The sequence below is a fragment of the Lacerta agilis genome, chromosome 6 (genome assembly GCF_009819535.1).
Source record: "Lacerta agilis isolate rLacAgi1 chromosome 6, rLacAgi1.pri, whole genome shotgun sequence".
Taxonomy (NCBI): Eukaryota; Metazoa; Chordata; class Lepidosauria; order Squamata; family Lacertidae; genus Lacerta; species Lacerta agilis.
Genome location: NC_046317.1, coordinates 79357176 through 79501354, shown reverse-complemented (window position 1 = coordinate 79501354; position 144179 = coordinate 79357176). Strand labels below are relative to the sequence as shown.

Genomic DNA, 144179 nt, shown 5'->3' with positions numbered 1-144179 from the left:
GAAGCGACTGGCATGAGTTTGGCCAAACTGTGGGAGGCAGTGGAGGATAGGGGTGCCTGGTGTGCTCTGGTCCATGGGGTCATGAATAGTCGGACATGACTGAACGACTGAACAACAACAACAAATATGCCTAGGATTGCACTGGAAATGAGGCCAACCCCACCTGCATGTTCTGAAATATACAGCATTTATTTATGTGTCTAGCAGCATCAGGGAGTGGAGATCTGATCCTGCAAAACCATCTTGTTCTGGGTGTTCTACTGTTCATCAACCAACCTGCCCACCCCCCCCCCTTTTGCTACAAATTGAACATGTGTTTGTCCTGCACATGGGATGGATCTGAAGATGGACAAGGAATGGCTGTTGTGTCTGAAACGTTTATTGTGACCTTTACAAAAAAACAAAATAGGAGGCAATGATTAAGTACTTAACGAAGGGAGTAGCAGATGTCTTGACTTCCTCGCCTGCGGGTTACATCACAACCACAGGGCTGGAATCAAATCTCCTTTTCCATTCCAGAAACTTCAAAAACAGCTTATGAAAACGGGGAGTGGCGTGCATTTTAGCAGGAAACTTCTGCCCTAGGCCAGTCCTGTACTTCTGATGTAACAACTACATTCTCATTCAGGCTTCTTCATATTTATTCCAGCATTTCAGCAAGGAGGCAGCCTCTGGTGTGGAAGGAAAGAACCCGTCTGCTGCTTATAAACTATAAATCTCTCTCCCTGGCCCCCAACCCGGAAGCGTGTGATGATCCACTAAACTTTAATAACAAACAATATGCAAATTGCAATAACAAACAAATGCCAATTGCCATGTGCAAACTGTTAATGAATATGACTAAGCTGTGGGCCTTTTTAAAATTCACCTCGCCTCTGCACCTGCCTCAAAACTGTGGCAGAGAGGGACTCGCTACTGAAGACAAATCTCAGGCACTAAGAGCAACCTAGATGTGATGCCATTCATGTTATCTGGATGTGTGTGCAAATAGCTTTTTAAAAAGTAAATTCCAGGCACAGGATATGAGCCAAATCCAGCGCACTGAAAAGGGGAGGGGGCTTAACTGTTTGCCACTTCACTGTGGCCCAAACTTATATTTGGATGGGGGCGGGGTGCCCGTGGGGGCTTCATGTATATTTACTAGATGTCCAGGTAAGAGTGCATAGGATTTGAGCCTAGGATAAAACAATCTGATGCTCGATTACCAGAAAGTAAATTCCATTGAAACCAGCGAGACATACTTCTGCGTAAAAATTCACAGGATTGGGCCTGAGTCCTTGAGACCACCCACCAAACTAGACCACGCACTAATATCATATACCCCCCACCCCCACCCCACTGAGCGCTAGCAGCAACTGGGGGAGAGGGGATTTCGTTTAGGGAATTTTAACCCTATCCCGCCCAGCGCCGCTGCCCCAATCAAAATGATACAAACTCCGCGGCGGGTAGTTTCCTTATCCTGTAGAAACAAATCGGTGCGCGATGCGACGTGACATCTGCAAACTCCATTCGGACTCCTCTTTCGCTTTTTTTTTTTTTTTTTTAAACTGGCGCGCCACGAGCACATCCTCGTCTCCCAATTTCTACCCGGCTCTGGAACTGACGGTCTACTTACCTGAGAGTAAGTCCGACTGAACTCAATAGGACTTACTCCTGAGCCTAGGGCCGTCCTAATAGCGCACGCCAGTTTCAGTGGTTGGCGCAAAGATCGGAGGCTCCGTCAAAACGAAGGGAAAACTCTGGGCAAAAAGGCCGGGATAGTGGGGGGTGGGGAAGGTGCCGAAAGACAAGGAGGCATCCCAAGCAGTTTTAGCCGAGGGCATCCCAAGCAGTTTTAGCCTCGCGGAGAGGCTTCCCCGGCTGCCTTCGTCCGGCGGGAGGGAGGCGAGAGCGGGTGGGTCGGGATTTCGCCTGGAAAGTCACCTGATCCACCCCGCAACCTGCCAGTCCCGCCGCGGCTTCCCCCGAGGGCCGCCCGCCGCAGCCGGCTCCTCCCCGCGCCCTGCTCTCCTCCCCTCCCTTCCCATTGGCCCCGGAGGAAAGTCCGGCGTCCGGCCCCGGAGGTTTATAAAAGCCGCGCTGCCAGCCGTCGATGGGACCTTCTAACACCTGGAGCCGGCGCGCAATACAGTATCCCTTCGCGTTTAGTACAGTAGTTATTTCTTTGTCCGTCTCTAGTTTTTTTTCCTCTTGCCTGGAAGGAGTTAGATCTCTTGAAACCAGATCTCTTGAGAGCAAGCAGCCCGCCGCAAGCACAGCCCCGACGGCCGATCGCGAAGTCCTCCCCAGAGGCTAGGTTGCGCCCGGGGAGACTCTACTCTACCCTTCTGCGCAGATCCCCGCATCGTTGCGCAGCGCGATCCTGTGGCTTAAAGCGCGCGGCTGTTAGCGGGGTCGGTGCTTTCCTGCACGACCCTGCTAGTGCTGCTACCCCGTCGGGCTAGGAGCCCGCCTCTCTCTTTTCCTTCCCACCTGCATTTAAATTCAACTTGCTGCATCCGAATCTCGCCAAGCTGCGCCTTCGAAGTTTTACCGGCTTTCTTCTGCGCACGGCTTTCAAGGTTGGATCCAGCCTGTGGCCAAACTCCACCGAGCGCCGGAGGTCTGGTTAGATCCCTCCGCTGGAGAGAGACCCCCGACGTGGTCGTGTGCGTCTCGATCCACTTGCGGCGAGCTCGACTCCTTCGGGCTCCCTCCCTCGGACCATTCCCGGCATCATGAGCGCCCCCTTAAAGCGAGCCCCGCTGCTCGGCTCCCTCGTGAAGCGGCGAGGCCCTGGCAGCGCGCCCGCCCCTCCGCAGCAGCAGCAGCTGCTGCCCACCTCGTCGGTGTGCGCCTTGCAGCCCAAGGAGGAGATGCCCGTCTGCCCCAGGCAGGCGCCCCACGCGCTTTCCGCGCTGCCTGGCCCCACCAAGTGGCCTCTGATGGGCAGCCTCTTGGACATCCTCTGGAAAGGAGGCCTCAAGAGACAGCACGAGACGCTGGTGAGTAACTTCTGTGAGACCCCCCCCCCCACCAATCTTTACAGGTCCTATGGCACAAACAACCTGGGGGTTGCCTTGGGTTGGGAATCCTTTTGGCACAGCCCCTAAAACAGCCCAAGGCAGCCTCTTAACTCAGTGCTCCAGCAGAGGAAGCCACAAGTTTAGTCCTGGCCATCTCAAGTAAAAACCTGGGTCTCCAGTGGCATAGCTGGGAGGCTTTGACCTAGGGTGCTTCCAGACTACCTGCTTGTTCAGTATTCATTATTATTTGTTTGCAGGGGGTGGGTCAAATATATTGCATGAAAGCAAGATATTGCGTGAAATTGGGTTTCCCCACAATTTCCAATGCAGTCGCTCATCACTTTCCTTATCCTTTGGGGGGAAACTGATTGGTTGCACCGCACCAGAACTGAAGTTGCCAGCGTGTGATTGAATCCTGCCCAAAAATAGCCGTAATCTGGAGTTATCCCTTGATGGATAGACTGGGGATACAAAACATGTGGCTTGGGACCAGTTGCTGTTCTAGAGCGGAGTGATACTGGCTTGCAGGTGCTTTATCTTCTACTTGCATTGTCACCTGGGGTGAATCTCTGTAAGCGCTTGAAAGCTTACCAGAGCCAGCGTGGATCCAAGTTGCACATACAAGCGCTTGCACACTTGTATGTGCAACTTGCATCCTCCACACCGGCTCTCCTCTTTACCCTCCCTTTCCTTCTCCCTTTGGTTGCAGGCTGATTACCACCGCAAGTTTGGCAAGATCTTCCGCATGAAACTCGGTGCTTTCGATTCGGTGCACATCGGTGCGCCCTGCTTGCTCGAGGCCCTCTACAGAAAAGAGAGTGCCTACCCGCAGCGCCTTGAGATCAAGCCTTGGAAAGCCTACCGGGACTACCGGAAAGAGGGCTACGGTCTGCTTATCCTGTGAGTTAGGATTGGATAGCGAGTGGCATGCATAGCTGGGGGCAGAGCCAGTGGGCAATGGAGGAGGGAATTCATAGCATCCTGCTGAAATCACTAACCATCACAAAACTTCCTATGATTCTAGTGCCTTGGCACAGAGTTCCAAGTGATGTTAAGAGAGCCAGTGTGGTGTAGTGGTTAAGAGTGGTAGACTCGTAATCTGGGGAACCGGGTTCGCGTCCCCGCTCCTCCACATGCAGCTGCTGGGTGACTTTGGGCTAGTCACACTTCTCTGAAGTCTCTCAGCCCCACTCACCTCACAGTGTGTTTGTTGTGGGGGAGGAAGGGAAAGGAGAATGTTAGCCGCTTTGAGACTCCTTCGGGTAGTGAAAAGCGGGATATCAAATCCAAACTCCTCTTCTTCTTCTTCTTCTTCTTAAGAACAGGATGGTTTTCTCGTGCTTATAAGTTTAGTTGGGGGAAAGCCGCATTGATCAAGGCTGAATCAAGCAACTGCTTTAATTTGCTTTTGTTTTTGTTTTTTTGCATTAGATTAAAAAAAAAACCTCTTGTACCCCTCCTCAGCTATTTGTGCCGTGTGTGAATGTTGTTAAATAGAAGGTTGTTCACAGAAACTACGGTAAATGCCCATTCTGACCTATGGAGGTTTTACAGTCATATTGTGAAAATAGTTCAGCATAAGCCATTTCAGAGCATCTTCTGTGTGTACAATCTGGTGCACCGTCAGCATCAAGCTGCATGTTATGCTGGGAGATCTCTGTCTCCAATCCAAAATGCTTTTTAATGATGATGATGATGATGATGATGATTAATTAATAATCGTAAGCTTTAGGAAAATTTACCAGTCTGGTCACAGCTCTGGGACTGGGAGAAGGGTCTGTGTCATTTTCTCTGCTTTAATATGTTTCCCCTCAGCAGAAATAATTCTGGCAGGAAAAAAAGTAGGTTTGGCAGGTGAAGCACTTTGAGATAAAATGCACTATCTTGCTAATGCCACCATCTTTCAAATCAGAAGGGGGATAGAGAATGTGGGGAACATTCTGTAAAACTGATTTTGAGCGTCACTTTTGAAAACTACCCAAGAAGAGATGCTTTTAAGCATAAGGCCATTTTCACACTGTCAGATTCATCTTAGGCATTTTCTAACCTTCCTTGGCATATATTAGCATTTATCTGTAAATTGCTCAAACCCTAGTATTTGCCCAAGGCACATCCAGCTAATATACTACTTTCAGATTGCAGCCATCAGCATTTTCTGACATTTCACATTAATCCACACACAGTGCTAACTTAAGTAGAAAATGTTAGCATTTGCAGCGTGTCTGGAATTTGGTATAGTAGACATGTGTAAATGAGGATCTCCTTTAACTTCTTTCTCTTTTTCATTCACACAGAGAAGGAAAAGACTGGCAGCGAGTAAGAAGTGCATTTCAGAAGAAATTAATGAAGCCCACAGAAATTATGAAACTGGACACCAAAATCAATGAGGTATTCATAAGGACTTATGCTTAATTTTGTCTTCTAAGTTGTTACGGCTTTAATTCTATAGCCGCTGAACACAATAAGGCTTACTTCTCCATAGACATGCATAGGATTAAACTGTAAAACATCATGAAATCCAGTTTGGGTCTGATCCAGTTTGGTTTGAGCTACCTTATTTGTGAATGGACTCATGAGGGAGTTAAGAAACAATCCCTGCAAAAAACTCAATTCTTTCACACGCATAAATCCCTGCATATAAAAACCTAGTATATCAAATAGAGGGCTATCCTAGAACTTTCTCCCTGATGTGCCAAGTTTCTATATTCAGGGTGAGCTTTTATATCGAGTAATGCATGCAAAATGCAATCCCCCACTTTCAGTTCCAATGGTTGAGTCCAGGAAGGACGATACACTTGATTTTGTTGAATGCATGGCTATGCAGTCAATCAGTTCCACAAGTTATGCCTCCATCTCTGCCTTTGGTATTGGCTGTGAATGGATTCAGGACAAAAGTTGGTTGCCAAGTAATGAGATTTTGTTTGCCAGTCTATAGAATCCAGTGTTCATTGGACTCTTTCAGTCTCACTTGATTTTTTTCCAGCACGTGGCAACTGAAGTTGTTGGTGCTCACGGTGGGAGCAGCACTGAACTGATGGGGCGAGATTCAACTAAGTTTTACCTATTGAAATTAGTGAACCTAATGTAGCCATGTTTATTACCGTCTTTTTCGCTCCATAGGGCGCACCAGACCATAGGGCGCACCTCATTTTTAGAGGAGGAAACAAGGGGGGGGAAATACTTTTCTGGTTTTCCACCTCTAAAAGCCCTGTTTTTTTGAGGATCAGCTAAAAGTTTTGCAGCTTTTTTTGCAAAGGGAAAACCCCTGTTTTTTTGAGGATCAACTAAAAGTTTTGCAGCTTTTCTGCAAAGGGAAAAGCCCTGGTTTTTTGAGGATCAGCTAAAAGTTTTGCAGCTTTTTTTGCAAAGGGGGAAAAGCAAAGCTCCTTTTGCAAAGGGGGAAAAGCAAAGAGGAAAACCCCCATTTTTATTGGGTTCAACTCACATTTCTGCAGCTTCTAAAGGCAAGGGAGCCTTTTCTACAGTTTCCAGACAGATAATCTAATCAGCCAGTCACATGTCGCTGGGGAAACAAACAACCTCCCTCTGCAGCACATTCAACAATGGAAGCCTGGGCAAGAGGGCAGGGCTGAAAGGGAGCCAGGACTCTTATCTCTCTCCCGATCTCTTGCTGATCAGCTGCTGAGTGGGTCCTTTCAACACCCCCTTTTCTCTTTGTAAAATAAAAAGCACGATCTAATTTTGGCCCCTGGGCAATTCAGCTCCAGGGACTACCACTCGCGCCATAAGACGCACAGATATTTCCCCTTACTTTTTAGGAGGTAAAAAGTATGTCTTATGGAGTGAAAAATACGGTAATTTCCTTGGGTTTACTCTGATTAATAGTTAGTTGAATATCACCCATTGACTCCAATTTGGAGGCTGCCAGAGAAATCCCCCTTTTCTGTGTAGATGTGCACCTATGATTTTGCAGGACTCATTAAATCGCAGTTTATTTGCCTACCCCGGGCAGAAACAAGTTAACTTGAGTTAGTTGAGACATTACACTTTACCTGCTCTTGCAAACAAATCACAACAAAGATGCATTAATCATTTGCCCACTGCTGTGAGATATTCTCCAATAGCAGCTGACGTACATCAACCTTTAGTGAGCTAGTGAGTTGACTAAAGATACAAGAACAAAGAATTTGCAGAGTGGTCTACAAACCTATCAGTACTAGCAAAATGGAGTTTTTATAAGTCTTATCTGTGGAGCTTTATTTTCAGCTTAGAGGGGGGGGGGACACATTCCTGTACTACGGAACGTGTGTGTGTGTGTGTGTGTGTGTGTGTGTGTGCACGCACACACGTATGTGCATAGCAAAAGAGTGTTTGTAAAAATAATGACCTGTGCATATTTTGCTTTTCACCAATATTCCAAATTTAATTCCCTTTTTAGGTTCTAGATGATTTTATGCATCGGATAGACACACTTTGCAACAAGAATGGAGAAATAGAAGATTTGTATTCTGAACTGAACAAATGGTCATTTGAAAGTAAGTTTCCCTTCTACTTCTCAGCCTGGGGTTGTTGTTTTCTCCCCCAACCCCATGCCACCCCACATCCAACTCAGGTGTATGCATGCAAACTTCTTCCATGCAAATCAAGGCCCCAGGCAATCATGCTACTGCTGCAAAACAGGCAGCTGCTGGGGTGGGCAGGGCAGGGGGCTTGGCTTGTAGGTTCATTCCTGCTACCCCAGTCATGTTGAACACATGAGCAGGTTCATTTGATTTACCCCCAGTGTTCACGGAAAACTAGGGAAAGAATCACTCTATATTGGAGGAAGGAAGAGCACATGAGCTTGAGTTCTGGCTGAGTGTGTAATGTCAAATGCTGGTTTGGTTTTGCATCTGAAACAAAGCATTGTGCAGCGTGTGGCTTAACTCTTTGGTCCTCATTCCCAAACAAAATGAACTTTTTATGTGCAATTTGCTCGTCTATACCTCTAGTTGCTATGAGCTTTCCCTTTGCACCCCTTCTTCAGTTATACATAAGGATGTAAGCTTAGGCTCCAGTACTTTGTCCACGTCATGAGAAGAGAAGACTCCCTGGTAGACAGTGTGGTGTAGTGGTTAAGAGTGGTAGTCCCGTAATCTGGTGAACCGGGTTCGCGTCTCCACTCCTCCACATGCAGCTGCTGGGTGACCTTGGGCAAGCCACACTTCTTTGAAGTCTCTCAACCTCACTCACCTCAGAGGGTTTGTTGTGGGGGAGGAAGGGAAAGGAGAATGTTAGCCACTTTCAGACTCCTTTGGGTAGTGATAAAGCAGGATATCAAATCCAGACTCTTCTCTGGAAAGGACCCTGATGTTGGGAAAGATGGAGGGCACAAGGAGAAGGGGCCGAAAGAGGACGAGATGGTTGGACAGTGTTCTCAAAGCTACTAACATGAGTTTGACCAAACTGCGGGAGGCAGTTAAAGATAGGTGTGCCTGGCGTGCTCTGGTCCATGGGGTCACGAAGAGTTGGACACTACTGAACAACAACAAAGTTATCTTCAGACAAGGATTTGTGAGGCTTTTTTTTGCTTCTGCTATAAGATGCCCTGATGGCAGTGCATTGATGCTAACGGCATTCTTTTCTACGATAGGTATTTGTCTGGTACTGTACGGGAAGAGGTTTGGGCTCCTGCAGCAGGACACCGGAGATGAAGGCCTGAACTTTATCAAAGCCGTAAAAACGGTATGAAGAAATGACACTCTGAACATTTTAGCCATTTGATGGACAGCAATGTAGGAAGTTGCCTGATGTAGCGGTGGTACACAGAACTCTGAATAGTCTGTGCTAGCACTCTCCCTATCTAGTGTCCTTTGTACTTCAACTCTCACCAGGTCGGTGGGATGCAAATGCGCTGGTGGAGCCAATCCAGCACTCCTGCCAGCCCATTTGCATGTCGCCGTGCCCCTCCCCTTTCTGGTACACTGTGGAAATTCAGCCAAGTGTAGGTCAGGTAAGGAACTCAATCTTGCTCCATCAAGGTTGGGGGATGCTGGTACAGTCGAACCTCCATTTACATAGTCAAAACAAAAAAATAAAATAAAAAAATCTTTCCAGTAGCACCTTAGAGACCAACTAAGTTTGTTCTTGGTATGAGCTTTCGTGTGCATGCACACTTCTTCAGATACACTGAAACGGAAGTCACCAGACCCTTAAATATAGTGGGGGAGTAGGAAGGGGTATTACTCAGAAGGGTGGTGGGAATGGGTGATCAGCTGATAGGTGTGGAAAACCTGTTGACTCTTAATGGCTGCAATTGGTCTTGCAGGGAAAGGCAAGGGGTGAGATGGCTAAAGATAGCTTTGTCGTGTATAATGAGATAAGAATCCAATGTCTTTGTTCAGACCAGGTTTCTCCATGGTTTTAAGTTTGGTGATAAGAGTCTTTTCCTACCCCTGCCTGAAAATTATGGGAACTGTGCGTGCAAAACGTGCTCTACCACTGACATCGTAGGTGTGACAGTCTCTAGAAAATAGTGGTTTTCTTAAGTAATTTTTGGCATGAATGGACCACTCATGGGAATGCACGATTGAGTAAAGGGTTCTTTTATATCTAGAAGGAGCACGAGTAAAGATGCTCAGGAGCTGCAGGAATTCTGTTGATCCAGCCCTTCTATGCATTGCACAGAAATAGTACTTGATGCTCAGTAGGATGGAGGCAGTGTATGTCTCTGAATGCCGGTTGCTGGGAATTGCAAGTGAGAGAGTGCTGTTGCACTCAGGGGTCCAGCTTTTAGGCTTCCTGTGGACATCTGGCTGGCCACAGGGAGCTGGACCAGATGGTCTTCCAGGCTATTTCAGCAGGGCTCTTAACCAGATGCTTAGGAAACGTTTAAGGCAGGACCTGGGTGTGCTCTCCTCACCTGCAATTCCCAGTGATTAGTATTCCAAGACATACTATATCCAACAGTGAAGGTAGACCATCCAGTATCATGACTAGTAGGCATTGATCGCCTTGTCCATGAATGTGTCATGTTCTCTTTCAAAGCCTTTCACTTCTCTGTTGCAATCACAGGTTTGATTCCTGCTCTTCTTTGTTTTAGTGCACATTTTGTTTCATTTCAACAATGCAGTTCATCTCTTCATTGCCATTTTGCAGATGATGAGTACATTTGGGAAGATGATGGTGACCCCCGTTGAGCTCCACAAAAGCCTGAATACTAAAGTTTGGCAGGCTCACACGAAGGCGTGGGACAATATCTTTAAGACAGGTAGCTGAACACACCTTGAGGCAGTGGCGGTATTTTGTGAAATAAGCTTTGCATCTTACAATTTAGCAACTGTACTGCACTTGACCTGAAAGTTAATTTATCATTTACTCTTGGTATACATCTGAATTCTCCTCTGCGGAGCATATGGCAGCATATCTGCAGTTAGCTCGTGTTATTTTTCACAACAACCCTGTGAGGTTGGTCAGACTAAAATATAGTAATTTGCCCAAGCTTCCCCATTAAGCTCCATGGCTGAACCAATAATTAAAGCCAGGTGTCCCTGGTCTGAGTTTAGTGCATTCCCCTCCCCCCCCCAAAAAAACCCCACCCTGGCTTGCCAGAGTGGCTGTTTAGCTTCTTGTTCTATATGCCCACTATAAAATATGAAACTGAAATTGGTTATGGAGAGATATCAGGTTTGAGGAATCTAAATTTCTTCTTTGCTAGAACCATGCAATCTACCAATTGGAGGCTGGTGCAAAACAAATATACTCAAAGTAATGAATGCTGAGGCCAGGAATTTGTGTTTTTTTCAGTACTAGAACTCACAGACCTTCCACACATAAAATCACTCCAGGGTGTGAAGCATTCTTTATTTTAGTGGTATCACTTAGGTTGGGGAGGAGGGCGTCATTTTGTTGCTCCCATTGTTGGGAGCCTGATAGCCCTGTTGTAAATCAGCAAGGATATCTTCTGCCTACCCCTAGCTAATTGGGTCACTCGAGTTCACCACAGAAGCCTCAGGTAGAACAGACCAGTGTGTAAAGCAACTTCAGATTGCTTGGCTCTCTTCTCTCAAACAGCTGGCCCTCTGTTCTTCAAGCGTTTCGTAAGTGTGTGCTGCAAGCTTCCTCTGAAGGAGCTCAGGTTAGCATTTCTGTAGCCTCACAACAACCCTGTGAGGTTGGTTATGCTACGAGAGTGTGGCCTGCCTAAGATCAAACCAGAGAGTTGAATCTGGTTTTCCCATATCTAAAATTCTCCCCCTTGCCCTCTTTTGCAAACAGAGTGGGAGGTGCAGTATTTAAAACTTCAGGCAGTGGCTAGCATGTTTGAATGATCCTCTGTATAATACAATACAATACAATAAGAGCCTGCACAGAGAAAACTATCATGCCGGGATAAAGGCTAGGTTTCAACCATTGTCCCAGGTGTGCAGGGAATTTCTGAAACGCAACTTTCGAGGCCTGTAAGCACTGCTTTTGTTTGCTCAGTACTTCCTCTCTTCCCTCCCGCAGTGAAATGCTCTATTGACAGCAGGCTGCAGAAACACTCTGCCAACCCCAGCGAGGAGTTCCTCTGTGACATTTACTTTGGGAGTCAGCTTTCAAAGAAGGAGCTATATGCTGCCATTACGGAACTCCAGATTGCTGGAGTTGAAACGGTAAATCATAACTTGCTCCTCTGCATTCATGGTGAGGATCCTCTTAACGGTCACCCAGCTAAAAAGATGGTAGTCTCCTCTTTCCTATGACCCATTTTCCTCATTCGAATTCCTCCCTTCTTGTTCTTACTGATTATCATCACCATCATTGCCCTTTAATAGGTTGCAATCCTGCTCCACCCCTGATCAATGCCTTATCATCTGCTAAGTCTCCCCTGGATTGTGCCAAGTTGTTTTTGATGCAACTTTTCAAAAATCTAAATACAGAAGGCCTAATGCAGGGATGGAGAACCTGTGGACCTTCAGTTATTTTTCTGGTACTGCAGCTCCCATCGCCAATGGTCATGGGAGATGGGAGTTGGTTAGGTAACATATAGTGTGTCACTGGTATCTCATTCCTGCCCTGATGTTTCTAAATGCCTTTTGTACTACAGTGGTTCCTCGGTTCTCAAACGGCTTAGTTGCCGAACAAATCGGCCCCTGAATGCTGCAAACCCGGGAGTAAGTGTTCCGGTTTGCAGACATTTTTCAGAAGCCGAACGTCTGATGCAGCTTCCGCTTGAGTGCAGGAAGCTCCTGCAGCCAATCGGAAGCTGGGCCTTGGTTTTCAAACAGTTTCGGGAGTCGAACAGACTTCTGGAATGGATTAAGTTCAAGAACCAAGGTTCCACTGTACTAAGAATCCAGGTGGTCTGAATAAAAATAATAACAATAACTATAATAATAATATTTATATACCGCCCTATGCCTGCAGGTCTCCTAGGCTAGGGCAGAGCTCAGTTTTGAAACGCAAAGAAGCCAGCTGCAGACAACACATATAAATACTCTCCCATTGTGAAAGGATTCATGTTGTTGTTGTTGTTGTTGTTGTTGTTGTTGTTTGTTGTTGTAGCTCCTTACTCATGTTAACGTAGCAGTCCTGAGTGAGCTCAGTCAGTGTCTCTTACTGTTTCGCAGACAGCCAACAGTCTGCTCTGGGCTCTCTACAACATCTCCTGCAACCCTCACGTCCAGGCAAAGCTGCTTGAGGAAATACAGGCTGTGGTCTCGGCTGGAGAGAACCCAAATGCTGAACATCTGAAGAAGATGCCCTATTTAAAGGCGTGCCTGAAAGAATCTATGAGGTAAATTTCCTTGCCTGGTATGAAAATAAATGGTCTCTCTTTTCTTTGGCCACACCCATTTCGAACAGGCGAAACTGACAGGGAAGATCTGAAACCAGGAAGATCATGTATTTTTTAAAGACTGGAGTAAATTTTTAATTTATTTAAAAGACCGCTGTAAACAGTTAAAATCATTGGCAGGGATGTAATGACACTTGGCCACATGACCCGGAAGCTGTCTATGGACAAACGCCAGCTCCCTCCGCCTATAGAGCGAGATGAGCGCCGCAACCCCACAGTCGTCCGCGACTGGACCTAACTGTCAGGGGTACCTTTACTTTACCTAATGTGGAATTAAATATCGCAACCATGGATATATAACAGATGGATTATGGTATAAGATGCAAAAATTTAATCTTAAATATTGAACCCATGGAGGGAGGGAAGGTGGTCCAAAGGTTAAAAAGAACCTTTTTATTTTAATGTTTGAAATGGTTAACGCTTAAATGTATAAAAATGTGTAAAACCAATAAAAATATTATTTAAAAAAATTAAAAGTAAAGCATTTTGAACAGTTATGACTTCACCTAAAGAATCTTGGGAACTGTAGTTTGTGAAGGGAGCTGAGAGTTGTTAGGAGCACCCTTAACAAACTACAGTTCTCAGGATTCTTGCCATGATGTCATCATCTGGCTCCTGGTAGATCTGTCTTGCAATCATAGTAAAAAATGTGCTTCGTTTTTTTGCTGTAGGTTAACTCCGTCTGTGCCGTTCACCACTCGGACCCTGGACCAAGAAATGGTCCTTGGAGATTACGCTCTTCCTAAAGGGGTGAGTAGCATTTCCCAGCAGCAAAATTAACTGCAGATGCATTTGCACCCCTATTCCTAAAAGCACTGAGCACCCTGGTACATTGGTGATGGTTTCTTCTATGTGAGTGTGGGGGAAATTGATCAGTTCAGCAAAGGAAAGAAGTTCCTGAGATCAAGCTTGCCTGGAAAACACACCCTCTCCAGGCTTTGCACATTTTCTTCTGGCATAGCTCTTATGCCTTTAATACTGACAGGCAAAAATGCTCATCCGGACCTGCTTCACCGCTTTCCGCCAAGGAAACCCAATCTTTTCCGCTGAATCAGAGCCAACGTCAATCGAGTTTTCTCTGGATTGACGTTGGCTCAATTTATCACTTAAAGAGCAGGTTTTCTGGGGGAAAGCCGTGGGGCAGCCGCTTGGACCCATGCTTTCCTAAGCACAGAGCAAGCTGAAGTCTGGATGAGCCTTCAGTGCAGCTTCCCCCCACCCCACCCCATATGGAAATCTGCTGCAGCAGAAACAGTACCTGTTGAATTTCTGACTGTTCCGCTATTAAAGCCTGAAAATTTGGGCGCAGGCGGAAGCCTGATGACATCTGGATCAAACTAAGCTTTGCTCATATTGCACCTTTTTTGCTTGGTTTTTTTTTAAAAGCACACTTAGCCTTTAAAACACTCCCGGGCAAGAGAATATTATCTATTTTCTACTCCGAATTGGCTCTGAAGGCAATTTCACTGAAAAGATTAAGGCTTCATCTGCTTTCTTCCGTTTTGAAACCCCTGCCTGGAAATAAATCCCAACTTGAAGTTTGTTTGGGGCTTCTTAGGGGGGGGGGGAATTAACATCTCCTGGCTGTTGCTCCATGCTTTTCTCGCTTGCCTTGGAAGCGCAACAGCCTTTGATGCGACATCATGGTTCTGTCAGAGAAAACAGCTTTCCCTTTTTCCTGCAGCCCTTTTTTTCCATTAGCAACACAAGGCTTGATGTTCCCTCTTTAGAAAAACTGCACCCAGCTGGCCTTCCCTCTCCTCTCTCTCACTCGCCCCATGCTGTTTTCCATGTTTACAGACGGTGTTGATGATCAACAGCCATTCTCTGGGATGCAACGAAGAATACTTCAACGACTGGAGTCAATTTCAGCCAGAGCGTTGGCTCCAGAAGAACATAAATCCTTTTGCTCATGTTCCGTTCGGGATTGGAAAAAGGATGTGCATTGGACGCCGCCTGGCAGAGCTACAGCTTCAATTAGCTCTCTGTTGGGTAAGATGTCTGCAATCACATCTTCTCACCCTCCTTCAAATAGCATAGAATCATAGAATCATAGAGTTGGAAGAGACCACAAGGGCCATCCAGTCCAACCCCCTGCCAAGCAGGAAACACCATCAAAGCATTCCTGACAGATGGGTGTCAAGCCTCTGCTTAAAGACCTCCAAAGAAGGAGACTCCACCACACTCCTTGGTAGCAGTCACATTGTTTGTGTGTGTGTGTGTGTGTGTGTGTGTGTGTGTGTGTGTAAGGCTGAGTAGGTAAAAATTTACTTATGCCCCAGCCTTCATCACGAGGCCCCCAGGTGTGTTCCATACATCAAATCCTATTGGTTGTATCCTGCTAAGTTTCACCTGAAGTAAACCCATTTAAATTATCAGACCTAAGTTAGTCGTGTGCAATTAGAATTGAATACACTGCCATATAAAAGAAGTGGGGAACTGTTAGGTCCTCTCCCCACTCCCCTGGGCCATGTGAACAGGTGGGAGGGGCTGCTCACCTGTCAGTCATATTGGACATCACAGCGAGGGGTTAGCCACCCATGCTAAACTTGGGATGGATCCCAGCCTTGCCGTTGTGAGTAGCAAGGCCGTGCCTTGACTTTGAAGCTCATTTTTGAGGGTGAGCTGGCAGGTTCCGAGGATTGTCCCTTAGTTGCAAGTTGGGATGAGTTCCTTCCCACAGGTGCTCACTAGGGTGAATTTGAGCAGCCCGGGTTTGATTCCTTCTGTCTTTGTGTTGCAGCTTATACGGAAGTATCAGATCGTAGCAACCGATGACAAGCCAGTGGAAACGCTGCACCTGGGAATCCTCATCCCCCATCGAGAAGTTCCCATTGCATTCAGAAGGCGATAAAGGTAAATGAAGCTGGAGCTCTGTGGTCAGGCTGGTCCCAGAAAATGGCATCTTAATGGACTCTTCTTCTTGGCCCACTTCATACAGGGTTGCCATATTTCAAAAAGTGAAAATCTGGACAAGTTGTTGAGCACAATTTTGGGGGGCTGGGGGGTGTTGTTGAGCTTTTTTTTTTTAGTTTTGACCAAATTTTTGCCATACATCCCAGTTTTCCTGGACATTTTGCCAATTTCTGCCCGGACACTGGTTAGGACTGCATTATTTTGGCTATGTCCGGGATATTCCGGACGTCTGGCAACCCTACGTAATTTTTATTTCTGAAAGTTTGCCAGTGCCTGAGTTTTACAGAGCTTCCTGAAGAGTTATGGTAGATTCAGAAATGTGTTTCTGCTTTTCAGGAGACATTGGCCCAATAAGAGCTTTTTCCCTGTCCTCTCCATCTGTTCCCGAACATTGAAAACACCACCATGCCTTAATTTGTTGCAAGGTTATACAGTGAAACTATGAAATGAGCAGAACTGGCTTTTCATTTAACTATCATCCGAGAGCCAGGATGGGGAAACACTTGGGTGACTGACAATATACTCAAAGCAGCACAGGTTCCTGGCTGATTCTAGCTTCTGTATATTTTCAGAGCAAATTTCTGGCCCTCATTTTTGCAGAGCATTCTGGGGAAGAACGGAAGGAAGCTAAGAGACAGCTACCAATCCAGCCTACGTTTCCAAAGTGTGCACAAATCTTGTTAACTACATGGATCTGACTGACCCATGATAAATTTTCCAACATGGCTTGTGCAAGATCTACCTCTAAATCCATGGACTAGTAAGATAATTGATTACTTTGACTGGAGAATGTCTAAATATTCTTTCCTCTCTTCCCCTCTCCCCCAGCTACTTTTTGAAGGAAGACAGAGTTTCTTGAGTGCTGCCTTTTCTGAAGACAACCCCCTTGAATGCTTGGCACCCAACCTCCTTCAGCAACCAGGGGCTAAGCATGTTTTGACCTATGTGCTGTTGATGGAAGAGAGATCAAGGAGCATCTGAAGTTAGCTTTGACCTTGCTTTGGGGGCAGATCTGCCAAAACATGCACCTAAGTAATCTTTTGAATACTACAATGAAAACCAACAAGGACCAGCCTTTATTTTAAAAGGTGCAAACTGAGAAAACGGCAAAAAGACCGGTGCGAGACAATGGACCTTTTCATGCAGCCCTGACAAAATTCCATTTCTGTTCACCTGCCTGTGTGAAATCTGCTCGTCGTGGCTCAGTACATCCTTCCTGTTAGATGTTTTTAGGATCAACTGGCCAAGGGTAGATGACATGATACAGTGAGTTCAGTTCTGAGGTGTAGGGGGAGGAATTTTTTGCTGTTTCTCACATCCTGCAGGAATTGTGTAGGTTTTTCAAAATGAGGATTTCTGTCTGCTGCAGGTCTTGTTCAGCCTACCTCCTTTTACAAAAGGATTGTTGTGATAAGGAGAAAGAAGCACTCCAAGAAGGTCCTGGTGTTTAGATATTTTTATATATGTATATATATATATATATATATATTACAAAGGGCAGGAAAACTGCACATTTCCCTTTATACATCTGTTAAAACTCAGAGCCTTGCTGCAGTAGCCATGAAACCTTTACCATTATATGATTTTGATAAAAACACACAAAAGTGCTGTATTTGGAAAACAACAGCAAAGTACCAAACCTCTGCTGATGGTTCACACTGCAAGAAAATGTGGGCTGATTCAGGGCAGCTCTGCCTGGAAAATCTCCATAGGCACTACATAGTTCTTCATGCTCATGAACAGACCATTACAGGGAATCCAGTGCTCTGATGCTCTGGAGAACAACTTGATAAGACTGGTGGGTTGTGCATAGGCCTTCAGAACTGCTCTTATTTTTTTAAATGCACTTGTCCACTTCAGGGCTTGTACGTATGGGTTGGAGAGAATAATTCAGTACAGTCAGGCCTGCATAAGGCTTGACTCACCAAGCCACACACAGCACACCAGTAATGTATTGGAACCTACCAGGGGCTGCCTAGAATGCTTTGGGGGTTTTTTTTCTTCACAATGTGGGTAATGTGTGAAGCACCTTGGCTGAAATAAGTGGCTGATGGGTGTTTCACTTTTTTCACACAGTGCATGAATGAATGAACTCACAAAAATTTGCTGCTGCAAGGCGATGTGATGGCCTGTAGCTTAGATGGCTCTGAAATAGGGTTGGACATTGTCATCTGTATGTAGCCTCCCGAGTTCAGAGGCACAATTGCTTCTCAATACCAGCTGCCAGGAGCTACGATAGGTGAGGAAGATTCCCTTCCACAACTTGTTTGTTAGACAGTGTGGGGAACAAGTCGCTGCTCTACATGGTCCATTGCTCTGATCCAGTGCAGGTGATCTGGTGCTCTTGTATTCAGCTTGGAGAGGCGCAGATACACACTTCAGCTTCATGATCTGCAGTAGCATAGGAGCATTATTGTTCGTGTTTTCACCCATTCCTGAAAATTATACGCACAGCTTCCTTGTGGTGGTGTCGGGGTGTTTTTTTTTACATGAATTTTTGTGGTTTTTATATTTTAAATATTTTTTATAACAAAGATCTCTGTACACTTTGGAGAACTGTCAACAGATGCTGATTTATTGTACAGAATTGCTATTTTTTTCAGTGTTCGGAATTTCTCGTTGATACCTAAACACATGCTTTTTTGTAATAAAAAAAAGAATTTCCAGATATGATGCCTCTGCTTGTACTGAACACGTCGTCCAGTATCATTTTAGAAAGTCACCTACATTCTTTGTGAGTTGCTCATCACATTTTGCCACCAGCTCAAAAGAAAAAAAATTATTTTGCATAGTACAGAGCATTTCTGGTTAGTGGATAGATGCCACTAAACCACTTGCCACTCCATATTTTATGGCCAAAATGAGGAAAGCTGCCTGGGGCAATTTTGCAGTTGCTACTATATGCCAAGTCAGACTCTTGCTCTCTTGTATTGACAAGCTTTCTAAAATCCAGACAGGTATTCACAGCACTGCTACGGAGATTTCCACAGTTCAAAACTGCTCAAGGCAGCTTACAACATGAAAAAATACAAAACAACATGGTTGTAAACAATAAATAAAACATTAAAAATACACAAGCAAACTGAATGATTTCCACATAAATCACAACAAGATATATCAAAGATGCAAAAATCATTATCAATTGGAACAACTTCCTGCACCACCCCAACAACCCCACACCCACTATACAACACCCCAGCCCAAGAGTGTTCTGCAGCCTCAGCTTTTGTAGCTGGAGTCAGTCCAGGCCCATTCTCCCAGGCCAGCTGGGAAAAGGCCTGAAAGATGACCCAGCCAACATACCATGATTGCAACCAGGACTTTGTGCATGCAAAGCACATGCTCTACCATTGAACTATGAATTCCTATCTGGAAACTGATCCAGTCTCTAGTGTCTGAGAGCTACTCAAAAGAACTTTACTTAGGTACTTGCACCATGGCTTAAGAGATCACCTGCAAGTCCACGAGGAACCATCAACCTGTTGAACCCACTGGTGGCTGATTAGTGCAAGGACTGCTGATCTAGAGAAAGATTACAGTCGGGTTTGTCAACAGTTTTAAGATATTCAAAATGTAAGGAAGAGAAGAAATCTCTGTGTGTGATACCTGTAGCACCACAAGCAATATTTTTTTTTAAACTACAGAGAAAGCTAAATTCCACATTAGGAAGAACTAGTAGGATCTGCAATCAAATGTTGCTGTGTAGCCTCTTCATAGCAGGTGTGCGCCTATTCAGTAAACCTGGTTGCCTCCAAAATAGTACAAGATGTAAGGAACTCAAGAAGGGACACACACACACACAGACAATTACATTTTTCATTTCCAACTATACCAGTATTATTTCACTACTGAGCATGCTCACTCTTCTAGTGTTGTTTTAGGAGTATTTCCACCAGTAAAGGTAAAGGGACCCCTGACCATTAGGTCCAGTAGTGGACGACTCTGGGGTTGCGACACTCATCTCACTTTATTGGCCGAGGGAGCCGGTGTACAGCTTCCGGGTCATGTGGCCAGCATGACTAAGCCTCTTCTGGCGAACCAGAGCAGCACACGGAAACGCCGTTTACCTTCCCGCTGGAGCAGTACCTATTTATCTACTTGCACTTTGACGTGCTTTCGAACTGCTAGGTGGGCAGGAGATTTTAATGACCAATAAGGGTCATTAAAAAGAGACTGTGAAGAGCTCCGAAAAAGACCTCTCCAATGGAGTGAAGGGGCAGTAAAATGACAAATGCAATTCAGTGTAAGCAAGTGCAAAGTGATACATGTCTTTGCAAACAAACAAACCAAACAAACCAACAAACCGCCTAATTTCACATATACGCTCATGGGCTCTGAACTGGTGGTGGTTTGGGGATGTAGCGCACAACTTGATGAAGATGTCAGCCTCATGTGTGACAGCTGTAAAAAGCAAATTCCATGCTAGGGATCATCAGGAAAGGAATTAAAAATAGAACTGTACACTAGTCACCTTGCCTCAAAAACAATACTGCAGAGTTGGGAAAGGCTCAGAAAAGGGCTACCAAAAAGATCAATGACTCCTCTATGAAGAAAAGTTGTGGCATTTGGGACTTCTTAGTTAGGGGAAAGGTGGGTAAGAAACGACATAATGGAAGTATATAAAATTATGCGTGGCATGGAGGAAGTTCATAGAGAAAGGTTTTTCTCCCTGTCTCTCTAGATCCCTAGAACTCATGGACATTCAATGGAGCTGAATGTTGGAAGATTTGGGACAGATAAAAGAAAGGGCTTCTTGCGTATCGAGGACCTCAATCCACCCCCCATTGACTTGACACAGGAGACAGATTTTTGGTTTGGGTTTTTGGCAAATAATTTAGGGCCACAACTTTATTTAAATACAAATTCGGTGAGTGGTTGCGTAGGCATTGGTTCAGACTACTGTCACACCGGGACAGAGGCTGGCCTAAAACCAGCGATTGGGAGAATGCCGCTGAGGAGAGTTAAGGACGGGGGGGCAGCAACGCGTCCCTCTTCCTCAATGGTCCCGGGGACTCGGCTTATGGCCCTAACCCCTACCGGGGGCATCGGACAAAGCATAAGAGTCGCCGGATTCCTTTAACGGAATTCCCAGCATCAACATGATTCTGGATGGGCAGCGCCCAATCCAGCAATCCACACAGGAACCAATGCCTAACCGCCAACCTTACAAGTTGTGACAAGTTGCTACTGCAGTAGGCAAAACCAAAAGGCACAGCCAATCGGCCAGATGGACAAATTCCTACTGGGCCCCTGCTACAACGCAGACGACCCCATGACAGGCAGAGCAAAGTCAAAGCAGAGGCCTAAGAAAAAAGGGGGGGCGGGACGGGTGATCAGCAGCCGAAGCCAAGAGAAAGGAACACCCTACGTGCGGAGGCTTAAATAGGACGCTAAGCTGTCCATCACAAGTTGCAACATTAACTTTTGCCCAGCAACTCCTAACTGACCATTAGCTACTAAGGCCGGCTACCGGCCCCACCCCCACAGGAAGGGAATGTGTCTTGCCAGGTCCCGATCGCAACACGTGCTCTTACTCATGGTAGAACCCGATTTCATGCAGCACGTAGTTAAGCTATGGAAGTCTCTCCCACAGGAGCCAGGTGTGGCGTTTGCCCATTCCTGGGGAACATATGAATGTGCAGGAGTGAGAAAAGGGTTAATTGACTGTGTGATAGGCTAACCAATGAAAAGCCAGAGGAGGAGCTTAGGGGCTTTGAAACCCAGCATAGAAGGGGGGAGTTAGTTGGTGTGAGGCAGTTGGTTAAGGGCAGTTGACTGAGACAGTTGGTTGGTTGGTGGTTGGTGATTGTGAGGGTTGGTGGTGAGGTAGAGTGGTGAGCGTAGGATCAAGACAGGGTTGAGATAAGAATAAATATATACCAATGTAACTAATACCTTACTTTTGTTGATGTTTAAAATAAACACCGTTTCTTTGTTCAAATCAAAACCCTGACTGTGACAGTGATTACCAGGGGGAGATCCTGGTTGGTGGCAGCGAAGCCCTGTGGTGGCACAGGGATCAATAGACTGCGAAAGGTCCAGGGACCCTGTGTGATCGCCACACCAGGGATGGTCAGCAATTTGGGTGGCTTTAAAAGAGGATGGGACAAAGTCATGGTGTAGCAGTGGCCCAAAGGGGCCACAATGAATATGATAATGTGAACCCCAATAAATCATTGAATATGCTATAATAGAAATGTTATGGTAACCTGTTGCTTTAAGGAAACAGATGATTTGGCATGAGACCTTCCCTACAGGGAAAGAAGGACAGCAAATACGTCAATCACATTCATAAGCTAGAACATAAGTTGATACATAGAACAAAGGCCTAACACAGATTCCCATGCACGCAAACTAATGAAAATGTAACAATCTCTGAGAATCAAGGTTCAGTTAACAATGCTTATCGCGCATGCGTATTAGATTAGGTAATGTACACGCGTACTAAACTAAAATGAGGTAATGAAATATGATTGGTTAAATTGAAATGCTTTGTTTGAAATGTTATAAATACCCCTGTCCAGACCTTTGGGCGGGGTTGCAGGCTTGCGAAAATGAGTCGACTGTAACCCTTATTGCTTTGCAATAAAGAAAACAACATGGACTCCTAGCTCCTCTAGTCTCTGAGTTTTATTGGCGTAGCTCAGAAGAAGGGCCTTTTGCCCAATGCAACAATGGGGGAGGACAAGGCAGTAATGCTTCTGAGGCAGTAATGCTTCTGAAAACCAGTTGCTGGGAACCCCAGAAGGGGAGAGGGCTCTTGTGCTCATATCCTGCTTGCGGGTTTCCCACAGGCATCTGGGTGTCCACTGTGAGATCAGGATGCAGGCCTGTTCCAGCCGGCTCTTCTTACATTAACTGAGGTAGGGTGGCAGACTTCCCATATTGCAGATTTTGCAGGCTGTTCCAAGTATGAGGCATTGGAGCAATATTTTATCTACATAGTGTGGCATTCATCCTTCCACAAAGCCTGTATATCAATGCATTATGACAACTTGTGGCAGCTGAAATTACAATCTATTTTACATAAGACCTTTATCTCAGGCGCATAAATTCTACACTCTGAATTCCCGAAACACACACTATTGAGTTATAGGTATATACATGCCTTACTTTCTGGGACTATCGCCTACTCATCTTAACTGCAAAACTGCAAGATGTTTGGAACAAAAGCCAAGTTGCTGACACAATAAGACAGATAAACAACTATATTCTAGATCTTATACGCCACCAACTTGGCTTTTACACTTGTAAAATCAGCATCCAAACTGAAACAGTCCTCAGGCAATTCAGAACAAACCTGTTAAGCTTGCCTTTAGGGTTTTGTTTTTGCTTCACGGACAACAATATATAGTAGGAGCTTTGGTGGTCTACAATGAAATGCAACTCCCTTTTAAAATATTTACCAGTTATTTGAATCACTTTGTTATACTTTTCTGCATCAGTCAATATGTAAGCTAGTTGGTTAAAAAAAAAAAAAGTGGTTTTAAACCAATAGTCATATTTGTCTTGTATTCTGCTTGAAAAAATATATAAATTAGATCAGAATGATCGATTGATTGATACCCGCCTTTCTCCCTGATGGGGCTCAAGGTGACTTAGAGATAAAAACGAAAATAGGGATGTCCTATGGAAAAACAGGAGATTCCAGGATCAAAGCAGAAACCGGAACAGCTTCTGTAAATCCGGGACTATCACTGGAAAATAAGGACGCTTGGAGGGTCTGTAAATGGCACTCCTCATGCTTTCCCCAGAGCTGCACTCATGGGCAGTCTATTCTTTCCTCCTTTCCTTCTTTCCCTACCTGCCACTCAAGGATCATTTTTCAGTTGCCATCCCAGCTTCAGAGCACTGCCAGAGGCAATATGTCTCTGAATACCAGTTACTGGGAATGGCAAGAGCTGTTGTGTTAATGTTCTGCTGGTGGGCTTCTCATAGGTTCTACAAAAGAGGTACTTGAAAGAGTTTCCCTTGCAGGTGGTTCTGATTACTGGAATCTGATTGCCCAGACGGAAGGCTAATTCATGCATTTCCCCCCTGTGATGTGTGACATAGGCATCCTCCTCCACTTCTCTTCTCTCCCCCAATAGACTCAGTCAGATGCCGCTGCATTCATGACAAATCAGCGAGAAACCGATCTAAAAAAGATTAGCCTACAACAGAAATGTGTGCCAGAGCGTGGGTGGTGCTAAGCACGACTTTGCGGACAAATGAATTCCAGACTTTTCAACAAGTGTTATGAAACTGAACTCACGTCCTCTTTGTCTGATTCCTGCTCTTGCATTGTTTTGAAGAGTATGAAGCTGTTAGAAGCACAGAGTGGGAATTAACTGTTCTCAGGCCATGTGTATGACACGAAGAGGAAGAAGCTCTAAAGGAGGGGACACTGGGGACACATGAAAAACGTTTATGGACTTTACAGGACACTGCTAAAGGGGCATTGTTCTGCAACAGTGCCATGGCACATGCACTTAATTTATATCTGCAGGTACCTTAAGGCAAATTAAAGTGGCAGTGGTTGGGTTTTCTTGGTCCCTGTGCTTTGCCCGGGCCATCCCCTAACAAGAACAGGGTCTTTTTCACCGAAATCAACTAGGGTTTTTACTAGTGCTAAATTGTTTATGCAAGATCAGATTCTCTTGTTCCTTGTCAATAAGACTAGCACTTTTGTTCTCCTTCTAAACAGTAAAAAGCCTTGATTTGAACCTCCATTCTACTGATAAAGATCCTGTGAATAGGTTGTTGCGGGGAAAACTCTATAGCATTTTCTGGCAACCTTGATTGCAAACATAATTTGATCAGGGTGAATTGAAAGGACATGAGATGGTTTCAAGGGACCTTGGGCATATGCCTTTGAATTACTTCATTTGCCTGTCATGACAGGTAGGAGAATGGTGGTCTTCTTCCAAGAAATTAACTTTATCAAAAAAGTTAGTTTGTTTATTAGTAGCTGGAGCACATCAACCCAGCATTTTGTTCACTCACTCAGAATGGCAGAAGGATGGATTCCCCTCCCACCACCATACACACACATTTCTTGTATTTACAACAGAGGTGGAGGAATGTTTATAGTCTTCTCTTGTGATTGCATGCTACTGGTAGGTGGGGCCAGAAGCTAAATATTCAATCTCCTCTGCTGTTTTATTTACTTATTTTTAAGGACTTATATTTTGTTGTTGTTGTCGTTGTTGTTTAGTCGTGTCTGACTCTTCGTGACCCCATGGACCAGAGCACGCCAGGCACTCCTGTCTTCCACTGCCTCCCACAGTTTGGTCAGACTCACATTGGTAGCTTCGAGAACCCTGTCCAACCATCTCGTCCTCTGTCGTCCCCTTCTCCTTGTGCCCTCCATCTTTCCCAACGTCAGGGCCTTTTCCAGGGAGTCTTCTCTTCTCATGAGGTGGCCAAAGTATTGGAGCCTCAGCTTCAGGATCTTTCCTTCCAGTGAGCACTCAGGGCTGATTTCCTTCAGAATGGATAGGTTTGATCTTCTTGCAGTCCATGGGACTCTCAAGAGTCTCCTCCAGCACCATAATTCAAAAGCATCAATTCTTTGGCGATCAGCCTTCTTTATGGTCCAGCTCTCACTTCCATACATCACTACTGGGAAAACCATAGCTTTAACTATTTAGGAATTCCAAAAGAGTGTCATTGAGATTCCAGCATTTAGTTGATATTCCTGCATTGCTGTGGGTTGGACTATATGATCCATGGAATCCCAATTCTATGCATCTATTTTATGTTAATAATAATAATAATAATAATAATAATAATAATAATAATACACATTACAGTAAAAAGCAATTTCCACAGCAACCAACAAGACACACACCAGTATCCACAGAGCCAGGAAATTCTTGGGTGAGCAAAAAGTTCTCCAGCATATGCTAAGGTATGGAATAGATGTTGCATGTCTTGTTTCTAACATACTTTTACGTTAGACAAGAGGCCCAGAGGGCTGCATTTGAAAGATAGGAAAGCATTGTCATCAGAAGGGAGATTCAAAATCTCATGGGAATGCTTGGCACATGGGCTTCTGCAGCATTTGCAGGCTTCTCTTCCGCCTAAATTCATTTGAACCAAGGTTGACGACGGTTGAAATTTACAAATCATCTGCGTTGGAAACATGGCTCATATGAACAGACCCAGCCAGCAATACCCTACGGAAGACAAGCAAACCTCCTTGTGTAATCCAAAATATGTTTAGCTTCTAGAGATATTCTCAAAACAGCAGCAGAGAGGAATGCAGTTGATTACCTGAGAAAATTATCCTATGCTTTCTTTGGCATGTTCCTGCTGACAAGTTAGAACAGTTTGGCACTTAATTGTTAAACGTGTCCACTGAACTCAAAGTGGTTCATACGGATGGAAATGAAGCAGAGGAAGCGGCAAGTCACGTGTCACGTGCCGAGCACAGAAAATTAGCAGCATATGATTGCTTGGTAGCTGGTTTCCAGCTGGCAGAGGTACAGCCGTACCATCAAGATTTGGGCTGGAGATGGCATGTCCCCCCTTCCTTCTGTAAATGTGAGAACCTGCAGGTCTGAATGCAGAGCCAAGGAGGCTCATAAGTGCCAATGATATGGATTTTGTTTTTGTCAGAGCTGTGGGCGTGAAAGAGTTGCACCACACTTTAAACAGCAACCGAGTCTGCGGCAGGTATGCTGCTATTACATGTGTGCTTCCCACACAGAAAACACAGGCAGCAAGACATGAACACTTAAGCATCCATGTGCATACATCATGGAGTCCCAACCGAAACAGGACTTCCAGTTGAATGCATATGCCAGTTTAAAACACACACAGCCCAAGGTTCATACCAGGCCATATGCCTTGGCATGAATGCGCACATGTGTGGCTTCCCAATGGGAAGATCATGGCTGCTGCTTCTCCCAGCCATCCTGTTCCCCACACCACGTGGGGCTAAGCCATGATTTGACTTAGCATTACCAAGGCTCATGGGTTGTCTCACTCCAGACAACTGCAAGCTGTAGTCAAGGTTTGTTTTTTGTTTGTTTGGAGGGCTGTGAGGGACTGGGCAGAGGAGGAATGGTGGAGACCGTCTCCCCAGCCTGACCCTCCCAGAGAAAAAGAAGACAGTTCAGAATTACAACAGGAGTTTGAGGGAGATCACAGCTCAGAGGAAGATGAGGGGGAAAGTTGGGAAATAATGGAAGAGGAGGAGGAGGAGGCAGAGCCAGAGCAGCTGGCTGACATGTTATCACTAGAAAGAATTCCAGACCCACCATCTCCTAGAACCCGGCGAGCCTTAAAAATAGGAGAGCAAAGGGCCCTCGGTGCCAACCGTAGAATGGATAACAAATGAGGAAGTGGGAGAGAAGGGGAGGGGAGATTTACTAGGAGCAACAACATTATTCTGAGAGGCCACATTCCCAAGCCTCTCTGTGTGAATATTGAATAAAAGCAGGTGGTAAGGACTTTCCCTTCTCTTGCCCATTCCTGGCAACCTGCCGTGGGGGTTGGTCCCTCTGCTGCCTGGCAAAGGTTCACACACCATGCTAAGTAGAAGGGCAAAAGATTCCAGGTTCAATCCTTGGAGTTTTCTGCTAAAATGATTTAAGATAGCAGATCTGGGAAATACTCTTGGCTTTGACCCTGGAGAAGACAACACTTAATGAGACATAGTTCAGACAGAAGCAGTCCAATGTCTGGCTTGGTGTCTTAGGATGGCATCATTGGGTATTTGTGACCAGCTGTGGCCCCACTACTGACTACTAGAGTCTCCTGAACCTGATGACTGCTCTTGTGGCTGTTGTAGCCTCCTCACCTGTTCTGACTCAGAGGAAGAGCAATGAAAGTAAAAAGAAGGCACGGCAAGCAATGAGAGTGAACAGAAGGAGCAGGAACTGCTGCCGCCTGTAAAATTGTTTGTCCTTTCCAGGGTGTACCAGCTCCCCAGGGCCATGAGTGCCCTGGCCCCCCCACAATATTTTAAACGAGGGTGCCACTGGTCCTTTCTCTCTGGGTATTGGTAAAGATTGAGTCCAGAGGCAGAACAGAGGGTGTGTGTGTGGCAACTGCAAGGAGGCAGTGAGAGGCTCACCAAGTGTATCTTGCCTGAAAGTCTCCCCATACCTGAATCCAGCACCGACGGTTGGCCTGACTCAAAATGCTTGTATAAAAGACTGAGAATGGATGGCAATACTCGGCTTTTGCTAATATGTTCCCACATTATAAAAGAAGCTATGTGATGAACCCTGGGTTAGCTTGCATTGTTCTCTGATTATCTCAGTGCACTTTTCCCGCTTGTGTTTATTTTGTTTTTACTGCTCTTATAATCATGCAAGACACTATGTATTTATGGAAGCTTCTTACATAATGCCCCCCCCCCAAACAGAAATGAATCACCCAAAAAGATGTCACATATGTGTCTTGCAATTGTGCATGCTCATCTATATGTATACTTGCAAATTTGCTATAAATCATTACCAGAGTATAAATGCAATAAATTGTGTCACTGTGGAAAATACTGCGACTTGGTGGTCTGCTCAAAGACTCTTGTCCTGCCCAGCCAGGTGCTGATTGTTGATGGGAAATTTTAAGGGCTCTGTCCTCCCTTCTTGCTGTTTTTTATCCTTAAGTGCGACTTGGGCTGGACAGTCTTTCAAATAGAAACCTGTCTTCACTCAAGCAGGACATATGGCTACCCTATGAATCCACTATATCTATTTCAAGAAATGCAATGAAGCTTCAAAAGGACGTTCCAGAAAACCAAGGTCTCAGCATGAGCGATCTTGCATGCAGTTACAAAGAAAAACCTGCAGCTTTATTTCTCTCCACTAATTGGACACTTTCTTAAGCCTATTATTAAACCATTATTGGCAGATGCAAGCACAGCCTCACCCATAATGAGTTTGCAAACCGTTGGCACACCAGAAAGGGGCACTTTTAATCATTAAGGGCTAAACCCAGGAGCACGTTGGATTTTCCAGCCCATTAAGAAACATTGCACAACTAGCAGCATTGTGAAATCTCTGAACAACTTGGAAGGATTAAAAACAACAAAGTATATTTGTGCAAAAACAGGGCGAACCTGCAGTTTCTAAAGGCACAGACCAAGTGCATCATCTTACCAAATCAAATGCATCAACGGCCTCCACTTCCAAGACAAAGCAGCGGATTTTGATACACTGCAAGCTATTGCTACAAACATGAGTACTCACAGGTCTTTAGCTGGTTTCCCCGAATACTTGTTCATACCATGAATGTCAGGAAGTAACCACATCCGAGACATTCACTGGGCAAAGTGATTTCCAAGGTTTTCCTGAATACTCCCCGACTATCAAAATAAACATGCTTCTGACTGTCTTTACGTTACTAAGACCTGATTCACACAAGTATCCATGTCAATGGTGAGCTGACTTCAATCTTGTGTGGCCTACCCTAAATCCTACAGTCATTCTCCACTTCTTAATCCATAGATTATGAAGCCATGAAGGGAGAGTCAGGACCAGACATTCTTTCCTGCTTCCTCCCCACCTACCAAGACATAATGGCTTTGGTGCAAAGATTCTATCTTGTAAGAAGCCATAGAGGTGTGCTCTTTGCTTATTTCCCTTGTTTGTTGCCCAACATTAAGCCAGAGTTCCCCAAATTTGGGCATAATTCTATCTTAACACAAAAGTTGGTCTGGGAACAAGGGAGAGAGGAGTGCTTGGCTCCAATGTTCATTTCTGGTTTCATACACAATGGTTTATGAATCCAGGGGTGGTTGTCCAAGCTGGGTCTACTCTTTAAAAACAAAAACAAAGTTGGAATCCTTGTGCACTGATGTATGCTAGATTTTCTAAGAAGGAACACACACTCAGGATCTCTTAAGTAAATTAAACAATTTAATTTTTTTTTAAGCTGCAATCAGTTATCCTGAACATGTCCTTTTGCTTTAGATCAGCCACATCCAACTCCCAAGAGACTGCGATCTACTCCCACTATAAAAAAAACAAACAAACTGGCAGTGATCTACCCATTGTTGAGCTTTTTCTGCGGAGGATTGCCCAGAGTCATTGAGCTTTTTCAGGGTAGGATTGCCCAGAGTTCTTTAGCTTTTATTTGTTAACTTTTGGCGAACTTCATTTAATCCCACGATCGATAAGGGTCCTGCAACCTACTAGAATCAGCTGTGGATTCTACCAGTACTGGTTGGACATGCCTGCTTTAGAACATGAGAAGTGACTTGCAGGATCAGACAAGGGTTATTGTAGCTCAGAATTCTGGGGAAAAATTGAAAAATGTGTTTGGGTGACATCGTGTAAATTCAAAGTTCTGTAATGGGAGTCAGGTATACCTGGCCATATCCATACAAGCAAGTGGCTGCTTGGTGTGACTTTCAGCCAATGCTGATCAACCTGGTGTGAAGCAGCCTAAGGTTCAGATGGACAACTAAGGGTGGGATGTCACCCAGAGGTGATCCTTCGTTTGCATCCTCTGACACACAGTGCTCCCTAGTGCTTTTTTCTTTTATATATATATATATGATTTTTATTATTTTTATATTAAACTACAATTAATACCACATTCAAACAAAAAAAATTCTTACATTGATCATTGGCTAACAAGCCATGACTTCCCTCAACCCCTTCACATGGCTTTCTACATTATGACTTGACCTTATACTTCTTAAATCAACCATTGCTTACAATATCAAAAAGAAAATCTTTCTTACTACTATCCTACTTACAATGATAACTCTACAAATTAATTACAAAACTTCTTGAAATCCTATTAACGTGTTCAATTGTATATTGTCTTTTAAGTAACTCGTGAACTTTATCCAGTCTTTGATGAACTTCTGCTCCCGCTGCTCCCGGATCCTTCCCGTTAATTTGTCCATTTCTGCGTACTCAGTCAGTTTCACTGTCCATTCTTCCCCTAGTGCTTTTTTCAGGGGGGGGGGAAGCAGGGGAACACATTTTGTGAATCTTTGTACTTTTGTCCATTTACTGTATTTATTTCCCCCAATTTGAACTATAATATGGTGATTTTCTTGAGTCAAAATGAGAGTACCCCTAAACATTTTTTTTAAAGGAAAAAAAAGCACTGGTGTTCCCTATCGGTATACCCTGGAATGCCAGCTACTGGTAATCACAAGCAGAGAGAGCTCAGTCGCACTCAGGTTTTCTTTCCAGCTCCCCAGAGGCATCTGGTTGGCCATTGAGAACAGGGCGCTGGATGAGATGGGCCACTGGCCCGATTCAGCAGTACCCATCTTATGTTCTCAACTTAGCATTGCTCTGCGGCAGATAATGTAGGAGAGCATTTTAAAACGACTGTCTGGTTTTATGTGATTCTCTTTTGTTAATGGGCATCAAGTGATTTAGAAACTTTCTAAGTGATCTATCAACAGCTTTCAATTAAGTTTTACTAAATACACATATGATCTAAATCTCAGTGTAAGTTTCAACGGAATCCTTAATCATCTGGCTCCACGGTCAGAGGCAGTGTGCCAAAGCATCTACTCTATTCCGAACTTAAAAATGGAAAGTGTAATGCTGGTGGTCAACAAAAGAGGTTCAAAGACTCTTTGGAGGCAAATCTTCAAAAAATGTAGCTAAACACAGACAACTGGGAAACACTGGCCTGCGAGTGCTCCAATTGGAGAACAGCCTTTACCAAAGGTGTCATGGGTTTTGAAGACACTCGAACTCAGGACGCAAGGGAGAAATGCGCTAAGAGGAAGGCATGCTTGGCAAGCCCTCACCATGATCAACTCCTGCCCAGAAACCTATGTCCCCACTTTGGAAGGATGTGTGGATCCAGAATTGGCCTCCAGAGTCACTTATGAACTCAGTTTTAAAACCGTGTTTATGGAAGACAATCTTATTCGGCTACAAGTGATTGCCAAGGAAGAAGAAGAAGAAGAAGAAGAAGAAGAAGAAGAAGAAGAAGAAGAAGAAGCTTCTGAAGACCAGTTCTGCAGGTTTCCCACAGGTATCTGGTTGGCCACTTATTCTTATTCTTATGAAGTGGTGGAATAACTGCCTAACATTTCATAGGAAACGCATTTCTTGAAGGTGCAGAGTTGAAGGTGGGGAAGTTTTTTTTAAAAAAATTGCTGCATGGTCAAGATTTGGTCCTGTTTTAGTCTTTGTAACTTAAAGGTAAAGGTAAAGGGGCCCCTGACCATTAGGTCCAGTCGTGTCCGACTCTGGGGTTGCGGCGCTCATCTTGCTTTACTGGCCGAGGGAGCCGGCGTACAGCTTCCGGGTCATGTGGCCAGCATGACTAAGCCGCTTCTGGAGAACCAGAGCAGCACACGGAAATGCCGTTTACCTTCCCACCGGAGCGGTACCTATTTATCTACTTGCACTTTGACGTGCTTTTGAACTGCTAGGTGGGCAGGAGCAGGGACCGAGCAACGGGAGCTCGCCCCGTCGCGGGGAACCGCCGACCTTCTGATCAGCAAGCCCTAAGCTCTGTGGTTTAACCCACAGCGCCACCCGCTGTCTGTACCTTATGTCTGCTCAAAGGAGGAGAAGGACTTCCCACTCCCAACCATGCACAGCTTCTTTGAAGTTCCAAACTCTGAGTTTTATGCATAGTCTTTCTGGAATGAGAGAAACTGAACAACACTGTCCTTCCCGTAGGACCTTTCCCTATCTAAAAGAGATGTGGCTGGCCTTGAGATTGACCCAAATCTCCATGTCATAGCCGGTTAATGTTTAAAGACCACACACACTTATAAATATGTGTGTCCACCTCCCATTTAGTTTCAAGGAAATGCCACTGTTCATTTATTTCATGGGAGAACCTCTCCACATTAACACAGCCTGGTTGCACCCGATGACACAGAATGAGAAACTCTATCAAAAGAGTTGACAGGAGGATTAAGTTTTGCAGTCATTGGGTTCATTCTGGGGGTGGGGGTGGGGAGAACAATGGCAAAATGAATTCTTTCACTCGCCTTCCACTATTGTGATTAAATCCCAGATCATGTCAGAATGACATACTTTGTGTTAAATAAATATTTGATTTTTCTGCTGAGTACGAAGCATAGGAATGTGTGACATTTGGACAAAAAACAACAATGTGGGACAAATAAGAGAAAAAAACCTGTTTTTTACATAAGGCAGCAATACAACTAAGCTCAAAACACATTCACAGCACAATTCTATTCATTACTCGGAAGTAAATTCCACTGGTGCTTATTCCCTAGTAAACGTGATTAGGGTTGCAGCTTTAACCTACAGGAAGGCTGCAATCCAGCTAAAGTTAGCTCTGCTTAAGACTCAAATCCTGCACAGTGTAATAATAATAATAATAATAATAATAATAATAATAATAATAATAATAATACTGTTTTGATAATGGATGAATTTGGGGGACACACATAACTTTGGGCATCACAGCAAGGGACCTACAAGAGGAATCAGTAAAAATGTGTTTGTTTGTTTGTTTGTTTGTTTGTTTTAAAAAAGAATAGTTATAATAATGGCTTGTATCCAATGTAGCACTATGCAACTCATTCCATTAGCACACAGATTTATGCTTCATTAGCAAAGTTATATAAATAATACATAGGGAGTCCAGACAAAAAGTAAAATGATAACACATTACTCTGTAAAACTGGATAAGAACAGTATATAATATGAGGAGAAAGGAACAGATGTTTTGTCTTTTGTTAAGAGTTCTGAGAATTGTAGCTAAGGGGAAATTACAGTTCCCAGGATATACCACTTTAAATTAAACAGGAAGCTAAGATAATTTTACCTATAACAATAACAGGGGAATTCATATGCTGTTTGTTATGAGATAATACAAAACCATACCTGGCACCCAGTTACCATTTGTCCTGAACGACTGGACCTTTCAATGTGCAAGGCAACCTTCAGTGCTGATCTTTGGAAGTATTTCTGAGAAAAGGTGATAATTATGAGTGGGGGGGGGGGTGAAAAAATGCTTAGAACTTTCCCAGGGAAAAATGTGTTTCATTTACAGGTATATGATTTTTATAAATATACAAACATTACAGAGTAGTTTTACAGTATCTGAATGACTTTGTTCTATGCCACTTGCATATCACATTTCCCCAACATTTCCCGCATATTCCTTAGTTTTATTAATGTAAAGGATTTTGTAAAGGATTATTTATTTCACTCTTCATCCCGCTGAATTCAAATGAATTTATTCCCAGGTGTATGGATGGCTCTATATCACCTTTGGAATCAGTGGCAGCATTCTTCAACATTTTAAACAATTATGCAGATGAAAGGGTGGACGGAATCCTTATCAAATCTGCATATGGCACAAAACCAGGAGGAACAGCTAAAACTTCAGAGGATATGAATCTAATTCAGGGGTCAGCAACCTTTTTCAGCCGTGGGCCGGTCCACCATCCCTCAGAACATGTGGTGGGTCAGACTATATTTTTTTGGGGGGGGGGGAATGAACGAATTCCTATGCCCCACAAATAACCCAGAGATGCATTTTAAATAAAAGGGACACATTCTACTCATGTAAAAACACTCTGATTCCCAGACTGTCTGCAGGCCGGATTGAGAAGGCAATTGGGCCACATCCAGCCCCCAGGCCTTAGGTTGCCTACCCCTGATCTAATTCAAAATGAACTTGATAGAATGGGACACTAGCAAAGTGAAATTCAGGGGCAGATGCAAAGTTGTGTACAACCCTTTATTATTTTCTTTTCATGCGGTGCGTGCTGTACAACAACCCTGCGATGCAGGTTAGGCTGTGTGCTTATCTTTCCTCCATGGTTTCCAGGCATGGTGCGCACTTTAAAGCTCTGTGTTTGAGCACCCTTTTTGTTGTTGTTCCAGAGCTTCCCTGCAAAAAAAACAAAAACCCTTGCTCTTTAAAACTGAATTGGAGCAAACAATAATCTGCAGCAAACCCAAACAGAGAGGACGTTACATCCACACAATTTAAAGCACATTTAAAACACATGGCTTTCCCCCAGAGGATCCTGGGAACTGCAGTTTACCCTTCACAGAGCTACAATTCCCAGAACCTTTAACAACCAAAGTTCCCAGGAACTTCTCCATGCGCAGGGGGGCTTCCCCCCATCTCCTCTTCCTACTTGCCCCCGCACCCCACAAAATTGGCTCTGGGAAAGTATCAGGAGAACGCCCCCAGAACAGTGCACACTGGGCAAGGAGCGAACGGTCATTCTGTCTGGCTCTGGCAAGCCCAGATGCTTCCTTTTCAGAACAACTGATGCAGTGCTACTTTGATTTCCTCCCCATGTGCTTTAAATGTGCTGGTGTGGATGTGCCCAGCATGAGTGGCTCAAGGTCACCGGCAAGCTCCACAGCTCATCATGGATTTGAACCCTGGATACTCTGGTTATAGTGTAACCTGTTCCAATAATCTGGTAGAGATTAGCACGCAAGGGTAAAGCTGCCCTTAGAATCCATTTTACAGAATCAATACGCTAGAACAAACAATCGCCTAAAATTCGGTCATGGCTACAGAGCAAGTTATCTCTGAATCAGACGCGTTCTTAGTTTGCACCGTTAAATAAGCATTTAAATGTACTCCCCATTCTGTCTCCCAGGCTCCAGACAGCTCGTAACATTGACAAAGACATGGCGACTGTTTAATAGTGATGCTCAGGGTCGAGTTCAGGCTTCCTAACACTCTCGTCTTATTGAACAGAAGCATTCCCAGTCTTGTTTACTGCTGCATATTCCAAGCGATGTCAAAAGAGCTGTCAAGTTATCCAGAAAAGGGAAGCAATCCCATGGAGGTTACGGGCAGTAGAAGAGAACAGTAACTTCTTAAGTCAAGCTGGATTTGTGCCAGCCATAGCGCAAGTGGGTGTTGGTGGCTTTTCTGCTCTGTGTCCAACCTTTCACAACAAAATCAATCAATCCCTCTCATTTGTTGCATTGGAGATAAAATAACAGCTCCAAGTCTGAGGCAGGTGTAGCTTATCTCCTTTGTCAGGGGCTTGTCAGTTGGGATGTACAAGTCTGTCCATTTCAGTTTCTCTCAGTTTCACATGTTTCTAGTCTTAAATTCAGTTCTCTGCATTTCCACATTGCTATTTATTCCCCCCTTTTAAAGTTCCCATTAAACGTCACCAGCATTTTAGTGCAAAACTGCAAAACTCACTTAATGCAAGTAATGCAAAGGATATTTCCCCAACGCATCGCATTTTAATGCCGTTTTAGCCAATAGATGTATTTTTACGTGCACTGCCTGGATGGTGAGACTGCAAAATTGGGAGCAGTGTGAATTTTGATTGAGGGCTATGTATTATTTCAGTAAGTGAATCTGGTCACTTTGCCTTCAAATGCAAACTGAACTGAATTTCCCCCCTGTCCTTTTATCAGGGGGACAGGAGGGCTTAATTAAGAGTGCAGATCCAAGGTACGTAGGAACATAGGAAGCTGCCATACTGAATCAGATCATTGGACCATCCAGCTCTGCATTGTCCACAATGGATTTCGGGCAGAGAGTCTCTCCCAGCCCTACCTGGAGATATTGGGGATTGAACCCGAGACCTGCATGCAAAGCAGATGATCTACTACTAAGCCATGATCCTTGGCATCCCCCAAGAACCCTGAGATGTCCCTTTTCACCAGCAGAGCAGCAACAGGGAAAGAGGTCTCCACCATTGCAACGAGAAATCCTTCAGAGGTGGACCTCCTTCTCTGCTCATGGAGGGAGGTCGGAAGAATCCAACAGCCTCTCTGCCACAGTTCCCAGGAGTGTAGGATTTCCCCCTTAGAGCTAAACTTGTTTGCTTATTTATTTTTACTCCACACAGTCTGCAGGGATTTGTGCAACTCTTGTCAGTGGAGTCATATCAACACGACTGGCACCCTCAGCAAATTTGGCGAGATGCCTTCTGCATTGTGCCAAAACCAAAATAGGGATATTTGGCAACGAGCTCTTCATTATGCACTCATTATGATGCACAAAGTGCTCTGATGACATGAAATATGGCTGGAAGCATCATAAACATGAATATGGAGTGCAGAAATGTTAACAAGGGTGCTGCAATTTTACATGGCTTGGCTTGTTTTCAGGATCGGAAGATCCGTTGACCCTGTTACCAAACGGCAACAAAATAATAAAACGATCATTTCAACTTCCATCTTTACTATATAGTCCTCACATCTTTTACAGCATGTATGCAATCTCCAGGCTGGGTCCTGCAACAGCTTGTGCTTAAAAAAATAAACCCAGCACATCAAAAAACAACTCTGAAAACATGAACTATCCAAGAAAACAGTAATCATCCAACATAACATTCCTGCCTTCACCCCAATCATAGTCATGTTTAACCTACTTATTAGAAGACCAAGTACTTGTTTCCAACTGCTTCATGATTCATGACTGCTGGAGGCAGGAGGGATATCTTGCAGATGCTTGGTTACTCAACAACAAATAACATTTTGGGATTCTTGGAGAATCCCAGAGGCTTATTATACAAGCAACACTAGAAAATTCTAGTTCTGTTTGATATACCCCATAAAAAGGCTTCCAAATGACCTAATTCACTTTCTGCAAGTGTGTGTTTATGTAACTCAACAGCCAGGGCTGGCTCAAAACAGTTTGCGTCTGAAGCAAAGGAACGAAATGGTGCCCACCCCCGTTCCATGTGCAGAAGCCTTCACCATGGCCATGCCCTCTCCACAGAGGCAATGACAGCTACTGCCCCTGTTCAGGACTTCAGGAAATCTGAGACTGGGGGGGGGGGGAAGGAAGAGGGGGAGAACAAAGACCCTTTGTACAAGGTACAAGATCTTTCATGCTTGCATACACAAATGTACAGAAACTGAAGAGCTGAACAGCGCCACACTAACTTGCTGCCAGTTGTTTTAGGGAAGGCAATGCCATGCAAGTTCCTAGCAAGTCTGTCAAGTTCCAAGCTACACAGCAAGGGCCTGTTGTTATGGGGCTGGCACAGGGTGGCGCTGTGGTCTAAACAACTGGACCTCTTGGGATTGCCGATCAGAAGGTCGGCGGTTCGAATCCCCATGACGGAGTGAGCTCTCGTTGCTCTGTCCCAGCTCCTGCCAACTTAGCAGTTCGAAAGCACACCAGAGCAAGTAGATAAATAGGTACCACTGTGGTGGGGAAGGTAAATGGCATTTCCTTGTGCTCTGGTTTACGTCATGGTGTTCCATTGCACCCGAAGCGGTTTAGTCATGCTGGCCACATGACCCGGAAAGCTGTCTGTGGACAAACAGCAGCTCCCTCAGCCTGAAAGCGATATGAGCGCCGTAACCCTATAGTCACCTTAAGCATCCAGGGGTCCTTTACCTTTACCTCTGCATAATAAGCTTCCATGGTAGGCAGTCGGCAAACTGGTACCATGCAAACTGGCAACAGACAAACCAGTAACTAGGGTTGTCAGACCCCTAGGGCTGCCCTGAAGTCTCCAGGTTTGCTTGGCCCCCTCCAGGTGGCAGCAGGCCATACTTGAATATCCAGGTAGGTGTAAGTGCATTAATTTTAGTTTTGTTCGTTAAGAGGGCTATGCATGCAGCTTTCAAGCTGCAGCCTGACAGGAGTTGGCCGGAAACGACTGCATAGACTCTCTTGGGGATCTGCCTTCCTCTGTTTCCTGCTTCCCTCTCCCAATTAACCTGTTTGCATTTTTATGCCAATATACCCAATTTGCATTTCCTGAAACAATGTGCAAGCTAAGCAGATTTGAGTCCAGAGAATGCCTGCATGGGGGACCCAACTGGAAACTAAATGCAGAACACAAACTGCTCTCTATAGAAGAGCAGCAGGAGGAAATCTAATAAATCACATGCCGTAGGGTTGCCCTATCTGTCCAAATTCACGTACCATCAAGATCTTCCCATTCATTTAGAACTTGAGTCACGCCTTTCATGTGCTCACACCACCTTGTTCTAGCAGCCCTTTCATGCTGTGACAAGATCCATGGATAAATTGCACACTGTTGTTCGTCACTGCTGCTCTTCTTCTTCTTCTTTTGGACTCTTTGGTCACAGATTTATTCAACAGCTTGATCTCATGCAGTTGAAGAAAACCCTGGAGAAATCTTTCCCAACCTGGTGTCCTCCAGATGTTTTGGACTACATCTCCCATCAGCCCCAGCCAGAATAATCAATAGTCAGGGCACTGGCTATACCAGCTGAGGAGACAGTTGTAGTATCTGGATCTGTAAGTATCAGGTTGGAGAAGGCTGCACTGGAGAGTTGCTGTCAGTCAGAGTAGACAATATGGGTCTAAATAAACAAACTAATGGCAGAGTGGCTTGAGAGCTGAAGATGACAATGATGATGATGATGATGATGATGATAATGCTCTGCCCATCCAACTAAATTGCCCCAGCCACTCTTGGCAGTTTCCAACATATCTGAATTTACCGGTATTCTGAAGTGCACAAAATCAAAATAAGGTAAAAGGAAGCAATGGAAGGTATTTGGGTGGCAGGTTTATAACTCAGCGATATAGCAGCTTTTTTTGAATTCAAAAAATTGAGGTTCAATCCTCAACATCGCCAGGCTGGGAAGGTACCCTGCCTGAAACTCTGGAGAGTCACTACCAGCCAATCTTGATGATGCAGATCTAGCAGGAGCAACGGCAACTTTCTATGTTCTATGCTTCTCTCTTTGCATATTTTTAACTAGGAAGCAGTGCATTGCAACAGAAGCAGCTATCAAAGTTGCATACTCTGATCCTCAAGTGTCCCTGCTGGCAGAATCAAAATTTTATTCCTCTGGTATTTGGCCCACTGGAGCATCTTGAAAACTGAATTGTTAGTTATTATGCTTATTCCACAGTTTAAGCAGCTCTTGAAGGCACAACGACCCCTAGAAATGTTTTCGTTGGCCTGCTCAGCCTGTTGCGGTACTTATTTTTACCTCAGCAAATTAAAGTTTTACCAAAGTTGGACTTTTGTCTATTTTTAACTTTCTTTCATAGAAAACTGCCCAGGACAAACCTTCACAACTGACCCCTTGAGCCTAGTGTGCTATTAATAGATTGGGACTTTGGCCTTGTTTTCACTGAGGTGGCAAAATATGTCTTTGGGTTGTACCATTGCAGGCTGTAGCAGCGGTTCACAGCGGTGAATGCAAAAACAAAACAAAATTCTCTCTCTCTCTCTCACACACACACACACACATGGTGCGGGGAGGGAAGGCACCCATCAAACATACAATTATTCAACATGGAAAACTAATGCAATAACTAATGCTCCCTCTGGTGTTTAGTTTTCCGTGTGGATGAAAATTTTGAATGGAGGAGCATTGAATTAGGTGAGTCACAGCACAATCCAAATCCCAGTTATGCTGGGACGAGAGTGTCAGGATTTGTCAGATGTTAGGCTTTCGCAGGTCTCAGCCAGCACCAGTGTAATTTATGCTGGTATAAGTGCCAAAAAAGGGAGGCATCCTGGAAGTGTGGGCATGGCAGGCTGGGGCAAGGGAAGATTTATACCTGTTCCAAACTCTTGATCTCAGGAACCATCTTGCAAAATTTGCAATAAACCCAGATGCCAACTTTGCTGCCACATAAACCCGGACAACACCATTACTGGTCCCAACAACATCAAACACACCATCTCAGGACTATTTAATTGCTCATCTTCCAACATTGTGTATGCAATCAAATGCCAACAGTGCCCTTCAGCTCTCTATATTGGACAAACAGGCCAAACCCTACGCCAAAGGATAAATGGACATAAATCTGATATCAGGAATCACAAGACAGAGAAACCAGTAGGAGAACACTTCAATCTCCCAGGACATTCTATAAAAGATCTCAAAGTAGCTGTCTTTGTATTAAAAGAAATTTCAGAAATAGACTGGAAAGAGAAGTGGCTGAATTGCAACTAATCACCAAACTTAAAACCATGGAGAAACCTGGTCTGAACAAAGACATTGGATTCTTATCTCATTATACATAACAAAGCTATCTTTAGCCATCTCACCCCTTGCCTTTCCCTGCAAGACTAATTGCAGCCGTTAAGAGTCGTCAACAGGTTTTCCACACCTATCAGCTGATCACCCATTCCCACCACCCTTCTGAGTAATACCCCTCCCCACTGCCTCACTATATTTAAGGATCTGGTGACTTCTGTTTCAGTGTATCTGAAGAAGTGTGCATGCACACGAAAGCTCATACCAAGAACAAACTCAGTTGGTCTCTAAGGTGCTACTGGAAAGAATTTTCTATTTTGATGCACAATTTGGTTAAAGACGTTGCAGTTTTGAAAGGTTTGTTCTACCACCTTGATTCAAAATGTTGTCCAAATGTATCCAAACATGGTCAAAAACCTGCTACGTAGTGAGAAATTTGGTTATGATATCTTAAAAGTTGTCGAAATGCATAGCAACTTTCCAAAATATATACTGTAGTAGAAGATCCTAACCTAAACCACTATAGGAATATTTAATGGAAATGGATCAAATACAAACTACTACTATTTTAGAAAACATATCTGGATAGATATTACATAGACAAGTTATCAAAAATTGATCTGCGAACTCGTACTTTCTGATAAGTGTCTTTGGAATAAAGTAGGATTTTAAATTTCTCTTGCTTTAAAAGACTTTGGGTTCTGGCTATTGAGTGTGCTTATTTGTCCAGCAAGAATCATGGCAGAAGCAATAACTTTCTGGCTTGCAGCACTGTTTCTATTTTAGCAAGGCTAGAAGTATTTTAAAGCTTTTGTTCTTTATGCTAGGATAGACACAGTGTCTGGTTGGGTGCAGGAGCGACTCAGGTGTCTTAGCTAATGCAGCACCTGTTTTGAGACTCTCAGCCACTGCCTGCTGGAGAGAAGCGCACAAAAACACCATTTACCTTCCCGCTGGAGCGGTCCCTATTTATCTACTTGCACTTTGATGTGCTTTCGAACTGCTAGGTGGGCAGGAGCTGGGACTGAGCATCAGGAGCTCACCCCGTGGCAGGGATTCGAACCGCCGCCGACCTTCTGATCAGCAAGCCCTAGACTCTGTGGTTTAACCCACAGCGCCACCTGGGTCCCCCCTGGGGAGATGTGTTTCTATTTACCAGTAAATAATTATTCCTAGATCTACAGCTAATACATAAGAATAACCGTGTGAAAATGTCATGCAAATCTGTACCCTCTGTTGTCCTCTTTTGAGGGGGCCTCCTAGGAATGGAGGGTTTCCTAGCTATTCTCAAAGTTTCCTAGCTACAGTATTCTCAAAGAAAAACCCATGTACAATAGGTTGCAGTAGTCTAATACAGATTTCAGGACCGAAAAACCCAAACCCTTTGCTTAAATTTGCTCAGTTCAAACTGGTTCTGGGAATTCGCCCTGTCTTCAGAGATTGGGCTGTTATGGATAAAACTGACACTTTTCCTCTGGTGTTTTTTTTATCCTTTCCCTTTCTTTGCCACTTCTCTTCCATGTATGGTTCAAAGGCTAAGCATCACTTCCAAGAATCGTTTTGTTTCCCCAAGTTGGCAGTGACTAACATAAAGTTCAAGGGCTCAGCAAAAGGTCAGTTCCTCTAAAAGCGGAAGGGAAGTGTGAGGCCATTGGCACTCCTTGAAGAACCCATTAGATGGTCATTTGATACTGAACGTTGTGCAAACAAGTAGAGGCTGTGTTTTCTTTGGGTCAGGATACACTACTTCTTTAGAAATCTGCAAGGTGCAGCTAGGAAAAATGGCAAAAGAAGAAGAAGAAGAAGAAGAAGAAGAAGAAGAATAAGAAGAAGAAGAGGAGGAGGAGGAGGAGGAGGAGGAGGAGGAGGAGGAGGAGTTTGGATTTGATATCCCGCTTTATCACTACCCGAAGGAGTCTCAAAGCGGCTAACATTCTCCTTTCCCTTCCTCCCCCACAACAAACACTCTGTGAGGTGAGTGGGGCTGAGAGACTTTAAAGAAGTGTGACTAGCCCAAGGTCACCCAGCAGCTGCATGTGGAGGAGTGGAGATGCGAACCCGGTTCACCAGATTATGAGTCTACCGCTCTTAACCACTACACCACACAAGGAAATGTTAGCAGTGGTTCTATACACAGGGAGGTGCATGGATAGGTTTTACATGCCATGCTTCATCCCAGCCTTTGATAATGTGCAGAGTAACTTTCCATTATCACTGAATGGCATTTCAGATAATTACATTTCCTTACTCACTTTTAAAAATATGTAAGGGAAAGAAGTTGGGGGGAAGCATTAAGAACCGGCTAAAAGCATTAAGAATCACGCTAAAACCACTGCATAATTTGGAGATTAAATAGTGTTTTGAAAAGGTATGGGAAAATATGAAGACATTTGCCTTGAGACAAAGATGAAAAGGCATTAAGGACAGTGGCAGGCAAGACCTCTCTTGGGCTGGCATTCCACAACAGGGCTATGGGAGCCTACTGAGAAAGCCCCTTCTCTTATGATAATCCTCCATGGTTCAGATGATGGGACATTTAGAGATTAAGAGCATCTAAGAGTTCAGGTATAGTCCGAAGGCACATTTGGCTACCACCTTGCTGAAGGTAAGGTTTAGTTATGGGCAGCACCTGGATGGCTGACTGCCAGGAACCCCATTTATTCCGCCTTGGGTTCCATGATGGAAGCAAAGCAGGTTATAACTGTAGAAGATAAAGAAATAAAACAGAAATTGGCTGATCATATTGTTTCTTCATTCTTCAGGCTTGAAGAATAACCACAACAAGCGTATTATTCATTTTTTCGTCTTCTATAAACCCATCTTGCTGTTATCTGCAGAGGGCAATAGAGCAGGATTGTCAGGGGAATACAGCATATTATTTCCCCGATAAGCCATAATCTGATAGCTTTACAGCACGGAAACAAACAGCAGAGAGACAATTAAGGCAGATACTATGCTGAAATGCTGCACTCTCTCTTTTTCTTCTCTCTCTTTGAACCTTTCTGCACCCTGTGTACAACTTTGCCCTAATGGGCTTAACAAGACACCTGGGTGGGTAAGAGTCATCAATGACACTGGGTGAGTAAGAGCCATCAATGGCAATGAGAGTGGAGGTAAGAATGACAGAGGAGGCTCATTAAATCACCCTTCCCCTCTGAGAACTCTGCCAAGCACTTCGTAACCCCAGAACTTCTAGAAAACAAGTTGTAGCAGCACACGACCTTATTAAAGGAGAGACAAAAACAAAACTGGTTCATGGTCAGGGCCGGCGCGTCCATTAAGGCGAACTAGGCAATTGCCTAGGGCGCCAAAATTGAGGGGGCGCTGGCCAGGCTTGGGCAGGGGGGCGGGGCGGGCTAGCAGCAGCTTCTCCGCTGTAGCGGAGAGGTGCTGCTTGCCCCCTACACCACCCCCCGGCTCCTGCTAAAGCAGGCTTTGGCGGGGGGCGGGCGGGGGGCAGCGCCAGAAGGTGATCTGCCTAGGGCGCAAGAAACCCTAGCACCAGTCCTGTTCATGGTCTATATCTGCTTTCTTATCCAGCAGTTGCTGCACTCAACAGTCCCACCCAAACGCTTTCACACTTTGATTTATCAATAATTATTGGGTAAAGGGGCACCTCTCTCCTAGGTTGATGTCTTGAAAAAAATTAAACTGATCACACTCCCTTTGCATCCGTACATGTAATAACATCACATTCTTAGCCAAACTCACATCAAGCAGGCAGCCAAACACCCACTCACTTCTTTTTAATTCTTCAAAGAAGCCGCTGTTTCTTCAGATAAAGGTGTGGTATCATCTATTTATAGAATAGCCCCCAAATGCCATTGTAGGAAGACTCTCCATCATATGTACAGACATGAAAGAGCGATTTTGTTGAGCCTTCGGAATTATATTTATATAACAATATATATTTTTATATTCATTTTATGATATTCATTTCCCTCTACAGCATGTGCAGAAACCACCTTCTTGACTGTTAGACCCACTATCGGTCTCAGCCTGTCTTTGCATGCAGAGGATGACCAAGGTTTTGAGACCCATCGGCTACCCTCACCTGAGAGCTTCTAGGAATCACAGGTGAGCGCAGGGTGGGGAACAAAGGTGGACAAACCACCTGAGAAGGAGCTAGTGCTTCTCAAACTTGAGTGTGTCCCCAGCTGTTGTTGGACCACAACTCCCATGTTCCTTGACCACTGGTCCTGCTAGCTAGGGATGATAGGAGCTGGAGTCCAACAACAGCTGGGGAAACGCTCAAGTTTGAGAAACACTGCTGAGACCCCACACCCCTTGAATGCCTCTGCCTGGCTGGAATGTGTCCTTGAATTGTGATAATGTCTTTTGCTTGGATGAAGAGATATGTGGAGTGTATGCATAGTGCCCATTAGCAAGGCTGGAATGCAACTTACTGCACGAAGGGAAGAGTTGCATCCATTGCCCTGCTCACATCTTTGCATCAGGCCCTGCCCACCGCAGGCATTCCACTGCATACTCTCCAACATTTCTCTGATGAAAACAGGGATGTCCTAATCAATAACACACACACACACACACACACACACACACACAATTTATATCCCACCCATTTGACTGGGTTGCCCCAGCCACTCTGGGCAGTTTCCAACATACATAAAAACATAATAAAACATTTAACATTTTAAAGCTTCCCTATACAGGGCTGCCTTCATAGGGAAGTTGTTAAATATTTAACGTTTTATTATGTCCTAAGGAAAAGCGGGTTATTTTGGGATCAAATCAGAAACTGGGATGGCTTCTGTAAATCTGGAACTGTCCCTGGAAAATAGGGACACTTGGAGGGTCTGCCACGGTAGGAAGGCTGTCCACAAGAAAATGGTCTTCAGCCTGAAGAAAAAAATTATGCCACCAATGCTGTAAACCCAGGAGGGTTAAAAAAAAATGCAAAGAGTTGTGGTGTGCAGTTCCTGCTTCATGTCCTCATGCATGTGGGCCAGAAGAGGATTTCTATCCATTGAATGATTGGGAACCTTTGCCATGAAATGTTTTAAATCAGGGGTGAGGAACCTATAGCTTTCCGGATGTTGTTGGACTACAACTCCCCTCAACTCTGCTAGCAATGCTGATTGAGGTTGATGGGAACTGGAGTTCAACAGCACCACAAGGCCCCTTTTCAAAATGCCCACAAGTCCTATAAAAAGGCTAGAAGTTACCTTGTGAGCTAAACTTAGCTGGTACAGTGAGTAAGCTTTGACTCAGAGTCTTTTCCACTGAAATCATTAGCTTCCCACTCCAGACTAAACCATTTATTTGCATTGGAAATTGAGATTGTGCTAAATGTATTGTGTTGTTGGTGGGCAACTATCCTGTTGTGCAGGGTGTGTGTGTGTTTGTGTTCTAAGGAACTCGACCTTTAAGAGGGGAAATTCCTAATGCATACAAATGTGTCTAAATTTTAAAAAGTAGAAATTTGTTTTCTTAGTTGCAACTAAAGAGACACAGAGTTGACAGTGGAAGATTTGGATACCATGGCCTGCTGTCCATCACTAGGATCATGTATGCTGCTATACCACCCATTCCTTCAATGATGAAAGTCACAGATTTCCTGCAGCTGAAACCGCATTGGCATACAGCTGTAGAATCCTGTTATTATTGCTCAGAAGAATACAAAAGTGGAGACTGTTTAGGGCCTACTTAGTGGTTAGGTAGAATGAGTGGGAAGAAAATCAGTATATCCATTTCCAGTAATGGAAACCTCCAAACATGTCTTCTCAAAGCAGCTGAAACCAGAGAGTAAAAAAAGACACCAAAGGACTATTTCAGGGCTGTGGGGTGGACCAGAAGATGGGAAAATCAAAAATAGAATCATGTTGAGAACCTCGAGGTCAAGGTTTCTCCTTGTACTACAAACCTCAAAGGTCTGGGTTAGCCAAGTTTCAAATGGGTCCTGGTCAGTGGGCAGACATAATGCAACCCAAATTGAACAATGTTGCCTCCCTGTTAACATGGACACAAGGGGTTACAGTCACAGTAAGCAAAGATACAATGTACATAACGTGCAAAATAAAAATAATATCCTTTAATACAAAAATACAACCTAAAACCAATAAAACAACAGTATACAAGAAAATAAAGCAGAGAGTCAGAGGATCCGCACACATAAAACAGGGTCCGATCTTATGAACCAGGGAAAGACTAGGCAAAATATGGTACATATTTATGCAACATCTAAAGCAACTGATGTTCCCTGCTTCACATATACCTGGGGCTGCAACCCCATTATGGAATGATGCCTAATTATTTTTATGATCTGGTCACCCCATTACATCGCAGAGTATTTATGTTGGCACGCTTGAATGCCTTTCTGTCCGCTGTGCTATCTGGACGGTTTAGAGGCACCCCTTTCCAGAACAGACTCTGCTCTTGTGGTCAGAATGTACCTGATTCTATTGACCACATGGTTTTGGACTTCCCTCTTTTTAATACCTTTTGTGAAGATTCTTCGATGTCCTCTCTATGGCTCAGGGGCCCCTCTAATGAACAACTCGTAGTCCAGTTCTTGTTGCGGGATGATTCTCCTGAAGTCACTAGAGTTATGGCACAATTTCTGACCAGGATTTTTGAAGTAAAATCTGGGGCGCTCTGGCCTGAATAATAGCGGTTGTCGAAGATCTTTCCCCCTTCCCCTCTCCGCCCCCCCCCTTATTTTACATCGTATGTCTTAGAATTTTAGCATATACAGAGGGTTTACGTTTGTTGTCTTATTTATGCCAATAAAGGTGTTGAATTGTATTGTATATGGCAGAGGGAAGGATTTTCTACATTATAGTGGCACATGCTGTCAGCCACGGAAGTATGGATCCTACGTTAGCAACCAATTTATAGGCGAGTCTAAAGATGAATCATAATGCCAAGAAGGAAAGTATGCAAATTTTGTGGTTTGGAACTAATTCCAGACAGTTCCCCTGTGGCATTGGCTGAATTTCAATTAAGGGTACTGAGTTTTGTGTGGGTTTCCCTCCTCCCTCCCTCCCCTCGTAAATCTGTGGGAAAGCAAGAAATAAAATAGGTCGCCAACTCCACTTGATATCCAAACCAAAGCAGTTGGGGACCATTATATTCAGGACTACACCATATGCTCTAGTAAGCTTAAATGGATAATTTATACAGGCAGGATAAAATTAGTTTGCTCCATTGTTTGTGGTTTAACTATCTAATGAAAGTTAAAAGAAATGAACTCACAGTGACAAGTCAATGGTATTGCTACAACAGAAATGCATTTGGAAAGACTGTTGAGGCATCATTGCCTTCCTGCCATAGGAGCTATTTCAGATTTCATTAATGGGGACCACATGCTTTTGGTGGGGGGAAGGAAGTGAGATGAACGGTTCAAAGGCCCATCGTTGGATACATCCAAGGTAAACGTGCAAAATAAATAAATGGATGTATTCTGTGCACTGAAAACAAAATGCGTACTTGGTGGCTGGTGTTCTATTAATAGGAGGAGACTTTGATGGATATTTAACTGCAGGAGCTTCAAACAGCGATGCTGCCCTTTCCTTAAGGGGTAATTGACGTGTTAGACATGTAACAAAGTTCCAAAACTATTAATAAAAAATAGACTTAGGGCGCTGCTGTTCTGAGCAGAGGAGGGATCCTTGCCATCTATTTTCCATGTAAAATTGTCGTCTGATCCTTTCCAGATTAATGCTTACAAATAAAAAATTTTTAAAGGTGAATTGTTTCATGCATTAATGTTCAAAACACCCTTAATTTTGTGAGATCGATATATTATTGCCTAAATGAGATAGAAATGGCAGGAAAGTCTTGAATGTGTGACATCTTGTGATGCTGGTGATGTAATGAAAACAGTGGTAGATTTGGACCACGAAGTTCACAAGGTGACCCTGGCCCTCTCCCAATAGTAAGTAAGTAAGTTTTATTTACGGCCATTGGCCCAACACATAAAAATACAATTGCAAAATCCTCTCCCAATTTCTCAGCCTAACCTAATTCCTGGAGTTGTTGTAGGCCCTGCCCTGCACTATTACTTGGTATGCCATCATGAACTCCTTCCAGGAAGATTGGGCTAAAACACCCAATAAATGAATTATGATTAACTATCTCTCCAGTGGTTCAGCTCAGTTCAGGAGATCAGGATAAAAATAGGGCCTACAATAAATGAATTATGATTAACTATCTCTTCAATGATAAACTTTACCCAACATGTAGACAGGCTAAAAGTAGGAAATTCTTTCCAGTAGCACCTTAGAGACCAACTGAGTTTGTTCTTGGTATGAGCTTTCGTGTGCATGCACACGAAAGCTCATACCAAGAACAAACTCAGTTGGTCTCTAAGGTGCTACTGGAAAGAATTTCCTATTTTGTTTCGACTATGGCAGACCAACACGGCTACCCACCTGTAACTGAGGCTAAAAGTAGTGTGTGGATGAGGAACAAATCACATGTGCTCTGCAATACAGAGCTGGGGGTAGGGTGTCCTTCCTAAATGATGTTGTTCACCAGGGTTGGAGGGAGGTAATGTGGAAAAATAAAATTGGCCTTCCTTAGGATAAATGATGGTCCTCGGTATCTGGTATCCTTGTAATTCAGAAGCATAGAATGTTACTGTCCAGAGATGTTCTTATGAAGTGCCCAATGTACAGGAACAGGCCAAGACCTGGGGGTACACTGAGACCTCCACCACTCCTCAGATAAAAATAGGGACATTTCTCACTCCCTACCCCAACTGGCCTTCCTCAACCCCCCCCCCCATTTTTGTCCCCCTCCAAGTATTTTCTTTCATTAGATGGGCAAATGCCACCACCACTTCATGAAGAGGACACAACACACATACCCTCCACCGTCCTGAGAAAATCCCTTAATCCTGATTTGATTTTATTCTTTGGTAGATTTACAAAAAAGGGAAAAAAATACACACCAATAAATAAATAAATATTAGAAAGGGGCAAGATTAGACGCGGACACATAAAGTATTTTATCTATGTATCGTCTATCTATCTGTCTATCTAAATCAAGTCTCCTTGTGCCCCACTCCTCTCTCCCTTTCTTCCCACAGAGTTGGTGCGTCATATGGGCTGGGCCTCAGCAGCAGCAACAGCCTCTCCTCCTCCTCTCCCGTTCTCCAGAAGCTGCTATGACCCGCCCAAGGGAGGAGGCTGGCAGCGGCAGCTGTGGAAAGGCAACGGGATGCTCCCTCACAACTGTCGCCAGTGCTTGGGAAAGGCTCATCCTCCTCCCTAGGCTCAGTGGCGGCAGCACTGGTGGGGGAAATAGGGACGTTCCAGGATCAAATCAGGAGCCGGGATGGCATTTGTAATTCCGGGACTGTCACAGGAAAATTGGGACCGAACTCTTAAGCAGAAGTTATTATAATAATAATTTATTATTTATACCCTGCCCATCTGGCTGGGTTTCTGCAGCTACTCTGGGCGGCTTCCAACAAATTAAAATACAGTAGTCCAAACATTAAAAGCTTCCCTAAACAGGGCCGCCTTCAGATGTCTTCTAAAAGTCTGGTAATTATCTGGTGGGAGGGCGTTCCACAGGGCGGGTGCCACTACTGAGAAGGCCCTCTGCCTGGTTCCCTGTAACTTGGTTTCTCGCAGCGAGGGAACCGCCAGAAGGCCCTCAGCGCTGGACCTCAGTGTTCGGGCAGAACGATGGGGGTGGAGATGCTCCTTCAGGTATATTGGAGCGAGGCCGTTTAAGGCTTTAAAGATCAGCACCAACACTTTGAATTGTGATCAGAAACATACTGGGAGCCAATGTAGGTCTTTCAAGACCAGTGTTATGTGGTCTCGGCGGCCACTCCCAGTCACCAGTCTAGCTGCCAGCATTCTGGATTAGTTGTAGTTTCTGGGTCACCTTCAAAGGAAGCCCCACATAGAGCACATTGCAATAGTCCAAGCGAGCACCACTCTGGCGAGACAGTCCGCAGGCAGATAGGGTCTCAGCCTGTGTACCAGATGGAGCTGGTAAACAGCCGCCCTGGACACAGAATTGACCTGTGCCTCCATGAACAGCTGCGAGTCCAAAATGAGTCCCAGGCTGCGCACCTGGTCCTTCAGGGGCACAGTTACCCCATTCAGGACCAGGGAGTCCTCCACACCTGCCTGCCTCCTGTCCCCCCAAAACAGTACTTCTGTCTTGTCAGGATTCAACCTCAATTTGTTAGCCGCCATCCATCCTCCAACTGCCTCCAGACACTCACACAGGACATTCACCACCTTCACTTGTTCTGATTTGAAAGAGAGGTAGAGCTGGGTATCATCTGCATATTGATGAACACCCAGCCAAACCCCCCTGATGATCTCTCCCAGCGGCTGCATGTAGATGTTGAAAAGCATGACAAGTTAGTTTTCAGCTACAATGAACCGAAATTTGTTCTGTTAGAGGGTTGGTGGCAAGGCAGAGGAAGCAGAGTTTTGGAAGAACATAAGACAAGAACATGATGAATCCCCACCAACAATCCTGCGATGAAAATAGAGACAATCTATTCTATACCCTCCAATGAAAATAGGAAAATCCAAAGGAAAAATGGGACATTCCTGGATCGAATCAGAAAAGGGGGAACTTCTGTAAATCCGGGACTGTCCCTGGAAAATAGGGACACTTGGAGGGTCTGCAATGAGGCATGTAAAATATCCCAGGTTTTGTGGCATTTTCCAAAAAAAGTTTGGAAATTCATCCTAGGATCTCCCCTGCCAATTCAGTTTCTTCAAGCAGAGGCAGGGAATCTGTGGGTCTCCATGTATTGCTGGACTCTACCTCATTCCTGACCACTGGCCTTGCTGGAAGGCACTGGTGGGAGCTGAAGTCTAGGAACACCAGGGGGGCCACGGGTTCCCCAACTCTACTTTAACACTTTGAATCCAATCGTGGATGCCTAAAAGTGGAGTTACTGATTAGAGCAGGGATGGTACCAGTAAATGTCTTGACCACGCTTGCTTCATACATGTGTATCCCAAGAGGGGAGTGGAGCAGTAAACCCTGATTCTTGTGAACAATCTCCTTATTAAACTAAAACCACTAACTAGGAAAATCAGGATCGTCTTTTTTATTGCTCAACGGAGTGCTCCCCTCCCAATTAGCTCCTTAATGATGTTTCACTTTCCCTACTCTTAAGTTAGCTGAGTAAAGCAATACATAGGAATTTGACCTTTATCTGAAACACTTTGATGTTTTTGTAACAAATCTGTAAGGAATTCCTCCCTGTGACACGGCTCTTTCCACTTCACATTTGCAAGTTCCTAGGAACCGTGATCAGCACAGAATCTAGAAAGGGAAAATAAAGCTGCTAATGAAGGAGCTTACAGAAAGCAAGAGTGGGAACTGGTCCCAGGACTTTCCTGTAGTGAGAGAGTACATGTTTCTACATTCCCAGACTATTTCTTTCACAATTAAGCTTCGGACATGAGACAAACCAGCAAAATGCAGGCATGATTTTGGAAAGCTAAGCTTGCAGAAGGAAGGAAGGTGCATGTGCAGCATATAGAAATTGTTGTCGTTGTTGTTTTTATTTGTATACTGCACTATACCCACAGGTCTCAGGCTGGTTACATCATAAAATCACAATATAAAATCAAAAAATACATAATAAAAATAGAAACAAAAGCAGGCCAATAACCCCCAGTCCAGCTCACTCTGAATCCAGTACACTATGACTCTTGGTTTGAGAAGCGGGGAACACATTAGGTTAGCCACAACAGTGGCAGAGCTTCATGCCACTTCCTGGGGGCATGACGCACATCCTGGGGCGTGGCACGCTGCCTGCGGGGGCGTGGCGCCCAGCACGGGGGGGGGGCAGCCACGATGGCACCCCGCCGGGATCGCGCTGCCTGGAGCGGTGTGCTCCCCGCGCACTCCTCTTCCTCCGCCACTGAGCCACAATCCATATCTATTCTTCAGTTTCCTCTGAAATCCTTTGTTTTGATGCATCTTCCTTCCAAACTAGCTTTGATCCAAACTGAGAGAATGAATGACCTAGCTGAGCTTTAAGTCAGTAGTGAGTACATAGCCTTGAACTCCCACAACATTGGGAGGGCTACAGGTTCCCTGACTGCTTAAAATGGGTGCTTTGGGCGTGTTTGTTTACCATCAACTTTCATAGACATAAAGTACACTCCTAGTAGGTTTTAAAGGCTTTGTATAATGCCCTTCACCAGTAGGCCCCTGAGCAGTTTATATCAATAAAAATATACAACAGTAGAACAGACTAAAAACAAATATAATAAAATATAATAAAACAATTCACATCTGCACCACACATTTAGAACAGTATGATAGTACTATAAGTAATCATGGTTTCCCCCCAAAGAATTCCGGGAACTGTGGTTTGTTAAGGGAGCTGAGAGTTGTTAGACTCCCTGTTCCCCTTCTCAGAGTTTCCTGGGGAGAGCGATTGGTTGTTCAACCACTCTGGGAACTGGCTACACGAAAGAGCCTCAGTGAGCCTCTGGATTTCACATGCTACTTCTCCATCTTCCATGCCCACAAGGATGAGTCAATGCCTTCTGTTTTCAGTTTTAAGCTAACCACAGTTCACCGCGATGTACAAATTTAGAAAACCGTGGTTTTGTTTAAACTGTGTTAGAACAAGCCAGAATCAAGCTGTGGTTTGAGATCCTGGCTGGTTCTCAAACCACAATTCTTCGAGTCTGGCTGTCATCGGGAACTCTGGTTAGTATGAAATAAAAAGGTTCCCCTCCCCACAGCAGGAAAGAAAGGTGAGGTGAGGCCCCACCATTGAAGGAGAGCTGGTTTGTTCCATATGTCTCAAAGGGGCACTGCACCAGCAATCTCCATGTTCTCTCCCCCCAGAGTTCGGAGACATGTCTTCTTGCACAAAAACAGTATTTTTCATAATATAATAAATAAATAAATAAATTGTCCAGTAGCACCTTAGAGACCAACTAAGTTTGTTCTTGGTATAAGATAAGCTTTCGTGTGCAAACACATCTTCTTCAGAAACACACAGTATTTTTCATAGTTAGTACATTCAGCTGTCCTCCGAGCTGTCCCAACCACTAGGTAGAGCGAGACGACCACCTCATGCAGCAGATGCTGAGGGATGGGAGGTGGTGACAAGGTGATGGAGAGCAGAGATGTGCATGCACATCTTGCCCACTAAACTATTCTGCTGCTCATCTCAAGCTCAGAAGAGGAAGATGGTGCCAGTGCCATCTTGTCCTTCACTCTCAGCCAGCAAAATGCCTTGGGGCAGCCCATCCCATCCCGATTGGTCCGTATTGGCTTGTGGGGGTATTGCTGTGCGCCACCCCCAATCTCGGTGTGGTGTGAGATTCCAGGGGTTCCAGGCACTTACCCAGGGTTTGTGTTTCCTTTTGGAAATGAGGCTCGGCAGAGACTGTGGTATCTCTAGAATATATGGTTTATTTACACATATATACAACCTGGGCCTACAATGGAGGGATTCACAGTATTAACACCCCACGAGTGTCTTGCCTCTCCCATAGGCACAGCCTTAGATCCAAAACAAAAATCATCCACTGTGCTCTGATCCTCTCTCCAGCTTGACACCTTTACCAGACTGCAACCTTTTCCCTCCAGATCACATCCCAGCCAAACCTAAAGACTCCAGTTGAAACTTGGCCTTTGTCTTCTAACTAACTCTGAGTTGAGGGAGGCACACCTGCCATTTGCCCTTTTCTTTCCTAATGACTCATCAACTTCCTTTTGTTCTTGTAATGGCCCATCACCCAGGTGTTTTCACCAGGAAACTGGGCTGCCTTATATTTTAATATTTGCTGAATCCAGGGGATCAGTGTCTGGCACCCAGAAACTCATAACACAAGGGAGTCTGAAACTCTTAACACAGAGCAGTCTGACCACCAAACTCTCAACAGTATGTTTGTAGTAGAGGAGTCACCTGCACTCTCCAGAGACCAATCACAAGGAAGAAGAAGAGTTTGGATTTGATATCCCGCCTTTAACTCCCCTCAAGGAGTCTCAAAGCGGCTAACATTCTCCTTTCCCTTCCTCCCCCACAACAAGCACTCTGTGAGGTGAGTGAGGCTGAGAGACTTCAGAGAAGTGTGACTAGCCCAAGGTCACCCAGCAGCTGCATGTGGAGGAGCGGAGATGCGAACCCGGTTCCCCAGATAACGAGTCTACCGCTCTTAACCACTACACCACACTGCCCTGTGGGAGGGCACAGAAATTGTGCCCTCCCACATGGCCCTGAGTCTACTGCTGTTCCATTTTCGTTGGGTGATTCTGGGTTCTAGTCTTGTGAGAGATGCATTTAAACCCCCCCAAAAAACATTTTATCCATTTTTTCTACACCATGCACAATTTTGTCCTCCCACACTTTCCCCTCTAAACTTAAAAAACACACTTTTTAATAAGGTCCAAAGTTGTGAAAGACATTGTCCCAAACTCCACACAACAGATCCAGAAAATTAAATAGGATGGGGGGAGGGTGTTAAATGTGAGTTGCCCAAAAACTGCAAAAATGTTTTACAGAAAATTCAGGGTCAGGTGTACATGTAGTGTGTGCATTTGTGCGAATAAGGGGTTATTTCCTCAAAAGAGATTAGTCCTATGGTGGGACCAAGAGAGGCTGTCAGAAAATCCGTTTTCTAAGCATTTCCCCCCACTTCACTTCATGGCCTGATAGTTTTCCAGGCAGATTGGGAATATATTTAACAGCCTGCCTTTAAAATAATTCAATGCTGTCATCTGCTGACCGTATCAGGGATAGCAAGAATGTTACCTAGGCTGTGGGCATGTACTGGTAATAAATACTGTACATAGGGAATACAAAGCAAGTGAAATAAAATGTGGTTTTGTTGGCCTAATGAGTCAGTCACATAGTGGAAGTAGATGCAAATGAACAGGTATGATAAGCATGATGGAAAATTAGCAAAGTATTTTGCCCATGTTTTTCATGATGGGCCGAGTACTATTATAATACAGGCAACCCCCAATTTGCACAGGGCTTAAATTCCAGGTCATCACGCGTGTTCACTGAATGTGCACCAGCCTGTCACACCCCCGTTCTGCCCGCTTCTGGGTCTGAAACTGGCATGTGCATGCACAGTCATGTGTGCTTTGAACATATGCAAAATGGGAGTTGCCTGTACGTAGGGCTCATCCATATTTCTCTTTGTCCCTACATATGCATTTGTCCTGTGATTTCTAGGCATGGGTCAGAGAGGTTTTTCATTTGCCCACTTCCCCCAGGAAAACCTGTTCTCCAGGAAAATCATCTATTCCTGGCATTGTAGGGCAACCATTTTATTGTGGAGGGCCCTGTTTTATTTGCCCTAAATGTTATGGAACCATGTAATATCTGGAACATCTTGGGCAAGGTGACTCCAAGTTAATTTCAGAATGAAATTGGCAGCATCCTCCTTGAGCCTCCTGGTTCATTGGGGCCCCATGGAAGCAGAGGACCAGCCCCAGATTGCATTCCTTGTATGCTGTTTGAGGGAGAAAGGAGCAGAGTCTGACTGAAATACGTGGAGGAAGGTTTGAATCTGTGAGTACTGCAGGTTTACTATACAGAGCAAACCTGGAAGTGCATTTTCTAAAATTAACCCAGAGAGTGTTTTCATTGCACCTGACATAATGACTTCAGCAGACTAGTATATTACCTCTTGTTGTTGTTGTTTAGTCGTTTAGTCGTGTCCGACTCTTTGTGACCCCATGGACCAGAGCACGCCAGGCACTCCTGTCTTCCACTGCCTCCCGCAGTTTGGTCAGACTCATGTTGGTAGCTTTGAGAACACTGTCCAATCATCTCATCCTCTGTCGTCCCCATCTCCTTGTGCCCTCCATCTTTCCCACATCAGGGTCTTTTCCAGGGAGTCTTCTCTTCTCATGAGGTGGCCAAAGTATTGGAGCCTCAGCTTCAGGATCTGTCCCTCTAGTGAGCACTCAGGGCTGATTTCCTTCAGAATGGGTAGGTTTGATCTTCTTGCAGTCCATGGGACTCTCAAGAGTCTCCTCCAGCACCATAATTCAAAAGGATCAATTATTCGGCGATCAGCCTTCTTTATGGTCCAGCTCTCACTTCCATACATCACTACTGGGAAAACCATAGCTTTAACTATACGGAACTTTGTCAGCAAGGTGATGTCTCTGCTTTTTAAGATGCTGTCTCGGTTTGTCATTGCTTTTCTCCCAAGAAGCAGGCGTCTTTTAATTTCATGACTGCTGTCACCATCTGCAGTGATCATGGAACCCAAGAAAGTAAAATCTCTCACTGCCTCCATTTCTTTCCCTTCTATTTGCCAGGAGGTGATGGGACCAGTGACCACGATCTTAGTTTTTTTTTTTTTTATGTTGAGCTTCAGGCCATATTTTGCATTCTCCTGATCACTGCCTTGTTGTGGCGAAGAGGCTTGAATAACCCAGAGAAGCTATGAGCTATGCCATGCAGAGCCAGCCAAGATGGACAGGTCATAGTGGAGAGTTTTGACTAAACGTGATCCACCTGGAGCAGGAACTGGCAAGCCACTCCAGTATCCCTGCAAAAAAAAAAAAAAAACCTCCATGGACAAAGACAACAGGCCCATGCAACTGACCTTTGCAGTGGTGCAATATTGTCTAAAAACATTTTGTAAATATTTTCAAGGAAACAGGTTATTTCAGCCACCAATGTTTGTTTAAGTTCCTCCTAAAAATTAATAATGCTGGAGACAGACACACATCACCAGAGAGGGCATCCCACAAACGGGAACCATCACCAAGAAGGCCTTGTCACAGGTCAATATCAACTAGCCTGTGGCGCACCATCAACAGGCCCTGTCTGGTCCATTGTAGTGGCTGGTGACAGCCAAGATGGGCTCTGTCAAGCCCCACCATGTCCCACTGTTGTAGTCCCATTGCTGAGCAAGTGCGCAGAGCTCAGTAGAGTGTGAAGCCAATCAAATAGAAGAGTCTCTGAGATACACTTGCCTGGAGGCAGAGGCAGAATAGGAAGTCAGGTCCATTCCAAGGGTTGGACAAACAGCAACCCATGTAGTCAGACAATCCAGAGGTTGTGGAGTCCAATGATCACAAAACCAAGAGTCCAAATGGAGAGCTGAGAGCAGTGAGCATTGTGACTGCTGCTGAGAGCTCTGTTTCAGAAGGCTGCAGCCAGCTGGTTCTCATCAGTGCCAGCTGGTTTCCATCAGGGCCTTCTCCATGTCCTTGATGGTTGATCAGCTGCAAATGGAGTCATTCCACCTTCTCTCACTTCAGGCTGCTGTTCAGCAGGAGAAGCCGACTCCTGGCCCATGACACCCACTATGGCAGGTGCTGACACTGGGCCTCATGATAATTCCATGCTGGTATTTCTACCTGGTATCTTACCCCCAGAGCAGGCCAGGCCATTTTTTCCTGGCCAGCTGGCAACCTGAATAGCTAGGTACAATGGAAGAAGAGGGACCAAAAGTCTGAAGCAAAAAGTAATGGAAGGTGGGCAGCTGGGGCTCATCCACACTTCTGCTCTGTCAGTGATTTCTTTCATTTGTCCGAAGATTCCTAGGCGTGGGTCTGATAAGTTTTCCTTTTGTCTTGCTGCTTTCCCCAGGAAAACTTGTGGGCTACCACTGAATCGGAACAAATATCAATTCACAGAAAACTGATTGATATCTGTGAGCATTCATCCTGATTTCTTTGCAGGTAGGTTAGATTATGTTGTGTCAAAGCAAGTGTCACCCCACAGTTTCTAGTGCATTTCCCCATCACTTTCCTTACTGCAAAAGGTTCAATCTTTTTTTGGGAAGCTAAAACCTCCCAGCTAGAATGGTGCACTCTGAATTTGTCAGCATGTGAATGAATCCTACTCAAAAATACAACCAGTTTGGAAGAGCCCTGTGACAGGTCTGTGAGCAGGCAAGATCTGTTTGCAAATTCTATGTCAATGGGCATTCATCCTGATTTGCTTATGAGATGTTTATTCGTCTTCTCGTTAATCATTCGAGCATCCCACATTTTTCAATGGATTTATGTGTCAATTTCTTAAGCACAAAAAGTCTGTGGTTGTTTTTAAAGCGGATTTGTTGCAGTGGCGTGACAGAGCACTTTAATCCCCTTTAATTGCACAAACCTAGATTTCAGGTTTGCGCTCGAATCCCTGGAACAAAACTGGTGGCAGTCTAGAAGCAGATCCTCCTGCTGGTGCACTGTATCGGTGTTTGCCGTGATATTAAAAAAGCCCCAGGCTGATCCTTTCTTGCAAGAAATGTTTTCTGTTTGATTACTGGCCTGGCCTGGCCTGGTAGTAGCAGCTTCTGAGCTGGCACTGCAGCAAAATACAGACACCACCACCATCAGCAAAGTGACATGAACGAGATCAGTCTAGACATGAATAAGCCATTTGTTGAGTCAGCTGAGCTCCTCGTGCTTTACTCTGAGAGAGAGAGGAAGAGGGGGGGGGAAAGATGTCGAAGATAACAGCCTCGCTTAAAACGCTACAACTGCATTGACAAGAGGAGGGGAACCGTTGTCTCCACTTTGCAGCAACTTGCATTAATGGAGCGAAATATTTAGCATGGTATCGCAATCAATGGGGCATATTTGGTGGGAACGCAAAGCAGCTCGCACAAGGGGAGCGATTGTGCTTCCCAAATGCCTGCCCCACCCACCTCCCGGGCATCCTCACAATGGCTTTCTGTTTTAGTTTTGCTTTCTGACACAGTAACCTTCTCTCTTCTCTGGAAGGCTCCTACGTGAAGAAATAGCCGCTTTCAGTTTTCTCATTCTTCTTAAACATTATTCCCGAGTTAAAAATACAAATATTAGAGGTGCACTTATTTCCTATCACTTTATTAAGAGCCTCCCATTTCAAGGGACAGCCTTACCAAGATCCAGAGAGAGGAGGCCTTCTCAAAAGGCAAATTTGCAGGGCACCACTTAAAGGTAGGGGAATTATTGTGCAAATCCCCACCCAGCCATGAAGGATGACAGGGAATAGGGAACTGCCTATCCCTAGTCAGATCAACAGTCCATTCTGCTTAGTGTTGTCTGCACTGACTAGCAGCATTTCTCCGGGACTTCAGAATAGAAAATCTCCTCCTGTGTTATTGGAAATAAGTAAAATCTGAAAATTGTTGCTCTTCATCCACTGCAGTTGTCGCACCCTGTACCCTTGCTCTATAGGAATAAAAGTGACCAAACCTCCACTAGGTCGGCCACGGTTATTTAGTTTTTTTGCAGGGGTAGCAAAAGCCACATAGCTCTGTAAGTAAGGGAGATGAGAGTCTAGGCACCAGGTCTCCTGTAAACAAATAATCTGGAATTTTGAGAGGAAATCCAGAAGATCAGCATCGCCCTGCTTAGACAGCCAGCCCGCCACATTCCACGATAAGATATGGAAATATGGTGGTGAGGGGAATAAAGGTAGACTCCTCCGTTTGTTCTTTAGGATGATGGAATGAATGTTTGTGTAGAGGTGGAGTGGGATGTTAAGGTCATTTGTGGTAGGGACTAGCTTGGTGAGTTTTGTTTCCCTAGCATGGTATCCCCTCACTGTATCTGTCTTTCAATCCTCCACCTGAATGTCATCTAAGGATCCCGAGGCGTCCACAAAGATTGAACCGTTCCTACTCATCGGCGTGGCAAGTTCTACCTGGTGTGTTGTTGTTTGAGGTATTAAGGGGTGTGGGGGAGAACCCACTTCTTCGGGGGACAGGAACCGGCACTGTGTCCATTCTTCGTTGGATAAGGGCAGAAAAGGCTTGGAGGGACTTCAGAATAATTTCTCTCCCAGTGACAGGGGCAAGTAGGCGAGGGAATGTATTGGGTAGGAACACGGGTGCCGGATCCTAGGGGGCAACCCCTTGGGGGGGGCTTATATTTTGGGGATAGTGTGGAGCTGAGCATGGCGTGCCTCCAGTGGCCGGTTCCTCCTCATGCTGCTGCTGCCACAGAGGGGATGGAGGGTTGACGCAACCTCCTGCCAGAGCTGGCGTCATGGAGGAAGAACCAGCCACTGGAGACACACCATGCTTGGCTCTGCAACCAGCTCCTCCAGACGGGTGGTGTTGGGACACCATGCACGCAACATTGAGCCTCCCCCCCCCAATTGCCCTCGCAAGCTGGTGCCCCTCGGTAGGAAGAGCAGAAGTGGGGGAAGCAAACCAGGACAGGACACATCCATAAAAATCTTTATATCTCTTTTCAAGTCTAGATTAACTATCCAACTGCTTCTGTATTTTTAGGTATTATTACATTTATATCCCACCTTTCCACCAAGGGTGTCAAGGGGCCATGACAAGGTATTCCACCTCTCTGTGAGGCAGGCTAGGCTAAAAGACAGGGATTGGTCCAAGGTGACATTTATCAGCTTCATGGCTGAGTGGGGACTTGAACCTTCATCTCCCAGGTCCTGGACTGACACTCCAACAACCACGCCATGCATTCCCTTCCAGGAATGTGGGCCTAAAGTATCTCCCAATCTATTAAATTGCCACCTTCTCGTTTAGAGCCAAGAGTCCCTCAATTCACAGGTAGGAGAATAAGATTGTTGGGAGGGAGAGACCTACCAGTATTTGTCACACAGAGAGGCATGGTGATGATGCTGAATTGCGCCACCTTGAGTTCCTTGGAAGAATGGCAGGACAGCAGCAGCAGCAACAACAACAACATTAAATTAAATTAAACTAACTATTGGAAAGGGGTGGTTGAGCGAGCTAGTTCCTTCTGTCCTACTTTCCACCCCACAAACGCGCCTTGATGGTAGACCCAGGCCTCCTTCAGATTATTTGCTTATTAACCATTCATCCTTACTTGCTTTACACAATGGTTAGACTTCATTGAGCATTCATTCTGATTTGTTTACGGGGCAGTTACACGACAATGAACATTCATCCCAATTTGCTTGCAGGGTGTTTGCACAGCTTCCTATTAGGTGTTTGTTCATCCCACACTTTTCAATGTATCACTTTCCAAACTACCATTAAAAAAACAATTTTTTGCCTTTTTAAAAGTCATTTTGTTGCACTAGGGCTAATGCACAACCCTAAAGTTCCAGCATGAGCTTCTATTCTTCCTGCAAAATACTGACAATATGTAGGCATCCCTAGAAGTCACATTCTACCTACGCAAAGCCAGTTAGAATACATTTTAGTGAATAATCAGAATATTATTATTATTTCCACCATGAAGAGTGTCCCTTTTGCTTGTCCACATAACATGCAGATGTTTCGATCAGTGGTTGGCTCGGATCATGTGGGCCATTTCTACACCACTGTCAGCTGTTTGGAAGCAATTACAGAGCACCTCTTACTGTCACCATAATGAATTGTAATGCTGTAAATGTTCCACAAGTTTACAAAATGATAATGGTGTTTCACTTGTTCACATGTGAGACAATGGCACCGCGCAGGTTTATTGCCCTGATGATGAAGCAGATCTTAAGTTTCCTCCCTTAGTAGAACAAGCAGATGATAGATAAGCAGGGAAGCAAACAGAAGGCTTGCTAGGTAAACACTGAGTAAGTCCCACAACATTGAAACAGTATTAGTAATTGTCACTTGAGCCCGATGTTCCTTTTTGAAGCACACACCCTTCGGGTGCTTGTGGGAGCAAGATATGATCGTTGGATTAACAAAGGCAGTTGTAATTTACGGTATCCCACTTTGGGGGGCAACCTGAAGCTAAGGAAATTGTGTGAATATAAAGACATAATAAATTAACTAGCTGAACAAAGGATCTATCTCACGCCAATAATTTGTTTTCACCAGGTGATCCTGGGACAATCACAAGCAAGGCATGCAAGTAACCATGCCCGATTGTGCCTCCAGATTTTGATATTCAGAGGACAGCAGAAGTGCTGGTCAGCACTACCAGCTGCCTTTATTGCCAAGCAGGGATGAGGATCCTGATGTTGATGCTCCAGTACTTTGGCCACCTCATGAGAAGAGAAGACTCCCTAGAAAAGACCCTGATGTTGGGAAAGATGGAGGGCACAAGGAGAAGGGGACAACAGAGGATGAGATGGTTGGACAGTGTTCTCGAAGCTACTAACATGAGTTTGGCCAAACTGCGAGAGGCAGTGAAGGATAGGCGTGCCTGGCGTGCTCTGGTCCATGGGGTCACGAAGAGTCGGACACGACTGAACGACTGAACAACAACAACAAGGGATGAGGAGCCTTCAGACATTGATAGGCTGCAACTCCCATTATCCCTGACCATTTGCCATGTTGGCTAGGGCAGATGGGCGTTGGAATCCACAACATCTGGAGGACATCAGGTTTGGATGATTCATAGCTCAGTAAGAGAGCATCTGCTTTACACAGAGAAGGCTGCAGGTTCAATCCCGACATCTCTAGGAAGGACTGGTGAGGTCTCCTACTTGAAACCCTGGAGTCACTGCCTGCCAGTGCCAACAATACTGAGCTAGATGGACCATTGGTCTGACTCTGTACAAGGCAGCTTCATAAGTTCATCTGGTATCCATTCCTGTTGTAAAGGTTACAATCCTCTCATTCATACTTATTCATTACAACCCAAAGGGCTTTTATAACCTGAATATATAGAGGCAGTGTCATGTAGTGGTTCAAGTGTTGTGTTAATAGTTCAAAGATTCAGTCAGGAAGCACCTTGGGCCACGCTGCCTAATCTTACAGGGTTTTGAGTTTTAAACAAATTCCAATGAAGGGGAGCCCACCACCTTCCCATGGGCCCAAAAAGGGATACCAACTTTTAGGGCCCCTTTGAAAACTGGAGAAACAATTGTGGGCACTGTGCATGTACTGCAAACAACTGCACACACCTGCGCACACTCGCTTTCTAATTCCCACCAACAATTAGGCTTGAGAAAAGTGTTTTCACTTTTTTTGTAAGCCTATTTTGAAGTAGCCTCCTGGGAGAGTATAGCTGGGAAGGGGGAACTTGACCTTTCCTCTCCAGCTGTAATCTCCAAGAAGATGGTCTCTTTCGCCCACTGCCCACCCTGTATAACTATTAGGCTTGGGAAAGCCTTTTATTGGAGCCAATCGAAGGCTCATTTCAAGCCTGATTTCAGCAGGGAGAGGGGCAGGGGAGGGGATGCTGTAGGTGTAGACAGCCTGTGGTGCAGAGGGAGTGATGGAGTGTCTGTGAGTCAGCTGTGTTCAGAAGAAGTGACCCCTCCCCAAATGCACACACATACACACTCCACATCCAGTTTTTAACCAGCACCAGCACTTCCCTACATCTCTTCTCTGGAGAGCCGTATCCATTCACTCCTCTGGTGGGTGGGCTTGGAAGCAGTTTCTACAAAAAAAAACAACCCAACAAAACCCAAAACATTTCTTCTCTTTTCTTTCCATGCCGATGTTATCTGCAAGTAGGCAGAAGGAAAACAGAAAGAAAGCAAGGGAGTATTTTAATTTATGGAATGCATGAGTCAGGCTGAGATCAAGCCAAGTCAGGTGACACATTAAAGAGAAATGTCTGGATAATGAGTGCCACAGAGGGTGGAATAACCCTCAAGCAAATAAAGGAAAATGAATATCCACCAGGGCAAATATGGCTGGGCAAAGCCCAAAGGAGGACATCCTGCTTACTGCAGGCAAGTTATGGACTGGTCTTATTAAAAGGAGACAAGGTGTATGGACCCAAGCATCTGGGCATTAGAGAGTCAGTGGTGCTTCTCAGGCATCCAGTAAGAACAGACACAGATTTGCCAGTAATGAACCTAAACAAGTGAGGCCTATCATCAGCAAACTTTACAATAACAAGGTTTGGTTGGAAGGCACTTGAGGCCACCACCTTTCTGAAGGACTGAGTCTGGCCGGAGCCTGGATGGGTGACCACCTGAGATGGGTGGCATCCAGTGCACTTGCTTGGCATCCAAACCCGTTCCTGATCCTCCTCCCCTAACTTCAAAGCAGGGGTGGGGAACTTTGTTCAGCTTAAGGGCCACACTGGCCCTTGGACAGCCTTCTAGGGGCCACAACTCAGTGGTAGGTGGGACCAGGGCTTTTTTCCAGCCAGAGCTTGGCTCCGGCATCTCTGGTGGGCAACATTGCCATTCTAAGAGAACAAGGGAGAAGTTCATGGTGAGCTCCGGCACCTCTTTTTCTAGAAAAATAGCATTGGGCAGGACCATAAATTGAAGCTGGTGGCACAACAGATGTGATGCTTTGTACCATAGGTTATATTCCAGCTGTGCAATCAGCAGAGGTCCCACATCTCTCTCTATCCAGGCAAGCAAGAGGAATGATTCAAAACAAGATTTTAGCCCACGGTAAAGATGCATGTAGCTGGTTCTTTGTGGATGCTGCCTTTCCAGAAGAATGGTCGCCACTTATCACTTGCTGGCAGTATTGTACCCAGCATTGCTCAGGAAATCTAAGAAACCAAAACATCAGAGCAGTTTTGAAAGGTTTGGTCTGCAGGAATTGATTGAGCCGAAGATTAAAAATCTTTCCAGAATGTATAATTTATCGCTGGAGTGGCATACAAAAGATGAAATGGTAAAATCAACAATGATTGAATGGGTGAAGGGTGTGGGGCACAACATCATGTTGGAAGATTGGGAAAAATTATGGAATACAAATATTAAATTTTCAGCATGCAGTTTATTGAGAGAGAATATAATGAAGATGATGTACAGGTGGTATTTAACACCGGTGAAATTAGCAAAAATGTATCATGGACAAAGTAATAAATGCTGGAAATGCAAACAAACAGAAGGAACATTCTTCCATATGTGGTGGTTGTGCCCTAAGGTAAAGGACTTCTGGGAAAAGATATACAATGAAATGAAAAAAGTGTTGAAAAACAAATTTAAGAAGAAACCAGAAGCTTTTCTGCTGGGCATCCTGGGCCAGGACATTCCTAAGTGCAATAGAATTTTCTTTTTGTATGCCACAACATCAGCCAGAATTTTGATAGCTAAGAACTGGAAAACAGAAGAATTACCATCGGTAGAAGAATGGCAGATGAAAATGATGGACTATATGGAACTCGCAGAATTGACCGGGAAACTTCGTGACCAGAGGGACGACGCAGTGGGAAAAGAATGGATGAATTTTAAACTGTACTTAAAAAATCATTGTATGATTGAAAGTTAGATATAACTGGAGAATAAGTGAGGTTGTAGAGCAGAAGATAGGTGATTAAATTTGAACATGATAAGAATTATGATAAGATATAAATTTAACTAATTAGGCAATGCTATAATATGAGGTTAATGAAATATAAGATTTTAATGATTTTTAGTAAGTAGAAAATGGATTAGGATTGTTATGAATTTAGGAAGTTACGAAAAGGTAATTTGACAAGGGACGCAGGAGGAGGAGGCAGGAGGAAATCCCACTACGATGTGAGGAAGAAATATTAGATATAAGAAATATGTATGTTGTTATGTTTTGTTTTTATTAGTTGTAGATGTGTTATGTTGATGTTTTATTTTTTATTTTTTTAATAATCTTTATTTCAAAATATTTTAAAAGAATACATTCACACACAAATATACAACAAAGAAAAATGCAAATCATACAATACAAACACAATCACAAAAAAAGATAATCTATTTTTCATTTTTCATTTTTATTTTTGTTGTTTTTTTTGTTGATGTTTTATTTTGCTAAAAATTTTCAATAAATATTATTTAAAAAAGAAAAAAGAAAGGTTTGGTCTGCCATCTTGATTCAAAATGGTGGCCAATTGTATCCAAACAAGCTGCTCCTTGATCGCAGGAACCATCAAGGAAAACTTGGTTACAATAACTTAAGAGCTGTCCAAATTCATAGTGAACAAACAAACGAACAAACCACTTTCCAAAATATATGGTTGATGAAGATTCAGCAAAAATAATGAATAGAGGAAAATTGTTGCATCTAAGTACTGTATTTATTTTGCAATGCTGAAGGGGGGAGGGAAGAAACAAAAACAGTTCTGTGATTGTAATCTTTGCTGATATTCAGTGTCCATTATTATTTATAACTTGAAGTGTACAAGAAATGCTAGTTATTGCCCTTTATAAAGATAATGGTTTATTACACTGGTTTGCCTATGAAAACATTGCTGATTATTCCTAATAATTCCTGGAGATCCAGGATGCCCTAAAGCAGACGGTCTGGGAATCAGTGTGTTTTTTCATGAGTAGAATGTGCCCTTTTATTTAAAATGCATCTCGGGGTTATTTGTGGGGCATAGGAATTTGTTCTTTTTTTTCTTCTTCAAAATGTAGTCCGGCCCCCTGCTGAAAAAGTCTGCTGACCCCTGGAAACGCTGCAGGCTAAATGTGGCTCTCCATGTCTCCCTTGCATAGCTGTCAACCTTTCCCTTTTTTGCAGGAAATTCCCTTATTATAGCATTGGGAAAAGCAGGGAGGGTTGACAGCTATGTATATAGCAGTGGGGAACAGCAGGGAGGTTTGACAGCTATGCTCCCTTGGGACTCTCCACAGGCAATACACGCCCCCCCCCCGTGTGTGTATATAACCCTTAACTTTTTATATCCTGCTTCCTTTCCACCCTTTCCACCTTTATCTTATGGACATGGAACTCAGTGTGATTTACATACAAAATGTTCAAATTGGTTATTCTCAAAAGTCCTGAAGCTTTCCTCCTAGGGATAATAGGGATGGAGATTCCAAAAAAGATGGTTAAACTATTTACAGGTACGTAAGCAATAAAAGGGATGTGGGTTAAACAACAGAGACTAGGGCTTGCTGATCAGAAGGTCGGCGGTTCGAATCCCCGCGACGGGGTGAGCTCCCGTTGCTCAGTCCCTGCTCCTGCCCACCTAACAGTTCGAAAGCACGTCAGAGTGCAAGTAGATAAATAGGTACCGCTCCAGTGGGAAGGTAAACGGCGTTTCCGTGCGCTGCTCTGGTTCGCCAGAAGCGGCTTAGTCATGTTGGCCACATGACCCGGAAGCTGTACTCTGGCTCCCTCGGCCAGTAACACGAGATGAGCGCCGCAACCCCAGAGTTGGACACGACTGGACCTAATGGTCAGGGGTCCCTTTACCTTTACCTTTAAGCAATAACAGCAGGCAGAATCCTGTATGTGAGGAAATGGAAAGAATGAGAAGTACCAACCAAGGAGGAATGGCTCCAAAAGTTAATGGACTATGCGGAAATGGAGAAATTGACAGCAAAAATAAGAGATAAATGAGATGAGCTGTTCATGGAACTGTTCATGGAAAATGACATTTTCCATTTTCAGACTATCTGAAGAGCTGCTACAGTCAAATGAAAATGTGGACAGGGTTCGAATTATGAGCAGCGGGATGAAAGCAAAAATAAGTGAAATAGAGGATAATTGTAGTAGATAAAAGTATGTTATATAAAGCAGTAGTTATAAGGTGGGAATAATCACAAAAGTAAGGGTGGGAAGTCAAAATATTAGAAAAAAAAACCATATATTGAAATTTAAGTAAATTTGTAAAGCTTGTGGAAATCAATAAAAAATATTTAAAATAAAGGAACTTGGTTTGATTTACCTCTGCACAAACATCTCCTTAAGTTGCATTCAGAGCACAATGAGTACATGATACCTGACTGCACAGACTTTCATTTTACTCATACGAAGTTAACAGGCATCATCAACTCCAGAAAAGGACGCTTGTAACTGAACAGGTTTGGGTGGCCCTGGAAGCCAGGAAGCAAAAATACTTGAGCAGGGACTCCACCCTCTCCATATGTGGCTAACCCAGTGTTTGCGCTATTTCGTACGGAAGATTGCCCAAGGCACAGCAAGGCACCTGTTGGCCTCTGGGGAGGACTTTTGTAAACTGCAGCACCTCTGCCTGAACAGCTCCAAGAGAGCTACGCAGCAGTGCCAGGGTCTTGGCGGAAAAGCATCCAGGGTAAGCTGTCCTTTTCTTTTTGTTGCTATGGTCTTCTCAGAGTTTTCAGGCTTGGAGCATTTCCCCCTCCTCTCCTCTGCCCCAAGGCATTTAGAAAGCTGAAGGATGGCCCTTTGTATGGGATTTTGCGTTTCTCAAGCCGCAAAACAGTGTTGTTTTGTTTGCCTGTCAACATGGCTGTGTGTGTGTGTGCTGTTCCTTCTTGCTTCTGCCTTAGAGTAGAATCATTCCTTATCCCCTTGTTGAAATCAGATCTCTGATAGGGGATAAGGCCAGCTCAACAGCACAAGCAATCTCAGATTTCTTAAGGGTCGCGGAAGGAAGGTGGATAAAACTCAAGAGGTGTGCTTAAGGGTCCCTTGCAACGTCGCAGAGGATCCAAAGCGGCAATGCTTTAGTTTAGGGCAGGCTACTTCATTCTCACAACAACCCTGCGAGGCAGATTAGGAGGGCGATGGGCTCAGGAGTCACTCTGTGAACTGTGATTCAAGCCTAGGACTCCCCAAGTCAGTTCCAACACTCTAGCTGCCACATCACACTGCCTCTCAGTGGGATATTGGTGCGATCCCAGCTCAGACATGAAAGATCACTTTGCCCAGTTACTATCTCCAGACTAATCTACCTCACAGGGTTGTTGTAAAGAAAAAAGGACTATGCTTCTTGCTTGGAGCCCCTTGGTGGAAGGTTGGGGTAAATGAAAATATAGCAGGAGAGCTGTATACAGTTTGAAGTGACTTATATAGAACCGTAGCTATATCTTCCTTCTCATTTTGGTATAGTCTCTGCATCTAAACATACTATAGTAAGTTTTAACGTGATGATGCAGCCAGGAATCCAATACACTGGAGTATTTCTGCCCATTATCATCTGAGTTTTGGACATGGCTACCAAAGATGATGGTGGTATTATATTATCACTATTTGTTATTGTTGTTTTAATTATACTTATTACACACCCTTAACCAGAAGGCCCCAGGTTAGGTCACGGCAAATTTTTTAAAAAAGCATTAAAGACAGCTTTAAAAAATAGTAGTGGCAGCAGTTGTTCCTCTAGTTCAGTGTTTCCCAACCTTGTGCCTCCAGATGTTTTTGGACTACAACTCCCATCATCCCTAGCTAGCAAGACCAGTGGTCAGGGATGATGGGAATTGTAGTCTGAAAACATCTGGAGGCACAAGGTTGGGAAACACTGCTCTAGTTGTTTACTTGCACTGTGTGTAGCTTAGCTGGTGTAAGGTGTCTTTTTTTAAAAGCATTTTCTTAATCATTTTCACAACACTCTTCTAAGGTTGATTGCTATCATTTCCATTTTATAAAAGGAAACTGAGGCAGAGAGAGAGAGAGAGAGAGAGAGAGAGAGAGAGAGAGAGATTTCAAATGGAGTGAGTCCAGATTGCGAGATGTTCCACACTTTATAATGAGACAGGGATAGGAACCTCACACATACCTTTTCACACTTTTGGTGTTCACACAACTTGAGCATTATGCTGTCGGCAAGAGAATGCAGCTTGCATACTTCGCCCTTTGCACAACACTCAGAAGTGTTGACAGAGATTGCACAAATGGTTTTGCACATCTCCTCTTGCCAGTGTATTGCAATGCACAAATCAACCCTAAATTTGGATTTGATTTGATTTCTTTCATTGAAAAGGACTGGAGGGCTTTGTGGGAAAGGTGGGCTCTGTGGAGGAATGTAGCGCATTCTCATGAATTATATAAATACGTTGGCTAAGTATGCCATGTTTGGAACCATTTCACATGTTACAACCGGCTGCAAATTTCCTTTTTCTTCTCTCCTCCGGCTCATATTAGCACCCACGGGTGGCACCAGCAGGCAGCATCCTTGGGCAGCTGCCAGGGCTCCAGCTTCCCATTTATTACCTCTGGTGTAGTGTTGCTCCCAGGGCACTGTGGGAAATTAAAATGACAGATCACAGTGCCTAGCTAGGTCAGGCATGACCCTATGACCAGCACTGGGTAACAACCTGAATGTCTCACAAAGTCATGGCGCAACACTGCATCAGATGCATTATGGGATATTAAATTGGCACCTCACTCCCTACATCCAAGTGCTGCCTCTGCAAGGGAAGCCAGACATTGGGCCCCAGTGATGTATGGTGAATTCTGCTAGAGTGCATTTCAGCAATTGCCTGCCGCTGCCCCTGGTTGCAACCTCTACGAATTTGCAGTGTTGTGAATAGGCCGGGAAATTCCAGAGCATTGCAGCAGCAAGGTTCGTGACACATGGCACTTCCATATTACCTGTTTACTGAGCGTTCACCCTGATTTGTGTTGAGTAAATGTTGCCCACACTTTACAGCGTGTTTCCCCATCATTTTTGTATATAGCAAAAAAAGAAGTCTGATTGGGGGGAGGCAGGTTTATTGCACGAGATCACCAAATCTTTGTGCAACCTGAATTTGCCGGTAATGACTGAATCCCATCTGAAAATAGCAACAGTTTGGAAGTGCCCACAGTATTCTGACTTGCACATTACACTGGTCACCCAAGTAAACCCTGCAAACAAGCAAGCAAGAAACAGAGACAAGAAGGGGCAATGAACATTATTACGGTTAACAAGCCCTGATCCTTGCTTTTTCTGAAGAAAAGGAGGCTTGACTGGAGATGTGGCAGGTGAAGAGGGGCTGCTTAATCCTTTGCACTGCCAGTCGTTTTTCTTCTCCAAATCACCCTCCCCGATCCACTTTCCCCCTTTCGAAGTTCCCAGGACCTGTTTGCCTGTGGAGTCCAATGTGTGAGTTTCCCCCGTTAGGAGAATTCAGCACAGGGAATGAGCAATCTAGAGGCTTGCCTTCAAGGCCAAGCAGAAATCGCAGAGGCTTCAAATAGGACGTGAGCTCAGCTGGGTGCCTGTTTGAATTGTTCAAGGGTGGTTCTTGTTTACTCCGAGTGACTAATCCCAGTCCCTTCCCTTAGCGGTCGGCTCTGAAGCAGAGAAATTGCTTTCAACACAGAGTAGAGACAGATAGAAAACTTTGCCCTCCAGATTTGTGGTGGGCACCACTTGGCACACATTTCCTGGGACCAGCAAGACAATTGCAGAAATGCCAAACGAGCATTTCCACAGGTTGCCAACCCTTCTTTCCCCTCGGGTGTGTACACAGGTGGTAGCATCCGTTTACTGAGTGCCGCTGCTGGCTCTGCAGCCGGATATTTGCTTAGCAATAAGTCACGTGTCTGACATATTTCACATGTTCTACATTTTCCCCCACCCGTGTCTTTTGTCATAGGCAGATTGGCACCTAAGGCTAATGGCTTCTAGGCTCATGATCCAAACTTCCTGAATTTGGTGACAAAACTTCCTGCCTTTTACATTGTATTAGATATTGTATACATCAGGGGTAAGCAAACTTTTTCAGCGGGGGTGGGGGGGGCGGTCCACTGTCCTTCAAACCTTGTGGGGGGCCAGACTATTTTGGAAAAAAAATACGAACGAATTCCTATGCCCCACAAATAACCCAGAGATCCATTTTAAATAAAAGGACACATTCTACTCATGTAAAAACACGCTGATTCCCGGACAGTTCGCGGGCCAGATTTAGAAGGCAACTGGGCCGCATCCGGCCCCTGGGACTTAGTTTGGGGACCCCTGGTATACATCATGCTAAGCAAACCTGGGGCTCCTGACTAACTCTAGTTTGCTTTGTAATGTTATGTACTTAAGCCTAGATTGTGTGTGTGTGTGTGTGTGTGTGTGTGTGTGTGTGTGTGTGTGTGTGTGTGCAGGATTGAATTTATTCTGTGTTTGCCCAATTGTTGATTTTTGTCATTCTTGAATTTACTGACATGTTCTGCATTTTTTATATTTGTATTTCCAATGCTCTGTATTTTTATGATTTGAATGATTGCTGTAAGCCCCTTTGGGCACCGTTCACTGTGGAAAAGCGTCATATAAATAAACTTGTCCAATCAATCAATCAATCAATCAAAGTGGATGATACTTGATGGTGGCAGACTCACGCTTTTGCATGTAGGTCTGCCCCAATCATGTGCAAAGGCAGTGCAAATTAAAATACAAAAGTGAACAGTTTGGTGTGGGGTATTAAATTTTCCTGCCTGACTTTCAAGTAGTTTTTGAATTATTGTGGAAATCCCTTCCAAGTGAGATCTGCTTGACACTTTCATTGCACCTTTTAAGGGACCACACAATGTCTCTCTTGTTCGCTTCATTTTTAGTGACTAGTTTGGTTTGATTTGTTGGGTGCTATCTTTCTTTCTTTGCATTTTCATAATGCTGTAACAGCTAGGCTCCAACGAGTCCCAGGTTCAATCTGTGGAATTTCTGGGTCAGGCTAGGAAAGATTCAGTCAGTGTAGGAGGTATTGAGTTAGACATACCAACGTCATAAGGCAGCTTTCTATGCCATTGGTAAAATACATGCTGTACATTAGGAGTGAGAGACCTCAGCCCTCCTGTCTTCTGTCCAGCTATTGGGGCTTTCCAGACCACATGCCCATAGCAGCCCTGCTCTGCACATCCTCAAGGGATTTTGCCTGGCTCTAGTCCTGCTTGCAGGCTTCTCATAAGCATCTGGTTGGTCCCTGTGAGAACAGGATGCTGTACAAGATGAGCATTTGGCCTGATTCACCAGGATTCTCCTTATTCCTTATGTTTTGAACATAATTTGCATGATGGAGGGCAGAGGTGCCATGCCTTTTCTCTACCACATGAGCAACAGATCTGGGTTTGAACAGGATAGGGTTAATGGTGTCAGACGTACTGCTGGAGACTTCCTTAATGGGACATTTATTGTTAGGGGAACTGCAGATTAATGGCTAGGGATTTTCATGTGATGTTGATTCCATGGGGCTAAATTGTTAAACAATTGCTTATTGATAAAGCATCTGTAGTTTTTCAAATGGGAAGGGCAACACCTTCCCGACCCTAGCTAAGGATGTTGTGATCTAGGTGTTTGTGTGTGCAAAGAGCAAGACTACATTTTGAAATAGGAGACAGAGCTGAGTTTGGGCTCTGTAAGCTAACAGTATCTCAAGGTGCAGCTTGCCTCTCTCAAGAATACCCCTGGATTGCACAGGGGTAGAATAGCTGCCCCTTTGGGTCCCTTCCAGCCCTACAATTCTATGAATCTATGGTTCTATGACTTTCACTGCCCAGTGGAGTATTTGTAAGTCAAGCTGTGCTTCCACCTGTGCTCTGCCAGTAGATTTGTTAATACATGTAAATACTGCCTAATGCCACTAAGCCTCCAGTAACCTCCTTCCAAAGGTAATTTAAAACTGGGCAAACAGATGCATCTGAAACTTCTCAACGACTCAGAGAAGTGGTGGTGTATGTGAGAATACGAACTACAGTTTAGTGTCTCTCACATCCCCATAAAAAAGTAAAGGGACCCCTGACCGTAAGGTCCAGTCACGCACGACTCTAGGGTTGCGTGCTCATCTCGCTCTATAGGTCGAGGGAGCCGGCATTTGTCCGCAGACAATTTTTTCGGGTCATGTGGCTAGCATGACTAAGCCACTTCTGGCGAACCAGAGCAGCGCACGGAAACCCCGTTTACCTTCCTGCCAGAGCGGTGCCTGTTTATCTACTTGCACTTGAACTGCTAGGTGGGCAGGAGCTGGGACCGAACAACGTGAGCTCACCCCATCGCAGGGATCTGAACCACCGACCTTCTGATCGGCAAGCCCTAGGGTCCTGCTACTGCATCCCTGCTCTGAAATGTGGCTAAAGCCTGCTCAGTCAACTCCACGTTTCCTAAATTCTGTATTTTCTCAAACACAGCGTCCACTATGGGAAACACAATGTCCATGCAAAAGGAACCTGAAGATGATGAACCTGTTTACATAACAGCATATTCAAAGGTAAAAATCCGTAGATTTCTTTGTTCTGCTTTGTCTAGGCTGGTCAAATTGTATTGAAAATGCGCAAGCTGTGTCTTTGGCAGCCCACCACTACACTTGCTGGGCTGAAAGAAATGCAGTCTGTATTTAGAGACTGCTTTTGTATTTTGTACTATCTTGGGAAAATGCAGGGATATGTGCATGCCTGGATGGATGCCTCTACCTATAAAAATGGCACATGTAAGGAAACAGCTCCAGGATGGTGGTAGGGATGGGATACATCAACCAAGGACAGTGAAGGGCAGCAGTGAACAGGGTGGATCTCTAGCTAAATGATGATTAGATAAGCAAATAGAACACCAACCGGGGATAGACAAAGCTTTGTGGCTCAGAAGGGTCAAGTCCCATGCTATTTGTTTGTTGAAATACCCAAATACAAATGGGAGTGATCCAAGTACAAAAGTAAATTTAAGAATTCCATAGCTGAGTCTCCTCCACCCACACATCTCCTCCCAGGATGAATACACACTATACTGTACATTTAAAGCACATTTGAAGCACATTCTTTCCCTCAAAGCACTCTGGGCATTATACAGTGGTATCTAGGTTCTCGAACGTAATCCGTTCCGGAAGTCCGCTTGACTCCCGAAATGTTCGAAAACCAAGGTGCTGCCTCCGATTGGCTGCAGGAGCTTTCTGCACTCAAGTGGAAGCTGCGTCTGATGTCCGACTTCTGAAAAACATTTGAAAACCGGAACACTTCTGAGTTTTTGGCGTCCAGGAGCCAATTTGTATTTCAACTAAGCTGTTCAAGAACCACTGTAATTTGTTAAGTGTTGCCAGGAATTGTAACTCGTTGAGGGGTGAACTCCAGTGCCCAGAATTATTTCAGGCTTGCACATCTTAGGCTTCCTTCCTCTACTCACACTTTTTCATTCTTTCCCTGACTTCTAGTTTAATGGCAAGCCATGGTTTGTTGTTACACACCCGAGCCTGGAAAACTGGTTTGAGCAAAACATAGTTTGTCCAGTTCTGATGTAAAGGGCATGATGGGAATAGGGAGAGGAAAGAGGGAATGCACAAGCCCAAGGTAATAATGAACCACTCTCTTCTTAACCGAGTCAGGGTTTATTACTGCAGTGTTCAAAATTGTGCAAGGTTTGTGACCAAGCAGTTTCAACGACTAACCTTCAGTCTGATGCTCCAGGTTTCATCTGAACCTCCTGACAACATTAAGAATGGACCTGTCACAATCCCGACTGTACAGACTGTTCCTTCTGCAAATGGTGATGCAGGTATGTTCAGAGAAGGAAAGGCAGTCATACCCATTTCTGGATGGGCCCTCCAACTCCAGCTGATTTAAACAAGCCCCCTGTGCAAAGAGAAATCCACACCCACACATTTGTGCAAATGTTCACTTCCTGGATATAAAAATGTGCAAGATTTTAGGGGACAGTTGTTATGTAATCTGATATGAGAATGTGCCTTTTTGATGCACATTAGTGGGTCAACCTCTGCTAATCTAGGTGTATCAAACTCTTTGCTAGCTGCAATAGATAGAGTGTTCAGGACAGCTCTGCATGGTTGCTACATATAATCCAGGCCTTGTTCTTGGACACATATGGGGACAATGGGTGTTTCTTAGTTATTTCGCTTAGATCGTTGTCTAGAAACAAAATACTTTTTATTCTGTGTCATTCATCAGTTTGCCTCTTCCTATACTGATTGCAGTTTAGACTTATAAAAGATACAATCTCTTTGGCATTTCTCTCTGGCATTCCTTTTCACAGGAGATGTATGTAAATCATACACATTAAGCAGACATTAATCATATTGGTATACAGTCCATACTATATAGTATAGTATAGTATAGTATAGTATAGTATAGTATAGTATAGTATAGTATAGTATAGTATAGTATAGTATAGTATATATAGTATAGTATAGTATAGTATAGTATAGTATAGTATAGTATAGTATAGTATAGTATAGTATAGTATAGTACAGTATAGTATAGGCAAAGGCTGGGAGCCAGAAACAATGACAAGCCAGGAAGCTTTTATAAAACATGCATGAGATAAAACCATGTAAGACAAAACCACATCATTTATCACACCCCCGAGGAAACACCTGCCTGCTTAGTACGAGCTGTGTGGCTTCTGCATGGCTGGTTTGCTGCATTTATGAAAGTGTGTGTTTAGGATCAAGGTATGGGAATCTATTTGCAAAACAGAGAGCTGCATATGTGTCGTGCAGTGAATATTAATGCAGCTGGCCCTTAATGTGATCAAGTGATTCCACTTGGGGGGTGCAACTTTAGTCTAAATTCTAAAATCATCAGGAAAAGTGATGGGGAATGAGAGAGGGACATGTTGCAAAACATAAAGTTGGACATGATTTGAGGGAGAGTTGATCATTGCCAGTAGATCAGAAAGGAGGGGTCTGGCCTAGCTGGTTTTGTTTTCCTTTGAAACAGCGTAATAGAAAAGCAAGGCAAAGGTTGAATTCTTCCACACTCCTAGTCTATGAAGGGTTTGGATGTTTTTTGCTGTGGGCTTTAGGGTAATCTTCCAATGTAACGATTGGGGTGGGGACTGCAGGGCTTCTTGGGTGTGTCTGTGAACAGGTTACTAGATTACTACTGGATCCCATGAACAGACAAAGTTGTGTGGACTAATTTCTGCATAACATTCCTACAAGCAGACCTCCAGGGGATTGTTTCAAAACGGCTGTCCATAATCTGATGGCACCAATACACAAATGAACCCTATTCTCCATAGCCCTGCTTATATTTTATTTATTTATTGGTCACTTGACTCTTTTCTGTGTACAGTACATAGGTGGAGGTTCAGGCGCAGCACAAAAAGCAGATACCGGGTATGTCAATATCATATATAAGTTGTGGGTGTTAACTCAGAGTGATTAATGGTATTTGACTTCTTTCTCTGACTCATTCAGAAGTTGGCTTGTCACTCCTCTCTGCCAGACTATGCTCTCTGCAAAAGAGGATTGACATTTTCCTGTGCTTATGTCTGCCTGTATTGTGTGTATGCACACTCAAGGACAATGGAAGTCTTCCCCAACTTGTAACACAGAGGTCACCAACATGGTGCCCTTGAAGTCTTCACCTGGTGATGAAGTGGTGGTGGAGAGTGTTCTTGTGTTTGAGTCTTGCTCGTGGGTTTCCTGCAGACATCTGGGTGGCCACTTTGAGAACAGGATGCTGGACTAGATGGGCTGTTGAACTGATCCTGCAGGGCTCTCCTTGTGCTCTGATGACAATGCCGATACTCTCCCGTCCCCCTTGGAGAGATATGTAGTGTTGACAGGGGCGTAGCAAGGGGGCGGGGCGCCCCAAGTTCCATAATGGAGGTGGTGACAAATGATCAAGGAACAATTTTTTTTGAAATTCTTTTTTTTAAATGCCTGCTCCGAAGGTCTTATCTTACTATACTAGGGATTATATAGCTATATATGAAATTTCATGCATATTGGTTAATATCTTGACCCTCCTCCACCAAAATAGCTGTTTACTTGGCTGTTTTCTTATGTCGTGAAGGCTGAAATTTTAGTTCAGTGGAGCACTTACTGTTCCCAAGCCTAACCCTGTGGAAAGCCATCTAATTAGACTTTAACTTGATTTTGAGATGCTTTTAGGAGGTAATTTAATTATTGTTTGATTTTATACCAATGTTATGTATCTGATGTTAGCCACCCTGAGCCCGACTTCGGCCGGGGAGGGTGGGATATAAATAAAAGTTTATTATTATTATTACTTGTTATTATTCCTTTGTAAGAAAATATGAAATAACATAAAACCATTTTTGCGGGGGGGGGGGTCAATGGGGGGGGGTTGACAAGAAATTTTCCGCACTGGGTACCACCTGACCTTCCCATACCTCGGGGGGGGGGGGGTTGACAAAAAAAAAATTTTTGCCCCCAGGTACCAATTTACCTTGCTACGCCCCTGAGTGTTGAATAAGGAAATCAGAAGAGTGCTGTTCTTTCCCACTTCCCATTTTACTCTATGTGCTTTTCAAAGCTCAGATTAATTTTAGTGAATCGGACTGAATCCTAGTGAGTGCACAGCACTCACTCAAAAATCCAAATGGGCCCGTGGGCCCAAAAAGGTTGGTGACCCCAGTTGTGTAGCACAACAAGCCAAAACAGCCCATTGGCCACCCGGGGTTTGATAAGGATCTTGTTTTTGTTGCCTGCCGGGACTGCAAAAAAGGAAAAGCAAAAAAAAAAAAAAAAAAGCAAAAAACAGGAGGGGATGTCAAGCAATTGTCAGAATACAGACAACAGGTGTGCAGGCTTGGTGGCATTTGACTTGTTTTGTGTTACAACCTGAACAAGTGCAGCTGTTCACATAAAGCTTCTCTGAAGATGGTAACATTTGTTTTAATGGAGACCTTGATTAAAAAGATAAGCACGTACTTCCCGCTGCCCCGTGTCTGTATTAAATCAGAAGCATTTCTTTAATTAAGCAGCGTGTTTTGCAGCTGTTTGCTGTCTGTCTTATGGGGCCACATCCAGCACACATCATTCTGATGCATCAAATTTTAGCTGAACCCCATTCTCAACAAGACACTTTGCTTGTGTGGATAGTTGCTTCCAAGTTGTTGGGTCCCACACGGCATTCAAAACTGTGCATCTCTCAAGGCCTTCCTGTTATTTAACATCAGAACACAGGAAGTATTTTACACACCTTTTCTATATGCTAAATGTAAAATCGTTCTCTATTGTTTCACACAAACACAAGGGGATGTCAGCAATATAGCAGGCACGCTTTATCCATGTTTGTATCTAGCTCTGCCACAAATGAAAGTGAAAAAAAAAGTTCTGCACACCCTTTCTCAAGGCAGTGGTGTGAAATGAGTTGGACCTTTGTTTCAAGGTGCATGAAGCCATTTATATGCCTCTTAATATGTAGTCATGGCTGAAGGCACAACAGTGTATTCAAACCCCTAATCTGAGACGTTGACCTAAATGTCATGGATTAACAACACTTTCTGCCACGGCAAGTAAGTGAAGCCCTTTCTCTCAAAAACAAGTCTGGTCTTTCTGAAAAACTGGCACTTGTTTACTGAACTGGCATGCATAATTTAAGAAAACCATAAATCGTTGCAAGATAATCTGAAATGTGCTAGATCTTGAATTTCAAGAATGTTGCATTACTCTGTTAAGCTACTTACAAACTAAAAACAGGTGCTGGTTAAAAGTCAACAACAAGAACCCTGCTGAGAAAATTAAAGTGTAGCTATTGTTGTTGTTGTTCAGTCTTTCAGTCATGTCCGACTCTTCGTGACCCCATGGACCAGAGCACGCCAGGCACGCCTATCCTTCACTGCTCCCGCAGTTTTGCCAAACTCATGTTAGTAGCTTCGAGAACACTGTCCAACCATCTCATCCTCTGTCATCCCCTCTCTCCTTGTGCCCTCCATCTTCCCAACATCAGGGTCTTTTCCAGGGAGTCTTCTCTTCTCATGAGGTGGCCAAAGTACTGAACCTCAACTTCAGGATCTGTCCTTCTAGTGAGCACTCAGGGCCGATTTCCTTGAGAATGGATAGGTTTGATCTTCTTGCAGTCCTGGAGGAGGAACTGGCAACCCACTCCAGTATGCCTGCCAGAAAACTCCATGGACCAAGACAACAGGCATATAAAAGTGTAGCTATATGTGTATATAATAGATATTGATAGCTTCTATACTGAGGTACAGTGGTACCTTGGATTACATACGCTTCTGGTTACATACTCCGCTAACCCAGAAATAATGCTTCAGGTTAAGAACTTTGCTTCAGGATAAGAACAGAAATCGTGCTCTGGCGGCGCAGCAGCAGCGGGAGGCCCCATTAGCTAGAGTGGGCTTCAGGTTAAGAACAGTTTCAGGTTAAGAACGGACCTCCAGAATGAATTAAGTTACGTAACCAGAGGTACCACTGTATTTAGAAACCTCAATGTGTTTTCCATGAGGCTCCCAGGAAGCCTCCTATGCAGGACAGGGGCAGGTGCATCAGATGGGTGAGTTGTGGGTAAGAAAGATGATGTCTCACTCTTACTCCACTCCCCACACCATGCAAAGGGAAATTATATGGAGCAAATATAACCAGTCCCAGCTCACAATTACTCCATACACATTTATACCATTTGGAGATAAGGCCAATAAGTGGCCAAGCTCCATTGAAGCTTTCTAGATCCTCCTCATGAGCAGAGAATGAAGTATTCACAAATTAAGTGCCCCATCATAAAGTGCTAAAGAACAATGTATCCTAGTGATGACAAAGGAGACTATAGAGAACCAAGACTTCATGCAGCACCATCAAATTTACAATTTCTGATCTTTCTCTGTATCTTTCATCTTGTTGATACTTTCCCAGACTTCCTAGCACCCTGGCTTGTGTGTATTTAGCAGCATATTTAGTAAATGGGTGGCAGTAAGTTTACCAATCTGCTAAAATAACAAAAGCAACCCAGATAGTCAATGTGCCCAAGCCATTCCTGTGGTCTGGTGGAGCTCCAGTGCTGAAAAGTTGCCCTCTTCATCTGTGGACCCAGTAGAGCCTACCTGCTTGTTATATGGCTGATTCTGCAGCTAAAATACCCAGCTTGTCATTATTTATTAAATTTGTATACCACTCTTCATCCCTGGTTCCCAGGGCAGTTCACATTCTTCTTCTTCTCTTTTCTTCTTCTTCTTCTTCTTTTCTCTTCTTCTTCTCTTCTTCTTCTTCTTCTTCTGCGATCACTCGTAGCCAAGTAAGATTGTCTTCCATAAACATGGTTTTAACAATGAGTCCATAAGTGACTGTGGAGGCCAATTCTGGATCCACACGTCCTTCCACAGCGGGGACATTGGTTTCTGGGTGGGAGTTGATCACAGTGTGGATTTGCCAAGCGTGCCTTCCTCTTAGCACGTTTCTCCCTTGCGTCCTGCATTCGAGTGTCTTCAAAGCCCACGACACCTTTGGTAGGAGCACTCGCAGGCCAGTGTTTCCCAGTTGTCAGTGTTTATACATTTTTTAAAATTTGCCTTGAGGCACTGAGACAGTCTTTAAACCTCTTTTGTTGATCACCAGCATTATGGTTTCCATTTTTAAGTTCGGAATAGAGTAGTTGCTTTGGAAGACGATCATCAGGCATCCGCACAACATGACCAGTTCAACAAAGTTGATGTTGAAGAATCATTGCTTCAACACTGGTGATCTTTCCTTCACATTATTATAATAGAAGCTGGGTCATATGAATAGGCTGAAAGCTATGTCTAGACCAGTGGTGGTTAACTTGGGACCTTCCAGATGTTGTTAACTCCTATCATTTATCATACTGGCTGGGGCTGATGTGAGTCGGATGCCTCTTAGAGGTGGAACTGTATGTGTTCAGTGAAGATGCATTTCTAGCTGGATTCTGCTACACAGATGTGAATGGGGAGGAAAGCCAATATATGTTATTCTCATGGGGCAGTTAATTAGCTGGGTTTATTAGCCGGTCCTGGATTGTTTGGACCAGCTGCAGAATATGCATCAAACCTAAGTACTACTTGGTGAAATTCAACCTTGGTGGGTCACAAGCAGTGCAGACATGTTCGTGCAACAGATCTTGAAATGGAAAGTGGTGACTGTAAAATATCGTGTGAATATTGCTCATGATCATTTTCTTTTCCGTTTTGCTGATAGTTCTGGACACCCTGAAATAAGCTACATTCCTATAATGCTTTACTAGTTCACAGCTGCAAAGGCATCATCACAGTGGGATCTTTCCATTTTCCTGCTTTGTCTTGTACACTTGGCTCATGTCTTTCCACAGCTGTTTAAGAAACGCATTTAGAAATGATTTTCATGTCTGTCTTGCCTCGGTGTAGTTTCTGAAATCAAAGGTATGTCAATCGACCGTGGCATGCTTTTATCTTTGTGCTTGATTTCACTTGTGTGAGTGAAAGGATGCCATTTTCAGGCTAGATCCTGCAGCCTTGTACATGTTGATTAATGAAAGCTTATGGCAGGTTTTTTTGATCCATTGCTCTAGAACCAGAATTCTCAAATTAAGGCCTCTTTAAGGAAGTTCAGGGATAGGACAACAGTGACTCAAGGGAGCTTGAGAATTGCAGGGATGGCCCCAGACCAAGGACAAGGTGCTATTAAGGACAACAGAGTGGTAGGAAGTCATGGTTCAGCCCTCCCCAGTCCTGGAACCTAGACTCTCACTATCCTTGGAGATAGAGGAGAAAGAGTGGGATCCCTCAGCAGATCTCCACACCACTAATGGCCTTGAGGACCCTAACAATCTGGCCCCAGGACTGCTTGGGTTCTTAGCTGGGCCTTGGATCTTCCCATATCACCCACCCCCAGGTTTACAAGGGCAGAAAAGAAAGAAAGTCCAGCTAGCTCAGGATTTCCCAAATTTGGGCTTCCAGTTGTTTTGGAACTACAATTCCCATTATCCCTGACCACTGGTCCTGCTAGTTAGGGATGATGGGAGTTGTAGTCCAAAAACAGTTGGAGACCCAAGTTTGAGGAACACTGAGCTAGCTGCATGTGAAGCTACTTGGGAGAAGGGTGAAGCACATGTAACACCTCAAATCAGGACCTGGGCTAAGTGCTAGGAAAGGATGGAGCCTCCAGCAGCTGGCAGAGCAGGGAAGGTGTGGATGTGTTGCTGTCCTGATGGTCCAACTGGGAGAGTGGGTGGGCCAAGGCATCAGAGAGTTCGGCCCAGTGCGGGCCTGGTAGCAGGAACATCAGATTCGCTCTGCCACCAGGCCTGTACCTGCCAAGCTCCCTGCTGCCTTGCAACTCATCCACCTTCCTTCCCTGTAAGCAGCCATGATGCACAGTGTTGGGAAGTCAGGAGAGCAACACAGCCACACCTGCACCACCCGAATGCTGCTGCTAAAGTGGCAGCTCCAAGCTCTAGAGCAAAAGACAGTGGAATGCAAGTTAGCAGTACACTACTTTAGGGGGTTAATGATATGCTGGTTGGCACACTCAGCTCTGCCATTCAAGGGAGGGGAATAGCCAAAGGTAGGGCTGGCCCTGATTTAAAGGCAGCATTGGAATAGTCACAGCAAATAAGAACACAGATTCCTTCAGCTATTGTGCTTTGAAGGGAGTTAACAATTAGTTTATTCATTCTGCAATAAAAGAACAGGTTTTGTTGCATTTCCACATTGTCAATTCTCAGAAACTGTACCTTGAAACCTCACAATTTCCTTTGCCTTTGAGGACAATTCTACACTGTTTCTGGCAAGGGGAAACTTGCCTTTACTTCTGGAAATCTCATCTTTCTCACAACAATGCAAATACTTGGTCAGATTTCTAAAGATTTCCATTCCCAGTTTCAGGAACTAGTTACACTCAACTCAAAGCATGTTCTGCTTTGGAAGTCTCCAGCATGCAGTTTCTTACGTGGTTTCAGTTTCTAATGATTCAACAAAGAACGATAATCGGGAAGCTACACTTTTGTAACTTTTGTCTTTAAAAACAAAACAAAACAAAAAACAATTATGTCCATTACCGCACAGGGCATGCAGAGACAAAGCCTTTGACAAATCCAAACTGCTGCAAATGATTAGCAGTAGGTTCCTTCTAACCCTGTCATTCTATGCCATCATCAGGGAATGTGCTGGTGAAGCAGACCCCTGCATCCAGCAGGCTTGAACCCTCAACACATCAGCTGGTGAGCGGAGAGTTCTATCCTGCTCAATTGGCTGTATCTACCAGTCCCACTGCTGTGAGCAAGCATACAAAGCCAAAATACAGTGCTGGGCTATTTAAAAGCCCTTTTGCAAACAGCTCCACGTCGCTCTTTAAACATCTGGGTTTTGGACATTCAAAGAGCAGCATGGGGCTGTTTGTAAAAGAGCTTTCAAACAACCTCCATGTTGCACTTTGAAGTCCCAACAGTTGGGGCTTCAAAGCACAACATCACCTGCTGTTTCTAGGACACTCACCTTTCCAATTTAGCTCTCCAGGGGTAGGGAGATAAGGATCTGGCCAGCTGACCAGAAAGAGTTCCTCACCCTTGCCCTATAGCTTATATAGCTCCAGTGTCATCAAAGTGTGGGCCATACAAAGTCAACAATGACAATACAGTGGGCTTCAGCAACCCATATTCCATGTGTAAGCCGATAGGCCAAAGCTCACACTTTGTAACGAGAATGACACGTACACACTGTGCTTGTTTAGCCATTGCAGTTTACAATCAGTCCATTAAATACACAGGCAGCTATGATTAATAGTGCATCTTTCCTGTCATGATGGATAATTGCTGTTTTCTTGTTTGTACTTGTAGTGGATGCAAGAGTGAGTGTTGTCCAGGATAATGTGGCCGTTTCTTCCCAGAAGACAATGGAGCTCAGCTCCAGCTCCGAGGCCAGTGGAAATAATCTTGGGAAGGAGGCCAAGGCGGCCCCACCAGCTGCCAAATCTCGTTTTGTCTTTGCATTTTCACGGCCTGTACCAGGACGTACCGAAGAGAAAGCAGCAAATGCATCGGCTGGATCGGCTCAGCTTGATGTCAGCTCAGAAGCACCCCCAGCGAACAAAGCCTTGAGTGAGAATGTGGACCTTCCTGCTGCAGCTGCGACAGAGGAAGCTTCAGATAAAAACCTAAGGGAAGAATCTCTCTGTGAAATTGAACTCACGGCACCGGGGAAGGCAGAGGAGGAGGATGCCGCTTTGTCCAAGCCCAAAGAGTTAAGCTTTTTCGACAGACTCTTCAAAGTGGAAAGGGGGAAAGACAAGATCAAAGCACAAGACCAAAGCCAAGGGGAGGTGAAGGAAGAGGATCCAGGTGTCATCATCACAGCAGAAGGAACTGCAGGATTACAAAGCACGCCAGAGAATGTCTTGCAGGGGAAGGCAAGTAAACAAAACAGGACAGTATAATTTGTTTCTAATTAAGTCTGTCTGTAGGTGTTTTTTTTTTAATGGGACAAGATAGCACCACACTGTACAATGTGATGAGAAGCTAAATCCCCGTTGAGTGACAGAGGTGGAACAGCCACCTGTTGGAGAGAAATAATAATCCACTGCAGCTGCAATGTTAGCTCTGCAGCACAATATGCTGACTAGGAGCCCAGAAGCCAAATTTGGCCCACTGAGCATCATTGCCTGCTCCCTGCCCCCAGTCTCATTGAATGGTAATTAAGGTGTGGTGACAATTTCAACTACTGGTACCTGAAATGTTTCTACCATAAGAAAAGTTGTGAAAATAGGAGACATTTCTACCAATGCTCTTCTTATGTTTTTGTGTTCTTATCTTCTTTGGGTTTAGTGTTCAAGATTCAGCCATTGGTCAACTTGTGGTGACCTTAGTGTGAGGCAGGTGCCACCAAATTTATGTATAGAGTTTCACCATGAAACTACATACATGGAGAAGGCAAGGTGAAACCAAAGTAGACTTCTTTCACTTTTCTAGACCAATTTCTGGATTGAAAATACAGTACAACCATTTCTACAGTCAAATTCAGCCATGCATTTTGTACTAACCTCATCCCCTGCTTGTAAAGAAGTAAACTCTATTTATTGTGCAGGTTATTCTTTAAAACAAAAGGTGGAATTACTACTAATAGGATTCTGTGAATCGGGGAGGGGGAGGTTTTTTTTTAAATAATCTGTCTTGTACCCCACCTTTTTATTTTTGTGTTGGGTTTTGAGTTTGCCTGCAGTTGAATTTTGAGCGTAAAGACCCAATAGCTTTCATTTCTAACAACATATATTTTGGATACTTCATACATAACCCCCAAACATTCTGATGGCTTTAAAAACAAAAAAACTTCTGGGAATGAGAATCCTACATGGCTTATTCCATTACTGAGAGTTAGATGGCTTCATTTACTGTTGTTACATTTAGCTCAAGACTATCCACATGGTCCGGCAGTAGCTCATGCCCTTCTATCGAAGGGTCAAACTAAATAAGATGTGAATGATCTGTTCTTAAATATCCCAACATCCCCCCCTTTTTTTAAAGCACACACAAACCAAACTGGATTTGGGCTATGGTTGACCCTTTCATCTGCTTAGATTTTTCTTATAGGGAGCCATCTTATACCAGGTCAGAACATTGATCCATGCAGCCTGGTATTGTCTACTCTGACTGGCAGCAGTCATGTAGAATCTCAGAGGTCTTTCTATCACCAGGTCTTTTCCTAATCAGAGATGCCAGGATTGAACCTTGGATCTTCAGTGTTTAAAGTCAGTGATAGGACATAAGTACAGTACTTGTGTGTTTTCCATGGTAAGGCAAGTAGCACTTTCAGGGAAATAACTGAGATCGGGAAAATGTTTTCCCCAGCTGTGGCCCTAGTGCAATTCACACCACCCAAGCACAGCTGCAATTGCAGGGGGTTGGACTAGATGACCCTCAGGGTGCCTTCCAACTTTACAATTCTATGAATTTGGAGAGAGAGGGAAGTTACATCCCCTCTATGTTGGCCCTTAAGCTCTGCAGAAAATTTAACTGATTACTCTCCTTTGTCTTTCTGGCATATCTCAGTTCTCTTGTTTGGCTGTTTACTGACATATAACTACATCACACTTTTGTCACCATGCTATTGCACAAGAAAACTGCAAAAACATAACCAGGCCACACTAGACAAAATTCACTACTGTTGACAGCAGGAGTAGCCAAACACAGTGCCCTCCAGATGTTGCTGGACTACAATGTCCATCATCTGGACCATTGGCCATGCTGGCAGGAGCTGATGAGAGTTGTAGTACAGTGGTTACCCCTATTGATGGATGAAACAGCATTGATAGTGGTTGATCCCATGGCTTGCGTTCCCAGTTAGTTTTGTGGAATGAAGTGAGGGCAGAGTGGGGCAGGTGGCTCAAGCAACAGACATTGGGCATAAGGAAGGGTCACCAATATTTTGGAGCTCAGAACTGCATCCTCAGCTACCCTGAAGCCCTCTGGTGCAGTGAGTGAAGTTTTTCTGTCACTTGTATTGAAGTAAGATTAAACTGCCAATCTAGTCAAATTCTTTTCCTGGAATGAGAGGGATGCCATATTGCCCTGTGCTTCAGGCAGCAAAATGCTCTGGGCAATTTTATAGCTCCTACTTACATATACCAAACCATGGATGTTAACTGCATTCATGCAATTAATGTTTGCATTTTACTTTGGTCCTTACAGCACTAATATTTTAAGAAGGGACACAAAAGAGCAAAATATAGCAACAGTGAATGATATCCAACATTAGCCATGTTCAGAATGGGCCCATTGACACAGCTAGATATCACCCAATTATTTCCCATGAATGCATTCCAGAAAACAGCAATATTTATTGGTAACTAACAGCAGTTGGAGCATAGGGTGGTTACTGCCAGGATACAGTTATTGAGATAATGTATAGGAAGCAGGGTTTGTTTGTTTGTTGAGATTCTACTAAAAAGTTGAAGTTCTACTGTGTGTAGAACTTGAAATTCCAAGTATTATAAAATGCTAATGATTTTTATTTTGCCATCAAGCTATAAGCTTTATGAGGCAGATCTTTCCTTTTCCAGACATACCTTCTGAAATACATGCAACCTGCAGCTCTTATTTGACTTCCCATTAACCCCGAAGTGGTTTATTTATACAAGTGTTCAGGTGGGCAGATTAGGCTCAAATAAAAGCTCAGTGGTAATCAACACACTTCGATAAATTGGTATCTTTGGCCTCTGACAGACGCAGAAAGCCGAACGTCTGATTACTGTATACAGATGAGATATTTATACTGGGAGTCTAATATTTGATTTAATCGTAATTTCCAGATTTTGCTTCAGGCACATTCACTCTTTAAGTAAGCCATGACTGTACTCTTGTGGGAGCATAATCACTTCAAAGCTTTTTCCGCATGTCACAATGCCAACAAACAACAACTAACATTGCTGAGAGGGAGGGAAAGAGAGAGAGAGAGGGAGAGATGCCTCCATTTTAGATTTCAGTCCAGGAACTACACAGGCATTCTGTGTTTGGCTGAACCATGGCCTTATTTTCAAGCGCCACAAAACTACATTCAGGAAGCTGCATAATTAAAACAAGGGCAGGATTCATGAACCGATGAAGCGTTCGCTATTCAAGCCAAGGTAAATTATGTGACTGAAATGTTTCACTGAGTGAGCCGTGCTCTTCATGGGAACAAGAAAGGGCTTGGCAAGAATACAGTCTTTTCCTATAGCTTCTCATTATACCGACCCAAAATGGCAGAGCTGAAGCTAACACATACACATTTTATAATAACCAGAATATTCTGTACGTACAAAAAATTAAATGGGTAGTGCTGACTCCCCCCCCCCCGTACTATAGATTTTATACCCCACCCCCAGAAAAAATAGATATAGATGATATAAAGGTAAAGGTAAAGGACCCCTGACAGTTAAGTCCAGTTGCGAACGACTCTGGGGTTGTGGCGCTCATCTCACTTTACTGGCCAAGGGAGCCGGCGTTTGTCTGCAGACAGTTTTTCTGGGTCATGTGGCCAGCATGACTAAGCCGCTTCTGGCGAAACCAGAGCAGAGCACGGAAACACCATTTATAGATGATATCGATATCAATATATTACTGCAGGGCCAGACCATTAAGCAGAGTGACATGGCAGCCTCAGGGCGCAGATACTGGAGGATGTGGATTCATGGTGAGGTTCTGAAGGATGGAGCTGAATGAGCTAAGTGGCCTGTTATGCACCCTCTAAATCAGGGGTGCCCAAACTTTTTTCAAAGAGGGACAGATTTGATGAAGTGAACATGTGAGAGGGCTGACCAAACTTGTTGAGCTTTTAGCCCAGGACATATACTGCCATGGGGGCCAGATTAAATCGGCCGGCGGGCTGAATTAGGCCCCAGAAATGGACTTGCCTGCTCTAAATGAACCCTCAGGCGTGGAGAAGGAGGGTGCTCTGTTGCCAGTGCTGAAGTAAGGTTCAGCTGCCAATATGGTTGGATTTTTTGTAACTGGGAGAAGTAGCCATCTTGTCTTTTGCCACAGGCATCAAAATGTCGCAGCAGCTCTGACAGGACAAATAGTGAAACAACCATCCTCAGAATAGCCCCCCCCCTTCTGTAAAAGCTTTCCCATATCACCTGTTTGTTGAGCATTCATCCTGATTTGTTTGCAGGTAGATGAGACATTGCTGGTTGCTTACTGAGCATTCATTCTGATTTGCTTGTGGGGAGGTTAGATGACGCTGAAACGAAGCAAGTGTTATCCCACACTTTCTAGTTCATTTCTCCATCACTTTCCTTACTGCAGAAACTCTAGTCTTTGGGAGAAGCGGGTTTGTCGTATGAGCCCTCCCAACCAACCATAGTTGCACAACCAATTTGCCAGTATGTGACTGAATCCCACTCTGTTGCATAGCTCTGTGGCCTTTCTTCAGCAGTTCAGCCAGGAATTTTATTTATCAGAAATGCTTATGAAACCAACAGATGTCTTATTTGTCATCTGCTTACCCCCAAAAGCCCAACCCACTCAGCACACAAATCTAAGCCTTTCTGTTCATAACTCTGTTGTGTCAAAGTTACCACACTGAGAGAGATATACAAACAAGCTTTCAGGCTTCCAGAATTCTCTCTGGCTTTCAGGGACAGCTTCTTTCCCCACATACATCTCCAGTTAGGGCTGTCTTTAGAGATGTATGCAGACTTTGTATTGTATATCTAGCCCTCTTCAGGAATTATGTTAGCCTAGTGCTAAACATGTGAGGGAAGGATCAGCGTGTATGAGTGTGCCACCTCTACTGCTCGTTGCCAATTCATGGAAGGCAACTGAAACCACAATGGAGGGTGTCAGTGGAGCAAGGACACTGCCTTTGCTACTAAGTTAATGCTTTGCCTGAAGAGGGCTCTTGTCTGTCTAATAAGGAGTTCCACATTCTCTGTGTGTCAATTTCCCTATACAGTCTTCATGGCTAAGGGTGCGTACAAATGTTCATCCTATGAGAGCCAGTGTGTGTGTGTGTGGGGGGTCCCTCTTCCTCTTCCTCTTCCCTACTTCCCAATTGGTAGGAGGGTTATGGATCAGCACTGGGCTCACCAGGAGCACTTCTGCAGACACCCTAAGACGTAGGGCTATGCAGATGATGGATTAAGGATACGAAAAGAGAAATTGGCTCAGTTCTGATTGATTCCCATTGAGAGATAGCAAAACTGCTTCTCACTACAACCTCTAGGATCTCTGAGCTAGATTTACTTAACTATACTGTACAAACAATAGGGGGGACATGTGCACAACCCCTGAGCTCCTTGGAAGAATGGACTACAAATTTAATAGCTGCAGGTAGGTAGCCGTGCTGGTCTGCCATAGTCAAAACAAAATAACATAAAAAATTCCTTCCAGTAGCACCTTAGAGACCAACTAAGTTTGTTCTTGGTATGAGCTTTCGTGTACATGCACACTTCTTCAGATACCTTCAGATACCTTCATCAGAAGTGTGCATGAATACGAAAGCTCATACCAAGAACAACTTAGTTGGTCTCTAAGGTGCTACTGGAAGGAATTTTTTATTTTATTTTGTACAAATTTAATAGTAAGAATAACACTCTGTACTTGCCTCTACCCTCTCTGGCCTGGCCTGGCAGTTTAATGATATTTATCTAATTAATCAAAATAAAGGAGGGGGATTTCTTCCTCCATGGAAGGAAAAGGAGAATGTCAAAGGGATGCTAAAATGCTTGCTTTCCAATAAAGGCGCTGCCAAACAAAAAGAGTGGGTGGGGAAATCCAGCCAGATGGGCGGGGTACAAATAATAAACATTATTAATATTATTATTATTATTTCTCTGGCAAAGTCACAGTTTTATTAGTTGCCTCTTGCTAAACATTCATTAATATCACAATATCACATTTTGATTCGCATCAAGTGCAGCACAATGACCGCAGCCTTTGCTTGCCTCATTTATATCTTTATCATTACTGTTACGATGACGAAGAATGGTAAAAAAATGTGCACATTCTATGCGGCACATTATTTCTTCTTGGCAGCTGCTCTTGACCGCTGCATTAAGTTTCTTATTACATGACATTTCTAAACAACGCATTGGGACATTCCAAGCCAACTGATCTGTGTAACTTTTGGGGGTCAGCTTGCAAAATGGTAGGCGGGTGAGATTAAGCAGGCATTATCTTGTGCTTTCCCCTAATAAAACAGATTCATTTAACACATTGGATGCCAGCCGGAGAATGGTCCCTTTCTCCACGAACTTTCCATGAAGCTAAGAAGAACTTTTGTTATGCTGCAATTCCATGCATGCAAAATTTCACACATATCAAGAATCTCTGTCCCCAGCCCACAACTGACCCACTCAGATGTATGTTTCCCTCTTAATAATAGTAAACCATTCTCTATAAATTCTTTATAAGAAGGGGAGGGAAGGAGAGAGGGCAGAACAGACTCAGAAATGTACCAAAGCAATAATACCTTTATTATTATTTTACAAATACTAAATAGATTCATAGTAGATTTGGCTGCAAAGCCTGAAATTGCTCTTATATAGGGGCAAACATCCAAGCACAAAATAAAATAAAATAAAGTGTAAATATTTGGGATGTAGCAGTTGGATGCCATCATTTGCAACAAGAACTAACAAGAAATAAAACTTACACAAATGTTACACAAATGCAAGCTGGTTTTATCTAACTGCTGGGTACCCTAAGGAGAAGCTTAGGAACAAACTAAAAAATGTGCATATTTCAAAAGGCCATATGAACATTATCATGATTTTGAAGGCATTGTGATGTTTCTTAGTGCCAAACTATCTGTGAATAAATCTCCCACGTCTTTAAAGAGTTGGGGTGCATTCAGACAGCACTTAATCCCCTCTGATGTTTCCTTACCTGATAGTTTCCACATTTTATGTGATCTTTCAGATGATGTAAAAACAACTTGGAATCTAGTGGATGTTTAGCATGTTGTTTGCATGTTAACTGTTTCCAAAGAGACAAAGAAAAACAAGTTACAGGTGGGTAGCCGTGTTGGTCTGCCATAGTCAAAACAAATATATTTAAGGATCTGGTGACTTCTGTTTCAGTGTATCTGAAACAGAAGTCACCAGATCCTTAAATATATTTGTGTACCACTATATTTAAGGATCTGGTGACTTCTGTTTCAGTGTACCACTATATTTAAGGATCTGGTGACTTTCTGTTTCAGTGTATCTGAAGAAGTGTGCATGCACACGAAAGCTCATACCAGGAACAAACTCAGTTGGTCTCTAAGGTGCTACTAGAAAGAAAACAAGTTAGCAACCTCATTATTGACTCAGAAAACTACAGGAAAATTGCACTGTAATTTCATGAGGTGAAATTTGGGGTGGTATCCTGGCATTTAAAATTTAGCAAGACATGGAGGTATATCCATCAAAATGCCGCTGTTCCATAATGCAACTGGTACCAGAGTTTTAAATGAACATTGGAAACTAGGTCAGAAGCACTAGCATTATAACCAGGAGAACGAACCCAATAATCCCCACATCTGACTATAGCCTTGATAGTGGCCAAGCAGCCCACATTCTGAGGGCACGAGATGGTTCCAAATTAAAGTTTACCTGGCTAATAGGGCGGCCATATATGCAAAAAAGGACAGGGCTGTGCACCTCTAATATTTGGGTAAAAAAGGGGAAATTCGGCAGGTGTAGCCACACCTGCTTAAATCCCCTCTCCTACCCAACTATTAAAGGCGCGGGAGTCCTGTCCTGCCTGCTGATGTTAATGGTGAGGAGAGCTTACATGGTGAGAGACACATCATAAGACAAGTGTGCTGGATCACACCAAAGGCTTGTCATCAAGTCCAGCAACCTGTTCTCACAGTGGCCAGCCAGATGTCACGGGGAAGCCCAAAGACAGGACCTGAGTGCAACAGCACACTCCCTTCCTATGGTTTCCAGAATCTGGGATTCAGGCACATACAGGACTGCCTCCAACCACAGAGGCTGGAATGTAGCAATGTGAACATATCCACTGAGTTCAGGTAGAACATAGACATGTTCCCAGGGCTACCAGGTCCTTGTCTTCTTCTTCTTCTTCTTCTTCTTCTTCTTCTTCTTCTTCTTCTTCTTCTTCTTCTTCTTCTTCTTCTTCTTCTTCATTGCTGATGTCACACAGCCCTGGGCCCCCTCAGTCACAGAGGTAGGGTGGTGCATATGAGCAGAAGTCTAAGCCCCCCCCCCCCACAGCAGGTGTGGGAGGGATGTGGCAGTGCTTCTGGAGGATATGAAAGGGTTTGCGAGTATGTGTAGAGTAGAGCATCTGCGTTGCAAGTAGAAGGTCCAATATTTAATCTCCAGCATTTCCAGGTAGGGCTGGAAAAGCCTCCCTGCCTGAATCCCTGGAGAGCCTCTGCCAGTCTGTGCAGATATTATTGGGCTGAATGGACCAAATGAACCTGGCTCAGTACAAGGTAGATTTCAGCAATGTTCAGTAGTGCATGTTGCAAGCAGGCAAGAGAGCCCCTGTCCTCATCTCTGAACGGCTGGAAGGTATGAAATCAATTCAGAATTGTCAGGAGGAGGAGGAGTGGGTGGATGCATAGCAGGTGCCCAAACTGAACTTTGGACTGTGACCTGGCTTCTGTGCATCATACCAATCAGCTGTACAAAGAAAGAGAAGAAAACATATTTCTTTGCACATCAGTGTTTTTGGCACCATTTGAAAGCAAGCTGCAATAAAGCAGGGTTGAGCCCAGCCAAAACTGTCACTCTCCTTCCAGCCTACAGTTAGAGACAGAAGAAGGTTCTTAAAGGGGAAAAAAAGTTTAAGGTCTGAGAAAATGTAATATCATTTCTCCATGCTTATATACTAGAAGAAATCTCATTTAAAAATAATAATAATAATAACAGATTTGACACAGGTTGTTTGGACTCCTTTGGTCAAGCATATATCAGCAGAGGTTGCACGTAATGGTTGATTAAACTGTCTATACATCCCATTAATTACCAGTACTGAAAATACTAAAACAGCTTTCTTGGCTGTTCAATTCTATTCTTCTGGGAGCATTAGGGGAGACTGTTTTTGTACCCACTCTAAGGAAGCAAGTTCCTGCCATAACAAGGATCGTAAGATCAGCTTTATTCATTTACAATGCACTGTGTCTAAGCTGTGCTGGCCCCAAGGGTTTGTCCATGAAGCGAGGTCCAAGTCCAGTCCTGGGTCTAGGGGTCCAAAGGAGGTCAATCCGGCGGGGAGCAAGGCAGGGAGCAGGTCAAGGTCCAAGGCAGGTTCAGGCACAAGGTTGCAGGTTGAGCACACGCTTGCAACAAGTTGCTCACGCAACTTGGGCTGGGTCTGGCTGGCTTTTATCTGGCCCTATGCTTAGGGCTGGTCCCGATCCTCCGGAGACTCGCCTCTCCTCCGGGCCTGGAGGCGAGCACTCCTCCTGCAGACACTTAACTCCCTTCGCCTCTCTGCCCTGAGCCTCTGTAGCTCAGGAGAGGCTGGTGGGTTACTGGACCCAGGGGATGCCTCAGCTTCCTCTGAAGAGGCTGGGAGTGGAGCACCTGCAGGCAATGGGTCCTCCCTCCCATCAGGAGCCAGAGCAGACTCTGCTGATGCCTGCACCTGGGGATCCAGCACAGGTGGGGATCCTTCAGGCTCAAGCCCTGGCCCCGGCTCAGCTGGTTCTGGAGGCGGGGAATCCTGTGCAGGCTGGGATCCCTCAGGTTCAGCATCAGAGTCTGACTCCCAGGCCATCACACCATCCCCCCTCCCAGGCCTCCCCCTCAACCGAGGGGCCGGACCAGGCTTGCTGGGGTAAGCTGCATGGAAATCACGGAGGCAGGCAGGTGCGTGGACGTTTCCCGCTGGTTCCCATGAACGATCCTCAGGCCCATACCCCTTCCAGTCGATGAGGTATTGGAGCTTCCCCCTGCGGTATCGTGAGTCGAGAATGCGCTCCACCTCGTACTCAGGCTCCCCCTCAACCAAAACTGGCTGCGGTCGTGGATTGTCCGGGTGGAACTCGTCGGGCGGGGCGACTGGACTAAGTAGGGACCGGTGGAATACTGGGTGAACCTTGAGCGATGGAGGTAACTGGAGGCGAAACGCCACCGGCGACACCTGCGCAGTGATGGTGAATGGGCCGGCAAACCGTGCATCCAGCTTTCGTGAGGGCCGAGAAGGATGCAGGTGACGGGTAGAGAGCCACACCCGATCGCCAACATGGAGTTCTGGCCCCTCCTGACGATGTCGGTCAGCCTGGGCCTTGTATGCGTCCTTGGCCTGGCGCAGTTGCTCCATCAATAATTGTTGCTGGGACTGAAGCTCCTGAAGCCAGTCTGTCACTGCGGGGACCGCGGAAGCTGGCAGCACATCCGGGAACAAACGTGGATGGTAGCCGTAGGAGGCCTGGAACGGGGTCTGCTGGGTGGAGGCGTTCACTGCATTGTTGTAGGCGAACTCCGCCAATGGCAAGTGATCGACCCAGTCATCCTGCTGAAAGCTGCAGTAACACCGGAGGGTACTGCTCCAGCACCGCATTTGCCCTTTCCGTCTGGCCATCGGTCTGCGGGTGGTGGGCCGAAGATAGACAGACCTCCGTCCCAAGGGTCTGGTGCAGGGCTCGCCAGAAGTGGGATGTGAACTGGACGCCGCGGTCAGAAACCACACGCTCGGGCAGGCCATGCAGGCGGAAGATGTGCTGCAAGTACAGCTGAGCCGTTTCCTTAGCTGTGGGTATGGACGGGCAGGGGGCACAGTGCACCATCTTAGTGAAATGGTCCGTGAAAACCAGGAGGCAGGTACAGTGACGAGATGGGGGCAAGTCCACCACAAAGTCCAGCGAGACCGTGTGCCAGGGACGCGGTGGGACTGGTAATGGCTGGAGCAGACCGGGGGGTCGCCCGGTAGGACCCTTGGCCCGCCGGCAGACGTCGCAACCAGCAACATAGCGTGCCACATCAGCCTTCAGGCGGGGCCACCAGAACTCCCGGCTTACCAGATGGGTGGTCCGGTACCGCCCAAAGTGCCCTGCTGCTGGGGCATCGTGGGACATCTGGAGAACCTCAGCCCGCAATGGTCCTGGTGGGATGTATAGACGACCCTGGTGCAGCAGTAGGCCCTGGTGCAGGGCCAGCCCCGGATATCGAGGGCATGACCCGTCAGACAGTTCCCGAAGCCGTTCCTGTGCCCAAGCATCGACCCGTTGCTGTTCTCGCACCCGAGCCTGCAGCGGCTTGGCCTCCTGAGTGGCCAGGAATGCGGCTGGTGGTAAGATAGTTGTCGGTACTGCCTGCTGTACAGTGTCTGCGACGTCCTCAGGTTTCCGGGACAGGGCATCCGCTTTCCGGTTTTGGGAGCTAGGGATGTAGCGGATCCGGAACTGGAACCGGGAGAAAAAACAGCGCCCACCGGATCTGCCTTTGGTTCAACTTGCGGGTGGTCTGGAGGTACTCCAGATTCCGGTGGTCCGTTCTCACTTCCACCGGGTGTCGTGCCCCCTCCAGATGATGGCGCCAGACCTCAAAGGCCACCTTGATGGCCAGTAGTTCCCGCTCCCACACGGTATAGTTACGCTCCGCCGGAAGGAGCTGCCGGGAGTAGTAAGCGCAGGGTAACAGTGGCGCATCGGGTCCGTGTTGCTGAGACAGGATGGCACCGAGAGCCGTACTGGAGGCATCAGTCTCCACCACGAAGGGACGAGAGGGATCAGGGTGCTGTAAAATCGGCGCCCTCTGGAAACAGGCTTTCAACCCCTGAAATGCCACTTCAGCCTCCTCATCCCAGGAGAAGGGCGTCTTGGGGCGCAGCAGTCGGGTTAATGGGGTGGTGCGATGAGCATAATCTGCAATGAAGGTCCGGTAATAGTTGGCGAACCCTAGGAACCGCTGTAAGTCCTTGCGGTTCCGGGGCGCTGCCCACTCTCGAACCGCAGCCACCTTCCCAGGGTCCATCTGCACCCCGTCAGGGGAGAGTCGGTGTCCAAGGAAGTCCACTGACCGCTGGTGGAACTCGCACTTGCTGAGCTTGGCGTACAGGCGGTGCTCCCGCAAGCGCTGCAACACGGACCGAACATGACTCTCGTGACGGGCTGGGTCACGGGAATAAATCAGAATATCATCTAGGTACACCACCACGTATTTGTCTAGCAAGTCCTGGAACACGTGGTTGATGTACCGTTGAAACACGGCGGGCGCGTTGCATAATCCGAACGGCATAACCAGGTATTCAAACTGCCCATACCGGGTCCCGAATGCAGTCTTCCACTCGTCCCCAGCACGGATCCGAATCAAGTTGTAGGCCCCTCGGAGGTCCAGTTTGGTGAACATCTGCGCCCCCTGCACCCGCTCCAGCAATTCTGCAATAAGGGGCAAGGGGTACCGGTCTGGGATGGTGATCTTATTCAGGGCCCGGTAGTCATGGCAGAGGCGAAGCTCCCCACACTTCTTCTTAACGAAGAGTACAGGAGCGGCAGTGGGTGAGGTAGAGGGTCTAATGAACCCACGTTCCAGGTTCTTGCGAAGGAAGTCCTGCAAGGCTTCACGCTCTGGCTCCGAAAGAGAATATAGGCGGCTCACAGGCAGGGGCGCCCCAGGCTGTAGGTCTATGCCGCAGTCGAAGGACCGATGAGGCGGCAGCTTGTCTGCTCCCTGTTCCTCGAACACGTCTAAATAGTCCTGGTACACGGCAGGGAGCGTTGACACAGCCTGCCCCATGGGGGCAGCTGCTACTAACTCGGACTGAGCACGGGAACCCGGGTCTGGGAAGCGTACAGTCCGATTGACCCAGTCGATCTGAACATTGTGTGACTCCAGCCAGTCCATCCCAAGCACCAGGGGAAACCGGGGCATGGTGGCAATGTCCAGGGTTCGCACCTCCCGGTGCTGCTGGTAGCACAGGACCAAGGGCTGGGTCTCCCGAGTAACAGCGCCCGAGCGTAGGAGCCGTCCGTCAATTGCCTCCACCTGTACTGGTTCCGGCTTGTTCTGAAGCGGCACCTGATGCTGAGTGGCGAAGGCAGAGTCCATATAGGAGCGGGTTGCCCCCGAATCCACCAGAGCGTGGGTGAGAATCCAGGGCCCACCGGGGGGGTATAGACGCACCGGTATCATGAGGTGTTGCAATTCCACTGGTGAGGGCCCATCATGCGATGCTTGGGTCCCCAGGTAGCCTGGGCCATCGGCTACTGGGGTTGGCAGTTTTCCCTGCGGCTGGCGTTTCTCAGGGCAGGTTCGGGCGTAGTGTCCACTCCCACCGCAGTAGAGACACAGGTTCCCCTCCCGACGCCGAGTCTTTTCCGAGGGGGAGAGGCGAGGCCGCGCTGCCCCGAGCTGCATCGGCTCCTCCAATGACTCAGCTCTGGCCACGGAACTGCAGGGAAGCACCGGCGCCGGGAGCCCGGAGTGCCGGCGGCCCCGGGCCTGGCGACGGTCCTCCAACCGATCGTCTATCTGCAGACTCCGTTGGATGAGGGCATCCAGTGTGGCAGGGCGATCCAACGTGGCCAGCTGATCCAGTATCTCGTCTGAAAGTCCCTCGAGATACTGGTCCCGCAGGGCAGAGTCGTTCCAGGTCAAGTCCTGCGCCAGCAGCCGAAATTCCGTGGCGTAGGTGGCCACTGTGGACTTGCCCTGTTTCAACCGCCGAATTGCCCGATTGGCTTGACTCCCCTTCTGAGGGTTGGCGAACGTGGTTTCCAGATGATTGCAAAACCCCGTATAGTCTGTCAGCAAGGGGGAGTCTTGCCGGAGCAGCGGCAACGCCCACTTGGCCGCCTGGTCCTTCAGCAAGCTGATCAGGAAGTGCACCTTGGTGCGGTCGTCAGGGAAATCCCGAGCTCGCCCCTGAATATACAGCTTGGCCTGGGCGAGAAACATGGGAAAGCTGGCTGGGGACCCATCAAATTTCTCTGGCAGGGCCACTGGGTACTTGCCAGGAGCTGGGGCGGCGGCCCCAGGAGCCGGTAGGGCATCCAAACGCTGCTGAAGCGCCGTAACCGCATTGCTAAGCTGCTGCACGGTGTGGGTCAAGGCCTGGTTCTCCTGGGCCAATGCCACTAGCGCAGCCGCCTGGTCAGCCATGGCTACTAGTTCCTCCCGAACGCACCCCAGCGAAGGGGGAGTGCGGGTGTGGCGTGAGCAAACTGTGCTGGCCCCAAGGGTTTGTCCATGAAGCGAGGTCCAAGTCCAGTCCTGGGTCTAGGGGTCCAAAGGAGGTCAATCCGGCGGGGAGCAAGGCAGGGAGCAGGTCAAGGTCCAAGGCAGGTTCAGGCACAAGGTTGCAGGTTGAGCACACGCTTGCAACCAAGTTGCTCACGCAACTTGGGCTGGGTCTGGCTGGCTTTTATCTGGCCCTATGCTTAGGGCGGTCCCGATCCTCCGGAGACTCGCCTCTCCTCCGGGCCTGGAGGCGAGCACTCCTCCTGCAGACACTTAACTCCCTTCGCCTCTCTGCCCTGAGCCTCTGTAGCTCAGGAGAGGCTGGTGGGTTACTGGACCCAGGGGATGCCTCAGCTTCCTCTGAAGAGGCTGGGAGTGGAGCACCTGCAGGCAATGGGTCCTCCCTCCCATCAGGAGCCAGAGCAGACTCTGCTGATGCCTGCACCTGGGGATCCAGCACAGGTGGGGATCCTTCAGGCTCAAGCCCTGGCCCCGGCTCAGCTGGTTCTGGAGGCGGGGAATCCTGTGCAGGCTGGGATCCCTCAGGTTCAGCATCAGAGTCTGACTCCCAGGCCATCACATAAGCAGATGTAAGCACCATTTAGCTCAATGGGACTTAATCCAAGAACCTGTTTTTAGGATTACAACATTAGGGTACAATCCTATGCATGGGGAAGGACCACAGCTCAGTGGTGAGGTTTTTGTTATGCATGAAGAGGGTCCCAGGTTCAATCCTCAACATCTCCATGTAGGGCTGAGACTGTCTCCTTTCAGAAACTGTGTACAGGTAGGTAGCCGTGTTGGTCTGCCATAGTCAAAACAAAATAAAAAATCCTTCCAGTAGCACCTTAGAGACCAACTAAGTTTGTTCTTGGTACGAAAACACACACCAAGAACAAACTTAGTTGGTCTCTAAGGTGCTACTGGAAGGATTTTTTTATTTTTTATTTGTTCAGAAACTGTGGCGAGCCATCGCTAATCAACATGGACAATAAGAAGCTAGATAGACCAATGGCTTGGTGTAGGCAGTTCCTTGTGTACCTTTTTACCAATGGATAAGCCCCATTGATCACAGAGGAAACTACTTTGTGGTAGAACAAAGAGTATTTTGCTATTATGAGTAATCATGTTTAAGATCGCACTGCATGTCTGCAAGAATGAGGACAAGGATTTTGAAGAGACCAACATGAGACCACCACCTTACTGAAGCTAGGTAGGTCTGATCTGTGTCTGTGGCCACTTTGGGTTCCATAGTGGAAGAAAAATGGCATAGAAAAGGAAGGAAATACATTTGGGAATGCTCTGCCACTGTGTATACCATACACACACACACACACACACACACACACACACACACACGTGTGTGTGTGTGTGTGTGTGTGTGTGTGTGTGTGTGTAAAGGGACCCCTGACCATTAGGTCCAGTCGTGTCTGACTCTGGGGTTGCGGTGCTCATCTCGCTTTACTGGCCAAGAGAGCCGGCGTATAGCTTCCGGGTCATGTGGCCAGCATGACAAAGCCGCTTCTGGAGAACCAGAGCAGCACACGGAAATGCCATTTACCTTCCTGCCGGAGCGGTACCTATTTATCTACTTGCACTTTGATGATGTGCTTTCGAACTGCTAGGTTGGCACGAGCAACGGGAGCTGACCCCGATCGGCAAGCCCTAGGCTCTGTGGTTTAACCCACAGCGCCACCCGTGCGTCCTACATATATATATATATATAATTTATATTTATATTTACTTTAAATAAACTAAATAAATAAATAAATACTTTAAATAAATAAACATCTCAGTATTGTCCACACTAACTGACAGCAGCTCTCCAGAATTTCAGTCAGGAGACTTTACCTGGAAATGCCAGGGTTGTACCTGGGACCTTCTTCGTGCAAGGCAGATGCTCTCCCACTGAGCTATGGTGTTCCACTCTGAAGCTCATCTGCTAATGGACTTCACCAGAGATTTAGAATCCTTGTCCTCTGATTCAAACTCAAGAGTGTCCCCCTCCTCAGGCAAGCAACATTGATTTTTTTTAGCTGGATTTAAACAGATAAGCCAACAAACCTGAACTTGCACGATGTATGTATGTGTGTGCCTTCCTGGAAAAGGATAGTAAACTGAGCGCTAGGGGCTCCCTCTATGTGGTGTGAACTGACAGTAAAGAATTCAGAGATCAAAGCTGCAGACATGTGTTGCTTGCTATTCAGTGTTCAGCTGCACTGAACAGAAATGGAGATTGCATGCCATATGCAACCTGGCTTCTTGTATTTGCTATTCTCTCTAGTTCGGAACAATGTTCCCCCTGCCAACGGCAAATGCTGCATATATTAGATGGGGCTTGAATAAATGCCCAATTGTTCTGGATATGTAGGCTGAAGAAATATGGATGGAATTAGGATTGTGGCTCAGAGAGCAACATGATGCAAGTGGCAAACAGGCTACTTTTACAATCTTCTACTGGGCATTCAACAAGCGAGGAACTGACCGAATTGTGCTCCCTTTTTATACAGGACGTAATAGATGAGTGCAATCAAAACACTCTGCAGCCGGATTCAGCAGGTGTCAATTGCTTGGCTGCTGAGGATCTCGCTCAAGGAGACGTAAAGCCAGAGGACGTTAAGACAGCAGCTGGGACAGACTATAACAACTCTGACTCTGTCATCATGAGTTTCTTTAAAACCTTGGTAAGATTTTTTGGCCATCACTTTATCACTTTATCAGAATGGAATTGGTGTATGTATGAATTGTTGTAAGATAAAATTGCTGCCCCGTGGTTAGAGAGAGAAATTTAGGAGGGAAGAGGTGCTTTGCATCATGTGATAACACAGTTAAAGTTGCAAAGGTTTATAGTTCAAAGTGAAATGATTACAATGTGTGGGGGGCGGGGGATTCAATTTAGTGTGCATTTAAAGGCAAAAAAATTTCATTAGCTCATTGGAAAACGCTACATGAATCAAACTGTCCTTTGACAGTTGCACTTCTCTGAATTTTGCAGGGCAGTTCTTCCTCCAAGCAATGTGTACAAAAATGCATATAGCAGTGAAAATACAAAAAAAAAATGCTTTGCAGACATGTATATTGGGCACAATTGCATACAAAAAGTGTAGATGGGGGGAGGGGGGTCACAAAACAAAAACAAAACTGCAAACTGATGTGGAAACATGGAGAACTGAACTTAAGACTAGAAAAAAAAGAAAGTGAGAAAAACCAAAACTGATATATTCAATAGAATGCGTATCAGGTGTTGTTGACCGAGGCAGAAAGCAATTTATTTGTCGTGTGGCTAGATGCAAAAGATGATGGTAATTCAGCACTTTTAATAGATGTATAGGAGAGGGCATTTCTGTGGGTGTAGCTTATTATGCAAGCTACACCTGTTGAAACTCCTACTTCTACACAAGTATCTAAGAAGCCCTGCCCTCTTTTGCATTTAGCTACTCTACCTGAATTTTGAAATGTCATTTAACTAGAAAAAAATATATCTTAAGTGTGCATGGGGATGTTTTATTCATTAGCTGTGAAGGTCAGATCAAAACCATTTGTTATTTTCTACACAAGCATTTCCATCTAGGCACAACTAAAAGCTCATCTACACTTCCTTCTGCCCCACTGCTTTCCCCCGAGAAAATCCACGCTCTTTAGCACTGAAAACCTGCTCTTTAGCACAGAATCAGAACAAATGGCAATTGGATTTCCAGCGGATTGCCATTTGTTCCGATTTAGTGCTAAACAGCAGGTTTTCCAAGGGAAAGCAGTAGAGCAAAGGCAAAACCACTCTGGACAGTGCTTAGAAAGCATGGGACAAATGGAAAACCACTTGGACCTGTGCTTTCAAGGCACGGGAAAAGTGGAAGTGTGGACGACGCCTTGGAGAATTGTTCTGCTGTTGTGGAAGGAGAAGGAAAGCTACACTAACAGTGGAATCACAGGCATCTTTATTCAGAGAGAAGGTCCACTGAGCTCAATGGAATTTGTTTCCATTTACGGAGGACTAGGGGACTCGTTTAGGAAAAAAATGCATAGGGTTGTGTAATAAATCTAATAAAATATCTCTGCAATATGACAGGAAATGTTACCAAGGAACTTAAACTTTTGTAACATGCACTTTGTCTTTGTCTGCTTTTTAAGTATTAGTCAATTTAGTTGCAGGCAGCATTTGCCACAAAAATATTGTGTTCAAAGTAGTGCACTGGTTCATAAGGGGGGGGGGCAGATGCAAAAGCAGATAAGGCTCTTAACACACCAAGAAGCTGGCCTGGCTATTCCAACAACTGAATCCTTGCCGAATCCAAAAATCAGATGGGACTTGGGCGTACGGCCTCACCCCGTCCCTTCAAAACTCACAATAGTATGTTTATTTAGACATAAGTCCCATTGAGTTCTGTGGGGCTTACTCCAAGATCAGCAAGCAAAGGATTGCTTTCAAACTTGGTCTAGGAAATCACTAGCGCCTGTGATTGCTTAACTGCTGGTGAAACAAGCTTTGCACACACAAAAAAAAGCCTAACTAAATATACATGGCTAGAGGCAATGGAAAACTTGAAATATTGTGTACAGTTATGGCCACTACAGCACTAAAAGAAGATCACCAAGCTAGAAAAGGACAGCCAAAATGATAAAGGGGCTGGAGCAGCTGCCCTACAAGGCAGGGGTACAACATTTGGGGCTATGCAGTTTTAGCAGGCAAAGTGTGGTTAAGAGGGGACCTGATAGAGGTGTATAACATTACACAAGGTGTGGCGAGAGTGGGCAGATAGGTTTTTCTCCCTTTCTCACAATACTAGAACTTGGGGCCAATCATTGAAGCTGAATGGTGATGGGGGAGTCAGAGCAGGCGAGAGAGAACACAACACATACCGGGGTAGTTAAGACTATGGAATCGGATGCAGAGATGACTGCTAATTTGGATGGCTTTAAAAAGGGATTAGACAAATTCAGGGAAGAGAAGGCTATCAGTGGCTACTAGACAAACCATTGCCTCTAGTAACAGGGGCACCATGCCTCTAAATCCTAGTTGCTGGGGAGAGTTCTGTTGCACTCCTGCCTTGCCTTGCCTTGCCCTGCTTGTGGGCTTCACAGAACCATCGGATCGGCTGCCGAGGGAACACTGAGCCAGACTAGCAGGCGGGCTTTGGCCTGACCCAACAGAGCACTTCTTATGTTCTTGCATTCTTGGAACAGTATAACGGGAAAGAAGAGTGGGCATACCACAAGCCATGATGGCTCTATCATTTACAGCTGGGATTCTGTAACTGGGATACCTGCATTGCAGAGAGCTGAGCTACAAAACCCTTTGGGTCCTTTCCAACTTTACAATCCTATGATTCCATCTTACCACTTCCAGCTTTCAGGTGTGTGTGTGTGTGTGAGGGTGCTCTACAATCTTGTCTTCATGCTGACAGATGCCCATTTAATTTGCCTTTGAAGAATACCTCATAATCTCCCTAGGTAGCTTGTTCTAGATTTGAATTACTTTTACAATTAGGTTGTTCTTTCCAGTGCTTAACACAAGTCTGTCTCTGCATTTGAACACCATTGGCCTTTGTCCAATCCTCTACAGAATTGGAAGGAAACACAAGGGTCATACAGCCCAACCCCCAGCAATGCAGGAATCTTTCGCCTAGCGTGGGGCTCCATCTCATGACCCTGAGATTAGGAATATCATGTGCTGAGCTATCCCAATTTAAAATTTGCACACTTAATGTTTCCCTTCCAGCTAAATTCTTGTTTAATTCATGTCAAGAGTTTGGTCTGGTTTTGAATATTGCACATTTCATTGAATGTTTTCTTTTCTTGAATTGAAAGGTATCTCCAAGCAAAGCAGATTCTAAGGGTGACACTGAGGACAAGGTGAGTGATTGGATCCTGGCAGTATAAGTTCAATATAGACCCCCTCCTCCCTTTTCTTGGGATGCTTTTCTAAACAGGCATAATGTGTACTTTGGGACTGGTTCACACATGCATGCATAGCCCAACCTACATTGCAAATAATTGCATTTGATTTGATGTCAGGCAATATTAAAGACCTGTGTTATTGGTTACTGCAATTTATTTATCTGACTTATTGCTTTTCATGCCACCTTTATTTCAAGGTACTCTGGGTAGCATACCAAATCACTGCCTTATTTTATCTCTACAACAACCTTGTCATGTAGCTCACACTGAGATACAATGACTAGCAGGTCAACCAGATTCCTAGCTGAGTGGGGTTGCTACATCTTTAAGGACTATACCTGGGCAGAGGTTGTTTAGGTGCATGCCAATAATGTAAACTGGCAAATATATATTTCAGAGTACCTGTTTCATATAGGTGCATGTGTGAGAAAACTAAGGTGTGCTGCAACTCCCTGTTGCAGAGGGATGTTTCACTGAGGAGCTGGTTTTTTCTGTTCAGTGTATGAAATGGCCCTTAGAACTAATTTGATGTTCGCCTGTTTCAGCACTTCTCTTAACAAGCTGGAGCTCCAGCCTATTAAGAACCCAGACTTTGATATTAAATATTTCTTTGGCAATTTGACACATTTATGCAATTGGTTTTGAAATTGAAGGCAGAAAACTAAATCTGCATGTAATCGTGCATTTCTGCAATATATAAGTTTACCTTTTTATGTATAATGTTGCGCCTGAGCACATGCTCAATAACTGGGAGGTCTTTGCCACTAGGTGGCATCAACTTTATTAGGAAGCTGGCTGTTCTTGGCCCCTAGATCATTTTCTGGAGAGTATAGTGGCCCACAAGACATCTGTCTTCTAGACTATTAGTCCTAAACAGGAAGTTAAACAGACTAAAGAAAAATGAGAAAGCTCCCAACAGCCTATGACTATCCTTGGCAGAAGGACTAGTTTGCATAAGCAGCAGGAGACACCAGTGGCGTCGCTAGCCTCTGCGCTGCTGGGGGCGGCGGCAGCGCAGAGGCACCCCCTGGGGGAGGGGCACGACGCGCGCGCCGTGACGTCATCATGACGTCACGACGCACGTGTATACAGAAAGGGGGGGATTTCCCCCTTTCCGAGGCTTTTTTTTCGGCGGGGGGGGGTGGTGACCAGCGAGGAGGGGGTGACAAGGGTGACCCCCACCTCGCTGGTCGGGCCCCCCCCGCCGAAAAAAAGCGGCGGAAAGCGGAAAAAGAAGCAGAGCGGCGCTTAAACGCGCCTGCTCTGCTTCCTTTCCAGGCTTTCCCCGCCCCCCCCCCCCGCGGTTTTTTTGGTGGGGGGTGGTGACCAGCGAGGAGGGGGTGACAAGCGTGACCCCCACCTCGCTGGTCGGGCCCCCCCCCGCCGAAAAAAGCGGCGGAAAGCGGAAAAAGAAGCAGAGCAGCGCTTAAACGCGCCTGCTCTGCTTCCTTTCCAGGCTTTCCCCGCCCCCCCCCGCGGTTTTTTCGGTGGGGGGTGGTGACCAGCGAGGAGGGGGTGACAAGCGTGACCCCCACCTCACTGGTCGGGCCCCCCCCCCCGCCGAAAAAAGCGGCGGAAAGCGGAAAAAGAAGCAGAGCGGCGCTTAAACGCACCTGCTCTGCTTCCTTTCCAGGCTTTCCCCCCCCCCGCGGTTTTTTTCGGCGGGGGGTGGTGACCAGCGAGGAGGGGGTGACAAGCGTGACAAACCCCCCACCCGCCGCTGCTCACCCTGTCACTGGGGGTGTACCGCCCCCACCGCCCCTCCCCAGCGACGCCCCTGGGAGACACCCAGCCATTTGCCATAAACCAGACGCATATAGTATATTGCTTCCGAGCAGCCTTTCTCGAGGAGCATCATGATACCGGTGGCAAGCTCCCGGTTGTTTTGGGGCTGCAGGACTTGGGACATTATGTAGGGAAAGGAAGCATCTTTGTGTGTCTGCCATCTTCTTGGCCCTGCATGATGAGAAGCAGTGGCTCAGGAGTGCAGCACACATCATTCAAAACATGTATTCTAAGTTGCATTCATCCAGGACTGCTGCAAAGCTCAGCATGTGCCTTTCATGCCTTTGCCAAATGTTCTATGACACCCCAAAGCTGTAGGTGTTTCCCAGCAGATGAATCAATATTTGAAAGGGTTCCATGAAGGCTGAAGGTTTGACTAGTGCACAGAATGGTGTGCTTATGCAGTACTGCATATAATAGTGATTTTTCCCCCCCTGCTGTATGATTTACCTTAACACAAGGGTAAGGGACATTTTTAATCCTAAAGGCCATGTTCCTTCATGGGCAGCCTTCTGGGAAACACATGACACTTGTATGTCGGGCCCGGTGTAATGAAATAAAAAGTGGGCAAATAGATGTAACTTGACCTTATTCAGTGGGCTGTGTTCCAGCCACACAAAAGTCAGACGTTTCTTCAGAAATTTATCTCTCTTTATTTTCCACCCAGGCAAACAAGAAACGCTATCACAGTTCAAGGACACATTCCAGTCAGGCAAAAGCACTCAAGAGCAGAGCTGCTGAGGGGGGTGACCAGGGAGGGGGCTGTATTACAGGCTCACCAGCCCAGCCTCAAGAATGTTTTGGGGGAGAAACAGTGAGATAGGTCTTAAATAAGTGAAACACAGAGTCCTCTTCACTGGAGAGATGTGTAGATATGGGTACTATTTTATGACATTATAGTGCATATAATTCTTCTCATCCACAGGCACATTTACAAGTGTCACATAACATTTGTTCTGCACTTGTAAACAATTGATTTTTGAGTGTGCAGAACCCATTTTCTTGAACTCCCTGCCTGTTAATATTTGGACTAGGTTGTACTCAACACTGCTAAAAAGCTTTTTTCGTTTAGGATGTGTGATTGTATTATGTACATTTGGGGTTTTTTTTAAAGAGAGCTGCTGATTTTTATTCATATTTTGATACTGTTGTTACCTGCCCTTTTTAAAGGCTTTTAAAAAAATGAGTACCGGTATTTTATGCTGTTCTGCAAACCTCTGTCATAGAGATATTTCTTTAAGCGGTATATATATCTTGCTAAGTAAATAAATGTTGTGAGCGAAAGGACAACAGATCATGCAGCTGAGACTCAGCTTTGAATCATGTCGCCCAAAAGGGATCTCAAACAGGCCTTGGCGGGCAGCTTTCTGAGAAGACGGCGGCCGATTCCCATGTGAAAGGCACCAAGAAAAAGAAGCCAGACAGCCCCAGATTAGGACACAGTACATTTAGCAAACTGTTTAGGCATAAGGTTGGTACTGGAGACTAACAAAAATGGAACCCTGAATGGCAACAGATGAGTGTCCACATTGTTGACGCAGAATGAAAAACTGCAAGGATCAGACTTCCTGAAGGGCAGAATCCGGCTTAGTGGGGAGGGAGAAAGAAGGCATTTTGAGCGTTTTGGAGTCTGGAAATCTGCCCCTTAAGCAACATCTGTGAATTCAGGGTTCAGGAAGGAAAAACCCTCTAACCAATTCATAATGACCATTTCCCGTGTTGTGTTAATAACTCCCTCTCACTAACAATGCCCGTGCTGCCTTTAACCTGAGGTTTGATCTGACAAACAATGAAGTCACAAAGAGACTATTAAAATTACACCTGACATGCATGTAAAGCGTTCAAAGAATTTCACGTGCCATTATATTAACGATCCTGCAACAGGTAAGGTGGCACCCAGTTTGTGGTGTCTCTTTCTAGCAGAAGCTCCAGAAAGCTACTGGACCGGCACTGTAAAATTGAAAAATAGAAAAACAGAATTTAAGAGTTGGAATGGATATTATCTGCTCCATTCCCAAATTCTTAATGGGTAGAATTTGCAGCTTTAGCATCCCTGACAGGTGGCCATCCAACTCCTTCTGGAAGCCAGTGTAAAACCCCAGAATGTCACATTCTAGGGGCGGGGAGGGGTGGGGCTGCGCCAACCCAGGATCCAGTGGATCCCAAGCCAGTTTCCCTGCCATCATGCAATAGCATCTGGTCTGGTCCGGTCCTGATTGCTTCACTAGCCTGAAGCTAGTATAGTGATTAGGTCTGGATCGGACTCAGTGTGTATATGACAGTGGCTCTGCCTGTCCAGAAAACTCCCATCAGTGAAAGGGGGGAATTTGAATGTGCTCTCCATTCATAAGAAGCATTCCACACCATAGCGGCCACTTGCGCCTCCCGTGACAATGATGAATTCAAGCGTACCCTCAAGCTACAATCTTGCTCCTTTTGGATAACTCTTCAGATAACTGTATACAGCTGGTTCCCTGCAACCCCCTCACACTTGTAGAGCAAAGAAGTGGCCACAAGTCAGCAGTAAAGACCCAGAATGAACGCATGGCTAATTCTGAAGAATTGTAGGATTTGTATTAGTACAGAATCGTAGCCAAAACCACGTCAACGTATTACTATTCAATATTAAGTATCAATATGTTTGTTTGGAGGAAAAGAATGGGATCATTCTATCCTAAGGAATGCATATAGACAAAGACCCTTGAGCTGTGGATGGAAAATGAAGTTAATTTCTGAGTGCAGAAATTCCACTCAGACACCCACATGGAATTTTTGGGAGTAGAGGGGATTACATAATAAGTGCATTGATTTGGAATAGAATGGTAGTGGGAAAGGCACTTAGGCTGCTCTGAGATGAATGTATCGTATCGGTTGCTGTATTTGAAAAGGAAAGATCAACACATTCACTTGAAGGCGGATGAGCTATAGAAGTTGTAGCTACAAGATCCTATTTAGGGTCAAGAGAAAAGTTTTGAGGCTCCAGCCCTAACCGTGCTTAAAAACAAATAAATCTCAGGTAGTTCAGGGGTAAGTATGTCTGAGGAGGAGACTCTTGAAAGTCCCATGGACTGCAAAAAGATCAAACCTATCCATTCTTAAGGAAATCAGCCCTGAGTGCTCACTGGAATATAGTTATAGGTAGGTAGCCGTGTTGGTCTGCCGTAGTCAAAACAAAATAAAAAAATTCCTTCCAGTAGCACCTTAGAGACTAACTAAGTTTGTTATTGGTATGAGCTTTCGTGAAGATATTTTTTATCTGAAGAAGTGTGCATGCACACGAAAGCTCATACCAATAACAAACTTAGTTGGTCTCTAAGGTGCTACTGGAAGGAATTTTTTAATTAAATATATACATTGATAGATGCACGCTCAAAACATCAGCAAGACGTGCATCTTGTCACAGAGGGAGATGTGCAAACTTCATGCTCAAATTTATAAAGTGGCACGTGAACAGGAGCTGCCAGTCTTGCTTCCTGTTGTCCCTGGACCTCATATCTTCCGAAGCCAGCACATTTTTCCTCAAAACCATGGTCACCTTCTGAACCAGGGAAACATTGTTTTTCAGGTCTTAATGTTAATACTAATTTCAACCAAAAGTATGTTTTCTTAAAAAAACAACAACCGAAATAACATAAATACTAATAGCTGGATATAAGTTCATTGGTGCATTGGGGTTACATGAGTTCATTACTATATATGAGAAATTGACAATGGAAGTTATGAATGCGTACTATGTTTTCAAAAATGGCCACTTTCAGTAGGAATTTATGGTGGAACGGGAACAGTTGCAATGACTGTCACTTTGAACAACAACACAATGTCTAGGCACACTTTTTAACAACAAGAATACAAAGGTGAAAATGAATGAACTGCAGCTAAAATATTATGTTCATTTTTCACAAGGTCTAGTCCTTCCCCTGCCCACCCCCCTAATATTCTTAAGAGGGTCTCTTCTCCAGTCTTCAGAGAGTAGCTGGAAGTGGGGATGCAGAAAAAGGTCCTCCTTTCCTTCCACTCTACAGTTTTAATCTGAAATCTTAAGCGCAGTACTGCGCCCAGAGCTCAGAAACTGCTCACACTAATGAAATCCCCTGTCACAGTATGCACCTAGAACAATGGGAATTTTGAAGACTGTTCCAAGTTATAGGGTTTCATCATATCTACCGTAAGGCAAACTGATTGTGTGACTCTATCACTGTTCATAATCACAGGTACTGGGTTGTATGGAATGACAAAGCCCCAAATGACTTGCGTATGTGTATTTCCTCTTCTTTTAGGCAAAGAAAGATGCCCAGCAGGCAGAAAATACCAAAGTGAGTAACACTGTTGAAAAGCATTCATGAGTTTCCAGTTGCAAAGAACATTTCTACAAGTTTCAGCTTAATAGAGAGCTAACAGTCTCGTACCTGGCATTGCTCAGGAATTCAACCAACTAAAAAATAAATAAAATCAGTGCCATTTTGAAACTAGTGGTTAAAATCAGTTCAGAACAGTTCAGCCCACCACCTTGATTCAAAATGGCATCCATTGTATCAAAATAGACCAAAACTTGCTCTTTGATCTCAGGATCCACCATGTAGAATTTGGTTACGATATCTTAAGTGTCCAAATGTATAGAGAGCAATCACGTGCCCAAAATGTGACTTTAAAAGTCATTTCCTGTGCTGTTATCTTCGTCCATGCTATAACCCAGTCTTCCACAACTGGTACTCTCCAGATGTTTTGTACGGCAGCTCTCAGCAGTATCAGCCGGTGCTGCCATGCTGGCTGGTGCTGGTGGGAATTGTAATCCAAAACATCTGGAGGGCACTAAATTGGGGAAGGCTGCCATAATACATGGGGTATGCATAAAAATGTAGGAATGGATGCTCTTTCATAAGCTATAGTTGTACCATGTTATCTTGTCTCTTTCCCCCCATCCTTATTATTCCCCCCACTTTGTGAAAACACATTCAGCACACATTACTCTCCCTGCCCAATAATCCTGGGAACTGCAGTTTCTCTCTCACAGAACTGCAGTTCCCAGCACCGTTAAGAAACTATTGTTCCCACGGTTCTCTGGGAGAAGCCATGTCCTTTAAATGTGTCTTGAGCTTGAGCTAAATGTCTGGCGTGGGCCAACACCGCCCCATTCTGCAAATCTTTAAATGTCCCTTTGTCTCTCTACAAATTCTTGTGTATGTTTCCAGATTGCTGAGCAGCCTGTAATCACTGCTACTGTGACATCGGAAACAAACGTCGCTCCGCCACAGGAGAGTCCAGCTGCGAAGCAGAACACAAGGGCTCCTGACCCTCCTGTGCCACAACCAGCCACAGCGACAGTCGTTGTCGCCAACGAAACTCCAAAAGAAATAATAATAACAAAGGAGAGATCTTCTTCTACTCCTACACCCCTAAGTAAATTCTTTCGGAAAAAGGTATGTGTGGATTTTCTGGATAGTCTTTTTCCTTTCTGGTCATATTGCAGCTAGATTTGTTTATAGGAGTTTTTCATATATCTCACGATAGGTCCTGGGTTGACCCAGTATTGAGAGGCTTCTTAGAACTGATGATGCCACAGCAAAGCCAGATTAAATGCCGGTTTTCCATGGGAGGGTCTTTATTTATTTACTTGCACCTGTCAATGACTTCAAAAATTCATAAATTGCTCATTGAGCAGCAGAGCTAAAGAAAATAACCGCTCATTTGTCTTATATGCATGCCCTGTCCATTTCTCAAAAGCTCAAAGCAACCTGCAATATAATAGCAATTTGAAACATCAGAAGTCGCTTTTATTTGTGCTAGATTTAATTACAGCCAGTCTCTTCAAACATACCTCTATTAACACATCAGCTGAGGTTTCCCTATCAGCAAAAGTAACCGTCATCAGCAAATGAGAGTTAAATCAGGAGAATTAGCAGGGGCACCATCAATACACCATTACGTTTTTGGTAAGCCATAAAATAGCCAGTCAGTTAGGCTTCCTGGGTGAGTGGATATTTTCTTTGAACCCAGACGTGCCTGGAATTTCCTCCCAGGATACAACTGTTATCACTAGTGAAACTAAACCCACTTCATCAACATAGCATAAGAGACAGAACGCATTTGGGCTACAGCTGTAGCAGCACTGGCTGTAATATGATCCCACACTAGACTGTTTTTTAAAAAGAAGAAGTCCCAGGAGACAGCTTCTGCTCTGCCTTATTGAGGATGTATTCTGCTTTGGGAAGAGAACAAACTCCTACAGCAAGATAACTGGCTACATCTGGTGAGCTGGAGGACCAAATGGAACTGCCAATGGCATCAGTGCAACAGCTAATACCATCTGCTGATAAAATTTACATTTGAGGGGATGCAGTTTGACAAGCGCCACATCAATATTTGTTGTTCTGGAATGGTTAAAAGGCTTTCTTTGAACGGTGCCATTGGATTTTAATGTCCACGCTGTATTTTATTTCATATCTGTGATTTAAGGTATTCTGTCTTTCTGTCCGGCCATCTTTTGCTGCAATATAGCAATGCTGCATTACCTTTTATGCAATTTTAATTTAACCTTTATCATATTCTACTCAGCTGGGTATTTTTAAAGTTATTTTATTGTTAGTAATTATAAACCAGCCTGTGATGTTCTGTCTCTGTTTTTGGTTGTTGTGTTTACGGGCTTAAAGCCGAAATAAATGAGTTGAGTTGAGTTGAGTTACCTTTTATGCTAAGAATAAATAAAAGTTGAAGATGACATGGTGACCATATCATAGCCGCTAATAATGGTGCTGGGTCTTTTTAAGGTTGGGTATTTTGTTGATTCGTGATTTATTATTTGTTCTAACTGTCTTGTCAGTAAACTCAGGACCCCTCCAGACATCCATTTTAGGAATAGGAATAGGAATAATTTATTGGCCAAGTACATTTTCCAACATACTTGGAATTTTGCTTCGGCTACATTGCATTTTACATTGAGTTTTATGTGAATTCATGATTATTTTTGCTGTTGGTGGTATCGGGGGCGATTATTTGCAATCCTGCTTTCAGTGGGGCAAACATACTGATTCATTTCCAAACAGTGCACCTCCCCAACTTCCTGCTGAAACCCTGTAACATTGCATACCACAAATGTTCGCTGGCCATAATTTGCTGTGCCATGGCACAAGAATGCCCCTTCAGACTCCCTCCCAATATTGCAGCGGCATCTCCCAACAAGTAATAAAGTCCAGTATAAATCCACCACTAATGAACACCTGCAAAAAAGTCTGGAGGGGTCCTCAACTGATGCAATTTCTATTACTACTGTTAATACACCACAGGCTAAAGTAGCTAATGGTTACTGTCACTCTTGAATTCAAGCGTGAAACTGCACATTGTGATGCAAACAATGGGCTGCTGGCAAGAAGAGCAGCTCTGTGTTCAGTTTTTCTCCTTTTGCCTTAAGACTACTTTGCTAATCTTGCCCACATGCGTCACAACACAACTTTATGGGTTCCCCCAACTCTGCTCCACTAATTGACTGCCCCCTGGTCGGCAGCAGGGTCGCACATTATGTTGGTCAATGCCCATGGGAAATTCCACGTCCCGCTACCAAGGAGAAATGGGAGAACTGGATCACGGACTGCCACCTTTCAGCAGCAACCTCTCTGCTGCCTAACATTCAGTTCCTCCCCAAAATCTAATGTTATGGGTTACCGCACCAGTGAGTAAACAGGCACTAGGGATTTCATAGCCTACCTCCGTGGCATTCGTTAACCACAGTGTTGCAGAAATTCCACTGTTGCCATCCAAAAGTGGACTGAGCAGCGATACTTACAGATACCATGGGCATGTGAAATGTGAGCTTTATCCATACATACCACGGTACATGAACTCACTTGGTGTACTCTTGCTATACTATACCACTTCATGCTGCAGGTAGGCGGGATGGCATGTTTAAAGTTTCCCTCAGATAAAAAAAACACAAATGCCATTCATGTAGAAATGTCGGCATGTCCAGGGAAAAGGGTTTATATATCTAATTTTCCACCTGGCATGCTAATTTTCTTTGGGGAAGGGATCTGATGGTCCCTTTGGTTAAGTCAGTTTTGTGAAATATCAACAGATCTCAAAGTAGTTTTATATCACTGAAGCAGTTTGTTAGCTTTTATAACAGCCAAATATATCCAGGAAGTTACTAGAAGGATTTTCTCCAAGGAAACTCTAAAATCTAGTTGCGTTTACAGAAGGTGGGAAGTGGCATCCAGGGTGCAAATATCCAACCTGTTTCCTATAAAATCTGTCTCTTTAAGTTTGAAATAAATGTTCATCCCTTCTGAGATGATGGCTCCTTCCCGTGATTCTGAATTTCTAAATAGGCCATCTTAATTATCTAATGCATTCACTGTCCTTAACATTTGTTGCAAATAACCTGCAGACTCCAACAGATGACATAGAGGTGATAAACACGGAGAGGATCGAAGCATCTCCCCAAGCCCCAACTAAAGTCGAAAGCAGAAGTCAGGAACTGGCAGAAGTAAAGTCCTCCAAAGGAGATGAGAGCCCAGCAAAACTAAGGATCTGAGGAAACTATTTAAATTGGTAAGAAGGGTATTTTGAATCTGATGGGAGGAGGTGTAAAGTATGACCTAGAAGGGATTAATTTGTGAAGTATTTGAAATAGCCAAACAGAGTAGTTAAGACTTAAGAGTACCGCAACATTTGTTAGTGGCCTATGGCGGATCAACGCCTCTCATGATCTCACCAGTTCACCTCTCTTCCTTACTCCCACCCCCTGCAACAGGCATCACATTAGAAATGGTCAGATCTATAGAGTAAACTTACCACCTCCATAAGTCATACAACAGATAATGGGCACTTTGAAGTTCCAGACGGGTGTGTATTGTGGGATCAAAACTCTTCATACATTCAAGTTTCTTGCATTCCATATGAAACTGCCAGCATCAAAATGCCAATGTATAATTTCCTCCCATTTAATCCACATTTACCCCGGTTTCTGGAAAACCTTAAGACCATTTCCTCTTCTAAATGTTTGGTTGATTTTTCACTCCACACACTCAGTCAAACAGCCCCCGCCAGTGAACTCTAACAGTCCTTGCCCAAAGTTGTTGCCTGCCTTCAGAATCACAGCAAGCCTATAAAGGACACCCGAGGAAATGAGAAGTCTCCACATTTGCCCTAAATTGACATGTTTAAGGGGCTCCGTAGACTGGAAAGAGGGAGGTATGCATAATCTGGATTGGATTCAGATGAAAAAAGTTCATAAGTGTGAAAACAGGGACAGGGGCTAAGGAATCTCGCTAGCATTGCCTGTTAAAGTCCTCTGTGACCACAGTACTACAGGAACATGGTAAGAAGAAATGCATCTAACCCTTTGTTATTCTAGCCAGTCAGAGGTGACGCAGTAGTAGTTGCTCCAGAAGAGGTAAATGGGCAAGCCCCTGATGCCCAAGTAAGTGTATGGATTCGATCTTCTCTTGGTGGTGGGTTCAGATGGTATCTACTTCCGGAGTCTTACTTTTCTTTTTCTCTCATGACAGCAAAACTCATCTGTCCATTGAGCATGTTTTGTTCAGCCTCTGACCAATTGTGTTCCATACTTTACTTCCTTCGTTTTCTTGCAGCTGAATTTGGGGCTGTTGGGTTTAAAAACTGTCACTCACTACCGCCTTTGGAAACAAATCTCTGTATCCATAATTGCAATCAAAACTAAAATTAATCTTTACAAAAATTCAGTGTAAGGATAAATAAAGACAATTCCGTCTTATCTGTATGTTTGTTCTCAAGTTTGTCTTAAAACCCTCCTGTGTTCTTATTTTTATGTGTAGTGCATGTCAGTCTGGCATCTGTGTAAAGTTCTTAATACTGTATCAGGTCCATTCACTTCATATTAACTTAGTTTGCTATTTCTTCTACAGTAGTGAAATAATACATTTAAAAGCTAATGGCTTGTATCCGAGACCGCTGTTCTGCTCACACAGCAGATTTTCACTTATGCAGAACTTCTCCCTCCTCTCCTTTCAGCCCCTGATCACCCTCAATAACTGCTCCAGAGGGTTGGGGGACTTTCCAGAGCAGATTTGGGGTGGAGGGTGTCACGGGAAGAGAAAAGGAAGGTCCTAACTTGCAAGTGGAACTCCTGTTCCATTGCAAAAGTGAACTTCCATCTAGTATATTGATTTACTGCATTTAATTAAAGGTTAGCTCTTTATCTTGCAAACAGTGCCTTTGCTTCTTTTTTCCAATTATGTGCTGTTAAAACCTTTGCCACCATTAATACATAACGAAGTAGAAATGGCTGTACTGCAGTCTTCATATATTGGATCAAATGATTTGAGATTTGGTACCTGATGTGGACAGTACAGGCAGCAGACTGATAGCTTTCATTTGTGAAATGTGGATACTCCTTGCTGTCCATTGTGAGCCACAAAACACAGGCCTATTGCTGAAGCCTGTGAGCTAGCAGAAGTTTATCTTTTGGGGGCTCAGGGGTCCCATTGGCCCATTGCAACCCCTCCAGGGGCAACATGACATTGGAAGATGCACTCAGTGTGTGGGGTGTGTAAGGTCTCTGGATGAAGGACTGACTGCCCATGAACCATATATGCCACTGTGAGCTCTTTGCAGGAAAAGTCGGCAATAAGTGTAACAAATAAACATCCCTTCTCAGTTTGTACTGGGTAAATAGGGGACACTTACTTTTCTTTATGATGTTTGGTGTTGGGCATTGCACTGGTTGTTATCAATTCATTTAGCCAACTGTCCCTTTGAGTAAGCCTTGAGGCCTTTCATTATAACACTGTACGTATGCAATGTGCCTACAACACTTCACCGTTGCTAAGGGAACAGTTCCCAATCAGCTCCATTTAACTTCATGGTGGTGGCAACAGTATAGAGCCCTGAAAGAAGAGGGGAGAGGTCACCGCACAGCAAAAAACGTGCAGAAACAGACTGTTTGCTGCACCACTCTGGAGCACTGCCTGTGCAAGGGCCCATTTGTCGTCTGGTGGGGGCATCCCCTCCTTGGATGCTCTGCTATCCCTTTCCTGATCTTTACCAAAATGCAGTCCACCAAATGAAGAGTTTGATTGATTCAGGTCTCGAGTCAATTAGAATCTCTGTGGCAGAGGCGAGTAGATTTGTGTCGGGAAAACTACGATCCCGTTAATCTGGTTTTCCTTTCTCAAGAAATGCTAGCTGCCTACAAGCTGAGACAGATTGTTGGGTCTGGATCAGCTGTTAGGAAGGGGAGTGATACAGTTCGTTATTTACAGCTCTCCTTTTCTATTTCCCTGCGTTCTTTCCTTCAACATTAAAACGTGCCAAATTTGCTGCTTTGAAACCTGCTGATATTCTGCCTGATTCAAAGATAATGATATCCTGAACATGCTCTTTCCACTTAGCTCAAGGGCAATCTTTCTTGCCACCACCATTTGTTCTTCACAGCCGGCTGAAACTTGTGAAGAGAAGGAGTGGGATGATCTTAGAAATCACAAGGTGGTTGCAGTGGCGCTGCATTTTTTAAATGCAGAGCTCCTTGTTTTAAAAAAAAATTTTTAAGTTTTTTATAAAAATAAAAAAACACAGTTTCGCGGCAGGTGGAAATGGGGAAAAAAACCCATTCTTTCCTCCTAACTGTACATCCTTAGCAATTGCTAGAGGGTCACATACTTTCTTTAGTGCTTCCCCAGCCCACCATTCCCTTATGTCAGTCCCTCAGCTTTTAGTTCAAGCCAGCCATGAATAGTTTGTGTCGACATAATAGCCCAGTCTTCATGGAACGCTAAACTAGATCATGGCTTAGTGCGAATGAGCAGGCATGTGGGTTCCTGGAGAGAACTGCTTTGCTCCTTCTCTGGTCCTGCTGATGCTCTGCTGCAGAGAGCCAAGCCATGGTTTGGCATAGTGTTACATCCTAACCCAGGCTCATGGTTTAACCAGCAGAAAAACCAGGAACTGAAGCCAAAGTTTGTTCTATGGCTCACTGCTTGTCGTTTGCTAGTTTGCATTAAGCCACGGTTCAGTCAGCCATCCCTAGCCTTTAGTCATGGTTTGTTGTAACCATGGTGGACAATAATGCACCTAAGCTAACCTTTGTTTCAAATACTGGGCTTGTGTTATCACAGTAGTTAACAGTGCGGCTGATAAAAACTGTAGGTATTGGGAGAAATTGAAGAGCTACAGGGAGAAGAAGGGAAGAGCTACAGTGAGGGCAGGAGTGCCAGCATGGCCCCATGACCATGGTTGCCTGGGGCCATGGGTGCCATGCAGTGTGCATGACCATGGCACCAAAATTTGTAGGCGCCTGGCCCCTTCATGGGGAATCTTGTGGGTGCTTGGGCACCCAGAGTCCCAGGGAGTTGGCAACTATGAGTGAGGGTCTCTGCAATCAAGCAGCCCACACCTACATCTCTTGAGCAAGGCACTGCTTGTGCACCAGCCTACACAATAAAGTAGGGATGTTTGAAAAGAAACAGCATGGGAACTTTTGTCATGCAGACTCCAGAAGCTGATTCTGCAATCTGTAAATGTTATTATGCCGGAGGTATGGATTCAGAGGTTTCATACACCAAGGCACGCTGCCCAAGCAAATTAAATTCAGAATGGTTTTTTTTTTTTTTAATAAATAAATAAATAAATAAAAATAATAATAATTAAAACTTAAGAGTTTTACGTTAACCCACAGGTTGCCTATAAACTCTGAAATATCATGACCTGTGACTTTCAGCCACCTTTAAAGCATGTGTGTGGCTTCCAGATGTATAGCTTGGGAATAACATCCCAGATGCACAATAATGGCTAAAGGCAGGGAAAGGGGTGCATATTATTTGTTTCACTTTGTAATCTAACATTGCCATTCACTTCCTCTTTCTTTTAAACAAACTGTAGCGTTTTGTTGTGAACCTTTTTGAACTTTTCCCATATCCTGTTCTTATTTCACTCCCTTTGCTATAGTGAACTGTCTTGTAATAGTTGTTACTTTGGAAACAAAAATAATAATATTTTTAAAATGAATGAATGAATGATGAATGAATGTAAGAAGTCATGTTTTCTCCATTTGCAATTACATGCAGAATTTTCTATGGCATTGGACTACCTTGACCAAATCATGGCTTGTCAATCTTCTGTTGGAGTATTGTAATTTTACACTGTGGAAATTTGTTTGTGCAATCTTTCTCTTCTGTAGCCCAGTGTCATTTATCTGTTATCTTGATCTTTCAAATCTTTCTCTGTCTTTGTCTCCCATATTTTGGTTTCATGCTTCATGGCTTGGGAAGAGACACGGTTACTGCTTTGTTGTAATGCTGTTGTTGTTGCATGCATGCATGAGAAAACATTGTGTCTCTAGGGTTGTGTTTAGATGGTAACTTCCTAGGCTTCAGATTATAGATTATCTATTATTATGCAAATTATACCTGCTGACATTTCATCCTCTGCATAACTATGAAAGGTGCAGGAGCCCTGATCTCCTTTGCATCTGGCCAGCCTGGTCGCCAACATGAGAAACTGCATTATACCAAGTCAGGCCAGCAGTCTATATAGTTCAGTACTGACTACACTGACTGACAGCGGCTCTGCAGGATTTGAGACAGGGGCTCTCCAAGCCTCACCTGGAGATGCCTTCTGCATGCAAATAAAGTGGTCCCATTGGGGATTCCAAATTTTAGGGTTCATAGTTAATGTTAAGTACGAACTCTGTGTTTGATGTATCAATTACTCAGTTTGTGGGGCGCTGCAAAACACAGGGTTTTCGCTGCAAAACAGCTGCAAAACCTTGGCACAGGTTTGGGGGGGATCCAAAAATTTGGGGTTCGTAGTTAATTTTCGAAAAGAAAGTGCTCTGTCACAAAAAAGGGAATACCTTCTTGGTTTAGGAAACTGTGGCAGTTATTGCATTGTTCAGCAGTACACCATGCAAATCCCACGTTCATCCGCAGCTGGTTCCAGTCAATTGGGTGAGCGGCACTGATTTAAACAGCCCATGTGTCTTGCCATGTGGTTCAAATATTGCCGCAGCCTTGAAGTCACTAAGCAGCCTTCAGCAAACTGCTACCTCTTAGCCTCAGAACTCCATCTATAATATGGGAGTGGCAGCCACCCTGGACTGCTTTACAGGATTGTTGTAACTACTACCAAGGTTATATTTGTGGCATGCTTTGGAGACTCTCTAAAAAACATGTTAGGAAACACTGTTTGTGGGTACTGAGATGCCTGAATAAGATCCATCTAGACATGGCCCTAACTTAAATGCCTTTCCTCATTTTTTTTTTATTATGCATGGAGAAATATAAAAAACAAAAGACATGTGTAAAAAGAAGCTTTGCAGAAAGCCACTTGCGCATTTTCCTCCGCGAGAGTAGTCCCACAACTGTAAAAGGGGCAACTCGTCTGTGTGTCTGGGGGGGGGAGAGGGTGGCAGGCTGAACATGCTGGTATTATGATGTGCAGCCCAATCCTATGCATGTGCAGGGAGAAGTAAGCCCTACCAAGGCTCTTATTTCCTCATTAAGTGTGCATAGGATTGCAGCAAATAGATTTTCCACCATTTGGGTTGCATGTGCGTTGGAGGCGAGGTAGTTAATTTTAAATAAACTGGGGGGCCTCCTGCCAAATGCATTTCTTTTCTTTTTCTTTTCTTTTTAAATAACTGCTGTTTGAAACTGCTTTAGACACTGGACTTCAAAGACAGGCCCTTGACCCAGGCTGAGAACAGAGAACCTGTGGCTGAGAGGAACCAAGAAAGTTCAACAGAGAACCAGCAAGGAAACAAACAGGAAGCCAAAGACCAGCCAGACTCCACAGAGCAACAAACAGCCGAGACAGACTCCCTTCAGAATGGAGGGGAAGCTGCGAAGGAAAACAATCCGAAGAGGATAGAGAAGAGACAGTCATTTGGAGGGTTTTTTAAGGGCCTTGTACGTTACCTTTCTTTTCTTTTTTTTTAGCGATCCTTTTGTAGCCACCATTCTGGGAAGCTTTCGTGTATAAGCATGTTGGGTCTTAGCCTCTGAATCTGTTCCCAGGAGTTCGCTTGTATGCCACAGCTTGTCAATTGGGGTTGTAATGCGTTTGGTAAAGAGCAGGGCCGGTGCTAAATTTGAGAGGGGCTGGGCAAGGAGCCTTCTGCTTAGGCATGGACAAATCTCGCAATTTTGGTTTCTCATTTTTCTAAACTTAAATTCAGTTCTCCCATATTTCCATAGCAGTTTTCAACTTTTTCTAGTCCTCTGCAAAAAAAAATCTGGGTTTTCTCCTAATCTTGTGTGCAATTTTGCCTTATATACACATTTTTGCAAACAATTTCCCTACTATGATGCATTGTTGCATGGTGTTTCTGCATTTTAGTACACATTCCCCTTTTTATACATTTTTGTAAACAATTTTTGGTTGGAGAACTGAATTGCAAAATTCAGAAAAGTCTGAATTTTTATGGGTAATTGTGTTATGGTTCATGCATTGTTTGGGGACGTACAAATTAGATATTTTCACACTAAAATTGCATTAAAATGCAAGTAAGGTAAACTTCTCCCTACTTCTCCTTCCACCCCACCCCAGTGCCACCCCTGGTGGTCCCCTAACCTTGTCCAGGTGCAACAGCAGTGGGGTGGCACTTAGTCCAGTATTGAAAAGAGAAGCACTGGGTAAAAAGGCTGATTCAACAGCCACCACCATCATACATTTCCTGTGAATCTTGGACTGTGAACCTGACTGCCTGTTTTACATCTTTTCTTCTGCAGGATCAATCCCACTTCTTACCCCTTCCCATCTCCTGTCCATATATGTGTTATGTCTTCTAGATTGTGAGCCTTTGGGCAGGACCCTTTGTGCTTTTTTTCCCCAGTTGCTAATCATTTAGCAGGGGACACTAAATTAACGATAGCAATATATATGTGTATATACTGAAGGCACTTTTACTTCATCTCTTCCAACTGCCTGCTATAAGGAAAGCTAAAGGGATAAGCAGAGACTCCTGGAACCTCTTGGGGCAACTGCTAATAACATCATTTATTTGAGCCTTCCTTATATGTGTGAATGCTAATGGTGATTATTATTTTTTAACAATATACGTATGTAGGGTCAAAACTGCTAATGTGTTAGAACTGGCAAATCTACACTGGTCTAAGCTCTTCTTGCCCTCCAGATCACATAAGGCCCCCACAATGTACTGGCTTTCTGCATGAATAATTCAAACCACATGAAGGTTATCTTATGAATGACATTAAATGCAAAATAAACTTTCCTGAGACACGAGCTTTCAGATGCTACAGCCAGGACTGTATGTTTTCTGTGATTCTGCACAAGCACAGAGAAAGTGCAAAATCGGATCAATGGGTGCATAACCTTGTCTTACTTTTCTTTTCTTAAAAACCCAAGTTTCTAGTCCTTTTGCTTACCAACCTTAAGTTGCAAGCATGCGAGCAGTCTCTGACTCAAAGAGGTGCTGAATAAGATTTCCAGTAGTCTGGGTTTACTATTTCAAAGTTCTGGCTCCTCCCCATAATTTACTAGTTGTGGACATATTACAGGGTTTTCTCTTGATACTTTTTTTTTTTTTACTCAGCATTGTGAAGAATTGTTTTTAAGTGACAATTTACACACAGCCTATTTCACTGCCTGTATAAAATGGGCTACAAGCTTAGTAAGAATGTAAGTGGAAAATGCCTATGTGGGTCTCCAACATAATCAGCTTTTTAGCATCTTCATCAATATCTATACATCTCTCTCTCTCTGTTTTTTTCCCTTCGACAGAGCCCCAAACGGATGTCCGATGCCGAAGTACAAACAGATCCAGTATCAATTGTGCCTTTTGTGAAACCCAAGTAATGAATACGCCGGACCAAATGACGGATCGTTGGATCTCCGCCATCATTTCCCCCCACCCATGCAGTGTAAAAAAGGAGATCTTGCTTGGTTCATTTCTCTTCCCTTCTAGCCCCTTGCTTCATATGGCTGTTGCCAAACAATAGCTGTTGCTAGGCTCAAGCAAAGACTGGGTTACGTCCTGAATTTCTTCAGAAAGTTTTCTTCAACTAGGCTAACTAAAGGTCACAGAAAAGCAATGGAGAAACTCTTAGAGGCTGAGGACAGCTCAGCTGCTGGGAAGGTTAATGGGGCAGGAAAATGACAAGAAAGTCGTGTCAGTCCAATGGGTAGGGAGAGCGATATTGACTATGGCCACCAACATAAAATCCTCACGCACAAAAGCTCACCATTCTTAGGGCAAAGGACAGATGTTACTTTAATAGCTTATTATCAACCACATCTGTGTATGTGTGCATTTTTAAAATTAAATACCAGGGCATGTGGGGGAGGGAGGTTTTATCCCTCCTCCCCAGCTATGATGCTGACGAAAATTAACCAAAGGGAGCGTCTTCTCCCACTTCTGTCAAGCTAATGCTGTTGGTGGAGGGCAATTTTTTGTCCGGATGCATCTGGGAAGAGAATTGTAAGGTTCCCTTTCCTTCATGCTGCAGTCCCCTATGAAAACTGGGAAGGCAGGGAAAGCATGTGCCCTGGTCTTGAGTTTTACAAAACAAGATGTGGTTGCTAATTACAGCATTGGTTTCGACCTGAAATGGAGACTTCTACTCCCACATCTGGCCCTGTCATGCCATCTTATGGCAGGGTCCTCCCCCCATGCTCTGTCTCTGGGCAGCTTCGCTGAACCAAGACAGATGTCTCTGATGACCAGATCTAATGTGCATGCCTTTGGCCAGGGCTGAGCCCAGCACATTAATCTACTTCACATTTCCTTGCAAGGGGAGAAAGCAAAATTATGAGAGTCTCTTATTACCCCCAGCTGCAATAAAGATGTTGGGCAGCTGATTAGAGCTGCCAAATTTAGTGCCACCCAGTTAGCATATTCATAATTTGTATCTTCGTTGCTTTTTTTTTTTTTTTTTTTTACACAATATGCAGATTTTGTTTCCCTGGTTTGTGAGCTGATCACAGCCCCTACCATGCCTTATCCCAAGCCTGTATTCCAAGCTCTCCCTGCATGTGTACCTATGCAGATAAGGTCTACTTGTATGTGTAGCTATGGTACCTATGAGATGTCTACTTGTTAATAATCTTTACAGCGCATCATACCATTTTAATCTGGACTGATTAGAATAACTGTGAGCACGCAGCACGTGTTGCAGTCAAGAGGTATAGAATCCTTCCTGTCATAAGTGTGGAGAATAGTGAAGACTAAGTGGTCAGGGAGATGGTGTTCAAGAAAAAGTTTGTGTTAGCCAGCAAAACCTGCAACCTGAAGATTCAGATCTTCCCACTTGCCTATCTCTGAACATGGGGAAGTTATCTTATACTGTGCGAGACCATTGGTCCATCTAGCTCAGCATTGCCTCCTCTAAATGGTCACAGCCCTCCAAGATCTCAGGTCTTTCCCATCCCAATATGTGAGATTGAATCTGTCACCTACAATATTGCAAAGTATGAATTCTCTCAATATGCTGTTGTTCCTTTCTATTGCCTGTGGCTACTCTAGGAATCAAAATCAGTTTCAGTGGGAGTTTTGTAGATGTACGGTCAGGTGAGACAGACAACCTTTTAAGAGGAGGTAGTTTTCTTACGCCTCTCTGTAACCTGGTGCAGATATAATGAGCATGGTTAGCATTTGTTGCCAACCCCGGTTCTTTCCTTTGCAGTGAAAAGATCTAGTTTTCCTAGTTATGCTCTATAACCAGAGAAAGCTCAGTTCAGTTAATCATTCTCAGCTCATAAATATGTGGTTTCATAACCTGTGGCTTATGAAGCCTGAAACAATTGTCCAATGTAAATAGGGAGATCTTGTTGCCTTAACCGTGGTTTGCTCATTACAGATGCAGTACATAACCACAGCTAATGCAAACTATGGTTTGCAAACACACTTCAGTCCATAGTTTCCCACCCTATTTTCCAGGCAACTCTTAATGAACATGATCAGATGCAGTGCTTAACTTAACTATGGTTAAGAAAACAAACCACAGTTAAGTGTTACATCTGTGTAGGCTAATGTGGAAGATGGAATGATTATTCTAACAAACAAGGTAAGAAAACATTCTAAGCCTGCAATTCTAAGCAAAATACAATTACTTAGAAGTAAGATTTATTGAACAGTAAACATTGCATAGGATTGCACAGCGTAATAAGGGTCCTGTTTAAAATAATTATGGTTAGATGGAGATGATAAGAAGGATTCTGTTTTTGTGGCAAAATTATGTGGAGGGTAGAAGAATAAGTATATAGCTTTTAAATCATCATTTGATAAATTGAACATTGACCAAAAAATTTTTTTTAAAAAAAGTTTGTGGTTATAAGTGCCAAGGTCATATAAGTCAACTTTTAAGAGTGTGCTTCAAATGATTTTCAAGTTACCGGTAATAATATTGAAAAGGCTGAAATGTACAGGACTTCTAACTCACTCTCATCTATTTTCTTCCTTGATGTAATAAAATGGGGGGAAATTAGCTTTTGAAAAGAAAGTGATTAAAGTATTAACAAAATGCAGCACCAATGGAGCCCTTTATATCACTAACTCAAAGGATGTATTTACTTTTATTAATTTTTTTCTTATCATTAAAGGGGGGAAAAACACTTCAGTTTTACAGAAACTTTTTTTAGTTTGTAACTAAACTTAATTCCTTAAACGAAAACTATACCAGATTATAAGACTGAACAAAATTTTGCCTGCTTCAAAAAGATCATATGAGATGCAAGTTTAATAGTGTTCATGGAGAATTCAGATATGTGTGTTATTGTAAAAGCAAGGAAGAATAAGACTAATGATATAAACTAGCACCTGAATTTTAAATAGTTGTATATTTTGATTTCCTTCTGATTCAATAAACACTCCCAAAGAGAACTCATTTGCATTTTTAGTGTTTCAACTGAAAGTCACCATTCATGATCACAGTTAGTTTAAATCTGATATGGAGTTGATGGAAGAAGATTATACAATATTATTTTAAAAGTGAATGGATGTGTTCATGGAGATTAACCACCACACAGACTGTTAACATACATTTTACCTAAGTCAGTTTTTGCACATCCCATTTCTACTAAACTGAATGGGACAGAGCGGTGGATCACCATATCAGCTAATACACACATTAGCCACAATCTATCATAAACCCAAGAGCCTGCTAGTTGAGGAAAACAGAGCAATGGACTAGATCGGCCATTGCTTAGATCCAGGACACACATTTGCATGCATAATATATACTCACCCAATTTGCATGCCAATGCACATGTAAATTTTAAGCAAATAAATATAATCTGGTAAGGTAAAAGGTAAAGGACCCCTGTACTGTTAAGTCCAGTCGCAGACGACTCTGGGGTTGTAGCGCTCATCTCGCTTTACAAGCCAAGGGAGCCAGCGTTTGTCCGCTCCGCAGACAGTTTTTCTGGGTCATGTGGCCAGCATGACTATGCCGCTTCTGGTGAAACCAGAGCAGCGCACAGAAATGCCGTTCACCTTCCCACCGGAGTGGTGCCTATTTATCTACTTGCACTGGCATGCTTCGAACTGCTAGGTTGGCAGGAGCTGGGACAGAGCAACGAGAGCTCACTCCATCACGGGGATTTCGAACCATCAACCTTCTGATCGGCAAGCCCAAGAGGCTCAGTGGTTTAGACCACTAGTTGAAAGGATAAAGAAAACTTAAGCTTTATTACTCGTGGCAAATAAAACCATTCCAAGTCTAAGTTTTACATGTGACCAATATGAATCCAAGAAGCTAACACCAGTACATGCTAACTCATACTGACTGAACTTGCAGAAGAAGTCCCAAATGCTGTAACCTTTGCTCTTGGGGGAATCACTCTATCCCCTTTTATCATTTTGGTTTACTTTTTCTGAACTTTTCCCAACTCTACAATATTATTTTTGAGGAGAGACGACCACAGTTAGTATATGAAGAGAAGAAGAAGAAGAGTTTGGATTTGATATCCTGCTTTATCACTACCCGAAGGAGTCTCAAAGCGGCTAACATTCTCCTTTCCCTTCCTCCCCCACAACAAACACTCTGTGAGGTGAGTGGGGCTGAGAGACTTCAAAGAAGTGTGACTAGCCCAAGGTCACCCAGCAGCTGCATGTGGAGGAGCGGGGATGCGAACCCGGTTCACCAGATTACGAGTCTACCGCTCTTAACCACTACACCACACTGGCTCTCTACAGGAACTTAAGCTACTACAAGAACTTCAAACCTAGCCTGGTAGCATACAATTGGTAGCAAAATAATTTTAATACCAAAAGTCTCGCATGGGGAGAGGAATGACCATGTTCTCTGCATGTTGGAGGGTTTTTGGTTTTTTGCAGGGGGAGGCAGTTGACAAGTGTGTTGTGCCATTTCATTTCACTTGTATCCTGTCCTTCCTTCTCCTGCACTAACTGTAGTTGATGTGGGGGAAAAAATTTAAAAATTCCTTCTAGTAGCACCTTAGAGGCCAACTAAGTTTGTTCTTGGTATGAGCTTTCGTGTACATGCACACTTCTTCAGATGTAGTTGATGTGGTTCCCTTTAAAGCAAGAATCATCTGACTTTGTGAACAGCGATTAACAAGGATTAAGTGAATTGGGAAACGACTCCCAAACAATTTCTACAGCACTTGAAAGAAGACATGTGCACTTTCCTTTCACCCTTCATCTCTTCCACACACTGGAGCAATTGCAGGGCAGTTTTTTTTTCACCTAGTGCATCCTCAGCTCCAGATGTGCTTGAGCGCAACTGAAATCTGAGCCTCGCTTTATAATGCTACACAATTTGTCGCACCACAGAACATCAGTCAGGCCAGTGGAGTGGGGGAATTCACGTTTTCCATAACAATGAAATAAAATGCTCCTGGCTCTCCCTGTGACCCCTGTGATGTTTCTGAAGGATACCTTCAGTTTTATTAGGTTAGTTCGTGAACTTGAGCACAGTTACATGGATACAAAGTAACTTTTAATCCAAAGAGACTGCTTAGAAAAGCGTGACTGCGAACATCTGTCCTAAGGAGGAGGAAAGGACTGCATGAACAACTCAGTATTGGCTCTCGCAAGAGGCAGAGAAGGCCGCCAATTTGCATTGCTTTAAAAGAGGATTAGACAAATTCAGGGAGGATAAGGTTTTCAGCAGCTACTAGTTAGAATGGTTATGCTCTGCCTCCACTGTGGAAGTTGTATGCCTTCCGGGTGAATACCAGTTGTTGGGATTCACAAGTAGGGAGAGCATTGGTGCATTCATGTCCTCCTTGCAGGCTTCCCATGGGCATCTGGCTGACCACTGTGAGAAAAAGAATACTGGACTAAATGGGCCTTTGCAGAAAGGAAAGTTGAGGCTTTTGTATAAAGTAAGATGATTAGAAAGGAAAGTAGATTGGAAAGAATTTGAGAGGAGAGCTCCCTCCACTGAGCGAGAGCTCCTCCTCTGTCTTTCAGCCAGCAGCTAACCAATCCTTCTTTAAGAATACTCCATTCCGTTCGCCTGCAGGATCAGATCTATCCTAGATGGATTCTTTCCAGGATCCCAGAAAGGAAGAGGATTTTCCCATCAATTGCTACCTGCAGGTTTCTACCCCCCCCCAATACTAACCAACGCAGAGTGCCAGCACCTCTTTCCAGAGCAACCATGTGTGCCCCCCACCCTCTTATCAATATATGAGTACTGGCACCTCATTTTTTACACACACACCCAAAAGCACTGGCCACCTGAGATCCTTTTCTCCAGCGTGGTATATTGTGCACTGTTGGTAACATAAATTGTATTTCCCTAGTAAATTTCTGCCCAGAAGACCAAGCACCCTTTTTGACTTTAAATCAAAGCAGGGCAGGCTGTTGCAGAGGAAATTAATTCAGCACACAGTTGGTGGATAAGAGGTTTCAATTGTATATTTTCACTCCATTGTGTTTAATTATATTTTATGATTATATTTAATGTATTGTTTATGTAAGCCAGACAGATTACAAATGTGGAATAATGAGATATAAACATTATTTACTTACTGAAGCAATGAATGGTACTCAGCATGTATGGGATGCGGGGGATGATGCTTAGTGTGAGAAAAGGTGTGCCACAAGTATACAAGAGTATCCTTATTTTCATCTTGTCCCTTATGTACGTGCCTGCTTGCATACTGGCCAAAGCACTAAAAAGATAAAGGTAAAGGACCCCAGATGGTTAAGTCCAGTCAAAGGTGACTATGGAGTGTGGCGCTCATCTCGTTTTTCAGGTCAAGGGAGCTGACGTTTGTCCCACAGACAGCTTTCCGGGGTAGCGAGGCCAGCATGACTAAACTGCTTCTGGCGCAACAGAACACTGTGACAAATGCCAGAGTGCACGGAAATGCCGTTTACCTTCCCACCGCAGCGGCACCTATTTATCTACTTGCACTAGTGTGCTTTCGAACTGCTAGGTGGGCAGAAGCTGGGACAGAGCTACGGGAGCTCACCCCGTTGTGGGGATTTGAACCACTGACCTTCCGGTTGACAAGCCCAAGAGGCTCAGTGGTTAGAATAGACCACAGCACCACCTGCATCCCAAAGCCAAAGCACTGCAACCATCTGGAAAAGCCTTCCTGACAATCCCAGTTATGTCATATTCATTTACTTCCTTCTAGCACAATGATACCAGTAATTTGGAGTCCCATCAGGGGAAAAGGTGGGGTAAAAATAAACAGAACAACAACAACATTTGGAGCACTGTTCCTATGGAAATCTACCTACAATCCTGATATTTCACCACCTGCTGAAAATGTATTTGTTTCTCCAAGCATTTGCCTGATTCCATATTGGTCTTTTGTTCTGTATTTTATGATTTAATGATTTAATGATTTTTTTTAGAAGCTTAATGATTTTATTGTGCAGCAACCTGAATCTTTTGTATGCTCTTATAAACAAATAAAATACATCTGTGAAATTTTGGGGAATACACTGTGCTTTCTGCTGCTTGCAGGGATCCTTTTTCTTCTGCAGATGCAGATTTTTGAAAACTTTGTCCAGACATACAATTATGTCTTCATGACACACAAAAGATAAACACAAAAAGAAAATATAGTCATGTTGCGCATAAGAAAAATGTCTTAAGTCCACATTAGGGGGAAATCGTTATTAGCCCAACCAAAATGTTATAAAACTCTGCCCATAATAGCGTTTTCCTCCTCATTACAGTCGTGGATCCTGAAATATAAGAGCCAGAATCCATAAAATATGCATGGGCTGCCTATGACTATCTCACAATGTCTTGCGACAAAGCACATTTTCTCCTCTTTCCTTTGATTAAAAAAAAACACCCCTACTCCTGCTCTATGAACTTTAAACTATAATACATCAATTGTACACGCCTCTCTCGCTCATTGTTTTGGCTCAAGGAGTGGCTGACAAGGGCATTGTAAACCAGCTGGTGCTTAGTGTTTCCTTTTAAATAGGTTTCAGAGTGAGCTGCCAAAACTGCAAAGACGTTCTGCTTTGTGCGGAGGAAAAGAAAGCAACTTGGACGATATCTCAGTTCCATTTTTTCTAGTAACTTCTGTCTCACCATCTTTAAATGTACAGAGAGAGAGAGAGAGAGAGAGAGAGAGAGAGAGAGAGGAGAGAGAGAGAGAGAGGAGTTAGCACAAAGCCTGCTAACAATAGTCCTCACTAATATTGTGGTTATAAGTTGCCAGGTTTTGCCGGGTTTCATTGACAAAGATCCTTCGACAATTGTTTCACATCACTTCCACCCTCCAGTTTCTTCCTGCTTTCCCCCACACGAGACTCCCTTCCAGAGTTTTAACCTTCCATGACCAGTAGAGGGGGCCTTGCTCTAATTTCTGGAGACCTTGATCAATAATAGCTCCTTCTCTCTCTTTTTCAGAAAGCATGCAGGAACGCTGTGGAAATGCACTCACTGTGTCTTCGTCAGGTTGTTTCCCTTCCAGAAACAATGCAACTTTTCTTCTTCTTCTTCTTCTTCTTCTTCTTCTTCTTCTTCTTCTTCTTCTTCTTCTTCTTCTTCTTCTTCTTCTTCTTCTTCTTCTGTCAGTTTGCTACAAAAGCCAGTACCCAACCTTTTCTTCTTTCTTTCTTTTTGGCCAATTTGAGTCCCTCGACTGCAGATAAGCGGCACACAGGTGATCTGATTAGTTTCACCAGCTGTAGCAGAGGTTCTCAAAAAATTTTCTCTGGGCCATACTTTCAGAATAAAAATTTGCTTGCGTCACACTGAATTATTATTTTTTTGATAAGAAATGCATTGGAAATATATTAGAAAACAAAAAGAAACAATTCTCATCAGTGTTTGATTTATAATATACAACACAACTACTTTATAATATGATCATGAGACATCCAGAAAGTATATAGCAATGCAGCTACATAAGAACATGAATCATTTACAAAATATAAGTATAAACGAGCCCCTTACACACGTCCCTTAAATATGTATACAAACTCAATGAGAGGTGAGCTGGCTTTTGCTGGGTCCTCTCATTTATATTAGGTTTAATTTGAGAACAAACTCCCATCTCCTCATCAACAAAGAAGCTTTTCTCTTTTCTAATCTTTAATATTTGTCATAGTAGAAAATCCCCATTCACAACAATGTCATGGAGAACTGTAGAAGAATAGCCAGTGCTCTTGAATATCTATCCATATTCTGCAAATAAATATACTTACTATACTATACTATACTATACTATACTATACTATACTGAAATGTTTAAATGTTTCTACGGTTGTCCTTGAATCTTCCTGCCACACTTGCCATTCTCTCCTGCCATGCCGAAAACAACTGTGCTATATTGTGATGTACTCTGTCTTCTGTTTAAATCATAGCAATTACAGTAGTTATAATCTAGACAAAACATGTTAACACACAGAGATTTTATACAAACCAGTATCTTCTTTTTCTCTTCTTTGTTGGAGAATGCATTTCCTACTTGTTTTGGTGATGCCTATGTGGCCACTCCTATCCATGGCTGGCTTCTGTGAGTCCAACCCTGTCGAACCAACTGGCTTGGATCCCCTTTGCTGGTAATCCGGAGGAGTGCTGAGCAGCTCCCATTGCAATAATCCAATATATGGAGTCTGCTAGCTGACTTGGAGGAAACAGGCTGATGCAGTTTGTTAGAGTGGCCCATGCCAACCCCCCCCCCCCCATTTTAGAACCGGTCCTACCACTTCTCCTGCCACCTCCACCCCCAGAGTGCCTTTGCAATTTTTTTTTATCATCTTACAAAAATCAGGGGATGAATGTACATTTAATGGAATAAATATAGACATGGGCAGGTTACTTAATGCTTTAAGTGCCATGAGTAAGGTGCTTTAAACCGAAAAGCAAGGAACAATGTGAGGCTAACCTAAAACATGGTTGATGACCAAATCACAGTCCCATTGGTTGGTATTTACGCCTGTCTTTCAGAGTAAAGTTAGGTGCAGCTGGGCTTGTTCTCTGAAAGGAAAAACACATAGTCCCTTGTTTTTCTAGCAAGAAAAGCAGCCAGGTTGTCTGTTTTCCCCAGTCGGTTTCTCACTCTACAATAAAGCACTCTATGGTTTGCACCTCATGGTAGGCCAAACTATGGCTTAGTGGGACTGTGCAAACGTGCTGCCTCTCGGAAAGGAGCTCTCACCCACTTTGCTCCTTCCTGGTCCTTTTAGTTAAGCCAAGGTTAGTGTGTTGTCCAAAGCGGGGATCGTGGTTAAGCTCTTTCCTTCTTAACCATGAACTGTAGCCAAGAACAAACATTAGCGACAGCCTCCATAGCTATAGGAATCTCCAGCTGCTTCAGTGTTACTGCTAAGGCCTCGGAAAGATTATTTGGGTTACAAAGTAATGTTGCTAAATCCTTTGATCCCGAGAAAAGTAAAGGGGGAAGAGACAAGAGGGAGTGGGGAATGGAAGGAAGTCCTATCTGTGGAGGCAGGAAACATCAGCCTTTATTTGTTTATGGGTGTGAAGTGGATCTCCTAACAACTCTCAGCACCCTTTACAAACTACACTTCCTGGGATTTTGGGTGGGGTGGGGGGAAGCCATGAGTGTGAACATGATATAATGGCACTTTAAATGTAGAGTGGGTGTGCCCTTGGACTTGGCAGTTCTTCAAATATAGCCCTTTCTAGGGCTCCTTCCAAAGCAGTAGCCAGCCATGCTGTACAAAAGGAAATAATGGAAGATCATTCCATTGGCCTGCTTTGACTTAGTTGAATTGCTTGTATTCAGTTTTGGAAAAGAAAGGAGGCAACCTATATACTAATAGTAAACTCAAATTCCTCAAGTGTGAATCCATTTGTAGTAGTAGTAGTAGTAATAATAATAATAATTCATTATTTATATCCCACCCATTTGGCTGGGTTTCCCTAGCCACTCTGGGCAGCTCCCAAGTGAATAATAATAATAATAATAATAATAATAATAATAAAGCAATAAAACATAAAAAACCTTCCCTAAACAGGGCTGCCTTCAGATGTCTTCTAAAAGTTAGATAGTTATTTATTTCCTTGAGATCTGATAGGAGGGCATTCCACAGGGTGGGCGCCACTACCGAGAAGGCCCTCTGCCTGGTTCCCTGTAACCTCACATCTCGCAGTGAGGGAACTGCCAGAAGGCCCTCGGAACTGGACCTCAGTGTCTGGGCTGAACGATGGGGGTGGAGACACCAAGGGGTCTTCTGGTCCAACCCCCTGAAATGCAGCAGAACCAAGATTTAGACATAAAATCCTTAAGTGCAGCAGCAACAACAACAATAACAACAACAACAACCCCAAAAACCCAACCCTGCAAGGACTAAATTTGATAGTGGCTGAGGAATGCAGGTGGAATGTTGTGGGAAGAGGGAGCGGAGAATGGAGGATCCCCGAAGATGGCATCTCTGGAAGCTGGAAGGGAAGCACCCTGCACTGTTACATTTTCCTACAGGTCCCTTGTATCCATAGAATAAACAAACTTGTTATTCTGCATATTGTTCCCACACCCCTTTCTCTCACCCTGGGCTCTGAGACTTAGTTGAGAGGGGATGGAGATCGCCTGATGGTCAGGGAGAGGAAACGGAGGATGAAGGAAGGGTTCAGCACACCTCCTTTCACCCACCATTTTCCCATGCAGAACTCTGCACCTTCCTACCCACACACTTTTACAGATATTTGGAAATGTGCACATGAAGGTCAGTGTCTGTTATGTTCACATAATGTAGTTCTTTTGCTGAAAATAGTCTATAGGGTTTCTGGTTAGTGTGGAATTTCAATGGTTCAGGTGCTTACTGAGAGGGCATAATGCCAATTCTAGCTATTTCCTTCCAGCTTTCTTCCTTTTAATCTTGTGGGACCTAGCCAAGGTGCTGTTTCATACATGTAAAGCCTTACATGGACAAAGCTTTCTCCCTGCACCATTCAATCCATGAACTGAGCCTAATAATAATAATAATAATAATAATAATAATAATAATAATAATTTTATTATTTGTATCCCACCCATCTGGCCAGGTCCCCCCAGCCACTCTGGGCGGCTTCCAACCAATATTAAAATACATTAAAATATCACAGATTAAAAACTTCCCTAAACAGGGCTGCCTTCAGGTATTTTCTGAATGCCAAGTAGTTGCTTATCTCTTTGACCTCTGCTGGGAGGGCGTTCCACAGGGCGGGCGCCACTACCGAGAAGACCCTCTGCCTGGTTCCCTGTAGTTTTGCTTCTCGCAGTGAGGGAACTGCCAGAAGGCCCTCGACACTGGATCTCCGTGTCCGGGCTGAATGATGGGGGTGGAGACGCTCCTTCAGGTATACAGGACCAAGGCCATTTAGGGCTTTAAGGTCAGCACCAACACTTTGAATTGTGCCCTACTGTGTCTCTCACCACCTGCAGAAGTGTTAGGACACAGGTATTGCCAGTTTGCTTCCAGAGATTCAAGGAGCTCACATGAGTGCTTAAAACCCTAAACAGCTTAGCTGAAAGACCACATCCTTTCCTACAGACCCTCCTGAGTGCTAAGATCAGCAGAGGGGGCTCTCTGGGTGGTTCTGCCACCCTTGGAAGTTCACGGGGTGGTGGCTCAGGAGAAGTCATACTCTGTGGCAGCACCTAGGCTCTGGAACTCCCTCTGCAGAGGAAGATCTCACAGGCTGTGCTGGTGCTATGTACACACACACACACAGAGAGAGAGAGAGAGAGAGAGAGAGAGAGAGAGAGAGAGAGAGAGAGTTTTATTGATTTTTACCTTTGTATGTGTCATTGATATTTTAGAATTAGCTTTGATTCCAGGCACATCATTTTGAAGACCTGGTAGAAAGGTGACTCAGAAATGTATTCATAAAGAAATAAACCAGCCAGCTGAGGCCTTGTATAATGCTAGAAAATTACAGCCATTGTTTCAGGCAGTCCCTGAAAAGGAGGCACAGCTGAAGCCTCCTAGGTGTGTTTAGTGTATAGATCCGAAGACGTGTGTAACATGCTTTGTGTCATGAAAGACGGGAGAAGATGAAAAGGAAAAGGAGTGGAAATGTTGACAATAGATATCAAAAGAGTCTTGAAACAAAAGCCAGAAGAACAATCAGAGCCTTTCTCCCTGCCGCGGGAGGTATTCCTCTATTGTTGAAGTATCACCTTGAAAGCATTCCATCACCAGCACACGCCTAAATGCACAGAGGCAGACACGGGCGATCCTTCCAACATGACATTTTATGGGTTGTTTCTTGCCATGAGTCACCCCGGGTAAGTTCACCAGTTTAAGCTGTTTGTACCACACCTGTGGTTTTTATTTACCATTGCTAAATTTTGCAGCAAGTATCGCTGTCACTACCTGATAAGCTGTTGAAGGGTTTGCTACATCATTTGTAGGGTTACGCAAGTAGAACTTGTGAGCTGGCATTTGAGCGTGGTTGATCCAATTTGGCTGCTGGGTTGGTGTGTCCAAATGTACTTGTCTCATGAAATGAGGATGGATGCAGGCAGTTATCCAATGGTGACTTACATATAGAGACAAACATAGAGAGACACAAAGCATGTTATACACGTCCTCGGATCTATACACTAAACACAAACATGCAGAGAAGTGCTGAGCTAATCGTCTGCAATGCCCACCTACGTGGAAGAGAGGAATTTTACCACTATCCTGCCTCCAAGAACATATGTTAGGGTGCAGCCAAGGTCACCTCCTCGAAAAGGAAGCTGCCTTATAAGGAATCAGACCATTGCTTCATCCAGCTCAGCATCATCTCCACCGACTGAGAGTGGCTTTCCAGGATTTCAGACAGAGGTCTCTTCCAGCCCATTGAGCCTGGGACCTTCTGCATGCAAAGCAAATTCTCTACTAGTGAACAACAGTTCAAAGACAGGGTTCCCAAGTGTGTGCATGCATGCATGCAGTGTTAGCAAGTGGTCAGCTGGTGCGCCTCTACTCCTGCAGCAAAACAAGTCTTACATGACTCAGATTTCTTCCACTTCTGTTACCTTACACAGCACAAGATCGACCCACTTTATACTTTGGTTCGTTTCCTCTCCATTTGCATTACTCATCCCCCCCCCCTCCTGGATGCTTATACCCTAAATACTTCTGGATAGTCCTCATATCCTCTCTTAGTCACTGTGTCATCAGTTTATATGACCCCAATTCCAGCCTCTTTGCTTGCAAATCAAATCCCAGAGGTATAAATTTGCTCCTGCTTTCCAAATCACCCATCACCACTCTGTTTACCAGTGGAGGCATTTTATTTCCTGGCCCTGTAAGGCAAGTGAATGCATTTGGGCGGGTAGGCAGGAAGATCAGGGCAAAGATGGGGAAGCTTTTGCAGCATGAAGTCCACATTCCCTCATGGGTAAACCGCCCACAAGCTGCATGCCAGTGACGGGTGGGGCCAAATGTGAAAGTGGGCAGGGCTAAAGTCAAAAGTGGGTGGAGCAAAGGCTCTTGCTACATTCAGGCCATGCGTAAGTTAGAGGTTTCTATACACCCACCCACACAGGTCTCCATCCAGCAAACAAGAGGTAGTATTACTATTTAAAGACACATTCCTGCCAGGCAAACACAGGACCAGTAAGGGGTTTGAGGACAGGGTTTGTGGTCTAGCAGTGTGGCCACAGCGGGGAACGCATTTGTGTGTGCCTACCCAGTCTGCTGTCATGGTTCCAACTATTGATATTTTGACTACTGTATGTTTTCAGTTTTTTGATAGATTTTATTGTAATTGCATTAAGGATTTCTATTGTGCCTGTAAGTCATTTTTTACGAGTAAAGTGACTAATGAATAATGAGGATGGTGCGCAACCTCAATCTCCTCGCTTCCCTTTCTTAGGATTCTCTACCTATCAACAAGACTTGGACAAGGGCAGCCTTCAAACAGAGGACTGCCCTCTGTAAAGCAGGAGACTTTGCCATCCCATCACTCCCTGTCTGGAAGGGGCATTCCCCTAAAAAGAGAGTGTTCCTTCAACGGCTGCTTTTCTAACAATACTTCCCCCCAGGGCCGTCTTAGAGGGATTGGCCGCTGTGGCGCAGCGATCCCTCGGCGCCCCCGGTGTGCCGCCTCTCGCACTGGCCGCCCCTCGGGAGGGGGGGTGGGCGAGCAGGGGATGAGGGGCGTGGCGCTGGAGTGGCGCGGGGCTTTGCGTGCCCTTCCAGCGCTCCAGCTGGGGCTCCGGGAGGCGAGGGCGGCTGGCTTGCAGCCTGCCCACCCGTGGGGGCAGGTTGGGGAGGGGGTGCCCGGTATGCCGGCGGGCTCGCGGGGGCGCCCCTAGGGGGCCTGGCGCCCTGGTGCAGCGCGCCACTAGCCCCTATGGATGAGACGGCCCTGCTTTCCCCCCCCCCTCTCTGAACCAACCCTCTCTGTAGCTATGGCATTGTGGCTTACTTATCTCACCGCAGCTGACTGCCAGTGGTTGGATGCATGTGAGAATCAGCTTTGGCAGCGCTAAAGATTCAATGCTTTCAATGCTGACCTCAACAGACAACATGAAAAGATAAGTCCTCATTCTTGCAATGCTTTCATCTATTTAGTTACACTTCTATTCCATCTTTTTCTCCAGTGAGGCAGTGTACCAAGGTCTCCTACGCCTCCATTTTATTCTCTGAACATCCATGTGACGAAGGATAGGCCGAAAGGTCACCCAGTGAGGTTCACAACAGAGGGGGGATTTGAACTTGAGTTTCCTCAGCTCAGCCCACTGCTCTAACCAGTACACCACACCATCTGTAGTACAGAAATGATAAGTGCATGTCTCTGGGTTATTTATTTGCTATTATAATGCATATAGCAGCCTTCTTCCTAAGGTCGCGGGATGGGTTACATCAATAACAACAGAAACAAATTACAAACCCAAAGTCTGGATGTAGCTGTCCCCCCCCCTCGTGGTTTATTCAAGACCTGATCCAGTGGATCAGGGGGAGCTTATTTCCCTGTAATTATCACCACTGCTAGATCAGGGCAATTGCTTGTTAATTACTGGTCTGCTTTTTAAAAATATTGCATCACCGCTATTGACCACAATTACAAGAAAGCCTGGTATCTTTCCCAGACTGTGAGTCTATAAATTACTGATTACTCTCTCACGGTTTAGCAGAAATAGTAGTGCTTTGTGGGGAGGGCCCCAGGGCCTTAGAAGAGGTTTGAATATTACCAAGCCCGTTTACAGGAAGTCTAGATTTGGGTTGGAACTGCCATGCACAGAGGAATTTGAAACAAAACACACACACACACAGAGAGAGAGAGAGAGAGAGAGAGAGAGAGAGAGAGAGAGAGAGAAAGAGAAAGAGAGAGAGAGAGAATCAGTCACAAACCTACACTTCTGAAAACCATCATTGGAAAGTTCCTCTTTCCTTGTATCTCCTTGCAGCTCACTACTTTTCAGTTGCTAATAATTGGTGCTCTCTGCCTGTCTGAACTTCTTCTTTGAAAGATTTAAAGCTAATTTGCTTCGTCCCATGTCGCTATTCTACTTGTTAGAAAAGTTATAAAACAGAGAGCCTTCCTTCTTGCATACTGACCCTTCCGTTCTTACGGATTATGTGCATTCCCACATTTTCCTTGTATACGTGATGTGCAGCCAGCACTGCAATGTGCTCCATGTATAATATTTCAAGAGAGGGACAGCTCTATCAATGTTAATGAGATTAATGGTTTGCAAGGATCAAAATATTGTGCTAGCTAAATAGGAATGTTGGGTGGATTAGCAAAAAAGTGGGGAGGGAGAAAGCAGGATCAGCTGTGCAATGCAAAAAAGGATGGGATGCGCACCCCCACACACCCCAGGGATATGTCTAAATCCCATGCATGTATAGATCCTGTGCATCTCCCCATTTGCAATTCTGCCCTTTGAACAATACACAAGAGCTGAAACTCCCCCTGCTTCTCTCTCTATCTCTCCTCTTCTAAGCATACTCATTGGATGTTTCCAGACCATGTTTATTGATGGATGCCTGCTCATGCATGCAAATAGTATCAGGATCAAAATGCCAGCCTGCACCCCCCCCCACTCTGATTTAATCTAAATATTTTAAAGCATTGGTAAACTGCTTTAAAAAAACCAAAACGAAAACAAAACTCTAATAGGTATACAAAAATACAACATAAACACAATAAAATAGTGTCCTAAACACCAGTTTTAAAAAACCAGAGATACAACATCAGTTAAACCTGCATTATAAAAAAATAGGAATTCAGGAATAATAGTCTAGTCTTATGGGTCATGGAAAGCATGGACAAAAAGAGATGCCCGAAGTAACAGATGGCTGGTGCTTCACTTACGGTAGAGAGAGAACACAGGGGAACTTGCAGAAAATATATAGTTTTGAGTCACCAGAATTTACCCTTTTTGGGACAAATCTGGTAAGTTGTTGTTGTTGTTGTTGTTGTTGTTGTTGTTGTTGTTTAATATCTGTTGCCAGCAACCCATTTGCAATACTGAGCTCTCATCTGGAAGCACATGCATTTCCTCACCAACTGGTTCCTTCTAACACATGAACCTACCTGCAGCAGCAGGTGAAAATTCAGACCATACCAAGGATGCACACACATACCCAGGAGGTGGGGTGTATGTGTGATTCTATACTTGTTGGCATAGGCAGGGCTGGCTGGTATGCTTAAACAGTTGGCTTCAGTAGAGCACCACAGATTTAAATTACTTGTGTTTAGCTCCAGTTCCCCCATGTGAGTCTCTGTAGTGCAATACATTATAAGAGGATTGTGGCAAGTTGCTTGCTTTGTTTCTGATTTCCCCAATCTAATAGTTTGGCTGAAGACAGGAACAGAAAACACAGAGGTCCCTCTCTCGAAAATACAGCTATTGTCGGCCACAGTGTGCAGCACAGAAGAGGAAGTGCAAAGGAGAACCAGCACACTAAAGTTTTAGAGAGTTTCTAATAGATTTCCAAATGGCAGGAAATTAACAGGCTTTCCATGAACATCTGTTCTACCTCAGGCTCAAAAGGTGGAAGGCAAATGCTATCCTGTTAAATTCAACAGCAGGCAAGGGTAAGCTTATTCCTCAGCGTCCATACAAAGGTTTTCATATTTCACCTATTAGTGACTTGTCATGTTATAGGGCAGCAGAATGCAGCCTCCTCTTTTTATTTTATTTACTAGTGGTATCGTCTATTAATATACACTGCCAGGGCCAGCCTGGCCATGAGGCTTTGGTAAGGCAGTCGCTTCAGACGGCAGGCTGGGAGGGGCAGCAGATCTGGGGCCCAAGGAGTGTGCACTGCCACTCGCTATTTCCTACACTCGTTGTCCACTGCCACCAGCAACCACTGCTGCCACCACCTGCTCCTCTCCAGCTGCATGTTTTCTCTCCCCCCTTCAGCACACAAGGGTTTCCCCAGTGGCAAGGGGGCAGCAGCGGCAAAGAAGGAATCAGGTGGCACCATTTTCAGATTTGCCTCAACGTCTCAGGTTGGCCCCGTACACCACTCCAGAGGATGACAAACTGATAAGAGGTTGGGAGCAACTGCATTAGAGCATAGAGCAAACGGCTTAAATATCACACACAGATTTGAACAACTACTAGCCACATTTTGGCTACAGGTTTCCAGTTTAAACAGATGACTGCATGCATGTCTGTGTCCAAGAGAATGCAGATCTGCTACGTACAGCAGGGGTACCTCTGGAAATGCGGTGGTGTGATGCTTCGATTGAAATAAGATCAGAAATGGTAGCCAGCAATTACTGCATGAAGGAAGCTTCTCTGCAATCACCGGGAACGGCAAAACAATTAGTGTACTGCTAATTAACACTAATGTTTCAAAATATCTGGCCCCTACATCTTATGACAAAAATGCACACATTAACCTTGTAATGAGGTTGTGCATTGTGGCTCTGATAGGACTTGGAAATGGGAATCAAATCACTTCCTCCTCCCAGTTATAAAAATGCACATTATTCTCAGAGGAATAGCTATGTTTTCTGCTTTTTTTCTTAAAAAAAAATGTTTAGTGGTACTCTCATTTTTCTACTCATATTGAAATACTGCCCCTCAATGAGGCCAAACTTATGATTCATAAAATGTTTAGGAGTATGCGTACCCCTGCGGCCCTCCCCCCCCCCCTGAAAAAAGCACTGGCTATGTTAGTCTGTTTCTACAGCAAAAGCAACATTTGAATCTTTTAGCAATTTATAGGCCATCTCCAACTTGGGTTTCCTCCAGAGGTTTTAGACTACAACTCCCATCTGCCCACACTGACTTGAGCTCCTTGGAGGAAAGGTATGAATGAATGAATGAATGAATGAATGAATGAATGATGCTGCTGTGTTCTGTCCAGACTGTGGTCTGGACTGAGGTATGGAGGATTCCACCCTGGTCTGAATTCTGTAAACTTCTGTGGTTACATAATGCTATCACTGACAATGAGTCAACCAAACTCTGCATTACTAGTGAATCATCCTGATACAAGGGGAAATATTTATATGCAAACACATTACACATTTATTTCCATTCAAAGTGGTAGATTGCATCTCCCTTTGAAAAGGTCCGTGTTTGGGGGGGGGGGGGAATTGTCACCTCTTTCTTAGGATATGTTCATCTTTTCAACAGGTCCATGGTGCTATGCAGTTGTGACTCTTGCATTGTAAACTACAAGAAAAAATGCAACTGACTTTCCATTCTAACAGGGATTTTACACTTCTTGGTGTACATCCTACTGTATGCAATTCATACCAGTGGGTGTGATGCAGCTGCCGTGGATGGAGCCATTTGAAGCTGAGAACACATTTGTTAAAATCCTTGTGATGGGTACCATTTTGTGACTCCGTTTCTTAAAACGAATATTTCAATTAGCAGTGATGCAACACACGCACATGGCAGAGAGAGAGTGCGCATCATACGACTGTGGTGACATTGTTTTAAGGCTCACAATTTGAATTTGTCACTGTCCGTGTCAAAACCCCACTCTTTTAAAAAGATGAAAGTGTAGCGCTAAAGCATTTACAACTGTGCTGGTTTCACTGCTATTTTTCCTGACAGGGGAAGGAAACTTTCTGCAGTCCAAGAAAAACAGAAGAACTACAAGGAAAATTCTGGATGCTGATGACTGGATGACAGTGTTATCTGGATGCCCCATAAAAAGTGAGGGAACAAAGCGTTTTTGTTGCTGTTGTGGGAAAGGGTGCGGGGAGCTCTTTCTGCGGATGTTTGTGGGCAACAATTCTTGCCTCTCAGGGTGAGATCCTGGGTGAGTTGGAGAGTGGGGATGAAAGGTATTAAGCTGTTCAAACGCCACAGAATAGGCATCTGCTGGCCCAGAGTGCGGCCTATCAGAGTGTGAGGGACAGAGTGGGCAGCACCAGGAAAGATGGGGAAGTATTCAACTAAGTTTTACTCACCAACCCCGCCTTCCCTCCCACAACCCCCTTCACCAAAGCAACCCTCTTCTTTTGTTGTTGTTGTTGTTCAGTCGTTCAGTCGTGTCCGACTCTTCGTGACCCCATGGACCAGAGCACGCCAGGCACCCCTATCTTTCACTGCCTCCTGCAGTTTGGCCAAACTCATGTTGGTAGCTTCGAGAACACTGTCCAACCATCTCATCCTCTGTCGTCCCCTTCTCCTTGTGCCCTCCATCTTTCCCAACATCAGGGTCTTTTCCAGGGAGTCTTCTCTTCTCATGAGGTGGCCAAAGTACTGGAGCCTCAACTTCAGGATCTGTCCTTCTAGTGAGCACTCAGGGCCGATTTCCTTGAGAATGGATAGGTTTGATCTTCTTGCAGTCCATGGGACTCTCTCTTCTTCTTTTACTCCTCACCAAAGCCATCTTTCTTGCCAAAGCCGCCTACCCCTTTCCTTTATACCTCGCCAAAAGCACTTCCTCCCCCTAGTCCTTGACCTTCGCAGCTCACCTTAGCTGCCCACAAGCCTGGTTTGCCCAACCACTTACTCATTCGCCAGGGTGAGCCACTCACTTGTCTGCCTCCATTTCCCCTCCTTGTCGGCTTCCCTCACCC

The 144179-nt window shown here is 44.6% G+C and overlaps 2 protein-coding genes across 2 annotated transcripts; both read left to right on the top strand.

The window, feature by feature from the left end:
• Window positions 1-2182: 2182 nt before the first annotated feature.
• LOC117049016 (1,25-dihydroxyvitamin D(3) 24-hydroxylase, mitochondrial) lies at window positions 2183-17152 on the top strand. Its single transcript, XM_033153574.1, has 12 exons — window positions 2183-2984; window positions 3715-3905; window positions 5300-5393; window positions 7405-7501; window positions 8599-8690; window positions 10104-10215; window positions 11454-11599; window positions 12557-12723; window positions 13455-13533; window positions 14584-14775; window positions 15527-15639; window positions 16528-17152. Exons 1-11 carry the CDS (start codon window positions 2718-2720, stop codon window positions 15635-15637), a joined length of 1548 nt encoding a protein of 515 aa, XP_033009465.1. The 5' UTR covers window positions 2183-2717; the 3' UTR covers window positions 15638-15639; window positions 16528-17152.
• A 50984-nt stretch (window positions 17153-68136) lies between these two features.
• On the top strand, window positions 68137-123928 carry BCAS1 (brain enriched myelin associated protein 1). Its single transcript, XM_033153573.1, is given in 13 exon segments — window positions 68137-68285; window positions 74048-74127; window positions 75314-75401; window positions 84398-84966; window positions 101685-101858; window positions 104980-105024; window positions 111132-111167; window positions 112044-112271; window positions 115232-115366; window positions 115369-115395; window positions 116201-116266; window positions 121485-121730; window positions 123565-123928. Coding segments are annotated over 12 exon segments (1761 nt in total). The 5' UTR covers window positions 68137-68285; window positions 74048-74055; the 3' UTR covers window positions 123640-123928.
• The last annotated feature ends 20251 nt before the right edge of the window (window positions 123929-144179 follow it).

Excerpts from the sequence above, each read along its gene's own strand:
- LOC117049016 (XM_033153574.1), top strand. The coding sequence starts at position 2,718 with ATGAGCGCCCCCTTAAAGCGAGCCCCGCTGCTCGGCTCCCTCGTGAAG. Across the intron at positions 11,600-12,556 it reads AGATTGCTGGAGTTGAAACG|ACAGCCAACAGTCTGCTCTG; the intron begins GTAAATCATAAC and ends ACTGTTTCGCAG. Across the intron at positions 13,534-14,583 it reads ATTACGCTCTTCCTAAAGGG|ACGGTGTTGATGATCAACAG; the intron begins GTGAGTAGCATT and ends CCATGTTTACAG.